The sequence below is a fragment of the Papaver somniferum genome, chromosome 7 (assembly GCF_003573695.1).
Source record: "Papaver somniferum cultivar HN1 chromosome 7, ASM357369v1, whole genome shotgun sequence".
NCBI classification, from domain to species: Eukaryota; Viridiplantae; Streptophyta; class Magnoliopsida; order Ranunculales; family Papaveraceae; genus Papaver; species Papaver somniferum.
In genome coordinates, this window is record NC_039364.1 from 263,680,960 (window position 1) to 263,825,138 (window position 144,179).

The 144,179-nt window shown below is 38.0% G+C and overlaps 4 protein-coding genes and 2 pseudogenes across 4 annotated transcripts; 4 read left to right on the plus strand and 2 right to left on the minus strand.

The window, feature by feature from the left end:
• The first annotated feature begins 17,244 nt into the window (after positions 1–17,244).
• Positions 17,245–18,831, plus strand: LOC113296498 (heat shock protein 83-like). Its single transcript, XM_026544802.1, has 3 exons — positions 17,245–17,320; positions 17,381–17,661; positions 17,753–18,831. The coding sequence occupies exons 1-3, from the start codon at positions 17,245–17,247 to the stop codon at positions 18,470–18,472; spliced, it is 1,077 nt and encodes a 358-aa protein (XP_026400587.1). The 3' UTR covers positions 18,473–18,831.
• A 2,475-nt stretch (positions 18,832–21,306) lies between these two features.
• LOC113293738 (transmembrane emp24 domain-containing protein p24delta9-like) lies at positions 21,307–23,052 on the plus strand. Its single transcript, XM_026542275.1, has 4 exons — positions 21,307–21,576; positions 21,672–21,881; positions 22,563–22,639; positions 22,753–23,052. Exons 1-4 carry the CDS (start codon positions 21,370–21,372, stop codon positions 22,895–22,897), a joined length of 639 nt encoding a protein of 212 aa, XP_026398060.1. The 5' UTR covers positions 21,307–21,369; the 3' UTR covers positions 22,898–23,052.
• A 16-nt stretch (positions 23,053–23,068) lies between these two features.
• Positions 23,069–23,863, minus strand: LOC113296499 (putative pentatricopeptide repeat-containing protein At1g74400). The gene has a single exon (XM_026544804.1). The coding sequence runs from the start codon at positions 23,861–23,863 to the stop codon at positions 23,069–23,071; it is 795 nt and encodes a 264-aa protein (XP_026400589.1).
• Positions 23,864–32,780: 8,917 nt separating this feature from the next.
• Positions 32,781–42,288, plus strand: LOC113296500 (annotated as a pseudogene).
• A 24,282-nt stretch (positions 42,289–66,570) lies between these two features.
• Positions 66,571–70,628, plus strand: LOC113296501 (annotated as a pseudogene).
• A 2,029-nt stretch (positions 70,629–72,657) lies between these two features.
• Positions 72,658–75,929, minus strand: LOC113293739 (pectinesterase 31-like). The gene is made up of 6 exons (XM_026542277.1): positions 75,455–75,929; positions 75,254–75,358; positions 75,066–75,143; positions 74,232–74,418; positions 73,434–73,608; positions 72,658–73,036 (listed from the first exon to the last, which is right to left on the minus strand). Exons 1-6 carry the CDS (start codon positions 75,692–75,694, stop codon positions 72,874–72,876), a joined length of 948 nt encoding a protein of 315 aa, XP_026398062.1. The 5' UTR covers positions 75,695–75,929; the 3' UTR covers positions 72,658–72,873.
• Between the last annotated feature and the right edge of the window lie 68,250 nt (positions 75,930–144,179).

Genomic DNA, 144,179 nt, shown 5'->3' on the forward strand with positions numbered 1-144,179 from the left:
AACAAAAAATCAGGCCTATCATTAGGATGACATCCATCTGATTGTAGATTAGGTAAATTCACCTGGTCATCATCTTCATTCCCCTGTACTTGGTTTTCTGCAACAGATGCTTGTGTAGCATTAACTTGGGCTTCATGCACTGGGTTTTCTGCAACAGATGCTTGTGTAGCATTAACTTGGGCTTCATGCACTGGGTTTTCTGCAACAGATGCTTCTGTAGAAACAACTGGGTCTTCATGCACAAAATCAAGTCTTGTTGGTCTCATATCACTTAGCCCACTAACACTAGCAGTCTTATTAAGTCTTGGACTCCTCCTAACCTCAACCCTTTTACTAACAATTTTCTTCTTCACTGGACTCATAAAATTAGTCATACCACTTACCCCACTAACACTAGCAGTATCCCTAACAAAACCCCAATGTCTAATTGTAGGAATAATTATAGTGAACCACAGTCTTACCAAATTGTCTTTATCTAGTTTCCCTTTATTCCAAAATGAAATAAACATCTCATCTGATTCACACTTATCATATGGATTCCCATCATCATCATTAAATAAAAAAATTTCTAGTGTAGAATTCATACCCTGTTCATTCACCAACCTGCTCTTTAGCATAGCCATGAAAGCTTCTCCACTGGTACCAGCTTTACAAACAAAACAATAAAGGTCCTTAAACCTCTGTCCTATATCAGAAATCTAGAAATTCCTATCCTCACTACCCATTCTGAAATATTTAACAAAAATGAAACAATAATCAGTTATCTAAACCAAGTAATACACACATACACTACAACACTTTCAAATAATGAAAAGAGGAAGAGGAAGCAATTTTGTATCCAACACTTTCAAGTTAATATGCAAATTGAAATCAAGTAAAGACTACAACACAATCAAGGAGTAATTATTAGTTAAAGATATGCAAGTCGAAAAATGAATGATGCAGCAGCAAGTAACAAACATTACTGATCCACAACAGCAACAACAACCACATCAATGGATACATCCAATGCAATATCCTGGTGGTGCTGCAACAATGGAGATCCCTCATCAGATGATACCTCAACATTATCCGACTCATTTTATGGGGTTCCCTCATCAACAACAGCAACAACATATTGAAGAATTTTTTTCTTCTTCAGAAGAGAATCAATTTGGAATGATGACATTCATTATTTGATGGATAAGAATCATGTTCACACTTAACCAAAATTCACAACTGAAATTCTCACGCACAGAACATGACTAAAAATGGAAAACCCCCTAAATAATCTGCTAAAAATTCAATAACCCAAAATTATAATTCTAATTTCTGGTTATTCAAACCCTAATTATATTTATTGAAACCCTAAATTTGATTCACTAAAACCCAATTTCTGGTTATTCAAACCCTAATTAGATTTATTGAAACCCTAAATTTGATTCACTAAAACCCAATTTTGTTTCTCTGAAACCTAATCGCAGTTAACAGTTTCAAAAGGTTTCGAAAACCCTAAATCGTAAAACAAAATTAGGTTAAAAGTTACCTGTTCTTCACTGGGTTAAGAAACGCGATTCTTATCTTCTCCGTCTCATCTATCTTCTCGATCTGCAATTTCACTATTCTTCCCCGTCTTCAATGTCTCTCGATCTCTCTCTGTCTCTCGGTCGCTCTTTGTCTCTCTGTATCGATCTGGTATTTTGGTTTCACGTGTAAACAAACACGTCTTTTAGTTGAAGATAAGAATTGAATAATTCGTACGAACCACACGTGTGGTACAGGTGTCCCAGCCCACGTGTCAGCCAGAGTCCACGTGTCCATCACATTCCACGTGTCGCCAGATTAGATTGCACGCGTGTCACACGTTTGGAGTGCACACGTGTTATGAATTTATTAGCACACATGTGACATCATGTCGGGCGGTATATCTGTACAAGGGAAAAAAGACATTTCACAGCACAGTTGACCGGTCAGAAGTTATCAAAATGCCCCATTTTGACTATTATAGGTAAAAGTAACGGAATTGGGCATTTTGATCTTTTGCCTAACGTCTGGGGCATTTTCACAACCTTGTAGTCCAAATTGGGGCATTTTGCCGCTTAACCCGTTAAATTAATATCGCAATACTGATGAGTGCCAAATAATGTATATATTTATCCCTTTTTGTTGGCATTTTAACTCATCTTTTGTGCATTAATTCTACATTTTATCCCATATTCTGTATTTTCATTGTTTTCAAGAATAAATATTTTTCTTACTTAATTTTGCATTTTTAGGTAATAAATAAAGTCTGGATGAATTGCGGAGCGGAATAGAGCAGAAAAGTAGTGAAAAGCCGGGAGGAATTACGCAAGGAAGCCGCAAAGAATGGAGCGCACGTCCAAAAAGCTGGAAGTGGGCTCAAGAAGAAGAAAGTTGTTCTTAAAGAAGAAGTGGGCTCAAGGTTTTCCAAGCCCAAACTCATTTCCCAAACCCATATTCTATACCCAAAAGCCTAAAACCCAAATCCATACCCGCTTGCGTCTTCAGCCGTCAGATCAGTTCTCAGAAGCATCCGACGGTCGCTCCCTTGCTGTGCATCGAAGTTTGATATCTCCGTCTTACACTACAGTACCTAACTCCATCAAGTACCGTTCGTTTCGTTGTATCTCTTCATCCGACGGTCGCTCATCGCCTGCCTCCGCATCGCCGTCAGATCCACCTACCATCTTCCCATCCATCGGTCCAGCTTCGCGAAACATCAAAATCCTCTACACCTGCTCAACACCCTAGTACCCGAACCCTACACCCATTAGCCAAACACACCCTTCTCCAAAATCCATCGAATCCATCTTCTTCCCCTCTCCTGCAACAGTGACCCTTCCCCCAAATCACTCCACCATCTTCTCCCCCAAATCACTCCACCATCCTTTCCCCAAATCATTCAACCATCACCATAACCTCCACCATCACCCGACAGAACAAACCCCCAAACAATCCCCCTAAACCTAGCTGTTTTATCCTCTCTCACCAACTGTCCTAGGTGAGGTTGATAAAACATCTCGATTTAGGGAAATTAATGGTAGCAGAAGATTCAGGAGGGAGCATAAGGACGATTCAAAGCATGGGTGCTCGATTTCAAGGCTCAATTTTCAACAAATTAGGTAACCCTAATTTCTGATTTTTGGGAAAAGGGGGAAGAACCCTAATTTTAATCTGTGGGTATAAATATGTACTGTTGGGTTGTGTTATAGACGATCTCTGGGCTAGCCAGTGAACAATTTATTGAATCAATTCTCAATTTCCCAATTTCTGTTTAGCAACAGTTGAATGTGTGTTTCTTGTATGTATGTTGCATTTGAATTTAGTCTGTTGGATGAATGCTTTGGTTATACTCATGTCTAGCATGAGCTAATTCACTGCAACTAGGGCTCTGATGAAGCCTAGTGCACTGTTGGATGATGCATGGTTAGGATAGTATTCTTATTGCCTGTTTGCTTGAGCAATGAGAAGTACTCAGTGCTCTGGCATGCCTGTGATTGATTGTGCTGTCAAAAGACAATCAATTCTAGGGGCATATCAGTGAGCAAGCTGATTTTCATCTCATTCTAGATGTATGCATAGGAACTCCAACTAAACCTAGATTGCATTGCTTGATTAGGGCACAAGGTGGATTCAATTGCCTTAGTTACTTCACACAATTCTGCATTTTGCTCTTTGTCAGTCACTATTACTCAATACCCTTGCCTTAGGCTGCTGCCTTTGTTTCACTTCTACTCTAGAAACTTGTCACTGTCACTATAGTCACTGCCATTAGCTCACTGTGAACTTAGCTAGGAAGACTTCTTGTATGCTCCTCTCCCTGTGGACAAACCCCCACTCATCACTATATTATAAATCTTGACCTTGTATACTTGCAAGCTTCTGTGTGTCTTTGCTTGTCACACCAAGTTTTTGGCGCCGCTGCCGGGGAGTGGTATTGCCACTGCTGAGTTCCATTAGCATCTCTGCCTTGCAATCATTGCAGGCCTGCTTCACTATCATTGCAACCCTCTGCTTGCAATCATTGCAGCAGATCATTGCACACTTGCCTGACTATCTTTGCAGGGTTGGCCTGACTATCTTGGCTGACTATCTTTGCACTCTGTGATCATTGCAGGTACCACCTTGGCTGTGCTGCTGCTGCTGGTGCCTTCTTTGCCAAAGCCTGCTGCTGCTGTTGCTGCTGCTACTGCTGCTGTTGCTGCTGCTGCTGTTGCTGCTGCCAAGCTGTGCTGTGCTGTTGCTGCCAAGCCAAAGCCTGCTGCTGCCAACTGAAGCTGTCAACTGGGCTCGCCCATTTCTGTTGCTGCCGGGCTTGTGCACCCTCTGCTGCTGGGCTCTGTTCCAACCTTTGTTGCTGGGCTTGAACCAACTGAGCTGGGCTTAGTAATCTCAATTTCACTGGGCTTGCAACTTCTGCTCCTGGGCTTGCCTTTTCTGCTGGGCTTCGCTGCAGATTCTGCTGGGCTTCGCTGCAGATTCTGCTGGGCTTCGCTGCAGATTCTGCTGGGCCTGTGTTGCTGAGTCACTTCAACTGTTGCTGGGCTTGAGCGTGAGCTGCTTAGGACGATCATAAAGCCCAACTGGGCTGTGCAACTAAAAGGGGACTAAAAGCCTATTTTTGGGCTTCCCTCCAAAAAACAAGTAAGCCTAACCCATGAGTTAACCCACTTGGGCCTCATTTAAATAAAAATTCGGGCTTGTAATAATTAATTTAATTATTTATTTGGGATTGTAATAATTTTTATTTTCTTTTTCTTTTTTATTTGGGACTGTAATTATTTTTTTTGTTTTCTTTTATTTTTCTTTTATTTTTCTTTTATTTTTCTTTTATTTTTCTTTTATGGGCTTGTCTTAATTATTATTATTGTTTTTATTTTCTTTTATGAGTTGTGCTAATTTATGCTAGGTTTAGTTCAAAATTTTTTCCAAAGCCCAATTTTAAACCAAAAACAAAACCCTTCTTTAAACCAAACCCATTCAAAACCAAATCTTCATAACCCTTGTGGGCCAAATTGTTTCCGATTGCTCTGTCTGACCAACATGTTAGTTAAGGTACCTACTAGGACATGATTGTGACCTACAGAGACCAGACAAACAGACTTGTTAGAATTAACCCAGACGAACCTATCGAAATTCTAAGTTCTGAGGGAGACAGTCCAGATCAACCAGAAACAATGGGAGAACCCCGTACCCTCAAGGATTATATGTACCCAACTAGAGCCAGTCAACCTTCTTGTATTTGCTGCCCGAGGCTAATGGCCATTATGAGCTGAAATCAAGCACAATACAGATGCTTCCTATTTTTAGAGGTGTTGAGAATGAAAACCCGTACCACCACGTGAGAGAATTCGAGGAAATTTGTGGAACTCTGCGTTTCACTCAAATGACCGACGAAACCCTGAAGTTAAGGCTTTTTCCTTTCTCCCTGAAAGATAAGGCAAAGGCCTGGCTCTATGCTTTACAGCCTCAATCCATCATGACATGGGATGACCTCATAAAGGAGTTTTTCAAAAAGTTTTTCCCGAACCACAAGACTGCGACAATTCGTCAAAGTCTGAATAGCTTTGTGCAATTAGAAGGTGAGACCTTAGCTAGATACCTGGAGAGATTCAATGAATTATTGCTCCAATGTCCCCATCATGGTTTTGAAAAATGGAGACTTGTGCAAATTTTGTATGAAGGTCTAGATGTGTCCACCCGAACAACGGTTGAGTCGATGTGTAATGGTCTATTCGTAGATAAAACTGCTGACGCGTCTTGGGACTTCTTGATTGAAGTAGCTGAAAAGACGCAACAGTGGGAATCCATCCGTGAAACCAGAAAGACTACATCCGAAGCAAAGGCTTTTAGGATTGAAGCGGATTTTGAGGGAAGAGCAAACATGGCATCAATAGTTAGGAGATTAGAAGAGTTAGAACTACATAAAAATTCAAAACCTTCCACCACTACTCTCCGAGAACATGTCGCTTCGTCTGTTTGTGCTGCTTGTAACGACCCCAACCATCAATTCCAAAATTGTCCAGATTTGCTTGCAGTCCAGGAGTCTAGGCTTGAACAGGCACATGCCATGTTTCAAAAACCAGAGCATAACCCTTATTCACAGACCTACAATCCAGGATGGAGAAACCACCCTAACTTTTCATGGTCAAAAGGACCCACTCAAGGAGGACCATCTCAACCCAATCAGAGCTATCAAAACAATCAGGGATATCAGAACAATCAAGGTTATCAACACCCGAGAAACCCTCAACAATCAAACTCTCAACAACAATCATATCCTCAACACAATACCGACAAGAGATTATCCACCCTAGAGGAAATGTTCCAGAGTTTGATGCAAAGTCAGAAAAATCTAGATCAAAAGATGGATCAAATGTGTGAGAGAGAAAAGGGTAAACTTCCGAGCCAACCCCAACAAAATCCAAAGAGGATATTTCAAACAGGCACAACATCCTGCACTGAAACCTCACCCGATCAAATCCATGCCATTACCACCCTCCGAAGTGGTAAAGTCATCGAGAACAACGTGGGCGAACCTAATGAATCTGATACAAATTCCACGCTGTCTCCACAACCCCAGAAAACCAAAGAATCTGAGCAAGTTGGAAAATCTGACAATTCTACTGCTGTGAATGTCCCTTTGCCAACTCATCTCCTGTTGCCCCATTTCCTCAAAGATTGATCTATCAACAGAAAAGTACCCATTACAATGAGATGTTAGATCTGTTCAAGAGAGTCAACATCAACATTCCTTTTCTTGAAGCAATCAAGCAAATCCCTGCTTATGCCAAATTCCTCAAAGACTTGTGTACTCAAAAGCGCAAGCTCAATGTGCAAAAACGTGCTTTCTTAGCTGAGCAGGTGAGTTCCATCATTCTGAACAAAACTCCACCCAAGTTTAGGGATCCAGGATGTCCAACAATTTCTTGCACTATAGGAGAACACACGGTCAATAAAGCGTTATTAGACCTAGGTGCAAGTGTTAACCTACTGCCATATTCTGTTTATGAGCAGTTAGGTCTTGGGGAGTTGAAACCAACATCTATCACTCTACAACTGGCAGACCGATCTGTCAAGATTCCTCGTGGAGTGGTCGAAGATGTTTTGATCAAGGTTGACAAATTCTATTTTCCCGTAGACTTCATTGTCTTAGACACTCAACCTGTACAAAACCCAGACTGTCACATTCCTGTCATCTTAGGACGTCCTTTCTTGGCTACGTCCAACGCGATCATCATAATGTCGGAATGGAGTGTTAAACTGTCTTTTGGTAACATGACGGTAGAATTGAATGTGTTCGATATTAGTCAACAACCTGTGAATCTTGATGATGATGATGTGCATGAAGTTAATATGATTGAAGGATTAATGCAAGATTCGTTGACTAACATTCTATCCGTCGACCCTTTCAAGCATGTATGGAGAACTTTAACCCTGATTCCTATGATGATGCATACTGTAGTGACGTCCTATCTCTGCTCGAATCTGTACCTCAAATGGACGTCACTGAAAGGAAATATGAAGTGGAACCACCCTACTCTCTGATTCCAAGCTTATTCCATCCATTGTTGAGCCACCCAAGCTTGAATTGAAAACATTGCCTAGTACGTTGAAGTACGCATTCCTAGGTTCTTCTGATACTTTACCTGTCATTATTTCATCATGTTTAGACACGGAACAGGAAAGTAAGCTTTTAGAAGTACTTAAGGAACACAAAGAGGCCTTAGGATGGACCATCTCAGATCTCAAAGGAATTAGTCCCACCATTTGCATGCACCACATTAACCTTGAAGAGAATGCCAAACCATCGAGGGAAATGCAAAGGAGACTTAATCCTAACATGAGAGATGTAGTCAAAGGAGAGATCCTGAAACTACTTGATGCGGGTATCATATACCCAATTCCCGATAGCAAATGGGTTAGTCCCATTCAAGTTGTGCCTAAGAAGTCAGGCATTACTGTGTTCAGAACGACAAGAATGAATTAGTCCCTACTCGTACAACCACAGGATGGCGAGTATGCATCGACTACAGGAAGTTGAACACAGTAACAAGGAAGGATCACTTCCCGCTCCCTTTCATTGACCAAATGCTAGAACGTGTGTCTGGACACAGTCACTACTGTTTTCTAGATGGCTTTTCCGGTTATAACCAAATTCACATTGCTCCGGAAGATCAGGAAAAAACTACATTCACGTGTCCATTTGGGACGTTTGCTTATAGACGTATGCCCTTCGGGTTGTGTAATGCACCTGCTACTTTTCAGCGTTGCATGATGAGCATTTTTTCTGACATGATAGATAGTTTTCTCGAGATCTTTATGGATGATTTCTCTGTTTTTGGTTCCTCGTTTGACGAATGTTTGAAGCATCTTGCCCTCGTGATATCCAGATGTAAAGAAAAGAACCTTGTTCTAAATTGGGAAAAATGCCATTTTATGGTGAATTCAGGAATAGTTCTAGGACACATCATCTCAGAAAAGGAATTGAAGTGGATAAAGCTAAAGTTGACCTCATTCAACATCTACCACAACCTTGCTCTGTGAAGGAGATCAGATCATTTCTAGGTCATGCTGGTTTTTACCGGCGATTCATCAAAGATTTCAGCAAAATCTCCAGACCTCTGTGCAGTCTTCTCTCCAAAGATGTTGCCTTCAATTTCGATGCTGCTTGTGTGAAGGCATGGGAGGAATTAAAAACCCTTCTCACCACCGCTCCTATAGTCCGACCACCCGATTGGAAGCTTCCGTTCGAACTTATGTGTGATGCCTCTGATTATGCTGTTGGTGCTGTTTTAGGACAGCGAGTTGATAGACTACCATATGTGATATACTATGCTAGCAAAACCCTTAATGATGCCCAACTCAATTATTCAACTACCGAGAAGGAATTGCTTGCCGTCGTTTTCGCATTAGACAAGTTTAGATCTTATCTGATAGGGTCTAAGATCATCATATACACAGACCATGCGGCTTTGAAGTATCTTCTTTCCAAGAAGGATGCTAAAGCTCGCCTTATTCGATGGATACTCTTATTACAGGAATTCGATCTCGAAATCCGTGATAAGAAAGGTTGTGAGAATGTGGTTGCTGATCATTTGTCTAGATTAACTTTAGAGTCTATTGATGAATGTGAGCTGATTAGAGAATCATTCCCAGATGAACAGCTGATGTCTATCTCAGACCTTCCTTGGTTTGCTGATATTGTTAACTACCTCGCTACAGGTAGGATGCCCTCACGTTGGTCGAGACAAGACCGCTCTAAATTCCTGGCTGAAGTCAAACATTTCCTTTGGGATGACCCATATTTGTTTAAGTACTGCCCAGACCAAATCATTAGGAGATGTGTCCCCAACACTGAACAGAAAGATGTGATATCTTTCTGTCATGACCAAGCATGTGGAGGCCATTTCAGTGCCAAGAAAACCGCTGCAAAGATCTTGCAGTGTGGATTCTATTGGCCATCATTGTTCAAGGATTGCCATGATTATTGTGTTGCTTGTGAACGCTGTCAAAAGCTAGGAAGCATTTCGAGGAGAAACATGATGCCATTGAACCCCATTTTGATTGTGGAGATTTTTGATGTTTGGGGGATAGACTTCATGGGTCCATTTCCCATGTCTGACAGCAAGTTGTACATCCTAGTCGCAGTTGATTACGTTTCTAAGTGGGTAGAAGCCATAGCAACCAGAACAAATGACCACAAGGTGGTACTTTCATTTCTAAAGGAAAACATATTTGCACGTTTTGGTACCCCTAGAGCTATCATCAGTGACGGCGGTTCACATTTTCGTAACAAGTACTTTGAGTCTTTAGTACGCAAGTATGGCATAACTCACAAGGTTGCTACTCCGTACCACCCTCAGACAGTGGACAAGTGGAAGTTCTAATAGGGAAATTAAGCACATTCTGGAGAAGACGGTCAACCCGTCCAGGAAAGATTGGTCATTGAGATTGAATGATGCTTTGTGGGCCTATAGAACAGCTTATAAGACACCAATTGGCATGTCCCCCTATCGTCTAGTGTATGGAAAGCCGTGCCATCTACCTGTGGAATTAGAACATCGTGCCTACTGGGCAATCAAAGAGCTGAACTTTTCTCTGGACGAAGCTGGAATTCAAGGAAACTTCAACTCAACGAGTTGGAAGAATTGAGAAATGAGGCTTATACAGTGCCAAGCTGTACAAGCAAAGATGAAGATATTTCATGACAAGCGTATTCTACGCAAATCCTTCACTCCTGGTCAGAAAGTCTTGCTGTATGACTCCCGATTACATCTTTTTCCAGGAAAACTGCGTTCCAGATGGAAGGGTCCGTACCTAGTACGCACAGTTTTTCCTCATGGAGCTGTAGAGCTGGAGGATGTCTCCAACAAGAACGTTTTCAAAGTCAACGGGCAGAGATTAAAGCCATTCCTTGAGCCATTTCCACCCGACATTGAAACAACCAACCTGGAGGACCCAGTCTATGTGGACTAAACTGGTCCACTCTTTCCCTAAATAACCAAAAAGTTTTCCAAATTTTCCCTAAAAACCAAAATTTTCGTTTTCCCATCAAAACCAAATGTTTCCCAACAAAACCAAATTTTTTCCAAAAAGTCCAATCCCATTAAAAACCAAATTTTCTTGTAGATAATGTGTTAGTTAAATTTCCTTTTGTATATTTTGTGCTCATCCATTGTGACTCCTAATATGATGGATTTTTGCCTTGAATAACGGAGTTTTAATCGAGCTGCCACCGTACAATCGGGTATTCTCTCTCCTTTTACTCTACTCAGCATGTTCCTCTTCATATATTGTTTTATAATTCTTTCCATATTTTGAAACATTGAGGACAATGTTTAGTTTAGGTTTGGGGGTATAGAGTAGATACCATGATAATTTGCCATAATTGAAAACGAACTCCTTCTTTTTTTGAAAAAATTGAAAAATTCCAAAAAAATTGAAAAATCAAAATTAAAAAAATTAAAAAATGAAAAAAATCATAAAAATGGAGCTCATTTACCTTGAAATGTTGACTCTTGTGCAAATATGTATTTTATTAGGAGTCTTAGTCTAGATATTTAGGCACCCTGATTCTAGCACAATTCACATAGTGATAAGAAATTTGCACGCGCACGATCTACCAATACATGTATGGCCTCGATCTTCAAGGTGTTTGATAGGAAGTTACGATTGCCAATCACTTTAGAATACTGAACGAAACTTGACTAGCTTGTTCTTTGGTTGGTTGGGATAGAAGGTGGAGGTTACATTAAGAAAGACAACCATCGAATTTAACTGGGTGCATCAAAAAGGGCTACCTCTTGCAAAGTGTCATGTAATCTTTTGTTTCCTTTTGTATGTATCAAAAGTGTTTATCAAAAAAAAAAAAAAAAAAAAAAAAAAATATCAGAAAAATACAAAAAAATCAAGTATTTTCAATTCCATCATCTCTTGTTCCAAAAATAAAAAGAGAATAGTCAATGTAAATAAGAGTCATGTAAAGAGTTTTTTGTTGTTTTTTGTAATAAGCAAGGAGGGTGTATGCCATTGATGTACAACGCGAGTAATTGTGAAATACCTCCAACTCATTCACAATTCTCGTAAAGTCCGGACAGCTAGCTAGATTTCGACCTCAGTTCTTAGCCTGAGAAACTATCTCTTGGTGATTAGTAGTCATACTTCAGATCTTTCTTTACACATGTGTAGATACACTTTACACTCTTATCACATGTCTTTTTTTGTTATCAGTGCTAGGATTGTGCCTTCGATAGCTAGATTGACATCTCCATTTTGCTGTGAGCTTAAACTGTTTTGCACATGTCACATTTGATGGAATCTGAGCTTATATTTTGACCTAGAACTTTGTAGGTACGTTCTAAGCAAACCTTCACGAGACTTCAACTCGTCCACTAGGGACACTTAGTGGTTTAAAAGGCTTAGTGCATACGCTAAATGCATTCGAGAGACCAGCGACAGTGGTATAGTTAGGATTTCCTTAGTTTTGTTTTACTTGAGGACAAGTAAAATTCAGGTTTGGGGGTATTTGATGAGTGCCAAATAATGTATATTTTATCCCTTTTTGTTGGCATTTAACTCATCTTTTGTGCATTAATTCTACATTTTATCCCATATTCTGTATTTTCATTGTTTTCAAGAATAAATATTTTTCTTACTTAATTTTGCATTTTTAGGTAATAAATAAAGTTGGATGAATTGCGGAGCAAAGAGCAGAAAAGTAGTGAAAAGCCGGGAGAATTACGCAAGGAAGCCGCAAAGAATGGAGCGCACGTCCAAAAAGCTGGAAATGGGCTCAAGAAGAAGAAAGTTGTTCTTAAAGAAGAAGTGGGCTCAAGGTTTTCCAAGCCCAAACTCATTTCCCAAACCCATATTCTATACCCAAAAGCCTAAAACCCAAATCCATACCCGCTTGCGTCTTCAGCCGTCAGATCAGTTCTCAGAAGCATCCGACGGTCGCTCCCTTGCTGTGCATCGAAGTTTGATATCTCCGCCTTACACTACAGTACCTAACTCCATCAAGTACCGTTCGTTTCGTTGTATCTCTTCATCCGACGGTCGCTCATCGCCTGCCTCCGCATCGCCGTCAGATCCACCTACCATCTCCCATCCATCGGTCCAGCTTCGCGAAACATCAAAATCCTCTACACCTGCTCAACACCCTAGTACCAACCCTACACCCATTAGCCAAACACACCCTTCTCCCAAATCCATCGAATCCATCTTCTTCCCCTCTCCTGCAACAGTGACCCTTCCCCCAAATCACTCCACCATCTTCTCCCCCAAATCACTCCACCATCCTTTCCCCAAATCATTCAACCATCACCATAACCTCCACCATCACCCGACAGAACAAACCCCCAAACAATCCCCCTAAACCTAGCTGTTTTATCCTCTCTCACCAACTGTCCTAGGTGAGGTTGATAAAACATCTCGATTTAGGGAAATTAATGGTAGCAGAAGATTCAGGAGGGAGCATAAGGACGATTCAAAGCATGGGTGCTCGATTTCAAGGCTCAATTTTCAACAAATTAGGTAACCCTAATTTCTGATTTTTGGGAAAAGGGGGAAGAACCCTAATTTTAATCTGTGGGTATAAATATGTACTGTTGGGTTGTGTTATAAGACTATCTCTGGGCTAGCCAGTGAACAATTTATTGAATCAATTCTCAATTTCCCAATTTCTGTTTAGCAACAGTTGAATGTGTGTTTCTTGTATGTATGTTGCATTTGAATTTAGTCTGTTGGATGAATGCTTTGGTTATACTCATGTCTAGCATGAGCTAATTCACTGCAACTAGGGCTCTGATGAAGCCTAGTGCACTGTTGGATGATGCATGGTTAGGATAGTATTCTTATTGCCTGTTTGCTTGAGCAATGAGAAGTACTCAGTGCTCTGGCATGCCTGTGATTGATTGTGCTGTCAAAAGACAATCAATTCTAGGGGCATATCAGTGAGCAAGCTGATTTTCATCTCATTCTAGATGTATGCATAGGAACTCCAACTAAACCTAGATTGCATTGCTTGATTAGGGCACAAGGTGGATTCAATTTCCTTAGTTACTTCACACAATTCTGCATTTTGCTCTTTGTCAGTCACTATTACTCAATACCCTTGCCTTAGGCTGCTGCCTTTGTTTCACTTCTACTCTAGAAACTTGTCACTGTCACTATAGTCACTGCCATTAGCTCACTGTGAACTTAGCTAGGAAGACTTCTTGTATGCTCCTCTCCCTGTGGACAAACCCCCACTCATCACTATATTATAAATCTTGACCTTGTATACTTGCAAGTGTTTTGTGTGCTCCCCATTTTCACACCAAATACCGTCTAGCATGGAATACCATATGAATCAAGTCTCTCTCTGCATTGCAGACATTTCCCGATCACTATATTTGGAACATTCTTACTGTTTGGTTCATAGAAGCATGTGCTATCATAGAATCAGTTTGTTGTGACTTTATTCCCCGTGACTAATCTATTTCAGTGATGAGGATCCCGATATTCAATACTCAAAAATTAGCGACGGCTTGAAGAAGTTGACTGCGGATCCAAAATTGAAACAATATTTGATCGATGGTTTTTTTGGGTTGATTATTAAATATACTCCTTATAGCAAGAAAATCAAGATTGAAGAACAAAAGTCCAAGAAGCAGGCTGGAAAGAATAAAGGAAAGAAGAAGAAGAAGTAGTAGTAGTATTTTGCCCAGCAAGAGTTACATCATCCTTGTCATCGTATCCTTTCATCCATCCGGTATCTTTTTTGTTTTTCACTCTTTTATCAGCTAATTGATGCATGGTTTTGTGTGACCTTTTTCTGGTAGATTGAAATATATTTTTCAGATGATTTTCAGAATCTGTAGAATGTACCGTGATAAACAACGGCTTTCAGTTCCTTTGGAAACTGGCTTGCCTATTGATGCATTTTCATGAAATGTTCAAAGCCTTGGTCTGACCTCCTTAAGAGTTGTTAGTACCTGTAGACTGTAGTCAAGTATTTAAAGGCTAGTATCGTCATTTAGGAGATTCTAAGGGGCCAAGGAGGAAACAACTACCCCCAACAGGACGACCATCTTGGCCCGGCCCAGGTAACTGAATCGTAATAGAAGTCTCCAGAAAGCGACAACGCACAAAGAACATTCTGGAGGCTCAAACCGCTTCAAAAAGACCGCCCAAAATAATCCGGAAAAACCAGTCCCAAAACCACCTTCAAAAAAAAAAAACCGGAAATTCCAATGTTACATATAAAATCCCATCCTCAATCTCTCTCCACAGTAAAACCGAATTATTCTCATCGCAATCGCAAAAAGCATCCTCTGTTCAATTTTTGATTCAGAAAGAAAAACTCTTTGTGTGTGATTTTGAATTTGGTTGAAGATTCTAATGGCGGAAGTACAGATCGGAGGAGAAGTTGAAACATTTGCGTTTCAAGCTGAGATTAACCAGTTGTTGAGTTTGATTATTAATACTTTTTACAGTAACAAAGAGATCTTCTTAAGAGAATTGATCAGTAATTCATCTGATGCGTTGGATAAAATCAGGTTGGAAGGATTAACTGATAAGAGTAAATTGGAAGCGCAACCGGAGTTGTTTAAGTCAGAATATTTATTTTTGGTGAATATCTTCCACACTTCAATGTGGAGATTTTAGAGTTTATTTATAATGGAAAGATACTGCAATGCAGTGGAGTGCTCACAGGTTTGATGCCATCTAGTTTTGTGCGTCGTAGTAGATCAGATACATACTTCCTCTGAGACAAAACCAAGGACTCCCCCTGATGTAAAACTTCAACACCAAGAAAATATGACAAAATGCCCATATCCTTCACTGCAAACTCAGAACCCAAAGAAGAAATCAAAGCATCCACCATATTAGAGTCTGAGACTGTTACAATGATATCATCTACATAGATCAGCACATAGGCAATAGAAGCTCCAGATTTTTTTTATAAAAACAGAGGAGTCTGCAATAGATGCAGTAAACCCCATTTTGAGAAGATGATTGCTGAGACATGAGAACCACGCACGTGGAGCCTTCTTAAGCCCATACAAAGACTTATGTAACTTACACACGTGATTGGGATATATTGGATCAACATATCCAGATGGCTGCTTCATATATACCTCTTCTTCCAGAATCCCATGAAGAAACGCATTCTCCACATCTAATTGACGTAGTTTCCATTGGTTAATAACGGCAATGGAGAGGACTATTCTTATAGTGCATGGTTTAATTACAGGTGAGAAGGTTTCACCATAATCCAAACCCTCTTGCTGGTTGAAACCCTTAGCTACCAAACGAGCCTTATAACGCTGGACTGTGCCATCAGGGTTACTTTTGATACGGTACACCCACTTTGAGCCAACTATATTCATACCATCTTCATATGGTACTAGAGAGTATTTGTGCAAGTTGTTGTTCAACTCTCATCTCAAAAGAGAGCAGGTGTGAAGTGAAGGTCTGTATATCCATCCCTTCAAGAGTGCTTAGAGCAGTAACAATTGGATCATAAGTTTGATTCAATCCATTACTGATGCACTGTTTCTTTTCTTCAGGTGAGACAATATAACCAGATGCAGCTAGCTGGTCAAACAAGCGTTTAGCATCATTGAGATAAGATTTCAAGGATTTTTTTACCTTTGTTCATGCAGTGGAGTTGCTTCTTGAGACAACTCTGGTGAGCAAATGTTTTTGGTGCAAACTCAGCCTCCAGTTTATCCCAGATTGCCTTGGCAGTGGTTAGTTCTGAGACAGTGCTAAGAACTTCTGGTGTGAGGGTTGAATTCAGCCAACCAACGATCAATGAATCTTGAGACTCATAGGCTGTGAATGCTGGATTTACATCTTCAGATGCAGGAAGAGTACATGGTGGTTTTGGTTTTGTGCCATCAACAAAACCTGACAGATCATATCCTTTAAGGATGGGTCTAAACTGTGCTTTCCACAGATGATGATTCGTCTCTGTGTGCTTCAAGGTAACAAGATGGTGTATCTGAACGTTTCTCAGAGTTGTTGTTGTATCTTCCATTAGGGTTTGATTTGCTCAGTTTTTTTTTTGTTGTGATTTGGTTTGTGTTGTTGATTGGGTTGATATGTGCGGAAGCGACTGGATCAAAGGCTGATACCAAGTGAGAATATTGATTTTTGGTGAATATCTTCCACACTTCAATGTGGAGATTTTAGAGTTTATTTATAATGGAAAGATACTGCAATGCAGTTACAATATTGTTACAGACTTTATCAAACAAAGACTCTAACAAACTCAAGGCTCTGCCTTAGAATTCTTCCTTGTTGTTCGGTCTTCTAACGCTCTCCTCATGACTTTGTCGAGAGCTTAATCTGTTATGACTAACAGTTTATTAGGATTGTTCCTGATAAAGTTAATAAGACTCTTACGATCACTGATAGTAGTGTTGGAATGACGAAATCAGATATGAATGTGGTGTTGGAACGACGAAATCAGGTTTGAATTACTGAAACCCCTAATTGTGAACTTGAATCTTCTCTGTAAATACTGGGATCCGTATTTTGTTCTTCATTTTGAGTCGGAATCGGTGATAAATCGGTGTGACTCGGTTTCTTTCAGTTAGTGATTTTCTGCAATTTGTGTTTTTCATGTTCAGTATTTGATTATTCTGAAATGAATTATGAAAATCTGATACATGATTGGACAATTTTGTGAATTTTAGGATTCTAGCTGATACATGTTTGGTGATTGGACAATGAGTTATGAAAATCTGATACATGTTTTTCAAAGCCGATTTACGGTTTACTGAGAATTTAAGGATTCTAGCTGAATTGTGGCTGTATGCTGTGTGCTGTTAAAGATTTTGGTGATTCTGTTGGTTCTGATTGTGTTTTGGCTATGGGGGTTTTGCAGATTTGGTGAACAATTTGGGAACAATAGCAAGGTCAGGGACCAAGGAGTTTATGGAAGCTTTACAAGCTGGAGCAGATGTCAGTATGATTGGACAATTTGGTGTTGGATTTTACTCTGCCTATCTTGTAGCTGAGAAAGTTATTGTGACTACTAAACATAATGATGATGAACAATACATTTGGGAATCACAAGCTGGTGGGTCATTCACTGTTACTAGAGATGTAGATGGTGAACAATTGTGTAGAGGGACTAGAATCACTCTGTTCCTCAAGGAGGATCAGGTAAGCAAAAAGCTTCAATTTTCTTGTTTCTGTATTTGGTTCAACTGATGTTTGTTTGGTTACTGAGTGTGGAGTTGTGTTGTTTTTGCAGTTGGAATACTTGGAAGAGAGAAAGATTAAGGATCTTGTGAAGAAGCATTCTGAATTTATCAGTTACCCTATTTATCTGTGGACTGAGAAGACAATTGAGAAGGAAGTGAGTGATGATGAAGATGAAGAGCCAAAGAAGGAAGAAGAAGGAGCTGTTGAGGAAATTGATGAGGGGAAAGACAAGGATGCTAAGAAAAAGAAGAAGGTCAAGGAAGTTACTCATGAATGGGAATTGATCAACAAGCAGAAGCCAATTTGGTTGAGGAAGCCAGAGGAGATCACTAAGGAGGAGTATGCTTCATTCTACAAGAGTTTGACAAATGACTGGGAAGAACATCTTGCTGTCAAGCATTTCTCTGTGGAAGGGCAGCTTGAATTCAAGGAAGTTCTGTTTGTGCCTAAGAGGGCTCCTTTTGATCTTTTTGATACAAAGAAGAAGATGAACAACATCAAGTTGTATGTCAGGAGGGTGTTCATTATGGATAATTGTGAGGAGTTGATTCCTGAGTATCTTTCGTTTGTGAAAGGTGTTGTTGATTCGGATGATTTGCCACTTAACATCTCTCGTGAAATGCTTCAACAGAACAAGATTTTGAAGGTCATCAGAAAGAATCTAGTGAAGAAGTGTATTGAAATGTTTACTGCAATTTCCGAGAACAATCATAAGAGCGTGTTTGCAACCAGAACAACTCTCCTTGTGCTCTCCAGTTCAGCATGTTGACACTTGGTTAACAAACGTCGACTCTCGGGCTTTCTTTGTTGACTCTGGCTCAATGCTCTCTGACTCTAAAGTACAGCCTTCTGACTCAAGGTCAGTGCACGCTGGCTCTCGAGTTCAACCTTCTGGTTAAGGGTTAATTCACGTTGACTCTCGAGTTCAGCCTTCTGACTAGACGACAATGCACGTTCACTTCTAAGCTGTGTTTCTAGTGTCCCAACCAATTCATCAGGATGCTCCTTCCTCGTATCTCTCTGTGATGTTATACATGAAAGAGACGCACTATGCTGTGGCGCAGTTCTTATTCTCTGGTTTACCAGAATGAATTTTGTATCAGATGTTGTAAATAACTGTTGAGTATATCAAAGTTCCCCAGAAACATACCTCGTGTTCACCATCAAAGATATTTTCTGTACTTTGTGCTAGTGCTGCAGAATTCTTCTTAGATTCATTCTACGAAACAGCCACCCGGGTGAATTTAAGAAAAAGTTCGAATGTAAATAATAGCTGCACTTACTTAAAGGTAAATAAGAAAATGTGTACCTTGCTATTATGTACGGGTGTGGTGTTCAGTAAAACTCTAGCTTGCACTCCTTGAACCAGTCTCCAACTTGGTCTCCACTTTCGATCATCCACATAAAACACTTGCATTGCTTCATTCGCAAGAACAAAAGGATCATCCTCATACCACTTAGAGCTCACACATATGTTTACTAAATTATTTTCCTTTTCAATAAGATTTTCATCAGGATTTGTGTTGAACCATTCACAGCTGAATGACACAACTCGCTGTCCAAGTTTATAGACCAATTCAATTACATTGGTCGCCAAACCAAACAACTCGAGTATATGCAATCCAGGATTGGGGGCGTTAAGTCGTTTATCACGTCTGACCCAAAAACAAACTCCATTGACAACACAGCACGGGTATGACTTCATAGACTGAGGTCCACAAGCCAACGAGGACAATTCATTTGTGGCTTCCTCTGAATCTTGAAGTTGAAACCACATAGCCAACATCTATAAATTGAAGACATGATGTTAGTAAAAGAACATTGAATGTGATCCCAAGCATAATCCTCGAACCAAAACCCTAGATTCTCAACATCGTACATGTTGGCTTTGTCTTCAAGGTATTGGAAATGGTATTCCTCTTGGTGCAGTGGTGACCACTCCTGAGATAGCACAGGTCTTGACCCAGCGTAGCTACTTCAACACTTTTGGTGGAAACCCTCTGTGTACTTCAGCTGGACATGCCGTCTTGAAAGTACTTGAGAAAGAAAAGCTCCAAGAGAACGCACGTGATGTGGGTTCTTATATGAAAAATCGCCTCCATGCTCTACAGAACAAATATGAAAGTAAGTATCTCAACAACTCTGGTTTATTTTCACTATGAATGTCTTGGTATTTAAGGCTGTATCAGACCAGTGTTATTTCACTTAGGCGGAAAAAAATTACTGTAGATTATTGATGAAGACACAAATTCTTTGATATTCTACCATAATCCCAAAGGCCCCTAATTTGGACATAATTAGGTTCAGGAAAACGTGCACGAAGATAGTCTTTTAATATGGTAGAGGCACATACGTCAAGTCCCAAATTAGGGGCCTTTACAAGAGTCAAGGGTAAATAACGGGGAAACTGATATTTACCCCCAAACCTAGAGTTGTCAATATCCTTGGATCAACTTGTCACAATTTCCTTAATTTCTAAATTATTAGATTTTTAAATTCTGAATCTAAAACTTTAAACTTTCATTTTCTTTATTATTCGGATTTGAAGATTTCTATCTAGATTTTTTTCAATCTAAAAAATTCTTTTTCGGTAATGGAATCTACAAGAATCTCGTCAACTTTTACAGATCCTAACACCATTTTACTATTCGTCGGCATGAAACTTTCCGCTTTTTCCTAGTTACGTCAAGCTCTGTGAAGACATTAGCACTATACTATAGTAACATCGGCTCTTAGCTGTCGTTCTAATAAATATAAAAAATAAAAATAAAAATACCACGGCTCTAAGAAACAATCAAAAACGAATGAGCTAGGTGAATAAAATAAAAATAACCTCAAATTAGACATTAGACATTGAAAAAACAAACAATCTGACATTCGTCTCCGACTGAGCAAGTCTTACGGTGGAAGAATTCCATCTTCCATCTTTCATGCCACCTCAGCATTTGGAATCGTTCATGTAAGCTCAAGTCTTATGGTGGAATCATAAAAACGCTAAAAAGAATAGCGCTTGACTTAGTCAATGGTATTTGACTAGAATATATTTACATGGTTAAATTGAAAGTGGCTTTTCTGCATTTGACTTATGCTAAAAGACAAAAAAACGCTCTTATGATTAGCGCTTTTTTAACGCTATTCAGAATGATGTTTTTTTTTTCTTTTAGCACGTTATTAAGAATAACGTTTATTTGGATTGCATACACCATTCCACAATATCATGGAACATGGAAAAGTGTGGGACACAAACTTGAAATCCATTAAATTTAACATTCCACACTTTTTCCAAACCCGAAATAGATCGGATTCCACCATAAGACTTGCTCTCAAACTATTTGTTAAACTCTAAATCTAACAACAGTATTCTTATTCCTCCTGCAAAATGACATGCATTCATGCAGCAATAAAATCCATATCACCTCACCTTTATTTCGTTGACTCTAAAATCCCAATCAAAAGTAGCCGTTGGATTTCAGAAATCTATCATCACAAGACAGATCGAGTCCGCATCTTGGACGCCTGTAGGAGGTGGATCCAAACCTGAGCGTTCCACTGAATCAAGACACCTGGTGATTATTTCTGCACCGAAATCGCCCCCAGTTTTTCTCTTTGCAATAAAAAACGTTTCTGAAACTTCCTGTAAGAACAATTTCTGAACCCCAAAAGAAGATGAGAATATATGGAATTACGATCGTCGTAATTGGTTTTCTTCTCTTATCCGTGGCTGAATCTCTGCGTTTTGATCTGCTGTCCGGTAACACGAAATGTATTGCAGAAGATATCAAGGCTAATGCGATGACGGTTGGTAAATACAGCATCATTAATCCATCGTCCGATGGACATCCTTTGCCGGAGACTCATAAAGTTACCGTTCGAGTAAGCAAGGGTTTCATTCAAATTCCGGCCATTTTTTTGTTTATGTTTGTGATAATTTTGTGGTGATTCCGTTTTTGTTTATGTTTCTTCATCAGGTAACATCGAGTTTAGGTAACAATTATCATTATGGTGATCATGTGGAGACGGGACAATTTGCTTTTACGGCACCGGAGGCCGGTGATTATATGGCTTGTTTTTGGGCACAAGATCATAAGCCCTCGGTTACGTTAACTGTTGATTTTGATTGGAGAAGTGGTGTTGCTGCTAAAGATTGGCCTAATGTTGCCAAGAAAGGCCAGATTGATGTAAGTCGATTTTCGCGCTTGTTCGTATTTTGTCTTTGGCAATCATGAATTATGGTATATGGAATTGATTGGATTTGGATAGGACCATTAGATTACCCCCTGCCTTGTGTAAATCTAGTTTTGCCTTTTAAGGTTGAATTACCCAATTGGATGAATTGCCCTTTGGGTTTGAATTGGATGAATGTTTTATGGAGAATCTGTTTCGCATGAAGGAGATTATCCTTGGGAGAGTGGAGTTCTTGTTTCGGGTTCTCTTTGGTGGAAGCCCAAGCTCTAGTGGTGTCTATGATATCCTTGTGTATGTTGATGATTGATTTGCTTGATAGTTTCTTGGAAATCCAAGGTTTTTCGCATAATGAGGTCTTTCCAACGTCCTTTGTTACCAGTTCTGTCTTGTAAAACATTTGGATTCAGATTGTAAATAAGCTTTTATACAGGAAAAAGGCTGTTGAATGGCTTTCTAGTTGGGATCCCTTTCTAGTTTTTGGGATTCAAAAATGCTAAGAATGCCTGCGCTGGTTTCGCTACATTTAGAGTCTCATTTTTGGTCCAGCAAACTATTATTAATGAACTTTGTCATGCTTGTTTTTGTAACCGATTATGCTGTTTTTTGTTTTCAAGAAAATTAATATGATGGAGTTCGGAAACCACTTATCTGTCTCCTTTTCTTTTTCTGTACAGTTCATGGAAATGGAGCTGAGGAAGCTGGAAGACGTGGTCAGATCCGTTCATGATGAAATGATTTATCTCCGTGAACGGTATACAATCAAGAGAATTTATTTTCCTTGTTTTGCTTGACTTGTTTCATTACATTTTGAAACCCATTTATGAGACCATAAAGTTTTTGCATTATTCCTATTGCGTATTTCAGGGAGGAAGAAATGCAGGGCATCAATCGAGCAACCAATTCCAAAATGGCGTGGTTAGGTTTCTTGTCACTGTTTGTCTGCTTATCAGTAGCAGGCTTGCAGCTATGGCATTTGAAGAACTTCTTTGAGAGGAAGAAGCTCCTGTAGTTTTGTCCCCATTTTGATATTTTCTACTAATGTAATTTTTCTGAGAATAATTTAGTGCCCGGAGAAGGGTTTTTGACAAAAGATAATATCTGACTGTAGAATGCAATATTTTTTGATAGTTCAAATGGAATTTCTGTTTATGCCGTTGTTTAACATTGCATCGCGCAAGTATCAGGCATGTCCATAGCCATGATTCTTCATGTTCTTCATAATACATTCAAGAATTTCGTAAATGGCATTACATTTAGGATGTTTCTTATCTTGCACAATAAACTCATGCACTTCACAGTCAACCTCTATGGAACTGCAACCAGGATTCCTTCGTTGCTTGATATGGCCTCTCGCTGTCATCTTCTCATCCCACATCCCTGCAGCAGCGTAAGTGTTGGATATTGTCACATCATCTCCAACATAGTCAGGTTCCAGCACAAGCAACCGATGTCGAACATTTTCTGCTAACTTAGTATTGTGTTGGAGACTGCACGCACCCAACAAGGTACGCCATATTACTGCATTTGGCTTTATTGGCATTTCAAGAACAAAATCATAAGCTTTTTGCACAAACCCAGCGCGGCATAAAAGATCAACAATGCAGCTGCAGTGAGAAATTCTGGGTTTCAGTTTATACTTATTTCTCATGCTCTGAAAATGATATAAACCTTCTTCAACCAGTCCACCCCTACTGCAAGCAATTAGAACTCCAACAAACGTGATCTCATTCGAACAGATCACACTTTTCTTCGAGTTAGTATCATCGGGTGCTGTCATCCCCTTGAAAAGTTGGAGAGCTTCTACAGCTTGCCCATGTACTGCATGACCAACAATCATCGATGTCCAGGTAGTGACATCCTTCACTTTAATCATATCGAAAATTCTCCGAGCCATTTGAACATTCCCACATTTTGCATACATATTTATGAGAGCATTATTCAAACTCAAATCTACATCAAACCCTTGTCGACGCATATTTATGAGAGCATTATTTATGAGAGCATTATGACCCTAGCCCGTGCAAATGCACCGGCTAGGGTCATAAAACTGCTTCACGTTCTTCAGACTATAGCCGGTTATGCTGCTTATGCATGGTTAATAAAGAATTGAAATTTGAAATCAGAACCTTATATATTCAGGACTCCTGTCCATGTTAAAACTTCCAAAATTCAAAACAGTAAGGACATTTTAAGTGAATAAATAAATTGTGAATGACATTTTGATCCCGCCTAATTATTAGTTTAATAGACAACTGGGGAGACAATATTAGAAAAACATAAAATCAAAGTTATGCATCTAAGAACGAAAAGACGTACATATGAGCTCATTAAGAAATCACCTTTTGGAAATGATGCAAGCAGTATTTTCCCTTCCTATATAACCCTACTTGGAGTGATAACAGGATCACGGAATATGTCAACCAAAGTAATCTGACAGCAGCCTGTAGTAATCTGGAACCTTTGCACTTACATTAGTTACCAAAAACAAATCTTTTGGCATCCGCACCATATTTGGCATTAATTTCTCAAGGAAGATAGAGAATCGAACTTACCTAATAACGAAGGGAAGGAAAAGGGTTTTGAAATTAGGAAAAAAATAAAATAAAGATATGTTGGGTAGCTATCCAAATCCAAGCATGACTTTATTCATGAGGATTTCAAATTTCCTATCAGTACCAACATTTTCGTTGGGGGTAATACTTGTTGGTTTAATCCATGGCGACAACATCCTGTAAAATAATAGTAAGATTCATTTCCGATTACTTGAACAAAAATCTGAAATTGATTTATGTTTAGCATTGATTGATACATTTGTTTACCTTTTTCCGTTTAAAGTAAATTCTCTTGACTGACAGACTATTTTTGTCTCCCATGAAATCATGCCTTTTAATTTGATGCAGTTGCAAATCTTCTTCTCCTTCTTTCTGCAAACAAATTTTAAAGTGAACCCCTTATCTTCATTGTTTTACGAATTTAGAGTCAATAAATTGTTCAGTTGCATAAAATAATCTGAATACCATGATTTTTTTTACCTGTTGTAGTTGTATATTGCAAAGTACGGAAGCAGGGTATTTGATTAGTGATTGCGCCACTTTATCAAATGCTACAAAATGCACCAAATCCGTATGGTCTTGTAGGTTCAGTTTTGTTCTGTACCTATGTTGATTAGCATTGAAATATGTTACATTCCAATTTATTGAAAGCCTTTAGTTTCGAAACATGTTGTTACTTTATTACCGGCTTTGGGAATAATTAGAAAATAACGAACCTACCGAATTTCGTTAAACACTTTATGTTCAACCGACAGAAGAAAACTTTATTTCCAACCCTCATGAACTTTTTACGAACACTAAATCAAAACATAATGAATAATTTTGTTTTAACATTCATAAACATAATAGGAAGTATAGAAAATCAAAGATCAGTCTGGTTTTAAGAAATCACCTACCCGAAAACCTAAATAAGCCCGTTACTGGCTACTTACAAAGATGTTATATTCACACAATCAAATAGAATGAAGATTAATTGTGCGGCAAGGATTGATTTTGATGATGTCATCCCCTTTCGCTTTGTTTTACGTCCATCACTTCATCTTGATTATTATTGACAGAACAAAACAATCTTTCGATTTCCGTTCAAGCCTCTCTCAGCAGGTAGAACTGTAGAAGAAAAATATATCCGGCACCATGAAGAGAGGTTTGTTGCATGATATCAAATTCCAAATTGGATCGGCCTGGAATTGCTGGCTATCTTATAATAAAAGTCGCTGACCGATGAGTTGCAACCTTTCAATAGAAACTCTTTGGAACTAAAGAGAAGGGATTCTAGGATGTGTCTTCTTCACTGAAAGGTCGTTCCTTTTCGATTCTTCCGGCTCTCTTCAAATCTAATAGTCTATTATGGTGACGACACATCGGACAAAATTTTTGAAACTTGTTATGAGGCCGACACGTCAGCATAAACATTCTCCTTTATATTAAGAAGAATTGATTGATTGATCGGTTCTGTGCCAAGCTAAAAGGAGTTAATATGCGGACATGCTATCATCTGGAAATTAATGCAGAAGGAAAACCGATGATAGAGGCAGGAAAATGGTCGACAAAACTAGGGACCTTGCTAACGGGGATAGCAGGGACTTGTCCAGATTTGGGACATGAGTGTCATATCTTAATGGTGAAGAGGGAAATGACTTTAGCATTATGGTTGGTAGTGGGTGGAAGATGAGAATGATCAAAGGTCTGAATTAATTGTCCCGTATCTGACCCATGTTCGTTGTCCGAGTTCTAGAATTCTCCGAGTTCTGACCCATGTTTTGGTAATTTTCCCAAAACTACCATGGAGACAGTTGAAATAGACACTGAAAAAGAGAAAAGGACAGCCTTTGAAGTCTTTGCTGGTGTAGAGGTCTAGTCGCTACGTACGTATACGCATTTGATTGAAGTCTCACCTGTTTGGACTCTTGGTTTTTTTCTTTAGTTTGCTGACACCATGTATTCTTTATGTTTGATAGTACATCGTGCATATCACGCATCCTTTGTAGATAAGTTTCGCGTAGGTAAGAAATTGTAGGTAAGTTTCGCGTAGAGGAGTGTTAGTGTGTTACAGACGCCAGATTCAGGAAGTCCCGCCGGGTTAATCGACATTGGGTAGAAAAACATTGAGCAGTACCTGTAGGTAAGTTTCCCATACTGTGTACGTACCGTTTTTTTTCAAGATCAATTTATCTTATTGGGTGGGATTGGTTGTCTATTTTTAATTAATTACACAAAAACGTTTTGTTTAAACTACGCAAAATGTGCGGTACCAGGGACTTATATCATGGTCTCAAAAACAGCTACCCAGAAACCGGTCACGGAGACAAACTGTTACAGTTCTTACCAAAATCCGTAAGTTTGGACTAGTGCAGCCAAAATAAAAAGGTCCCGAAATGACCGGCTATGAGTTTGGATCCAAGTCAAAATGTTTGACCCATGCTTATGACTGTTTTGGATCCAAGTCATTCCAGTGGCTTATGACTACAAGTCTACAATGTCTACAATGTTTGGATCCAACCACACTCATGACAGCATGAATAAACTTAGGTAGTTCAGATCACCATTGTGTTATTTATCTTGATACCAAACGAAAGAAAAGAATTAAAAATTGAACATTAAAAGATTTTAAAATAATCGATAAAGATCGATCTAGGTACAGATGAAGTATATCTTAAAAAAACATATTTTATTCTTTCTACCATCAAGGTTTAAATTTTCAACCACATGCCGTATGTTTATGCATGGATCCAAATACAATATGAAGTTTCTTGTTTAATAATGTACTGAATTAGATTCTGTGTTTCTTTCCCTAATAGTGGTTCCTGAATGGGTTCGAGAGTTGGACGAACAGGCTAAAGTTGGTGTTCCAGCTGCTTTGCAGTGAATTCTCAAACAGTTCCTTGTTTTACAAACTTGACTAGTGGTCATATAGTAACAGTTGACAGTTGAATCAACTTAGAAACCAACTAATATAGTAACAGTTGCTTTGGACATTCCCTTCATTTGAAAATTGGTCACTATTGGCCGTTTGACATCCTATCATCAACCGGCAGATGTTTTTACAAAGGCTCCTGCTTCTCTTCGATTCTGGATTATGGCATCCAAACTCAGAGCTTCTTCTCCAACTTTAGGTTGATCATGTTGCATCCTATCATCTATTTGGCCTTGGTGATTTACATTATCAAACCTCGTCTGTTTTCCATGAACATCGAACATTCGTTTTAGGTTTCCTAATGCACTTGGAGCAATGATTTATCCAATCTACGGCCAGGGCGAACTACCACAAGCTTTTTTCCGTTGTGCAGCAGTTAAAGGTGCTCTTTATGTAAGGTTTTCTGACCCCTTATCTTCTAAATACGCAGTATGCTGTGCATAAAAGAGATTCTTCATTTAACTAATACAGTTGAACAGTTTGGAGAGATGTTATAATACTAATATTAGTCACACTTCTTTCATTTACCATGTCTTTTTTGGTATCATTGTTCATGAATTTCAACTAAAATCAGATCTTCTTTGCATAGGTACTGCGCCTGCCTGTAATAGCTTTGCTTTTGTCAAGGTGAGACGAATATTAAAGATTTGATTTCTTTTCTGCCAGATAGTTTGAATTTACCTATACTCTTTCGATATCGAGTGAAGGAATATATGCTTTTGTAACTTAAATCCGTGTTCCTCGTACAGAATTTCCATTGAATAAATCTTTAATTTGTGTATGTTCCTTATCCTTGAAAATCAAATTTGCAATCAAGGAGATAATATCTGAAGAATGCCAAGGTTGATATCCTCTGTTGTGCTAATACATTTAACTGCATGTTGCTTCTTGATGTCTTTAACATGTAATCTTGCTGCCTACAAGTTCTACTGTTCACCATTTTCCTTATCTGTTACCATATAACATGCACATTTGAGTGCAACGTGTCCCAAGGGGGCATATAGTTCTCGGGTATTAAGGCTCTCAGGTGAAGATTCAAAAACCTTTCTGAGGTTAAATGAAATGCAGTTATAGGCGTGTCTAAGGCTCGCAAGTGAAGTTTCAAAAACCTTCCCGGGGTGAAGCGCATTTGTAGGTATGTTCATCGGATATTTCTCTATATATGCTGTGGTGAAAGGCAAGGTTTTAGTTTAATTTTTAGCTTTATCTTCTTTGTATTCGCAGGCTTAGGCACTTGCCCAATGCAATCAATGTACAAAGTTACTAACAAGATGATGCAGCCAAGAAGAAAAAATGATATGAGTGGAGAAGCATAGCAAATAAATCAATATTTAGTCAAGAGAAGATTAGTTACAGGTTTAGTCCTTCCTATGGGAAAGACGGATCAATGGAATTTCTTAGGTTTAGTATCTTCCTTCCCATGGGAAAGACGTATCAATGGACCTGGTCTGTCTCGGATCATGATTGTTTTTAAATTTAAAATTCAATATCATTTACCTAAATGATAATTAGTGGCTTCGATGTCAATGTAATTGGTGAGACAGCTGCAAATATCGAGTTATTGCAAACATCATCCAACAGAGAAAAAAGTAACACTGAAAATTTCTCAGACAGTAATATAACATTCAACCATTTTGTTGATGGTGGTTTTTAGACAAGGGGTAAAATCGTAAAACCTTACGCATAGCATGACGTCACCTGTGACGCTAAACACATTTATTAGAACATTTAATGCACTTATGTAAAAAATTACCAGAGTATCTTTTTTCAAATGTTAAACTAGGGTTTCGACACACAAAACCCTAAGCCGCACAATCGCTGCGCATCATGGCAACTATGCCAAAACCAAAGCCGCACAATTACTGCGCATCATGGCAACTATGCCAAAACCAAAGCCGCACAATTGCTGCGCATCATGGTAACTATGCCAAAACCAAAGCCGCACAATCGCTTCGCATCATGGCAACCATGCCAAAACCAAGCCGCATAATCATTGCGCTTCACGGCAACCGTGCCAAATTCGAGCTGCACAATCATTGCGCCACACGCACCATTGACACATGCCAAGCGACACTTGCGACCTAGCATGCCTAGCCGTGCAAACCTAGGGCCAAGCTGCCACACGCGCCATTGGCACATGCCAAGCGACGCTTGCGACCTAGCATGCCTAGCCGTGCAAACCTAGGGCCAATCCCCCACACGCGCCATTGGCACATGTCAAGCGACGCTTGCGACCTAACATGCCAATACGTGCAAACCTATGGCCAAGCCGCCACACGCGCCATTGGCACATGCCAAGCGACGCTTGCGACCTAGCATGTCAAGCCGTGCAAACCTAGGGCCAAGCCGCCACACGCGCCATTGGCACATGCCATGCAATACTTGCATTTTGGCATCGCCACCTGCACCCGATGCGCAACCTACAGCCAAGGCATTCCACACAAGCCATTGGCACATGCCATGCGACCCTTGCACTTTGGCATGTCGCGCCTACATCAAAGGCCACGATTCCTCTCAAGATGCAAAATCCCGACCGTCGAAGGTCGCCACTGAGCCGGCACATCTCTCAAGATCAACTTATCAAACACCAGCGACATGCTACACGTTTTCCACGAAAACACTCGAGACATCAATACATGTCACAAACTGGGGGATGCTCTTTAGGGTTTTGGTTTGGCGGTTTACAGCGTGCGGCATACACAAATGCCCGTTTCAAGACAGTGTATTAAGAATAAAACGGTCAGTAAATGCAGGAAGTAATGGTGAAACGCTCTTTCATTATGGAACATCAATTCCATCACATTCCATCAATACCAGGCGTTACCACCTCTTCCCATTTAACTCATCTGTTTCTTTTTCTTACGAGGCCAGAGTACGTTTCACGTAGACTTGTATAAATAGGTCTTACCTATTTCCACCAAGACAACAAGTTTTGGGTCAGGAGAAATACAATACTCAGAAAGGCAACTTTGCTAGCTTTCCCAAAAGCTTTCACCTTCCGATCCAAGTCAAGTACTACTCTTCCAGAACTTTTCTGGTCTCAACACTCTCTTTTCTTCCCTCCCTAAACCAGCCCTTCTCCTCCTCTTTGTGACCTAAGTAAATCTGGAACGTCCATTTCTTGGTTTAGGCCGGAGTTGTACAGATTGATCTCTCGAATCTAAAGTACTCCCGTGCAGTACATTTGTTTAGGGTTTAGATTTGTTTCTCACTCACCTACCAAAATCTGCAGAAACGATTTTCACCCATAAACAATTGGCGACCACAGTGGGAGATTAATCTTTCGGTTGCAATATCAGATCCTAGATTTCATTCTCTATTCTAGATTTCAGAAGATGGTCGGTTTTCGGACTGTCTCTACAAACTCAAATCCCACTCAGGCGAATGACGATCTTTCCACTCCAGCTAATGGTGCAACCAACGTAAAAATCCCAAGACTAGTCGATCTGGCACGAGCTCAGGAGATCCATACCAAGAACATGGACCTGATGAAGGAAGCAATCAACAATATACTTGACTTCCTCATCAGTTTGACATCGGAATTAAGTGACTCACGCTTCCCAGAAGATCAAGGACCGGGGACTAGTATCCCAAACGAACATTCTCAAATCAATCGTTTTGTCACTAACTGGAAGCCAGTCGACCAGGAAGCAACCTCAATGGTGGAGAACTTATGCGAACTGCTGCACCTCTCCAAGGATCAGCGGGTAGAGACATTCTCCGCTATCAATCAGATAGCATTGAATGCGTCTCTGGTTCCTTCACACGTGGGGAATTCGAGGACACCAGAGATATCCATAAACAATATTGTGTCCACTGATGACGACATGATCGTAGAAGAAGGTCCGAACCGAGCCCTACACTTCACGGCTCTCGTCAGGAACACGGAGTTCCGAAGGGCACTCATCGACACTGGAGCATCCTCCAATGTCATCACTCTTGGAACGCTCAAGGCTGACGGAGTGCGGCCTGGCGAAGTCGTACGACAATCTACTACGGTGACAGATTTCGAAGGTAACCAAACCAGTACGTACGGGTACATCAACTTGGAGCTGACAGTAGGACCAATCCGATCCAATGTGAAATTCGAAGTGATCGAGAAAGAACCAGATTACCACATGATATTAGGAAGATCGTGGCTACACGACCACAAAATCATTCCTTCAACATACCACCAGTGCCTAAAAATTGTGTTGAACGGGGAAGTTGTTCGTATCTCTGCATCATTATCTTTCTACGCGTCGATCTATTGCGTAGAGACGTTTGAACCAAAGAAGGGTTCACGAGACACGACGGACAGAGTTCACAACTTCCTGCTGCCGAAATAGACGTCGCTCAAGGAAAGCGATAAGTCGACATCGCTCCACGGAGAAGTACGCCCCCCACCATCTCTGAAAGGAAAGTCGCCAGTCTTCCTCTGCCAAGCCAAGGAATAACCTGCGCCCGCACCAAACGAGGACGCGCTCCCTCCGCAGGTCATGACATAAAAGGAAATATCACGTATCGCCGCCACTGTTAGCAATTAGCAGGGGAGACTACGACCCAGTATCTCCGCCCAGCAGAATGTTTTCACAACAACCAGGAGGAAGTTCCGGACGCACCTCAGCAGCTGCAGGACGGGACCAATTCGACCACGGACGAACTCGATACTGCCAATATTGGGAGCGAGGAATCTCCACGACCCATCCTGATCAGCTCAACTTTATGCTCAGCGAAACGCTCGAAGCTGGTCGACCTACTCAAAGAGTATCAAGATGTATTTGCATGGACATATGAAGAGAAGCCTGGCTTAGATCAGAGGAAGAAAGGAATATCACCAGAACGAAAGAAAATCCAATTGAGACAATTGATTTTCATAATCATTCTCAACTCTTGGATGAATTTGAGAAGTCTCTTAGTCGAGAATGTGAACTCTATAAGATTATTGAGTCATTTTCTTACAATATTAAAAAACTCACTCAGGAGAATATGCTACAACAAGAAAAGATTAGTATCCTTGAGAATTTGTTAGAGAGGGAACAATTACAGAAAAATATTTGATTGAGACACACTTCCCTGATCTGAACAAACTTCGTGTTGAAACAGAGAATATTGCTGCATCTCTTCACTTAGCCCAAAAACAGTTTGTCTCCTTAACTAAGGAAAACACTGTAATGATAAATTCTTCTGTGTCACCTGCTGAGTTACCCGACATGAAGAAAAACTCTCCAAAGGAAATCCCTGCAAAAAATAAATGGCAAACTTTCAAATGGGACATGGGTTTGAATCAGATATCCTTCAACAATTCTCTTCCACGAAATTGTTCCTTATGTGGGAAAAGGAATCATAGTGCTAAACATTGTCTTGCTAGGAAGAAACATATATCCGATCTTCAAAATCTTCTTCTATTTACCGTCAACCGAGTTAATCATCTGGAGGCATCAACAATGGAACTCACTCCCACAGATAACCAGAATTCTCATAAAAAGATTTTTAAAGATCACTCTTTTCAAAATCTTTACCGGAATCGTGTTTTTACTCATGGTGCAAACAACATCACAAAAACACAGCTTCCTAGTGTCTATGAGAATAAAACTGGTAGATCTAATTCTAGAAGGTGGAGAGCTATCTCAGTTAATTCTCTAGAACCAATCTCTAGAGGTCCTAGACTTAGTCATCAAAAGGTTCCATTTAATGGATTCTCTCAAAGGACTGTAAGAAACTCCTACGGAGTTAAAAATAGTCAAAAAGAGAAAAAGAATACAAAAAACAGACTGACTGATGATATCCCTATATCTCTAAACACTCATGGTGAGATTATGTCTCATCCTGTTACCTAACTATAGGTATTCACATCCTTGTATCTAACTTGAGAGTCACAAGGATGTCTGTTTATGAGATGCTCAAGTCTTAAGGACGATTATCATCCATTTTGTTGATGTTTGTTTTACAAGTTGAGTTTTTCTGCTACTTTCTCTGTATCTAATGTATATCTTTTGCTCTATCTAACTTTTCCGATATTGAGCCTTGTTTAAAAGAGACATTTTGAGAAACAACTTGTATTTCCTTTTGGGTCCTTCTTGTTTCTAATATATTCTCCAGGTCCACGAACGTCCAAGTCTTCTCTAAGGAAATCTAGGGTTTATATCAAGAGTGTCTTCCTTGATTGACAACATATATATACCTTATATGTGTTTACCCTGTTCCCAGAAAAAGTTGTTTATGGGAACCTCTGTTGAACCTCAAAAAGAAGTAAACATTGAGATGGAAGAAGACTTCAAAGGATGTGATTCAACTCAACATCTGATTTTGAAAAAGATGCTTGAAAGAAAAGAGTATAACTCTTGGATAAGAGAATCTGTCAAGGATTTAATCTTCTCCCAGATTGAGGTTAAGAACGAGCTTGCTAACTTTCAATTGCAGATAAACCAACTCATTGATGGACAAGCGAAAATCCTTGAGAATCAAAACATCTTGATCAAAAACCAGAAGAAGGTCATCCTTGATTGCGTCAAAGCCAGGCATCTTGCTCGCATCGTTGACCGAAAAACTAATGTTCTAACTCATGAACATGGCGTCTCTAGAGTCAAGGAAATCAAGGATATCAGTGATTCCTATTTTGATGGACCTTTTCAAAGGTATGAAATAATCAAAGAAAACTGAATTATATGTCTAGTAAATCTTTTTTTTTATTGTTTAGTTTAGAAGAATAACTAGAGTTTGGAATAGCCATTATTGTGAGTACACATAGCTATGTCCAACGTTTTCATCTTCTTGTTTTTAGATTTATTTATTTAAATTCTAAAAATTGTTTGGAAGATGATTTTTGCAGTATTAATCTTTATGGTTTTATATATTACAATATGTTATGGGATATGTGTGTTTTCATCCGTGAACTATTATTGTCCCATATGATGTCAAAAGTTATCTCTTTTATATGTCGATATGCGAGTATTGATACAAGATTGATGAACTTTTGACAAACAAAAGTTAAGCCTATTATGTCATTTATTGATGGAAAATATGTTAAAATCTTTTGTTTACAAGGATTATGTTTATTGTATGTCATTGTGCAAATAGTGATGGAAAATAGAATGAATCCTTGTATATGCCACAATATTGATCATTCTGATCCATATTTTATGTGTATACTGCAATGCTCCATAAGTTTTTCCTGTGTTGAGCATAAGACGATTGAGTTAACCATTCTTTTATGGTGAACTTAGTCGTAGCTCCGTAAGCTCTCTTATGTCGAGCATTTCCAACTAGATTAATCATAGATTCGTTTATGGTTATTTTGGTTGTGTATTCCGATTAAATTAATCATGAGTTCTCTTGTGGTTAGTTTAATTGAGAATTTTGGATATAGAAAATCATTTTTATGGTTTTTGATGTCCAATAAAATCCTTCTTTTCTTGAAAAAGAAAGGTCGCTCTTGTTGTTCTCTTGGGAATGACATAAAATGGGGGAGATTTCTTTTGAAATTGCACTTAATTTCCATATCTTTATGGGGAGTGCGGCTGTGGAATTATTTAGGGGTTATCTCGTATGTTTATATACTCCTTGATGAATGCATTTAGCTTCGGCTTTATGATTGCATCTAAATAAGTTGATATGTACTTTTCTTTGGTCTTGAAGCGTCTTCGTGGAAATTTCATTAGGATCCCGTTTTCGTACCTTCGCCAATTTTATTGACAAAAAGGGGGAGAATTAATGTGTAGTTCACACTACAAATACATATGATTTACGTGCTTTACGGGTCATTATGTAAGGGGGAGTGGTTTTCACGTTCAGACGAAAGTATTGACTAAGGGGAGTGATACATATCACCATAGTATTGTTGTCGAAGTTGTGATATGAGAACTTTGATGTTGTATAATAATAATATGACTCTGTATAACAATGGTCGAGAGCTTTTGTTTTCTCATTGTTATGGCTACGGAACTTCAACAACTATGATGCTGAATTGAACATCTATGGAATCATGGGAGTACTTGGAAAAGACGAAGTTTTCAAGTAATGTTGAAGCACCAAGGAATCAAGCATGTGGAAGAGAAGCTACAAAGTTTTATTTATTTTGTAATCCATATGTATTGATATTTTCGTCACTAAAATTGACAAAGGGGGAGATTGTTAGAGCATTGCTCGGTCGAACTCGCATGCGTTGCTATCTCAAGCATGTTTGTCAATATTAGTGATCAAAACTATATGTCTTGATTTCTAGTATACTTTTGACTAAGTCTCGGTCTAGGAAAGTGAAGGATAGTTTAGCTCCAGAATCCATGGAAATTATCTTGCAAAGACGAAGAACTACTCAAGGAACCAATGGAACTTCATCCGACCAAAAGGTATGTGGAGACTTGAACTCATCTTGTCACTCAAAATTCTATCTACTCTATCTCCTACTCTTGAGACAAAAGTTGTATAAGTATGATAGTTTTCATACATACATATTTGCTATTTCGAGCCGAGTTTACTCGCCTATCTTTTTCTCGAAATACATGTTGGTAAGCTTTTGCTTTAACCATCTTCATCTTTACCCGTGACGAAAGTCATGATGACGTTTCAATCTTGAAAATAGCTTTGATGATGATAGTCGATTATTTATGTCTAACGACTGTTATAACATTATAGAATAATGTTTCAACGACTGAAATTTAGAGTTGAGAATATGTAACCACCTATGGTGTTCGCACATTAGTGTATAAATCCATGTGCCTAAAACCAAGTGCGTGCATATGTGTGCATGAGATATTGGTGAAGGAGACAGGTTGGGTACGCGTACCTGTACTCGTACTGGTGGAAATTTACGTCCGTGAAATTCTGCTAAGTTTGAAGTTTACGAACTCAAAAACCAGTGACCTTAGGTACGCGTACTGGCGTAACTTTTTCACCCGAAAAAGTCTGCTGAGTTTGGAAACTAAAACCAACTCAAAATCCGGTAGCTAAGGTACACATACCCATACGCGTATGCAAGCTAGTTATTTCTCAAATCGGTAGTTCATGGACTTAAAACAATAAATTATAAGGAATGCAATCTTTGCAAACCGTGGGTATATTGTTCATGAATTGATTCAAATGAATCAAACCGATTTTGTTTCAATTGTGTCTATGTATAAAAACCTAAGTAATTGAACAACTCTTGAACTAGTTCTTATGAGTCATTTGAACTAGTTATGAGAAATATGAATACGGTTAATACGAAAGCACTCATACGATTGGTCAACCATTTGTGAATCAACCAATGTACACGTTTAGGTACGGTTACTCAAACCTAAATGAATACATTTCATTTGTGTGTGACAAGCTAAGTTTCGATCTAACGGTTGAAAGATATTAGCTTGATAAATCAGGTTTTTCATCTAACACTGATTATTGAATGCTTTGTTACCAAGGTAACCTAGATTGCAAACCCTGATTTGAAAACTATATAAGGAGACATCTAGCAACTGTGCAAAATTAATCCCAACACCTCCTGTGTGATACTAGTTGGTTTGCTAGAGTCGATTCTCCTTAAATCGTAGGTTTCTTCTCGAGACCCTGTCGATTCACGACTGAAAGACTTCATTGGGATTGTGAAGCCAGACGAAACTACTTCTCTTGTAGTTGAGCGAACTGATCTTGCCATTTTCTATCGTACGAGTTCAATTGAATAATTGACTTGAGATTATATCTCCGATAGGGCAAGATAAAAAGAAATCACAAACATCTTCGTCTCATCGTTTGTGATTCCACAATATCTAGTTTCGCTACCATACGATTTAGGTTATTGTAAGGTGATTGATAATACTAGGTTGTTCTTCGGGAATATAAGTATGGTTTATCAATTGGTTCTTGTTCACCTTGATTTTTATCAAAAGACAGAACAAAACTTTTAGGTTTATCTGTGGGAGACAGATTTATCTATCCTTGTAGACTTTTCTGTGTGATACAAATTTGTTTACTAAAGTCTTCGACTTTGGGTCGTAGCAACTCTTGGTTGTGGGTGAGATCAGCTAAGGGAATCAAGTGTGTAGTATCCTGCTGGGATCAGAGACGTAAGGAGCGCAACTGTACCTTGAATCAGTGTGAGATTGATTAGGGTTCAACTACAGTCCAGACCAAAGTTAGTTTGTAGTAGGCTAGTGTCTGTAGCGGCTTAATACAGTGTGGTGTTCAATCTGGACTAGGTCCCGGGGTTTTTCTGCATTTGCGGTTTCCTCGTTAATAAAATTTCTGGTGTCTGTGTTATTTCTATTCCGCATTATATTTTGTTATATAATTGAAATATCACAGGTTGTGCGTTGTATCGATCAATCGTGAAATTCAACCTTTGGTTGTTGATTGGATATTGATTGAACCTTGGATATTGGTCTTCGGTACCATCCAAGTTTATCTCTCTTGTATTTAATCGAGACTCGCAGATTGCTTGAGTAAGATTTAAATCAAGAGATAGAGATATTAACTCCTTGATATACTTTTTATTAAGATTGGGTCTGACTGTCTAGTTGATTCTCTTAAAAGTATATTAGAGTTAGTCCATACAGATTGCTAATCGAAATATTGGGTGAGGTTGTTAGACCCTCGCATTTTCACCTAACTTTTTACCCTAAAAAGTTATACAAGAAAGAACTCTTTTTTCTCTCTAGAATTGTATTCGCTCACAATTTCTCCACACACATTCTACAAGGCCTAATTACCTATTTATATAGATTACAAACTTGACCACCAAGAATCCTAGTCGATTTAGGAAACCCCTATAATTCCTAAAAATAATCACGGCTAACTTAGGAAATAATTAATTAGTCTTCAATTAACTAACAAAATACCCTCTTTTCCAAGTACTGAGCCTTTTCTCAAGTCTCTGCAAAATCAGATCCTATACCCAAACAAGGTTGCACAACTAGCAGCATTTTCAACTCATCCCTCAGCAACCACGCCGCCATTTTTTGTAAAATTTGTAAACCAGACACTAAGTGCAAACCTAATGAAATGTGCTTCAAGTTCTGCACATGGTTTTCAAAAATGTTAATTTAATTGTATCAAGATATAAGATTCGTATTCTTAAATCATATCTGAACAAGCAAGGTTCATGTACTTTGACAATTTCAATGACTAACATTTTTTTGTTTTACAAGATCAACCACGGTTCTAGCATAACTACAGAGAATGTTGCTTGGAAAATCAAAGGAGGAGTTATCTTCTTTAGGGATGTCTTTTTTTCTTTGAGCACTCATGTTTCTCTAAAGTCTGATGAGCATGTGAATTTTCTCATTATACCCGACAATCTAACTGACAGTTTACTTATTGTTGTAAATCAGTGAGCTATTTAAACAATTTAGACATGTAAAATACGGACTTAATATGCAGGGAACGGTAAGACTGAGTTGACATTGGATTATGGCTTTGTCGAGTAAAGGCCAGATCGCTATGCATATACTCTTACGCTATGGATTTCTGACTCGGATCCAATTCTTAGTGACAAAATGGATATTGCTGAGTCTAATGGTATTGCGGGTGAAACTGCATACTTTGATATCGTCTTATGCCAGCTCCTTCCCACCAGCAATGCTTCATTACCTACGTTTGGTAGCTCTTGGTGGTCAGGATGCATTCTTCTTGGAATCTGTATTTAGGAACTCTGTATGGAGTCGCCCTGGATTTCCCATTAGCCCTACCAATGAAGAGCTAATATGTCATGTTTTGAGAGAAACCTGTAAAACAACGCTTTCCAAATATGCATCCACGATCAAAGAGGTAACGCGACCTTCACTTTTGTTTGATAGTTCCATGTCCATAGATATCATTCACATACTTTGACTAACATTGCTTTAAGTTTTCTTTTTTCGAGAAATGAAGACATGCTTAGATTCTTATAGAGTTTTGGGACTTTGAACTAAACTAACTTGACAAGTATGGTTTTGCAGGATGAGAAGCTACTGGAAGGAGGGAATTTGAGTCCAAGTGTTAAGGATCGAGCAATAAGAGAGGAGAGCATAAACGCGCGGAAGAAATAGACTACATTGATAATAATTCGGTGTATTAATTTTCATGACTTAATAGCCTATTTATATTGTTCATAAACTTGACGACCACTCAAGGTACTTACCTAACTAAGATCAAACTCTAAACATAGACATTTTCCTAATATAACTCTCACAACTTAATATGCATATCCCCTAAATATAGACTCTCATATATTATTTCCTAACACCCTCCCTCAAGATGGAGCATGTAGATCACGAATGCCCATCTTGGACCAAAGAAATTTAACTTCGTTTTTTTTTTTTTCTTCCAACGCTTTTGCGAAAAAAAAATCTTCAGATCATAGTTTAAGGACGTTTCGGTCCTCTTCGTAGTTTAAGAACATTTCGGTCCCCTTCGTAGTTTAAGGACATTACGGTCCCATCTTCGTAGTTTAAGGACATTTCGGTCCCAATAGTAGTTTTAGAACATACAGGTTCCATTGTTGTAGTTTAGGGACATTTCGGTCCTCTTCGTAGTTTAAGGACATCTTTCGGTCCTCTTCGGAAGTTTAAGGACATTACGGTCCTCTTCGTAGTTTAGGGACATCTTTCGGTCCTCTTTGTAGTTTAAGGACATTACGGTCCCCTTCATTTCTTCGGTAGAATACTTCTTGTACTCTTGTTTTTTTTTTTGGTTTCTTCGATAGAATACTTTGTGTACTCTCTCGACAACTCATAGGATTTTAACCTACTATTGTTGTTCTTTTTCTCATCACCTCTTGGTGATTGTTTTTTTTCTTTTTTTTTTTTCTTCACAACATGAATGTTGTTTCTTCTTCTCTTGTTCCAGTCACGCTATTTTTGCGAAACCTTCACACTTCTTTGTTCTTCAAGATTCTCTCACAATCTTGTCGTCTTTACAAAGTCTGCCACACTTTGTAGGATCTCTAAGTTTCTGCCACAAACTCTTCAACCACACTTCACTTCTTCCAACTTTTATTACGCACACTACTGTCACCAGCTTTCTTCTCTCACGCTTCTGCAACTGATGCAACTCTTCTGTAACAACCATTCTGCAACTATTGTGTATTGTGACTTCCATTAGTCACACTACTCTTCATCCGTAACAATACTTCTTTGTAACATCTAAACTGTTACAAACTTTCAATAACACTTTCCTTTTTTTCTTTTTTTTTTCTCACCTGAACTTAGGGTTGTGAAACCCTAACGTCGATCTCCGACTGCACCACTATCTCTCTCAGTCAACTGCAATGGCAGCAACGTAATCCTCTTCTCACGTTCATCACCAACACTGAATTCTGATCCCAAATTCAGTTGAATCAATGTAGCTAACTTATCTCAATTGAAGTCAGCAGCACCTCTTCAAACTCTTTTCTTCATCTTAGTACTGTACCTCTTCTAACTTGATTCGCAACAGTCTCATATCTTTTCTGCCACGACAGACTCGAGCTCTATTTCTTCATAACTGGTGTTAATGGCAGCAACCATCGTGATCACCACGACTTCTCGAGCTCCAACTTCAGTCACGAATCATCATCATATCTGTCAACAGCTCTCTAAACTTCGAACACAGCAGTATCAATATATTCCTTCAGCTAAAAACTTTTATAAACAAACCAATTCTTCTGTCATCTCTTCATGATTGTGGAATCGTCAGCAACAACCCATTACGGCAGCAGACTCCACGGCTTGTCACCTCAGTTCCCTGCTCGAGTACCTTCTTAACCATCGCACAACAGAGACTTGTCTCATCTTCTTGAGCTGTCACCTCAGCAACAACATATAGCTCCATCTCCGGTGTCCATCAGCAGCATCTACTCTCATCGCATCGACCTTGATTATCAGCACCAGACCATCCGAAGTTTTCTTCTCAACATTGGCAGCAAGCAATTCTTTTCTGCCAAGCTCTTCTATCAATCAACGACGACACAGCACCATGAGATTCATCAACAATATCAGAGATCCTGCAGCAGTACGTCTCTGTCTTTCCAGAAACACCATTCAACCATTCACATAGCATAATCACCGAGCATCATCAGATCAGCACTTTTCTTGTTTTGCTCGAACAAAACTCTCTCTTAACCACACAGCATCATCTTGACAATCACGCATCCGTCGAACCATGTTCGAAACTTGTTGTATCTGTAGCCACCATCTTCTTCGTCTGCTTCGAACCCACAGAGAAACAACACTGTGAATCGATAACCTTCTGTCTTCAACTGCTCACAAGAATAGTTTCAAAAGAAGCCTAGTTTCACAAACAATGACAGCTGCCTCGAACCTGAATTTCACGACCATCCATATTAGCAGGTATCTCCATCTTATCTTTGAACTTAAGTCACAACCTTAGAGAATGAACCCTAAAACAGCTGGACAAACTCCTCGGCAGCAGCAGCACAAGACTACTACTACACCTTCTTCTTATCATCAAACTTCATACATTTTTTTTTTTTTTTTTTTAACTGCGACCTTCTCATACACTCTAAAACGAAAACAGTGAAAAATCTTCTCTAACTCTATCTTCCTCTCCTCTCTCTACCTCTCACCTCGCTCTGATACCATGTTAAGGATCGAGCAAGAGAGAGGAGAGCATAAACGCGCGGAAGAAATAGACTACATTGATAATAATTCGGTGTATTAATTTTCATGGCTTAATAGCCTATTTATATTGTTCACAAACTTGACGACCACTCAAGGTACTTACCTAACTAAGATCAAACTCTAAACATAGACACTTTCCTAATATAACTCTCACAACTTAATGTGCATATCTCCTAAATATAGACTCATATATTATTTCCTAATACCAAGACTTAAAGCAGCAGTGGGAATAAGACTTGCGGAGAAGAAGATTTTACAACAGATCGAGGAAGTCATCAGAAACAGAGAATTGGAATTAGACGAGCTTGAATACCACCAGGAAAGAAGACTCAAATATCTTGGTTTGGTTGGTGACCAAGAAGATATCATATTTTGGGAACCCAAGTAGAATTACTAGAAAACCATGTTTGTTTTCCCTGTGATAAAATCAAGTCTTGTGAAACTACTGATTATGCGAATATCATAGTTGTCTTATAGACCAGGTCAACTAGGCTATTTCCTAGAGCCTCACATTGTTAGGGCCCAATTTTTTTTCTTACAATTTGATTGTTTTACACAAAATTGGTTAAAAATACCAAAATCAATAATTGCTGGGTGAAACAGATTTGTACATTTTGATACTGTTCATATGGACATGAATCAAAAAGATATTGTTCAAATATCCATTTTGGATATTTCACCCAGAATTCTTTTTATTAATTAACTGGAACATACCAATATAGTCTTATCTTTTTTAAATATTTGCGGAGCCCTTAATACCATCAGATATATCACCGAAGGTTTTATCTTTTAAATCTGATTTATTTTAATTCTTTTGACGCGGGCCCCACTGCTGATTCATTAATGCACACCGACAGAGTTACCCCTTTCAATAGATACGTGGACTGTTTATAGAGAATGTACGTCGAGTATAGATATGTGGACTGTTTATAGAGTGAATATATATCGACACTCGAGACGACAGGTAACTTTCAATTAAAAATTGATTGCTTGACTAAAATAAGACTTCCTAGTTCCCCACTTCCCCTAGATTTCCTTTTCATTACTTATCCATCGTCCCCTCCGTATTTCTTTCTCGGAATAGTTTGGAAATTTTTAAATTTGGGGCACCATTCGCACAATCAGCTCAATCAATCAATACAAATTAATCAATTAATCTTCAAATTTGATTAATCTGTTTTTATTTATTTTTTTCGCAATTGGTGCTTCTCATTCTTAACCTAGATCTTTTTTTTGTTTTTGTTTTGATAGTTATTCATTTTTGTACTTGGTCGATCTGTTTTTATTTTTTTTCTGTTAAGCTTGATCGATCTGTGATGTTGAGTTAGTTTATTACATGAGATTACTTGATTAATGTTGGTGGTGGTGGTGGTTGTGAAGGGTTGTAGGTGATAAAACAAGATAAATTCAGATGATTCATCACGTTTAAGCCGTGATGAAATCGGTTTCATCATGTTTAGGCCAGGATGAAATTGGTTTCATCCTGTTTAGATTGGGCTGGTGGATTCATCCATATTTAAGCCAGGATGAAACTGGTTTCAGCTTGTTTTAAATTGGGTTGATATTGGTTTCATCTATGTTTAATATAGGATGAAATTGGTTTCATCGTGTTTATATTGGGCTGATGTTGGATTCATCCATATTTAAGCCAGGATGAAACTGATTTCATCTTGTTTTAGATTGGGTTGATATTGGTTTCATCTATGTTTAAAATATGATGAAATTGATTTCATTTTTTTTTAGATAGGGATGATATTGGTTTCATCCTGTTTTGGGTTGGGTTAAATGTTTCTAATTGAATTGTCTTGCTGTACTTATTTAGAAGAAATGATGTGACTAGTGCTGGTGGTATTAATGTTCAAAGATGTAGTGAATTATGCAAGTGCATAAATGCATCCAATTTAGACTTTGATAAATCTGTGATCATACAAAGTACGGAAAATGTTTTTGGATCTTAAAATAAAATTAAGTCTAAATATTGGTGGTGTTGGCTAATAAAACTAATGTCATCCGTGGTGATGTTATAAACTCCGATGAAGTTAGTCACGGTGGTAACCATGACAGAAGATGGTGAAGGCGGTGGTGGTTGTAATCGGGTGGAGAGTTGGTGAAGGCGGTGGTGATTGTAATGGGGTGGAGAGTTGGTGAAGGTGGTGTGATATGAGAAAAGAGTTAATAAAGGTGGTAGCGATGGTGATTGAACAAGAGTTAAAGTAGGTGGTGGTAGTGGTGGTGGTGACTGGTTAAATGGTGGTGTTGAGTGCAGTGGTGAATGAGTCTCTCGATACCCTAAGAAAAGAATGAGCAATGTTAGAGAGAACTTTAAAATTGTTTCAGGGATATGATGGTCAGCATAAGAATGAGCTGGATCTCGTCCATTTGACCCAGATTGTGGTGGGAGAACGGTTACAAAAGGGTAGTAAGGTCTCTCCACATTAAAAGATTCTTTTGGTCATTTGACCCAGGCCGAATTCCTACCGGTCCATTCCATCTAGCTATATAAATTTTATGTAAGAACATGAATTCAGTCATTCACTATATTAAGTAATTATCTTTAAACTAATTTAGATATCCTTTCTCTCAGCAAATTCATATAAAATTTGATGAATATTTATATGACTATGCTACTAGAAGAATATCAAATCTTAATCAATTTCGACTATTTATTTTTAGGATGATTTAAACTAAAAAGAAACTATAAGTGCATACATTACAACCCATGGAGTCTTCGGTTAAATATAATCTTAAAAAGCAGGGCCCAAGTATTCCCAAATTTTAGTTTCAAAACATCTATGTTGATTTCTGCTTGCCGCCCGATTTGCTAGTGCAACCGCCGCCTGGTTGGCCTCTCCATATATGTGGTGGATTGTAAGATGCATACTTGACAATATTAGGCATCTGATTTTTTTGATCATATCTCGCAAGTACGATGGTGTCTCGATCCGTATTGTGGTGAAATAATGGAGGTTTTGTCTGTTTGTTCATGTTTTGGATGCTACAAGCATGACTCATATTTCTACCACTAACTCCTTGGTTATTCCAAGAGGTTGTTCCATGCATTGCTACGATCGTGGTAGTTGAGGAATTTTTGCAGAAAATCCCACTATAAGTTTCATGTTAAGACTTAGATTAATAGAGAAGACCAAACTGGAAAAGACCAAAACATCAAGTATATCAACTCTTTGTAATCAAGATCCTTATTAGAACATCTCTCGTTTGAACCCACAGGTATTGGTATGTCAAGCTTATTCTCAATGTTATATGACCAAAACTGTATATTGATTTATAATATATTAAAGTCAATTTCAGACTAGAATTAGAGCATAATAATCGAGTATTAGAAATCACCGGACACCCTCGAATATCGAAGACTAAAGAATAATGAAACATCTACGAGAACTTCATCAACAAAAGGTATGTGAAGACTGACTATCCTATTTACTCGTTATTCTTACCATTTTATCTCTTGAGATAATGTCGTACGACTTTAGTATATGATGAATCATAAAGAAGAAATTTTGAGCACAAGCTTGTATACTTGACAGATCTTGAAACATCAACTCAATCATCGGATGTTCATAGGTCTTGTAGATTTGAGGTTGAGAATAATTTTTATTGTTCAAAAAACTATGTCTGTGAAATATAAGCATAAAAACGTCAAATTGTACTTATATATTCATGACTACAAACATTGGGGCATTAATGAGCATGTTCCATAAATGTTTATTTTAATGTTATTATTAGATCATAGCTCGGTTGAACCCACCAAAAGTTGGTATGTCAAGTTTGGTTGTCATAGTTTAGTATCCAAACTCGTCTAGAGTCGCTTGATTAATTACTAGAGTCAACTCTGTTTAGGTTAGACTAGAAAGTCTAGGAATGTTGAGACTTGCAAGTACTACTCTGAAGACCTAAAGAATTTGAAGAAGTAACGACTACAACGAAGACATCAACCTTCCACTCGAGGTTAGTAATACTGACTTGACTTGTTTCCATTCCTAACGTATCTTTCAAGTCTATTATATTGAAAACACAACATGTGAAGCTATATATAATACTCTAGTAATTCAACTTGGTGATATCATTATGATCAAAGTGTCAAAGAATTATATTGAATTACCAAGTATAACTCTTATCTTTTGAACTTCGTAAATATGACATCAACACAATCTATGTATATAAGTATTTGATAATGTGTGAGATATAGGTGTGATTTCATCCTAGGAAAATATATATCATTGATGGTCAAAATGACAGGAGAATTTTTATTGTACTAGGTTTGCGAACTCACCCATTTTAGGTTCCCAAAATCAAAATGCGTAACATCTGGGGAGAAGTTATCTTCACTAATAAAGTTCACGAACTCACCCTTTTAGGTTCACAAAATCAAATGTCAAAAGAATCTCAAATGAAATTTTCTACGATGGGTTCGCGACTAACCTTTTTATATTTGCGAACGCATAGTTGACTTACAAACTTTATTTTTTTGAGTTCTATAATCAATAGATTCACAAACTCGAACTTTTGAGATCGAAAACTCAAGTGAGTGAAAATCTATATTAATAAACTAAAAAAACAAAACCTTATAAAATCAAACATGAATTTGCAAGTCTTGAGATTTTCATTAAAACACTTGTGCTTTTGCTCAAGCTTAGTTTCGAGTTCCCTGACAAGAAAGGGCTTAGGAAGCTGAAACATCACTAGACTTAACAAAACCTAATATGTGATATGATCTTATTGGAATATAATCATTTACTAAAGTCCCCAAACTTTGCTATGATAGATAAATAAATGGATAGAATGAAAAAGGTGCGAAAGGAAAGATCAATCTTCGTTACTTACCTCGATGAAGTTTCTTCAAATAAATTTCTTCTTGTGATCTTCAAATTTTCATTCTTCTTGAGTAACTTGGAAAATATTGAGACTTTACTGCCTAATATATTCTAGACTAAAGCTAAACTTAGTATGCTAAATCAAGAAATAGTTTTGGCGTCTAAACTTTACAACATATTTGGCATGCCAAGATATGTGGGTTCAACCGAGCATTCACTCCAACACACCTTCTTGAATGATATTGTAGATATATGTTAATATTTAAGCATGGGTCGATGAATTTGGATATTTTTCTATCACCTATTATCATGCATGTTTTTTTTATTGATATACAAAAAAAAAATCGAGGTAATAGGTTCTTTTTTACACATTAAAATTCTTTTAATTAATATTTACCCATATTTTTATAAACCTAAAGCCATTTTCAATTTAGGAATTACAAAACTCCAAATTTATATATGTATATACATGCGTGGCACCACTTTAAATTTTTTGTTGAAGAAAAAATTTGTTTTTCTAAAAAGATAGTTTACACATACAAAATTTATAACATGATTTATTTTCTTGTATTTGAGTATTTGCATATGAATAGTTTTTTTCGCCTAGAAAATTTCCTTTTAGCATATGAATACATTCACAGTTCGCATTAGTACTAATTCATATTTCGAAATTTATCTCATATGTGAAAAACAAAATGTGTCAGAATATGAAGTTTCGTTTTTGTTAATGGATATATTTTTACATATATTTTTTCTAGTACAATATGATTCATTTTCTTCTCGTATATATATTATTTTCGCATATAAGATTATTATGAATTTTTATATTTTGGTAAGCACTTTTAAGAAGTAAATTTTCTAATCTCAAACAATTCATATTCAAAACAAAAATCGGTTTGAAATGATAATTATTTTCTCAACAAATGGATATCTTAAAATATATATATTTTTTATATTTGATATAGATAAATATTTATAGGAAGTGAAATGGAAAATCATACTTGACAAGCTCAAGAAGGATCATGTATTTTGAGAGTTTAAGTTTAAGAAGCTAGTGGTGCAAGATAAGTATGAGTTGTCAAAAGAACTGGCCATTTGGTGTGTCTAAGTTTTGACCAAACCTCAACTTTTGTAGTGTTAAAGAACCTAAGTAAAGTGTTGATTTTCTAAGACATGCTTGAATGATTTTAATATATAAGACACATAATGATAAAGGGCACACATTAAGGTTCAAGATTTTGTAGGTATGAAAACAATTACTATGTCAAGAACGGCTTATTAGCTCACTGAACTAAAACTTGGCTGCTTGGTCTCTCTGATTTTGCAATTCTGTAAAAACTTTTTATTTTGATTTTTAATCTCTGTTTACGAAATGGAAATGGATGAATGGGATGGTCCATACACACAATCAAGGATCCCTCAACAACAACAACACTATGATTTTTCCTCTCAAAAATAGTCCATCGGCAAGGTTTCTAGAAGCACAATAGGAATTGATTATGCAATATTGAGTTAAAAAGCCGGGTATTTGTATTAAGAGTTAAGGTTGGAAAAGGTTAATAATCTTATAAATGCTTTAAAATTATTTCGTTGAGGCCAGAGTTATCGCCGTGGTTTACCAAGTTCCAATTAAATCAATGATTCTGTGTTTTATATATCTATTTGAGAATAAAAAATTTATTTCTGTACTATTGATTATGTCCCAACCAAATATGTAACTCTTTTGTTTGTAAATAAAAGTATCCAATTTGAACCCTCAATTTTTGTTATCTGTTAATGTGTTTTTTTTTAATAATAATGCAATACTACTTACTATTGGATTTTGGAAGCGTTTCATTTTTGATAAGAAAATTGTGATTTTATACACAAATTGGACCTTGGATTTGTTAAATTCTTCTGAATGAGTTTATTAGCAGTGAGGTTGGGAATTAATGGTGCAGTTGGTCTTATAATAAAAAATTTCTCTTTATGCTAGGAAATCCTTCAGGTAATATGTTGCACCCTAAAGCGGTGTTCACGAACAGTGTTAACAGTTTCTCTACCGTGTGTACTCCTGGATCAAATTTTTTTTTTTGAAATAAGATAGATAGATCACTGAAAACATGAAATGATAATCACTCGAATCCAGTCTCATTCAAGATAAACTCAGATTGAGTTATCAATCCGATGGCTGCTTAATCCATTGGATTACCTTTTTCTGGTAGAGATACAACGTTGTTATTTAGAGTGTTTACGTTAAAATCCTTGAAAATATCATAAGCCATTCTAGGAATTAAAAGCGTAGACGCTGAGTCGTCCCAAGATATCCAAGAATCATCACAATTTATTTTGTAATTGTTCATAATTGGCGCTGTCTAATCCTTGTTTATTCCTTTTTTATTGATAAGATTATCTAAGTGACAGTAACTATAGTATCTTGAGATATCTACAGCTAATTGTTCTGATGATCTGGTTTTATTCTCGAAGATTCTTAGACATCGCTTTTATCAAATGAACTAGCATTTTGTTGCTGCCAGAGTCATCGATATTGAATTTGGTGTTCCTTCCATCCATTCATTACTGATTTAGAAAAGAGTTATCATGAGAAGATGTAGAGTTAGTGAATACTTATGGTGTAGGAATTGGAGGTAATCTCCAGACTGTTGTTGCATAATAGCACTCAAAGAAAAGATGTTGTATAGATTCAATAACATTCTGACAGAAAATATATTGGGTTTCCACGTTTCAAATTGATCATAGTTTTTGTCTTGTTGGTAAGACATCTTGAATGCACTTCCATACAAAAATTTTTATTCTCTGAGATGCATACATGCCCCACAAGGTTTTCCATATTTTCTTTGATTTTACAGAAACTGTGTTGGATGGATTTTTGAAGTTTAGAATAGAAAGATTTCACAGTGAATTCACCATTTCTATTTAAAGTCCACCATAACTTGTATTATTTCAATTTCCCTTCATTGTTTGTGTAAAGTTAATGTTCAAGATTTTTGTCACCATAGAGTTAGTAAGTAAAGAATTTAACGTAGCCTGATTCTACTTCACTGTGTTAGGATTTAACAATTCGGACACAAGTGTTATGTCATTGTTTCTCCGAAGAATGGTAACTGCTAATACCTTATCCCTACCTGGTATCCCCCGTATATTTCTCAATGTGTTCTATTCCTTGAATGATGCAGTTCCAGATCCACAAAGCTTTTTCTTTCTTTTTGGACTATAAAGCTCCTTATTTTTTAGAGTATTTTCCTTTTAGAATTTTGGCCAATAAGTCATCAGGATGACTTACTAGTCTCCAATCTATTCTTCTTATCATTGCTTGATTCATTTTATTTGCATCTTTAAAACCTAAGCCACCTAGTTCGTTTTGTTTACCAAGAAAATCAAAGGATTTTATGTAAACACCGAGTTTCCCCCACTAAAAATCCCTTTATAAAGCATTTAACCTAGATGTTTTTTTTTTGGGTTGGACAAAGCAGCACATACTAAATATGGGCATGCCTGACAAGACTAACTTGTTTACCACCACTTTTCTTGGCTGGGACAGAGTTTTTGTTATCCAACCGTTAACTCTTTTCCCCATTTTTCTATAATAGAATCAAAAGGTTTCTATTTTGATCTATCAATAAACATGGGAACTCCAAGATGAGTGTCTTTTTTATGTCTATTTTCTTGGTAATTTTTAATAGACGAGAAATGATGCCTTTGTGATTATTGTGGACTTTTTTACTAAAAAAGAGACCCAATTTTGTAAACTTTATGACTTGGACAGAAGCCAAACTAAAAAATATTGATTGCATCCAGTAAATATAAATACGAGCAAATCATCTGCGGAAAAGAGGTGTAATATTGGTGTTGCTTCCTTGGTTAATCTAATTCCATGGACTTTTTTCCCAGATTCCAGATGTATTGAGAGTCCGGAGAAGACATCCAAACACAATATAAAAAGAACTCCAGACTCCATTTTGATGTCTAAATTATGATCTCATTGTCAAAATAAAGTTGCACATTAAACTTGACTTATAGAAAATAAGTTATCTAGTGAAATAAGTAAGGATGCAACATTGCTTAACCCCTGTCTCTATAATGCTAATGCATTTTACCACTCCTTGAGCACCAGTAGGATCTCGTTGTCATGCCTAATCCCTATTTGAAATATATGTTATGTTGTCTTATTTAACAGTAGTTGTAAACAAAAGAGAGATAAATGAAAAGAAACAAGTAATTGAAATCCCTTTTATACTTTTCAAGGAAAAGAGTAAAATTACATGAGATCATTGAATTTGTAGGTCGCCAAGCCAATAGGTTTAGCTGGGTCAAGGAGAGAAACAACACTATATTCTGGACTTGAATTGGTTTATTTTCAGCTATCCCATAGAGCTTAACAATTATTGTAATATGGGCCACATTCGACAGAAAAATTCTTGTCAAAGTTGGTCAATCATTCTTTGTGTTGATGACAATTATGGGATGGTTTCTTATGGAATCCATTGTCAATGGAGATTATAAAGTTACCTTGTTTTCTCTATTGGGGTACGTTATTGTTTCAGTGACTGCGTGTTGTCTTCACCTCCTCAGACTAGGTAGTACTGATGGAATTCTACCATTTTATATGTTTTTTAGTAGAAAAGGGTAAGAAAAAGGGTAAGGAAATTCTCGTGATTTGTCATCCAGGTGACATATAGAATGGAGGACACATGAGTTCCCCGAATGGAACTTGAGTATTTACACTAAGTAATTAATTGCCTCAGGTGGGAGGCCACGGTAACCCTGCCTAATTGTGGCTTTATTTATAAAGAGTTATGTTGTAGCAAAAATGTTCCTACAACACTCTTCGAGATTTGTATTGAAAGATATAATCTTAACCATTGGATGAGCCAAGATTTATACCTGATGGATGAATTGTAGACCGTTTAGATGACTCATAATTTTCCTCGTGATGCGTTCTTGATGATGAAGAGTTTCCAGCTCAGCTCTCCAATGACTTTGGCTCTCTTAGAATTGTTGATGAATGAGGGGGGGGGGGGGGGGGGGGGGGGGGGGGAATACCTGCAAAGACACTCCGATGCCTCAATGAGTAAGAGCTCTAAGCAGGTTTTTATGGAGAGAGAAGGATTAAAAATGTGTACCTTTCTAGTTAAATTCATCCTCCATTTATTGGTTGTAGAGGGTATGCATCAAGTCAATTACATGTCTGCATTAATTTTGATAATGTACCTAGACCAAATGTTCTCCAGGTTCATCTTTATTCGAAATCAGAATTATGTATCTAGACATTAAAAATGTATGTAGTCCAATTAATGATCCATATTCATCCCCTCCTTTCAGGATGACCAGATTAATTAATGTATTTGGACTAAATACACATCAAGATTAATTCTAACTTCCTGGTTTGATTCTATGTCTGGTCTTACCATCAACAAATCCATCCACTTTTTAGGATACAATAAATTTAGTCTCCTTTAATAATGGCCAACAGATTAGGTTTTTAAACCTTAATGGATTTAGGCTTCAACCATGAGCAAATTAAATATTTTTTTTTAAGGCTGATGGGATGAAGATCCTATTAAGCCCATTCCATATTTATATGGTCCAAACAAGTTACCTATTCCGCCATTTTGGAAAAGGGTTGTCACTGATGGCTCTCCCCTCTCTCCTCTCTCTCCCCTTCACCTAAGATTTCTCCCCTCTCGGTAACGTCTTCTTTCTACCGTTTCTTTTCTGTCCCATTCTCCCAACGTCTCTCTAACGGCTCTTTCTAGATTGCCGTCGATCTCTTGTTCTGTGCCGGAATTCTCCTTTCTATCTCTGCTTTTGATGCTTCTCAACTAATCTCAAGCTCAATCCATGAACACTCATCACAAGCCTCGCATTTGCAACTGCAATTGCATCAATTACACAACACAAATCACAAATACCACCCAAATCACAAAAAGCTCAAAAATCACTTACAACACACAAATCACTGAATTCATAACTTACAATCCGAAGAATCACACAGGAATGAATGCCCAAACCATCAAAGGCTATTCTGGCTTATTCACGATTATTATGACACAAAAGCTCTCTGGGTTATTTTACAAAAACACATACCCAATTTCGCCTATCTCAGCATCTTTCAGTATTACTGGAACTTTCTTACCAAAAACAACTTTCCACTAAACTCCCATTGCCTAGATTTAAATTACCTGTTCAAGCTCTCAAAGCCAGATTTTTATTCTAGCAATGGAAGGGTTTTTTTGAGACAGAAATCTCAACCAGTTAGTCTGAGGTTCTCTAGTTGCAAAGCCCCTTGGGAAATCAGCTGGATTTCTACACCTCCTTCCCCTGGTATGTATCAGTGTACTATCTTGGCTAGTTTAGCTAAACCTTCTGGAGGTGAGTACTTGACTCTCTTAGTGTTTGTTTCTCTACCCTCTACTCCTAATTTGATCTATCTTCTATTTTCCATTAGCATATGCTCTCTATTGCCTGCTAGTACTACCAAGTCCCTTAAACCTGACTATTGCTTGAACCTTGTTAGCACTCGGGATCCTTTCTATTGGGATCATTGCTTCTTTATTAGCATGTTTTTAACTAGGAATCAGCTACATTGCGCTACTTTTTCTTTAAATAGAAATAGAAAAAAACTTAAACATAGTACTACAATTTTCCAAAGTATGCATAAAACATTTCCATAAACAGGGTAGCATCTTTTTTTCGGCATCAAACTAAAAGAACAGATTTCAGATTGTCTGGTACTACTAAATTCAGCATGTGCAGCTTGCCAAATCCTACCTATTTAGTCTGCTTTTGGCCCCCCAGACTCAAGTGCAACATCTCTCACAGCCCTGGCCATCACTGCCTTATACACCCTCTCTACAGCCCTTGCATCTGCTTCAGGAGGCAAAGTGTCATCAGCCGGCAACTCAGGAAGCTGGGGCTCCTCACCTCGCATAGCACTAGCCTTTGCAGATCTGTAGATTTGACCCACAATCCTAGAATCAACTCCAGGAGTTACATGCTCATCTCGAGGAACTTCAAGTGGATGTGTGACTTCTCCTGCACCAGTCTGAGACACCTCGGCCACATCCTGAGCCATCTGCCTGAGAGTGGGAGCAAGAATGAACAAATTGGGAAATGTGATCTGACCTGGTTCAGGTGGCATTGTAGCTTTAATCCGAATCTGATCCTTGGCAGGATCGGGTATTTGAGCAGAAAAGAAGCCCTGCTGAGTCCCCCCACAGACAATCGCTCATCATCTACCAATACAATGCCTTCCCTTATCACCCGGCGGCCCTTTGTGGGGTGCAGTGCAAAAATAACCCACCCATCTTTTACACCCACAAGTTCCCCATTCTGAATTCGGCCTTGCTCGACATGTTGCGGTGGTCTCCCTCGCCTGGCAGTTGCATACACAGTCCTTTCCCCATTGCCTGCTCTCCCACCTCTAAAACCAGACACCCTACTACCAGAACCTGCTCTCCCATACATTGCATCAGAAGTATAATGCAATTCATGCATATTATACCCAGAAAAACCTTCACTTATCCTTGCAGTTTCAACCTACAAAATTCAATTATCAGGCTGCAAATAGCACTCAAATTGATTAAATGCATGGAAGTTAAAACCTCACCCAGGAACTGCTTGATTTACAAAGAATTTTACCTGCTTTATCTGAGGGATTTCAACAGTCTGCCTATCTGAGGCTCGACTTCGGCAACTCTTGCTTCTCATGCTCATCTCTCATGGGTGCATATTTGCATCCATCTTCTCTTTGCCTGGAGATTTAAACGAGGAGATTACTCTAGAAATGTTGTTCAACAGAAGGATTACACAGGAACACTCTTTTTCTTCAGCGAAACTGATCAAGAAACTGATTGAAATTATCATCTCAGCGGTTTTAATCAATTTAAGAAGAGCAACAGCCTCTCAATCACAACCGTCAAAAATCCTCGGGAGTTACCAGACTTGCAGCATTAACTTCCGGACTTGCAACTTGAGGCGCATGATCAAGCCTACTGGCATCATTATTTGGCCTACTACAAGCAAAGACCCACCATTGGCTCATGCAAAGCGGCAACAGACACCTGGCAAGAATTCCTTCCACGTCAAAGGGCCAGATTTTGAGTAATTGGATCTGCAACATCCCACCCGACAAGCCCAGATACAAAAACTACCTCAAACTTTCGAATGACTCAGACATTTTAACCACTCAGATAAGAGTTTCGAAATGACTCAGACACCATTAACCACTCAAATCCTTCCAGCGCAAGTACAAGGACCATTTCAACTGCAATACCAGGACCAATTCAAAGACAACCTCTTCAGCAAAGACAAAGAACAAATCCAACTTGCGTCACCATTTCAAAATTCAGCTAGACATGTCGTTCTCAGTCATTATGAAGACTACACAATTACCATCTACTACCCCCAATGGGAAGGACAAGGTAAGACTCTAAACACTTTAAAAACAATTTTATTGTCCTTGTATGCAGGTACATGAGCCAGAAACCATTAGTCACGAGAGCCAGCAACACTATCACCAACTGAACTACAAAGTGATGTCCACACCAACAGATCAGCTTATCAAAACCAGTTTGGACTAACTTGAGTACAACCCACACTATGTTCCAAGACCAACATTACTGACATTGCAAGAATCATTTTCAAATTAAAGCTTGGGTGGATGCCCCACACTACCAGCTGGTCCTGCCTTGTTAGAACACACTTTGGTAAATATACCTACTGGTTCTTATTCGTTTACTACCCACAAATGGCTTCCTCATCAAATCCCTCCAACCCAACCATTGAAATTCTTGTTGATCAGATGAACAAAACCCTCAATATGCCTGAAGTAGATCTTTATCCTAAGGTTTTCTTAAACCCTGACAACATTAGAGCCAAGCAACCTTTAGATTGGAAATGGTGTTTATTGGAAAACTCTGCAGCAATATCTGTTATGAAACATCCAGAATCAGTACATTCATCAACAACAACTGGGAATTTAATGGTAGAGTTGAACTGATATTTGGAATAGAAGAAGGAATTTTTCATCCTCAGACTCACTCATGAAGATGATTACTCAACACTGAGGAATGGAGGCACCAGAGGAGTTTTGACAAGCTTATGGTTCTTGTTGGTATCCCCCTTGGAGGCCCAGACTTAATTCATGAAGAACAATTTACTAAGGTAATGGTTTGGCTGCTCATCAAAAGAATCCCATCACATCATACCAGATATCAAAATATTCTACAACCTGTTGGAGTTTTTCAAACTGCCAAGAAACCTTATGGAAGAGACAGATTTGAAAAAAATTTAGAAGTTAAACTTACCATTGATGTTACCAACCTTGAAGTTTGGTATTGAAGCTTTTGAAACCCCAACTATCTCTCATTGGCTGGAGTTTGCTTATGCTCTCAATGGAATCAAATTCTGCAAAGTTTGTAGAATATTAGATCATCCATCCCCACCCCCCCATCCCACCCACACATTCAAAATCCCACTACTCAAATCACAAAAGCCTGCAAACACCTCAATCCCTCCCCACCACCCCAAATGCCTACCAAAAATCCGTTCAAGAAGGAAGAAATGTCATTCATAGAGGATACTCTGATGCTGATGCTGCTCAAGTCTTTGAAATCAAGATGAGGAATGCAAAACAGAAAGAATTGGAAAAAACAATTGCTAATTTCCCCTCATCTCAAAACACCTCACTTTTGGAGCCTCTGCTAGAGCTGATCCCAACTCCCCACACCGGATGTCATTGCCAGCCAAATAAGGCACAAAAACTTGAGCTCTCAAAGAAAATCTCCACCAACTACAGGAATCACCAAGCTAAAACAAAGATCAAGAAGAAGCAGCTAGAGCTAAAAATCCTTCAAACACTAATGCCAACCAATCTATGGACAACTGGTATCTTTCCCATCATCCCATACCACCATAACTCTAGCTCAAATCAAGGAAAGAATGGATGCTGAAACTGTCCAGTTCAAAAAGAAGGCTGGAAAGCTAGAAAGACAATTCACGTCTTCATTGAAGAAGATTATCCCTCTGATAATGACAGTATTAAGGATTTGGACAAGCAGAAAGTCATGCCAAAAAGGAAACAATCAACTCAGGGTGCAGAGACTATGGAAACCAATGAAACTGACAACAACAAAAGACTCAAAGAATTCCCAAAAAACTATGCTGAACCTCTGGCTTCAAGCTTTCCTCTTATGACTGATGGTGCTTCTGGCTCATCAACACAAACCCCTGAGGTAATTTCCTTCTCAATCTTCTATCTTAGATTAAACTGCAACCAACATTTTATTTCCTCATATTTTTACATCATAAGTTACTACGATCCTATAGCTAGGAGACCAACCTCTAAATACCCCCCTGTATCCTATTTTTGGAAATTCTTTACTTATATAGCCTGGCACTGCCAAGGTCTAGGGCAAAAATATACTAAGAATTATCTTAATGATATGCTTACTAAATTTAATCCTGATATCTGTTTCATATCTGAAACCAAACAGAAACATGGTAAACTTTTAAATTCTATGAAACAACTTAATATCCAAAAATTTTGGCATGTTAATCCTGGTGGGGCCAATGGTACAGCTGGTGGATTAGTAATGATATGGAAGAAAAATCTTGATGTTGAGATTCTAGACTGCTCTCTTAACCATATCAATGCTAAAATACAGCCTGCTAGTGGCCCTCCCTGGCTCTTCACTGGTTATTATGGTAATTCTAATAATATTCAGTGTAAACTAAATTCCTGGAAAGTTTTGGAGTATACTGCTTCCAAGAACTCCCTCCCTTGGTTGGTTATTGGTGATTCCAACTTTATTTTACATGATTTTGAAAAATACAGTACCCAACCACTGGATATTGCTGAAGCTAACATTTTTAGCAACAAGATTTTTGATCTGGATCTAAATGATTTAGGCAGCGCTGGCTGCCCTTTCACTTGGACAAATAAGAGAAGTGGGCCTGCTCTCACTGAGCAGAGATTGGATAGAGGATTAGCCTCTGAGTCCTGGCTCCTCCTATATCCAAACTCTACTATCACTAATCTGTTAGCCATTGGCTCTGATCACCATCCCATTTTACTTAACACTAATCTGCAATGGAATACTGGTAAAATCCCTTTCAAGTTCTTTGGTCCTTGGCTAGACCATAAGGATTGTAAGGATATCATTTTTGAATGTTGGCAGAAGAACTTATCTGGTTCTAGCGCTTTTCTAATCGCTAGAAAACTCAAAGAGGTCAAGCTGAAACTCAAAATCTGGAACAAAGAAGTTTATGGCAACATAAAGACAAACATTGAAGAATATAAGAAACATCTGCATTGGATACAAGAAAACTACTTCAATCAGGACAGAAGTAAGACCTTACAAACTGCAATGAAAGTTCTCAGAGAATGGCAGGACATTGAAGAAAAATTTTGGAAAATCAAAACCAGAGACCAATATATCAAATTGGGAGATAAGAATACAAGTTATTTCCACAGAACTACAAAAAGCAGATTAAGGAGGAACAAGATAGATACATGATAGACGCATTTATGTGTCTATTTTGTTCTCAATTCTCTGTAATGTTAGTACTCGATTTTGTGTTTATTGTGCTATTTTGTGTATTTGTAGGTATTTTTAGGAAATAAAGCTCGATGGACCAAAATGTGGAATTCTACTCGCAAAAAGAAATAAATGAAGTGGGCTAGGCCCAAGAAGAAACATGAAGAATTATTGGGTCCATCATTTGGTTATGGGAGTGTATTAAGCATGAAAGTGTGCCATATCATGTGTAGAAGTGTGGAGACCATGTGCAAGATACTAATAATTAAAGGATATTTGAAAATATGTGGTTTAATGAAGAAAATAAGAAAAATAAAGAAGGAAATCAAGATATTATTCTTTATGGTTGGAATTAATTAAACATAATATATTTTCCAAATAAAGAATATTCTGACTGCAATATTTGACACGTGGCTCATTTTTATTGGAGGATTTTGCATTGTCCTGACACATGGCGTCACTCCATTAGACGGAAAATAAAAAATGACATCACTTTATGTAGAAAATTATGGAAGGATTTCAGAATCCCCACTATAAAAGGAGTCGTATGGAATCATCTCGGGGGGTTCTTGGTGGGGGGAGAGATTGAGAAAAATAGTGAGAGTATTATTTCATATTTATTGATTCAACGTGAAAAGGATACAAAATTTATTGATTCCCACTCATTAATATTGCTCGATTACAGGAAATATGAAATAATACTCTCATTATTTTTCTCAATCTCTCCCCCCACCAAGAATCCCCCGAGATGATTCCATACGACTCCTTTTATAGTGGGGATTCTGAAATTCTTCCATAATTTTCTACATAAAGTGATGTCATTTTTTATTTTCAGTCTAATGGAGTGACGCCATGTGTGAGGACAATGCAAAATCCTCCAATAAAAATGAGCCACGTGTCAAATATTGCAGTCAGAATATTCTTTATTTGGAAAATATATTATGTTTAATTAATTCCAACCATAAAGAATAATATCTTGATTTGCTTCTTTATTTTTCTTATTTTCTTCATTAAATCACATATCTTCAAATATCCTTTAATTATTAGTATCTTGCACATGGTCTCCACACTTCTACACATGATATGGAACACTTCCATGCTTAATACACTCCCATAACCAAATGATTGACCCAATAATTCTTCATGTTTCTTCTTGGGAATATCCCACTTCATTTATTTCTTTTTGCGAGTAGAATTCCACATTTTGGTCCATCGAGCTTTATTTCCCCAAAATACCTACAAATACACAAAATAACACAATAAGCACAAAATCAATTACTAACATTACAGTAAATTGAGAACAAAATAAACACATAAATGCGTCTATCAAATACCCCCAAACTTATTATTTGCTAGTCCTCGAGCAAAACTAAAAAAAATAAATAAAACCAAGTTAATCTCGGAAGGGTTTACCAGAGGTGTACCCACAAAACCATTACTCCAGACCCTAACTATCTACGCTGAACCTTGGAAGGCACTAAAGAATCTCCTTGGTTGGCATACTTATTGACTACAGGAGGAAGTATTCTGATTCGAAATTCCAATTGATGTACACGAGTTTGCACTCAAGCATACTAAAATTCATATAAAGTGACAGAGCTCTACTCAGATAGTTTATGGACATCATAAACCGGAGTCAACCAATCACATGGATAGATTAAGAAGATGGATGTAGAGAAAAACGTAGATGAAGTTAATTAAGGTAAACCTATCCTAATGGACTGAGATACTGGTCTGGACTAATATCAACACACCGGCATATACAAGGGAACCAGTGGTCGATAATCCTAACTCTAGGTCAACTCAGCTGGCATATACAAGGGTACCAGTGGTCGACTTTATTGTATTTATTCCGGTTGGTCTGGTCTTTTTTTTTTCTTTTTAATCTCAGTCACTCTATTTCACCCTAGCAATGGTAAAAATAAAAAAATAGAAGTGATCGGGATTCTTTCGATAGTTCCATCACGAGGATATGGCGAAACTACCATTTTTTTTCTAACACCTGAGCTCTGAGCTTTTATGAATAGACTCTTTAGATGTTTCCATCTAATCAGATTGGTTCCTCAACTCCTATAACCAAGATGCTTCCATCCACTTAGATTGGTTAGTGCCATCCTTAATAAACATAAATTTCTAGGCTCTGGAGTTTATTTAATGCAACTAAAAAGTTTCTCCCAAACCCCCAAACTTAAATCTAACATTTTCCTCAATGTTCTAAAGATAAAATTAAAAGCATGAACAAGGAGAAACTGTTACCACTTGAAGCAAAAGATATAAGGAAAGATATTACCGTGTCGCATGAATATTGGGTTACCTCCCAAGAAGTGCTAAGTTTAAAGTCTTCAGCCAGACTAAGAAAGGATTAGTCACCACGAAGAATCATATAGCAGCAGCCGGAATAATTGTAGGTCATCTGGATCAAAAAGTGTTACCCACAAGAAGAGGAAACTGCAACAGACCAAGAAGATACCGAATATACCCTTGCTTAAGACAACTACATCTAGTTGTGGTTCAGGTTCAGGCTCTATAAAAAGGTCTAAGTAAAAGGTTTTCATCGGTTGGATTTCCTCAAAGCTAAGATCCGGTTCAGGTATTAGAGTCTGGAAAAACTCAACTAAGAACTTAGAAGCACATAACAACAACCTGAATAATTGGGGATCCTCTAAGTCAATTAGATTTGACTCACATAGTTGACCACAATAATGGTCATTATTAAGAAAATGTGTCGACCCTAATATCCTAAAGTAATTAGGTTTAGTCTCAAAACTTCATAACCGACACATCTGAAATTCAAACGTTCCCACAATTGGAATAAAAGTTTTTGGTGGGAAAACAAAATCAATCTGGGTATCATAGCCTGGGTAAACCACATCAATCAGAGGATGGGTTTCTAACAACTGAACTTCTTCCTGGACATTATTAGGTTCGGGAGATCTAGTTTGAAGGTAATCTGGCACAATGGTTGAGGCACATATATCAAGTCCCAAGTGAGGGATATCTATAAGAGCTAAAGGTAAGGCACAAGGAGAATGATAATCACCCCCAAACTTAGAGTTTTGGGTGTCTCTAGATAGACTAGCTACAATTTCTCTAATTTCTAGATCATCAGAATCCTGAAAATGGTCAATTGCTTCGTGTAGATTATACTCAGGTGATACATCCTCACTCATATTTAAAAGCTTTACGAGTTCATCTTCTTCGTCTAAGACTAATGTTTCTAAATCGCTAGACTCTAAAACAATATTCTCATAATAAACTCGTTCCTCTAAACTATCGTTGGCTTCGTAATCATAAGCAAATACTACATCGTCTAAAACGGGAGTATCTTTAGTCAAATCCTCGTCCTTTTGAATAGGTGAATAATTATTAAAATTATTTGGATTTGAACAAAAAACATTATCATTATTAAGTTCAATTGGAGTAACAAATTCCTGATCACTATGCCTACTTATTTCAAATTCTTCATCAACACTATCCTCATCATAATCATCATTATAATAACATGAAAATGGTTGGACCTCATCTAAACAAGTAGTGTTACCAATTTTATCCTCGTCATATTGATTATGTGAATAACTATCTTCATTCTCAAAGGTATTATTGGATACACTATATTGGAAATTCAAGTTATTTCGAGCAATGCTTTCGTTCGTCTCTAACTCAAGTATATGTGTCGACTCAGCTATCCTCTCAAGGGTCTCCTCCAAAGAAAGTTCCCTTAGTGTTGGATCTAAGTTTTGAGTTAATCTATTGAGGATATCTTCTAAAGATTCATTCGTTGTTGCAGTCCTTTCGTCCATAACTACGTTATTCACCCCAGCTAACTTACATGTCGATTCAGCTAACTTTCGTGTCGATTCAGCTAAACTCCTGAGAGACTCTTCTAGAGAAGGAATAGGAACTGAAGGATCATAAAAAGGACTACTTTTCAAAAGTTTGATTTTATCTTCTAAATACGAAGAACTAGTATTATAATCTTCTTGCTCGTAAGACTGATGCGCATGCGGATAGTAATTGGGCTCGCCATGGTATGACCCAAAATCTTGAAAAGGTTGGTGTGCCCAACCACTATTCACACTATGATCATAAAAAGAGTAATGTCCATGTTGTTCGGTTGGATAATCATTGTATTGGCTATACCAGTTCGACATCCTAACTGCAAGGGGATTCTAAACAAGCACAAAGAAGGCTGACTCGACCACAACAAGCCTATTTTATCTAGCAAACAAAAAGCATGATGGCTCCACTTAGATTATTTCTAGACCAACTTCTAATCCTTCGAAAGGGAATTCGTTACAATTTAAGCAAACCCCTCTGGAATCAATCCGAGTCAAAGTAAGTTGAATAGAGGCAAGGGAAGCTGCGTGGAGCTTTGATACCCAAGGCCTCACCGCATTACAAGGTGGCGCAGTCACGCATTCAACTCACAGAAACCATCATGAACTTGTAAGTATGCTTAAAAGAGTAACCAATATTTTTCGAATGACTTTCCTATTAAGCTCGTTACCCTATCGGTCTCGTTCTAGTCAAAATTTTAGGCTTAGGTTCGCGTTTGGTTTCGTTTTCCTAAGGCGGGCAAGAAGAGAACAGTGATGAAATCCGAACCCTTATCTTGTATGGCCAGGCCTTGCCCTTTACTAGGAAATTAACACAGCCGTATTTGATTCCTCAACATATATGCATACAAAATCATCCAGTAAACTCGCTGACAGGGGATTCGCGGGTGTTGAGAATTCTTACTTCCCGTTCCAGACGGGGGATGAACCGTTGAAGTTGACTCGGGCCACAACTCATATGTCATGTACGAACCCGAGGGGCCGAGGCGATATTGCAATCGCCGTCCTTCTCTGCAAACATTTTAATATTTAATACTACCCTTCCGTAGGGTTTAAAAAAAATGTCCAAAGTCCAAGTCCAAAGTCCAAAAAAATAAAGTGCAAAAGAAAAAGAAAAGTCTAAAAAAATAAAAATGTCTCTCTTTTTTTTATTAAATAAAAAAAATCTTCTTCTTTCGCTCCTTTCGCTTTGCCTTTTACTCCAAGTCTTTAAGTATTCTCCAAAAGCTTTGGCAAAATATTCTTTCGCTCCAATTCCAAATTCTGTAAGGAAAAGAAAAAAACCCAAAAACGTAAAGAAGAACAAATAAAATAAAACAAATAAAAACCTAAAAAAGAAAAAAAAATCTAAAAACTCTAGCCTAAAGACAAGTCCGCGTCGGCGGCGCCAAAAAATTTGATGGATTTCAAAAGTTGTTGTAGTAGTAAAGTTCGTCGAAGACTTGTGAAAGTTCGATTTTTAAATTTAATAAAAATAAATATACAAATAATGTTAACAATGGTGAGAGGTGATGGGACTAGGATTCCACCAAATATTCAAATTCATGTGATTCACCTATTTATTCTAAACCATTATAGCTCATTCAGCAAGTATTTTGACTCTATTTCTTTGCCTAAGATAGATTCTTAAAATATTAATTGTAAATCTTAAGCATGACATATCAAAAGAATTAATCCTAAGCATAAACCATCAAACGCAATGACAATTAATTAAGAAAAATCTTTTTTTTTTAATTTTAATTTAATGCAAATAGTCAAATAAAGAATTAAATGAATTTACTGCATGATGAATTTTGGTTTCCTCCGTCGTCCCAGCGTGGGGTTTAACTTCTCATATTAATCACTTGATCAAAATACATGTTTGTTGCTTAAAAGTTGATTAAAATGATGAAAAGGTGTAAAAAAGCAAAAATACGACCCACAAAAAGCGTCCAAAAAAAACGAAAAATAATAATGGTCACAGATGCAGTATATCTACGACCCACGCCTGTGTGTCGTTCTCACTGTTGGAAAACGACTGTCCTGGCTAGTCTGTTCTTGTAATCGAGCAATATTAGTGAGTGGGAATCAATAAATTTTGTATCCTTTTCACGTTGAATCAATAAATATGAAATAATACTCTCACTATTTTTCTCAATCTCTCCCCCCACCAAGAACCCCCCAAGATGATTCCATACGACTCCTTTTATAGTGGGGATTCTGAAATCCTTCCATAATTTTCTACATAAAGTGATTTCATTTTTTATTTTCCGGTTAATGGAGTGACGCCATGTGTCAGGAGGAACAAGATAGATACCATCCAAGATAGTTCTGGAAACTGGATTGAAAACTACCAAGACATAAAGCAATGCTTCACCAACCACTTCTCAAAATGGCTACTTCAGAATCCCTTTCTATGAATACTGAAATTCTTAACCTCATTTCTACAGTCATATCCACTGAAGATAACAAAAATCTCAATAGGAACCCTGAAGATAGTGAGGTCAAAGCTATTCTATTCCGCATGGCCAAAGATAAAGCTCCAGGACCAGATGGCTTCCCACCTAACTTCTTCCAAGCAAATTGGGACATTATAAGAGAGGACCTAGTTAAAATGTTCCAACATTTCTTCAAGTCAGGATACCTTCTCAAAGAAATGAATTCAACCTTCATATCCCTGATACCCAAAATTGATAACCCTACTAGTCCCAGCCATTTCAGACCCATTAGCCTCTGTAACACCACTTACAAAATCATATCCAAACTGCTAGCCCAAAGAATGAAACCATACCTCAACAAAATCATATCTTCCTACCAATCTGCTTTCATACCAGGAAGACAAATAGCTGATAATATAGCCATTTCCCATGAAATTATTCACCACATGAGAACCAGAAGAGGTATTAAAGGCAACAAAGGAAGTATGGGGATCAAGATTGATATGGCTAAAGCTTTTGACAGAGTGGACTGGAAGTTTCTGCATACAATTATGGTCAAAATTGGCTTCAACTCTGAATGGAGCAACAAGATTATGCAATGCATATCCACTACCTCCACTGCTGTCCTTCTAAATGGATCCCTGACAAATTCTTCAACCCTACTAGAGGATTCAGGCAAGGAGACCCCCTGTCTCCTTACCTGTTTCTTTTCTGCATGGAGGCTCTATCCAGAACCTTATCTCATGCTGAAGAGTTGGGTCTCATCTGTGGAGTAAAAATTTGTAGAAATGCCCCATCTAAAATCATCTCCTCTTTGTTGATGATTGTATGGTTTTATGTAAGGCAAACACTATTGAAGCACATGATCTCAAGGATATCCTCATCATTTTTGGAGATACTTCTGGCCAACTCATCAACTTCAGCAAATCAGGAGTCTTTTTCAGCAAGGACACTGATCCAGCTCATATGCCTATTATCTGCAAGCTGCTTGGAGTTCAAATTCTACCTACAAATGACAAGTATGTAGGCTCTCCTTTATTTACCCATAGAAGCAAGATCCAATATTTCAAACCAGGAGTGGATAAGATAAAGAGAAACTTGTCTAGCTGGAAGAATTCCCCACTGAACCCAGCTGGAAGAGCAGTTATAATAAAATCTGTCACCTCCACAGCGAGCATCTATCAAATGAATTGTTTCAGAATCCAAAGCAAACCTGTCAAGATATGAACAAACTGCAAAGAGATTTCTTCTGTAGAAAGAACTTGGAAAACCCCACAGGCTACTACCCAAAGGCCTTGACAACCATTTGCAAACCTAAGGAGCTTGGTGGATTAGGTTTTATGAATATGGAGCTTTTCAGCAGTGCCATGATAACAAAAATAGGATGGAGATTGGAGCAGGACAAGGATTCTCTCTTGTACCAGCTGATGGATGCCAAATATTTATTGGGAAGAAATGTTCTCAACATGAACACCAAAGCTAAAGATGGAGACTCCTGGATATGGAAAGGGGTTTTAGAGGGTATTCAGAACATTCAGCAACACTGCGAATGGAGAATAGGAAATGGCAACACAATAAAAATTTGGGAGGACTTTTGGATACCTTCTTCAACTGACAAACTCATCAAACCTGCTAAGGGGTGTGCTGTATCTATCTAAAGCATTGGATAGACTTCTATACAAAAAGAATCAATTTTCGTTTTGGTTTTCCAGGGTTAAGAGGCTAGGAATACTACATTGTTGGTGCTAATTTGATCTATACTAGTGGATGTTACTTAAGAAATAAAAACATCGCCTTTTTTTCTTCGTTGTTTAAATTTTTTCAATAAGTTAGTATGAGAATTTGGAGATGCAATGAGGCTAAAACAAGATCATATGGTATACTTTTGTTAATGGATTTTGATTTATTGTTATAAGTTTTATGTTCGTGGTAATTTTTTTTTGAATTTTTGCTGTTGGCAACTTGGCATACTGATTCTGTTGATGATTCCTCAGAACATCAGTATCTCATTTTTGGAAGATTGGTTTAGAGTTTAGATCTTAACCATGTCGGAAGAGGAGAATGCTATATATCCGTCTATAGATCCATCAGTATTTGATCTCATGGTTGTCGGGACTGGACTTCCTGAATCCATAATTGCAGCGGCCGCATCTGTTGCAGGAAAAACTGTCCTGCATGTCGACTCCAACTCATTCTCTGGAAGCTATTTCTCGTCTCTCTCGCTGGATGACTTCACCTCTTTTCTCTATGCTCAGAAAACCCAACCGGAAACCACTCTTCCGCACAGTTCGGTCGTCAATGGAAACAGTGATGTCGATGGGGACAAAAATTATGTGATCATTGATCTGAAACCGCAGTCTCTTTACTCAGACATCGAGATATCCTACTTAGCAGAAGAAGAAAGTGTTAAATCTTGTTCCAGAAAGTTCAACTTGGATCTTTCAGGACCTAGAGTTATGTTCTGTGCTGATTCGGTAGTGAACCTGTTGTTGGATTCAGGGGGGAAGCATCATATTGAGTTTAAAGCGCATTGATGGTAGCTTTATTTATGGTGCAAATGCAGAGTTGTCTGCTGTTCCTGATTCCAGATCTGCGATTTTCAAAGACCGCAGTCTTGGACTCACAGAGAAGAATCAGTTGATGAGGTTTTTCAAGCTTGTCCAGGCGCATATAGAAGGATCGACAGAGCATGCTGAAGACAGTGATGAAAGTAGGAGGATAAGGAATGAGGATTTGGAGAGTCCATTTATCGAATTCTTGAATAAGCAGCGGTGCCTTCAAAGATAAAATCGTACGTATGGCGCTGCATTTCTCTCTCTGTTAGATTTTATTTCCTTCAAAATTTGGTCTTCATTGAATTTCATTCAAATTTATACGTAAATAGTTCCTTGCACGTGATTGCCTATTTTGATTTTCTTTGATTTGGAAACTAAAATTCATCATGAATTCCGTTTCAGTATGATTCTACATGCGATAGCAATGGCCGATTATGATCAGGAGAAACCGGAGCTTTGTAAGAACCTCCTCAAGACTAAAGATGGTATAGAAAGTTTAGCTCTTTTCCACTCCTCGGTTGGCAGGTCAGTTATACAGTTTCTGATTAGATGCTCAAAAATTTTCTGCACGGAATACTTTTACCTTTCCATAAATGTGTTATTTACTTATTTTAACATGTTAACTGGGATTTTTTTTTTGAAAAGCATCTGTTTGGCCTTGGTGATTTATATTGTCTAACCTCTTCTGTTTTCTATGAACATCGAACATTCGTTTTAGGTATACCAATGCACTTGGAGCAATGATTTATCCAATCTACGGCCAGGGAGAACTACCACAAGCTTTTTGCCGTTTACAGCAGTTAAAGGTGCTCTTTATGTAAGTTTTTCTGACCCCTTATCTTCCAAATAGTATGCTGTGCATTCGTTTAACTAATACAATGGAGAGATGTTATAATACTAATATAGTCACGCTTCTGTCATTTGCCATGTCTTTTTCGGTATCATTGTTCATGAATTTCAACTAAAATCAAATCTTCTTTGCATAGGTATTGCGTCTGCCTGTAATAGCTTTACTTTTGTCCAAGGTGAGACGAATATTAAAGATTTGATTTCTTTTCTGCCAGATAGTTTGAATTTACCTATACTCTTTCGACATCGGGTGAAGGAATACATGCTTCTATAACTTCAGTTCGTGTTCCTTTACTTTGTAATTGTCTAATATTGATGGACATTGTCTAGGTGCATGTAAATGAACTCCCTTGAACTATGTAGGAAAATGGAGACCGCAAAGGTGTTAGATTGGCATCAGGTCAGGAGATACTCAGTCAGCATCTGGTTATAAATCCTTCTGTTACTGGTCCATCACCACCATTCTTACCCCGAGCTCCAAATTTGCTAGAAGAGTGCTCTGAAAGGTATGACAAAGGCAAAGTCAGAGAAAAGGTTGCCAGGGGAATATGTGTTATAAGGGGTTCGATAAAATCAGATTTATCAAACTTGCTGGTGATATTCCCTCCTAGATGTAAGCTTTTCTCCCTCTGTGTTTTTTGTTATCATGCTGAGATGAAGTTAATCATTTACGTATGTCTCTTTTCAGCTCTGTGTTCTGAACAGGTGTCTTCAATTAGAGTTCTCCAGTTAGGTAGCGGATTATCTGTTTGCCCATTAGGCATGTAAGTTTACCTATCCCTCTCTATTGTTTTTATTGTCATTGCTATAAGTTAGTAGGGAATTTTGCTACATTTAAACTTGAATTCCGTTGTGTTGCTACATAGGTCCGTTTTGTATCTTTCAACTTTATGCGACGATGTCATCCAAGGAAAGAAGTCACTACATGCAGCCATGAATTTTCTCGTTGCACCTCCTCTTTCTGAAAACCCTGAAGATACCTCCTCCATACAAAGTGAGAATGTGGGAGATGCCAAGCCCACTTTATTGTGGAAGGCGACGTTCGTTCAAGATCTGGAAAAGGTAAAGATCTTGCCGCTAAGGTTTTCTTTTCTGTACTGGGTTCTGCAGTTTACTATTTGATCACTCAACGTGATGCAAATAAGATTTCTTGTCTGATACTAATTGTGGCGTATAAGAGGGAATTGTTCTTTTCTATCACCAGGATAGATCAGGATTTTACTATTTTCTCCCCAAGTTACTACACACTAAGTTATAACTTTGTTTCTTATGTAATGCCTATACTATCCTCGTGAAAACTGTATCTCCATACTAGTAGTCCGCCTACAATGTCAATGAAACCCATGTTCATCGGACCCAGCAAGATGGTTTGTGTGTAATATTTCAAAAACTGTTGCACATAGCAGTTTAAGCTGATGTTCTCCATGGTATTTTTTCAGGTGATGGTCTATGAGTTAGCTGATGTTTCTTTTATAGTCTACTCAGCCATTGAACATGTACAGCCTTTTGTTCTTTAGCTGTAAGTATTTACGTAACACTATCTGGTATAGCATTCTTATTCATGGTGTGTATCAAGATGCCCAGTTGGAAGATGCGAGAAAGTTTGTTTCTGTCATGTGCTTTTGTGCAGGATACCTTGTATTTACAGCATGGAAAACACTATCTGAAAGATTGCTACATTGAAGGAAGTGTAGACTTCATCTTTGGTAATAGCACTGCTCTTTTAGAACATTGCCATATTCACTGCAAGTCATTACAGCACAGGGTAGGAAATCTGCTGACGAACCCACTGGCTACATGTTCCTCAGGTATGATTCTTTTGTTTCTTTCGTTGATGTTAGGCTTCCGTTTATGATCAACGAATAACACTTAGGTAATAGCACTGCTCTTTTGGCATCAACTTGTTGACAAATTTCAACTTCTAATATACATGTGTAGGTGTTTCGGACCTGGTTGTTGCCCCTCTAAGCGGGTGAATTGGGCTCGACAATTGATGAAGGATGAGGCACAACAGTTCCTGATGCATCAATTTGTTGATCCTAGTTGGGAAAAGCCATGGATGGGACTGAAGATACCCTATTCTGCATAATCACACTCTTACCAGGAGCTTCCAAGAAGATGTACAAACCCTTGTCAACTTCCAGAGTCCGAATAATATATTTCTTTAAAGTCGACAAATGACAAATTTCAAACTGTATGGGTTCTATATGGCGAGTTGGATAGCTTGCCCAAGTACTATTCTCGGTTTAACAAGGTTGAATCATACCCGAAGTCCAAAGTGCACATATGATGGGTTGAAGCATGCACCCCACCAGAGGGTGTATGCTGTGGAATTTTTTCTAGTGGTGAGACAACTCGTTTTTCTCATTGTGCAAAAGGAGCTTTAGCTAGACGAAATGTGGGCAATGTACAGGGAATTCAGTTCAGATTTGTCTCCTTCTCTGACCTCAGAAATGTGGGCAATATAAAGGGTTTCTGGTTATATTTGGTTAGATTCTCTCACCAAATGCCTGTGTTCCGCTGACTGATGAAAAAGAAGCTGCGTGGATATTGGAAGTTGGATCAGGATCCGATGCCTGTTTCTTTTTTCTATTCAGATAGCTCCACTTTTTGCTGCATTTTCAGAACAGGATACTATAAAGATGGGTCCAAATGGTGTGGGCACCGATCCTGACACTGTTGCGAGAAAAGTACCCTAGGACCTTCCCATAAAGGTCTCAATATTGCAAGTCAAAGAAGAGAGAACTCCGAGAATAAAAACACCATGGATGAAGGAAGAAATTCGGCCCTGCAAGACTGCAAGGAGCTTCTCATGATAAGTGTAAGGCTACCATTGTATCAGATGATGTGAGGTTATGCTTGGGTTTAACCTTCTCCAAATCTTCTCATGATAGGTGTAAGCCTTATATCCTTCTCCAAATCTTTCCTTATATCCGAGAATAGAGCCAAGACAACTTTGCTGCTTCGAAAACATGCACTCAGACCTTTTGTTGTCTTTTGGTGCCAATATAGTTCGTATGCAAGCACCTTTGGTGGCTTCTGATATGGAATGCAAGGACAAACTCCTTATTGAGAGCATAATTGTTCCATCCGGAACCTGCGATGAGGCTATCAAATCTAGCATGGTAAGTCTCTGTAGTATTATTACTAATTGAAGAAAGCAAAAGCAGAAGATTAATTTGTCATACTTATTTTATTGGCAGTTTTACAAAGAAGGAAAAGCAAAAACTGAATGTGACCTTCATAAACCCGACTAAAGCAAATGGAATTTTGGAACCACATAAGGAGAAGGCATCTCCACTGTTATCTGAAATCAGGTTGGAGTAAGCACAAAAAGAAGAGATTGGACAAGCCCACCTTTGGTTCCGCCACTAGGCTCAGCTGTGTTGAGTTGAACCCACAAGCAGATATTTATTGCTGATATGGCTAAGCAGGTTGGTTGTGATAGATGAAGACAGAGAGAGAATGTGCTGATTTAAGCGTGGGTAAGCGATGCTAACTTTCACTAAAACTGATACTAAAATACTAAATGTAGAGATCTCGTATGCTGAAAAAATACCATTGAATACTGGACAAAGGTGGACGTGCTCCACAAACTTGAGTTTTAGAATGTTGTCATCACTTTGGTCTTCTGAAGAAGTGAACTATTAGCCGAGTAAATTCAGGTATGAAAAGTAAAAACGAAAGTCAATCTAGGATGTTTTACAGACATTAAGCGTTTGTAGTCCAACGGTTAGGATAATTGCCTTCCAAGCAATAGAATAATTGGTCTTCTGATAATATGCATTTTTTTTTGCTGTTTTTGTCAGTTCATTCAGTTAGAAGTAAATGCAATTCCACCGTCATGGAGGTTGTTCTCTTCGTTTCCAAGGATACCCAGCTAGCTAATTTTATTGCGATTTTTTTTTTCTTTTTATTGGTTGCAAAGCAACAATTCAATATTACATTTACAAAAGAGAAAAATTCTTTGATGCTTGATAAACAACTTAACGAAATTCTGTATGATTAATTCTTCTTTTCATACAGACAAAAATCATAGAATTCAGTAAAAATCTCCGACTATCTTCGGCCTTCTGTTACGTTTTAGTTGACGAAGCGTCCACTCAATGCGTTCTTGAGCCGCTTTCCCACGATTTTTACAGCTTGTCTTGCTCTTGGCTTTCAACACTACAATGCTCCTTTGTTTTTTTGCTGTAGACAAGAAGAACAATAAGAAATTAAGACTACTACATAAATCAGTCGATACCGATATAAACAAGCAAACAAGCTTAGTAGTTAAAAGGCTTACCATTCCTTATGCTTTGGTACCCAGCACACATCTTCTCGACAGCATCTTCAAGCCTTGCTTCTGAAAAATCTATACTGCTTTCTTGTTTCTGATGGAATACTTGTGCCATGACCTCTTTTCAGTACGTAGAATCTCTTCTCTGCTTCTTCTTTAATCCTAAGCTAAGCTAGCTCTCAATCTCCTTATACTGTAGAAAAAAATATGTATTGGCCTAGCTTTGGCTCTAGTAGTCTTTATATAGAGAGGCTAAAGATCACTTTTAGCAAGTCTGTATTTTGGAAACCGGATTCAGAATAGGAAACTGGCGTATTTTGGACATACCAGACTTTAGTTCTACCCTGCAAATCTAGCTGATGCCCAAATTTAGCAAAACTTGTTTACTAAATTGGTTACTTCCAGGTCTTAACAAAGTCAAGAGAAGGGAGACAGAGGCAGAGTAGACTGAATACAAATGATTTATCTAGCGGTACAATAATGGGAACGCGTAGTACATGAAAGTAGGAGTTGCAAGCAGTTGGGACATTAGCTTTATACAACCAGCTAAGTCTTTCTTATTTCACTAGTTTATGACTTTATTGATATTTGACATTATTGAAAAACTCCATCGACATTGTCGAGATAGACATCTTCTTGGCAGCTCCTGGTAAGAAGTGTGATCATGCAGAATAGGGTATCTTCAGTCCCATCCTTTGGGCCATCCATGGCTTTTCCCAACTAGGATCAACAAATTGATGCATCAGGAACTGTTGCGCCTCTTCTTTCATCAATTCACGAGCCCAATTAACCCGCTTAGAGGGGCAACAACCAGGTCCGAAACACCTGCACATGTATTAGAAATTGAAACTTGTCAAGAAGTTGATGCCAACATACTGAGCCACGAAGTTTCATGCACCAAATTATTTTTACGTCTTCCGTTGATATTAGGTGGTTGTGCTCTAGGTCCACAACTTTAGTGGTAAGGCTTGCCTAAAATTAATGGCCTATGGCACTTTAATTGGGATTTCACCTGATAACAGATGACCAAAGGGTGTCAGACGGCTCTTATAAAACAGAGAAGCCTGAACCAGAACTTTCTAATATTCAAGAAGTCACGCGTGAGGTCACAACTAGGTAATCTTCTTAAAGTTGAACTATTAGCGACTGCCAAAACCAATTCACCTATAACAAGAGAGTAATTATTGGTCAATGAGGGTCATAATGTGGTGAGCACAATTACCTGTACTCGTAGAAACAAGCGCTTCTTTCGTTTTCACATTTGCCCCAGTTATGCCAGCCTTCATGTTTGATACAATCATCAATATATGTGTACGCAAAGACCACCCTTCCAAAAGGTCCCCATGGTCGCCCAAGATATGCATACGAATTTCCTCCATTGCCCGTAATTGTACATCCGTATCATTAAGTTGGCCCTCAGATTAGCTGACACAACATCCCGAGAGGTCATAAAACATGGAAACCATATCCTCAAACATGACAAACGTAATGCTGCAAATGGCTGTAAATTTTAAGACTTATCTAAAAAGTAAAAAGTAATCCTGAAGATTGTGATAAAGCAATATACAACAGTGGTATTACTTTCGTTAGAAGTTGAAAGAGTCTATAAATTGCAAGAAATAATGAGTTTAAGCACATACCCGCACACACAAAAGCAACAGAGGAGAAGATGAACAAAACTTTACAATGTCTAAAGGATAATGATCCAAACAAGAGCTAATCATCTCTAGACATACAGTTGACCCCTTTGAGGGCGACAAACAAATTTCAATGTATGGGAGAAGTTACAAATTTAGAGAGGGAGCTTCTGTTGGATATATGGTAAAACAAAACAACATTAATTTTTTTGATAACACTCATCTTTAACCTTTAATAGAAAATATCTGACAGGATTTTCTAACTTTAATTGGTGACAGTGGGCATCTAGAACAATTTCATGCAACCATAGTTGAACGAAAGAATAAATGCGTCCATCATAAATGGAAGACTAACATCCATGAAGGAATCAAAGAATAATACCTGAGGAACACGTAACCTGTGGGTTCGTCAGCAGATTTCCTACCCTGCGCTGTAATGTATCCTTGTGCCTTGCAGTGAATATGGCAATGTTCTAAAAGAGCAGTGCTATTGCCAAATATGAAGTCTACACTTCCTTCAATGTAGCAATCTTTCAAATAGTGTTTTCCATAATGTAAATACAAGGTATCCTGCACAAAAGCATACGACAGAGAGTAAACTTACAAAGAGAGAAAAAAAAAATCATGTTCCGTAAACCTACCCAATAACCCAAACTATTAGCACCGAAAATATAGAGTTCCTTTATCATCTGTTATTCCCTTGACTTCAAAAACACACCCGATGTATTGTCCTAAACTGCATAAAGTCGGACTTACTAATCTCAACAACAAAGCTCTCAATTGCTTAATCAACGCCTAAATTGATCATAATATCTCGATCCAATATACTTGGCAGGAGAATCAAGACAATAACTATGGCCAAGCGAAAACATCAAATACATCCTTACAACATCTTAGTTCATTATGACACCCAAAAATGGCATCACTTGGAAAACGTTTGAAGCACAAGAAACAAAGTTCAAAACCTTTTCAAGTATACCACAAGACGAACCAACCCATCATAAATTAATAAGGTGGACTGAAGAAGTCGATACTAAGTAGATACAATGGCAAGCAAGATAATGTCACCATTGAAGAAATCAAATAAATTACAGCTAATAATTGAAACAAGATACTAAGCAGATACTATTGCAAGCAAGATAATGTCTCCATTGGAGAAAAAAAATTATAGCTAATAACAGAAACAAAAACCAACAAAAACCAAATAAAAGGTATACCTGCCATCCGAGAAATCTACAATTGTAGAAAGCACACCGTTCAGCAGTTACTCTAAGAGCTACAGCTTGTCCTGAACCCTGTAAAAACAACAAACATTTCAAAATTCACAATCAACCCATCAAACATTTCCAGTAAAACAACAAAAAGAAAAGAGATCCATTTTGGCTAAATTACAAAATTTCACTACCTGAGGAGCATTATTCTCAAAGGTAACATTCTCAGCAATGAAATCTTCACCTTCAACAATTACACTACCACACCCAAACGTTCCAGTCCCAATCAACCTTGAACCCTAATTTCAATTTCCCACATCAACAAAAATCAACAAAACCAAACATCTAATTCAAAAACCAAGAAAAGGGTTTGTTAATAAGGTAAAATTACACACCTGATGATGGTTAATTTTGGTAGCAGTGTTATCGCAAGTAAGAATTGTATCTTCAGGGTGGGATGAAGAAAAAGTAATGAAATTTTTGGTTTTTGGAATGTAAATAGGTTGTTTGTAAATACCAGGTGATATCTGGATGATGATTCTAGCTGCATTCCTAAGAGGAATACAATCTACTGCTTCTTGTACTGTTTTGTAATCTCCACTCCCATCTTGTGATACTTTGATCACTCTTGCCATTTTCTTCTTCTTCTCCTTCTCTGTAGATGAGTATTCAATTCAGCTGGTTCAAGTTTCAGAGTTCTGTGTTCCGTCAGAGGAGCAATAACTAGGATCTATTTATAGTGATGTTTTGGGTTTCCTTTTATATTTTTTTAATTTACAATTATAATTTGGGATCATTATCTTAACAAAAATGATTATTGATTCACCCAGAAAAAGCTCAACTACTAGCCGCAGCGGTCTCCTAGAAGAATTTTACGGGGAAAAAGTTTGACGATCAGAAGTAGTTCTGGAGATGAAATAAGAAAAATCAATGCCTTTCTGAACCCGGCTTGATTGGGGTAATACCCAAATTAATTGGGGTATACCTAATGAGACAAAAGTTAGGCCATTATGAAGTAAAAAAGCCACCTCTTATCCTTGTATTTTCTAAATGATAAAATTACCCCTGCAATGATTAACACTAATTTTTTTCCCTTTTAATAAAAAGAGAATTACAGATCTAAAGGATTAGCAACCGGTAAGAAATTAGTTGGAAGCCTAGCAACAAGCTGAGTTCCAACTCCTTTTTGAATAACTATACCCAACCTATGGAAAAGAAATTCCCAACTCGAACATTAGGGTCATGGCTAGCAATATAATTCCGTAGACGTTTCAAAAAGTCTATAACATCATCCACCAACTCTCCTAAGGTGGTGAAAGCAAGCGCTCTAAAACCATAGCCTTGAGACGTACACTTCTCCAAATATTTAGCATTCTTTCGAGTAACGGCGTTCTTAATGGCCAAGCCTGAGACGAAGGAACGAACCCCACCACCGGTGAAAGGTGAAACACCAGTCACATCGAAACACACGTCACGTCCATCATCCTAATTATATACGAATATATCAGCCGGTCTCAGGGCCGTGCCATTATTCGCAAGAAACCCCAAATCAACTTCCTTCCTAGCCGGAACCCCTGCACGAAAACACATGTCTGCAATAATGTCACGCACCAAATCATGACGAAATTTAAGTCCAACTTCATTCGCACGGTGCAGCGCATGATCACCAAAGACATCCATTTCCCTCTTGCAAAAGGGACAAACACCATCTGCTTCAAAAAGGGGGATCCCTAGTCTGTAACGGAGAACTGCACTAAACTTCCTAGATCCAATAATTTGATTGAGCCCCAAGATAGGAATCACCATTAGGAAATCTCAAGCATGTTTAGTTTGGTTGCATTGCCAAAGCACAAAATCACGTTCAGTCATAACATTTTTGGTGGCAACTTCTCATTTATAGCATCAAAATAAATAGTTGCCAAAGAGTTCATAGAATGGGTGGCAACATTACTTGAGAAAATGGGAGAAACAAGCCCACACAATGAATTAAAGGATTCTATAGCTTGCTGTAGGGAAAGGCTATTACCTTCAATACAGGTGCGTCTAAGAATCGTGGACTGCAAATCAAGGGTCTGCAAACAAGAGGCAAGGAAACAATAATGCTTAATGTCCTGCATCGTATATACCCCCGAACCTCCATGTCTGAACGGCAAGGTAGAAAGCCTTTGCTGGAGAAGACCGTAACCAGGGCCATCACCAGTAATAATATGTCTAAGAAATTGAACCAGTCGAGTGTCAAATAAATCTTGAGCTTCAGATATGAATTCAGGTCTAGTGGTTCTCAGTGCAAAGTAAAGCCGTGACACACCCGCGCAATTCCTGAACAAGAGCAGTTCACATTGAGGGTCTTCTAGATTTTCTACGGAATCAATAAGAGCTATAGTTTTGCGCACTCTACCAACAACCAAATCTCTATTGAATTGAGCATCAAGATTGACCGGGCCACCCAATAACTTCACTCCCTTAGACAGCCTGCTAATATTAAGAGGGAAAACACCTGCAACCGAAGCTCTCGGATCCGGAGTGGGCCAAAAAAATTATGTTTTCTCTATGTTCAAACGTAAACCCCTTACAACCCCTTCATCTTGGATAATCTTCAAAGATTTGGCTACCATAGGGATGTCACCTATCAAGGTGCCATCATCCAGATACCAAGCTTGCAGTTCAAGCTCACACTCCATATCAATCTTGTTAGCCAAGGGATGAAGGGTAAGAGCAAACAACAAAAGCCCTAAAGGATCACCTTGTTGTACTCCTTTATAAGAAGAGAGTATATGATCCATATAATATAAGCGAGCAGGTGAAGCATAGAAGAACTCAACCCAACGAGATTAAACGCACCTCAGAGAGCATAACCGTACGGTCAATGAGGTTAAACGCATTCGAGAAGTCCACTAACAACATGAAAAATTTTCCGAGCCTCCTTTCTCTTTAAGCATACGATTGAAAGCGTGTAGAATAGTTTCCCCTCCATATTTAGCACCAACCCCAAATTGAAAGTCGCCTATATATGCATTAATTTCCTTGCCTACATGAGTTGCAGCACATTTGGAAACCATTCTTATCCAAATAGTACCAACCGCTATGGGTATTAAACCGCCGCCCGGTTTAACCAACGGAGTGAGGGGAGCACTATCCACAAATTCACCCAAAGCATGAGGACAAGAACCAGAAAGCCACAGGTTAACTACGTCCGTGATAGAAGCGATTCGGTCTTCCGAAATAGCAGCAGCAGAGCCACTAAGAGCATCTAAAAAGTGTTGTGCCCTGAATCCGTCCCTCCCACAAGAAGTACCCTTGAGAAAACTTCTAAGTCTCCCTAAGACAAGATCAGTTGAAGCCTTCATAGCTTCATGCCCAACCGGAGTTGAAGTAATCTGAAATAATTATATTAATTAAATTAGTTAGTTGATTTATATGAGTGGGTTTGGAAATAATTGAGAGTATGAAGTAGTAGAGGAGGTTTTGGGGTGAAAAAGTTAGGATTTTTGAGAAATTTGTGATATGAGTGATTCTAATCCTGATTTTGAGGTGGGGGAGTCTTCTAACTTTCCTCCTACAGATGAGTACTTGTATGATGACCTACCAAATCATGATCAAATGGATTACATGCATGATCCTCACTTTTATTTTCCTCAAACTCAAGATGGCTATGGAAGTGATGAATATATTGAGCCAAACGTAGAATCCAATGAACCAAAAGAAGAGAATGGAGCTGCAAGTAATCAGGTAGACAACCTACGTGGTGAAGATTGTGATTTTCCATGCAAATGGTCGATTTTTTTTTCACTTTTGCTTCCCGGGGTCGGAAAGGTCGACGCTCGTCGATCATGCCGACCTTAAGCGCCGACGTGGTTTATATTTGAACAACATGCCGACTTTTCATGAGCAGTACCCGTGTCGGCAAGGTAGAAAATTTGAACCCTGCCGACTTCCAATTTTTTTGCAACACAGGAGTCGTGATTTGAAAATGGTTACGCCGGCATTGTGTGGATACGTAGACCCTGCCGACTATATATCGGTCGGCATTGTTGAATTTTTCTACCGTGCCGGGTATTTTGTAGTTGGTAAGGTTTTATATGTTGACCCTGCCGACTTCCAGTTTTTTGCAACACAAGAGTCGTGATTTGAAAATTCTTACGCCGGCATTGTAGTGGATACGTAGACCCTGCCAACTATATTTCGGTCGACACTTTTGAATTTTTCTACCATGCCGGGTATTTTGTAGTCGGTATGGTTTTATATGTCGACCCTGCCGACTTACATCAACTAACTTTTGATGTTTTGTAGATTGTTGCATTGGTACCAATGACTAATCAGCCTCAAGCTCACAATATTAGGGGTCCCGATACTTCCGCACATTACACTGATTTGGAATGGGAGGAAAAAAACGACGCGATCAATTGGATTGTTGAGAAACCAAAAGAGAAGATGTGCGTTCTAGTGAAAAATACCCAACAAAAAGATACGCGGTTCGAAATGGTATGCGAGTGTTATGGTTTTCCGAACGCAAGTCACAAGAGAAAGGGTTATGTGTATGATAAGAATACGACTAGGGTGTACAAGACGAAGTCAAAGAAGTGTGGATTCCCATTCAAGATTATATTTTGGAGGAACAAAGAAATCGATAACGTGTGGAGAATGAATAGATTTGATGTTGGTTGGCATAACCATAAAGATCCGGAAACTCTTGTTGGGCATTGTCAAGTTTCCAAGTTGAAACCGCACGAGTTCGAACAAGTAAGAACAAGCTAGGGAATTAAACCAAGCAAGCTTCTTAGTAAGTTCAAGAGGGGTGACAAGAATAACGTCTCTTCATTGTCTACAATTTATGCGGCCAAGGCAACTATCAAAAGAATTGAATGGGATGGAAGAAAGGTGATTGAAGAATCAATGGTTAGTACACAAATACAATTAAACGGTGAGACACCATGAGTCATCAGAGGGCTTGGTGGATCGTATTTTTCTTGCGCATCCTGATATGATTCAATTGGCGCGTTGCTTTTACCAAGTTTTGTTCATGGATTGTACATATAAGATGAATAGGTACAACATGCCTTTGTTGAACATTGTAGGACAAACCTCGGATAAGCAATCGTTCACGGTGGCATGGTGTTTTATGGATCGTGAGAAGGATAATATCTACATTTGGGCATTGGAAACTTTGAAGCTTCTGTACCACGAAGACGAGACTCCCGGGGTTATAGTGACCGACAATGAGCAAGCAATAATGAACGCCGTGAGGATAGTTTTTCCAAATGCACAAAATTTTATTTGCACTTGGCATATATAATGCAATCTTAGAAAGAATTATAGGAATCATATCCAAAATCCAAAGGCAAAGAAAGGCACTAAACGTGAAAAGGAGGAAGATGAACGTCTTAGTATACTAACTAAAGAGGAGAGATAGAAAGAGAACGTTAGCATACAATGCTTATATCCATCATTGGTTATATTGACCTAAACCCTCATTCCACCCATTGAAACATTCTTAGAGGACGTTATATAGTTGTTACACTATTTCTCGTCAAAGCGATTTTCAAAGTGATTGAAACAATATGACTTTCGTCATTAGGTGAAGATAAACCCGATCAAAGTGAAACGCTTTACCAACACATGACTTCGAGATATAGATAGGCGAGATATACTCGGCTCGAAATATCAAATGTGTATTATCCGGTCTATATAGCATACAACTTTTGTCTCATAAGAAGTAGGAGATAGAAGAGATAGACTTTTGAGTGATAGATAAGTTCAAGTCTCCACATACCTTTTTGTTGATGAATTTCCACGGTTCCTTGAGTAGATCTTCGATGTTGTATGATGAATCTCCATGAAGTCCTTGAGCTCAACTACACTTTTTTATCCTAGTCCGAGACTTAGTTATGTAGACTAGAAATCAAGACTCATAGTTTTGATCACTAACATTGACAAACATGCTTGAGATAGCAACGCATGCGAGGTCGACGAGATATGCTCTAACACAACTAATATACATCTCCTACTGCAGCTTTCATGAGAAATAAGAATCCCTTACAACCTTCAATTGTGCATTTGCTTCCTTCAAAGGGACAATCGTTTGTAAAATGACCACTTACTGTACAAAGACTACAAATATTTGGTTGTATTGCACTTGAAACTTCCATTCTTTATGCAAGGTTGAAGATGAAGTTGAGAATGCTTTTATAATAACAACACCTAATATCTTGATTTTGAAATTTATAGACGTTGAGCATTCAATGGCTTGTACTTTGTGCTTAAAAAGTAATATTTTTATACTACTAACATCTAGGTCGGCTAGGTTGAGATTTCAAACGATGCCGATTACCTATCCCTGAAAACACTATAGCATATAACATGGTATGGTCGGCAAGGTCGAGCTTACAAACCATGCCGACGTACTGCAACTCTAATATTGTCTAAAATTGCACAAAAAAGAATAACTTCTAAAGCAACTGAAACTGAAAATTAATATAAGTTTAACAAGTCTAAAACCATAATCTAAGAGTTCAAAACATAATGCGAGAGTTCAAACCACAAACTAAGTTTCTAAAGCAAGTAAAACATAATAAAGTTTAAAAATTCCATGGATCCTTCTCATTGTTGTTATCTTCCTCCATATCACTAGCTTTTTCACCATCATCAGCTTTTGCTTTTCCCTTATCTGGACCTATGTAGTCACCGACCTCATTGTAATAGGGGTTCACTCTAGAAAAGTGACATGCCCTGGAAAACGTTCTTGGATCAACCTCCTCTTCTTCCTCCTATGATGATGTGCATTCAACATAGTTGAGGGGATTGCAAGGGATCTTTCTTACCCATCATAAGTAACTTTCTTACAGGAAATTCTCTTCAGTTTCATCTTTAGGATCTTCTAAATTGAGATAAATTCCGTCAATAAATTCTAATAGCTCTTCTGCATTTACCGTACAAGGTAGATCTTCTTTTTTTTCCTATGGGAACCTAAAAAATGCAAAAATAAAAGATATAAATTTTTACACATTGAAAAATGGTTCTTGTCATAGGGTCGGCAAGGTAGAGAGTCTATACATCGCCGACTAATACTTACTCGTCAGGGTTGTAATCATATACCAAGCCGACCAACACACAGTCGGTAAGGTCCTATAAAAGAAAAATGCCGACGGTTAACTCAGAAAATTTAGGGTTTCTGTGACCTAAAGTCGGCATGGTACAAGTCTAATAATATGTCGACTAGAAAAATGTCGGCAGGGTTCGTTAGTGGATACCATGCCGGCTCTGGTTAATGTCTAACAGTCGTCATGGCTGTTATGAAAAGTGGGCAGGTTATTCATCCTGAGACCATGCCGGCTCTTACAAAATACCAACAACCGGCGTGGTTCTAAATTATGAAAAGTGGTTCTAACCCCTTTAGGTGTTGATGAAGAAAAGGATTCTCTCGAATTACAGTTGATTCCTTCATTTTTCTTTGTTGAAAGCGAAGATGATACTTTTACTGATGTGGTGAGTTCTCAATTGAAAGAAATCGGTAAAGCTGTAGTGAATAATTTTGATAGCAATAGTCGCATCAACATGGGTGAAGTCTGTTTTTCTATTCTTCCTGATTTTTCTCGGTTATTGTTTGATCGTGGAAAAGATTTCAAACTCCTTAAACGTTTTTCTTACTTGGATGGAATTTATGAATTTGGTTTTGATGCAATTACTTCATGTTCCTTCGCATTATATGTTTGTTCACTTTTAACGGATGAATGCAATGGAAATTATGTGTGTAAGCTGCTCTTAAGAATGGGTACTGGTCAGCTTCTTGGTTTGGTGATTCAATCGATTGTATACCAACTAATAAGCATGTTATTAGGACTACTGGAATGGTGTTTGCTAAAATATCCGAGAGTAAGGATATGAAATTGAGTGATACTAGAGTTGATTCTTTCTGGCAGCTCAAAATGGGTAGAGTTTTTGATCGCGGAAAAGAGAAATGGAAAGTTGATTCTAAGTTGGGATACTTCCTAGAATTGTTTTTTACTGCTTAAATTGCTGGAACACCATCTAAAAATGGGGTTATTCTTACTGCTAGGAGTTTGCAGGTCACTGTTTATTTCTATCTTTATTTTGATGATACTTGCTCATTATTTGATCGAGGTAAGTGCGCCATTTTCTCCTCGTTATCTTACTGGAAATTGTGTATTTGATTGCTTGTTAACTTTTGGTACGAATCAATTTGGGCTGTACATTCGATGACTCATGTATGTGTTGTTCATCATGTGGATATTAAAGTTGAGAGTAAGTTGTTTGTTCATATGCCTGCGAGAGATAGATTTTACGTACTCTTGTTTGCTAGAGTAAGTGATATTAGGAAGGCTGGTTAGTTGTTGGTTCAAATGCTTGATATGCAGGAAAAAGCTTTTGTTCTTTCACCGCTGAAAATAATTTGGGTCCCTTGCCATCAAAATTTTAGCTCCAATTATATACCAGCTGAGGTGATATCTTCACAACTGATGCATTCTCTAGGTGCAACTGATGCTTTTGTTGGATTTCGTGGTTATCATCTTAAGATATTTCTCATTCTTATTCGCAACTGTATTGGACAGTTGAGCAGTTCTCGTTCTTACAGGAACTATTAGGTATACGGTCTGCTAGTGTTCTAAGGGGTTTGAATGATTGTGTTTGTTTAGATAGAAAGCTTTTGGAAGCTTCTAGCTTGGATACTATGATGTCTGCTCACTTGCTCCAAATCTTGAATTCAAATGGTGACTACATGGTATTCCGTGTTTTTTCTCTTGTGGAGAGTTGTTAGAGCATTTCTTGGTTGAACCCACCAAGCGTTGGTATGTCAATTTTGGTTGTCATATTTTAGTGAATCAAAACTCATGTTAAGACTCGCTTGATTATGTACTAGAGTCTACTTCGTATAGGTTAGCTTGAAAGTATTAGGATATGAGACATTACAAGTATTGCGAAGTCTTGAAGATGTGAAGAAGCAAGGAGCTACAACGACAATAATCATCCTTCCACTTGAGGTTGGTGATATTTGACTTGAACTGTTTCATTCCCTAACATATCTTTCAAGTCGTGCATATTGAAAACATAACTGCGAAGCATATTTGAACTCTAGATAGACATACTATTAAGGAATACAATACGAGGTTTATTGCTTAACCATTAAACTTTGTAGATAAGACATAGCCATAATCATTTGAATGCTATTGTGATGATGTATTGGTATGAGGTGAGGATTTCATCCTAGGGAACAATGTTTACATGTGTTCTAAGGAAGTAAGTTCATAAACTTGTTTGTGGACCGAAAAACAAATTTCCAGGTGTTATTGGTTTTGTTATTCATTACATATCTTATGAACAACCAATATGTGTGATAGAGTATAACCGCTCACAACTTGTTGTGTTCTTGGTAGAACTATTCACAAAGGCCTGACTTATGTATTGGTATAACTTTTATTAGTAAAACCAATCTTAAGTAATCACTTGTGGTATGATCGGGTTTGTGTTTCTGACCGAATATGGGGAAGGGGAACCGATCCTAATAATAGGTGCAATATATCACAATGGGAACCGATCCTTGTATGGGGTGCAGCAAGGTTTATAGCAGAAAGGGGAACCGATCCTATGGACATGTGCAACACGTTTTTAGGCAAAGAGGAACTGATCCTATGGACATGTGCAACACATATAAGTTAGATACCATATATATGCGGGGAACCGATCCTAGTACCTAGTCAACCGAATTTTGGAAAGCTAGTGTGACTATGCACAATACTCACATAGAGGTAGAGCCGAAACTTGTTTTGGTAGAACCGTTAAACCCATGATTGTGATTGAATGTTGTTATGATCAATCACATAGTTCTTGAAAGTCAGATGAACCAATTCTAAACTTGTTTGGAAGTGTGGAAAATCGGTTTCAAGGTTGTAAGTGTGAAAGAGAACTTACAAAGTAAAGATGTCGATAAACTTTGAACACGTATTGTGAATATTTATTTCTTTAATTGTTCAAAGATATTCCTTAACGGCTAAGGGAAGAGAATCCCAGGATCGAAGCATAAGTAAGTTAAGAATCTTTTAATCAAGGTTATTAATTTCATTTTGTAGGGAAATTCCAAAAATAGTAATGTGCATTTACTAATTAGATTTTCCGAGAGATTTCGATCGTTATTTTTGGACATGCATTTCCAGTAATTATGAAAACAGAATTTGTGCTTTAATGAATATCTTGAGAATATTTTCGGTTTCGGAAATTCCTTGGTGTCCAAACTTCCTTGTCTATAAATACTTGAAGTTTGCCTTTCTAGCAAACTAATCCTTCGTAACAACATACTTCCTCTTTTGTTGTTGTTACTGGTGTAGCCGCCTATTCAGAGAGGAGAGTAACCTAATTAGGCGAGATCTCTTACGGCCGCTCAGTTTAAAGTCTTCTTTGGGATTGAGAAGCTCTAGGGTGTACCTTTGGTGGAAAACTAGTTAATTGCGGTTTATCCTTTGTTTTCGATTGATTTTATTGACTAACGGTGGTTGAAATATGATTGCACCTATTTTTTTTATTCTTGAGAATCTTCTCTTCTGATATAAGATTCACTCAAACTAGTTCAGAGTTTCGACAGGGATCTTTAGACTGTTGTTAGTTCTAAAGACGATCTTGTGATAATCCATTGTTAACAGACTCCGTTCTGTGCGTGATTGATTACAAGAGATTCAAGTGATTGTGTGCAGGTTTTTATTGAAGATTTAAGAAGGTTTGAAGATATTGAAGATCTGACTTGGGTTTTATAATCTTTGGTATGCACTATACTTGTTTCGGTAAAATAGGATCCAATTAATAATCGGTTTATCCTTGTGGTAGATTGGATTGATTAATTGATTAGATCGGCATCAACACGATTATTCGGATTTAAGGTGTTGTTGGCTTAATCTTAAACGATTACTTCGGTTATTGAACATAAGATATATCTAAGGACCTGATGAAGGAGTTTATGTTAAGATAAACGGAAGAGCCTTTATCCGACTCATATCACTTGGTTGAATAGAGTTGATACCAAACAGATTTGATGTTCCTTTACTGTTTGGAATACGAACCAAAGGAATTGTTCCAAGTACGTGACTTATTCATAAGTCGGAGCCGTGGGAATACAGACGGAACTAGGTGAACTATAGGGTTAGTTACTTGGTCTCAACTATATGAAGTTAGGTGTAATTTTGTGTAGCGGCTTAATCCTGAGAGTATTCAATTCTCGACAAGGTCCCGGGGTTTTTCTGCATTTGCAGTTTCCTCGTTAACAAAATCTTGTTGTGTCATTTACTTTTATTTTCCGAATTATAATTGTATTATTATAATTAAAGTAGATTACACAAACGTTAATTCATATTTACTTGAGAAGCAATCCTATTGTGTTTGGTTAAGTCAAAACCTTTGTATCAAGTAAACATACTTCGTTGTTGTATTGTCTCGATCTCGTATCCATACACGATCACACGAAGTGTGAACCGATTAGTTGTGTTGTCTCGACTCAGTCTACAGACAATCACTTTCGGAGAAAGGACTTATAGGTAGGAAAAGTTTTAGCTTGAGTTATATTTGGGTACCCTCGCCTTTTCAAGAGTCTCTCAACAGTGAGAGATTCTACCATGTTGGAGTCCTTGGAAATGTTAAGTGGCACTCAGGTCTTGCTTGTAGTGTTTCGGATTATAAAGGTGTTGCTCTGGGTAGAGTACCTTAAGTGGAAGTTCATATTGGTTCCACTTGGTCAGTTTCTCTGTACTGATATAACACTTCAAGTGACATGAAAAAGTAAGTCTAGGAATGTACATGAACTACTTTGTCGAATGCTGCATAATGATAGATGGAGTTTCAATTGTAAAGGTTATCTTATTTGGCAGTTGGGATATGGTTTACTTGCTCCTATGGAAATGGTACTTATTGAATCTCTTAAGATAAGTGTTAATGCACAGAAATAAAATGATGTGTCACAGATTCTTGTGGAGAGAATTGTATGCGTACTGTTTCATCTTGTTAGTGTATTGCCTAATTATGTTGAAGACAATGTTGTACGTATAACTTTGGATGTTCAAAGTCTGAATTTTGGACATAAAGTATTTGACCGTGTCAAGGGGTTTCAACACATGAGGAGTTACTCTTTCCTTGCTATGCACTGCGGTAAAGGTGATGTTGATTTTTACCAAATGCTTCATAGAACGTTCATGTTAGCAGAGAAGTTATCCACCCAAGTGACTGACATCCTCACAACAACAGGAGATGTTTATATCCCTATAATTGTGTTCTTATATTCTTCAGTGCTTACATCTGAAGTGCTCGCCAGATTTGCGACTCCAGGGAGACACATATTGAAAGTTCGGCAGTTCCCTTGTAGTTATCTGCACATGTTTTATCCTGCCTGGTATTTTACTCGTTACTGCAAGAACCTAACAGCTTTATCCGAATTATATTCGAGTGATTGTTATCTTCCTTGTTACCCTGCTATATGGAAGTTTGTTTCAGCTGGTGATTCTCAGCTCAATGAGGTACTGATATTCACAAATGAGGTGATGAGATATGTTGAATTTCTCGAGCTATTTAGAGCTACAGTATGGCTGGAAGTTAATGATTTTATTCGTATTTTACCTCTGGGAGCTAAAGTAATGTTGAGGATGCTAGTTTATCTCCTTATATCTGAGGCCAGGACTGCGTTTGCCACTGGAAGCTTACACCAAGGGTAGTCACCACTGTACAAGTGCAGAGTGGAGCTAATGCAAATGGCACAAACCAAAAACTACTTGATGTATTTTCAAATGTTGTTGTTGATAGTGGTAAAATGGGTTCTTTTCGAACTTGTGAAGGTAACTCTTTTTTTTTTAAGATTTAAACAAATAAATAAATGAAGGAAATTAATAGTAATGTCAAGATTTTAGAAGGATTAAGGCTCAGGATTCACTACCAATTCAAGTTGATTGGTTATAAATAATATTTCAGAAATAATTATTAAGTTCTTTTTCTTATTAAATCACTTTTTAATTTAAAAGGTGTCCAAATATTAAGTTGTAATCCTTAAGCATGATTTATCAAAGAATTATCTAAGCATAAAACATCAAACTGATTCACAACTAATTAAGAAAACCATTTTATCCCTTTTTTTTATATTTATCCAAGTGAATTAAATAAAGTAAATAATTAAAGAAATTATAAATAAAAATATTACCAATCAAACATGAGTGAATAGATCCTCCATTGCCTCAATCACCAAGAATTTAACCTCTCATCGTGTTGGAAATACACTCAAAAGATTTTATTAATGCTCAAAAGTTGATTACAAATGATGAAATAAGAAGAAAATCGTTTTAAGACCGTTCTTTGCGACCCACTGAAAGCGTCAGGGAACAACGGCACTTTAGAAGTGCTGTAAGCACAACACCGAAGTCGTGGGAAAGGAACTGAGAATTGTCGCAAATATGCGACACTAGTCAACGACTCTCCTGGACTGTACAATGTTCTTCGTGTTCTTGGCTGAGCAGCAGCAGAATTTCTTCGCCTGTCGACCTCTTCTTTTGATTCTCTCGGCTCTAACTCTCTCCCAATGACTTCCAAACTTGATAGCTTCAATTGTACGTGTATTTATAGTGAATTGAGGCCAAAAATCCGACAATTGATTGCGTATATACTCTCTTTAATTCGATTATTCCTTGCTGCCAAAAATAACGATAATTTCCATTTTTAAGACCATGCACGCGTTAGATTTGATCCTGCACGCTCTAGTTAGCCTTCTACACGTCTCAGAACTCTTCCAACGCTATTAGAACTCCTCCATGCACACAAGAACTTCAATTTTGCTCGTGTTACAGTACACGTGCTCTGTTTTGGGTGTGTGAATCATCACGCGTTTTCCAGCCAATTCCGATCGAACCCACTGCCCAAAATGTGTTCTTTAACCTATATCACATCTCTCTATCAAATTTCAGCCATTGAATCGACCCGTAACCCCTTCATTTTTGTGATCAAACTTCTGCCAGTTGAGAATTTAATTTCCCGCCAAAAAAAGAATTTGAATGTTGAAGATGATATGCCCCCTATCCTGAACTGGGGTGCGAATATCAGATGCCTTGGGGGTGACCTGGGGGTGCCCCTTAGTAATTAGGTTACCCCTTATCCAAAAGCGAGAGTCCGAATAACACTTGTCCTCAGGGTACCAAAATCAACTTTTCGAGCCGAATTTTCCAAAAATGTTTATTTCCTAAAAATACATAAAAACACAATATTAGTACAAAAATAGAGTTCCAACAATACGGATATTGAGGACAAATTAGACACAAAAATGCGTCTATCAAATACCCCCAAACCTATTATTTGCTAGTCCTCGAGCAAATCTAATCTAAAAAATAAAATGACTACACTTAGCACGTGTTGCCAGCCGTTAAACCACTAGGTGTACCCACAAAAACTTTATACTCCAGACCCTAGCTATCTACAACGAACCTTGGAAGGCACTAAAAAATCTCCTTGTTTGGCATACTTATTGACTACAAGAGGAAGTACCCTGATGCGAAATTCCAATTGATGTACACGAGTTTGCACTCAAGCATACTAAAATTCATATATAAGTGACAGAGCTCTACTAAGATAGTTTCACGATGGACATCATACTCGGAGTCAGACTAATCACATGAAAAGATTAAGAAGATGGAAAAAGAAAAATGTAGATGGTTGAAAAGTGAACGGTGTTTCCCATATCTGTCTGAAGGCCTCTGCCAAGGTGAACCTAACCTAAATGACTGAGATACCGGTCTGACTAACTTAAATCTAGATCAACAAACTGGCAAATACAAGGGAACCAGCAGTTGACTACACAGAACAATAACCATTTTTTTTTTAACTTAACGGCATGAATAGATCTTTTTGATCCAAGCGCATGCTTCTTGTCAGCAGATTACACGATAGTTCCCACGGGTCCTGCATTCCACGCTTGCTTAGGCGACGGAAACAGGGAGAACACACACATATTGCTATCCAAGTGTTAGTATTTATTCCGATTGGTCTACTGGTCTGGTCTAATTTTTTTTTTTTTTAAAAAGGTTACTCAGTCACTCTATTTCACCCTAGCAAAGGTAACAACTTGAATCGTGTGCCCCACCAAATCACTTGAAATAAAAGAAAACTAAAAATAGAAAGTGAAAAGGACTCGACGAGATATGGCGAAACTATCATGTTAATTCTAACACCTGAGCTCTGTGCTTTTATGAATAGACTCTATAGATGTTTCCATCTAGTCAGATTGGTTCCTCAACTCCTAAAACAAAAATGTTTCCATCCACTTAGATTGGTTAGTGCCATCCTAAATACGCATAAATTTCTAGGCTCTGGAGTTTATTTATTGCAACTAAAAAGTTTCTCCCATACCCCCAAACTTAAGTCTAACATTGTCCTCAATGTTCTAAAGATGAAATTAAAAGCATGAACAAGGAGAAACGGTTACTATTCAAGCAAAAGAGTTAAGGAAGGATATTACCGTGTTGCATGAGATTGGGTTACCTTCCAAGAAGTGCTAAGTTTAAAGTCTTCAGCCAGACATCAAATATCTCAAAAAGGATCTTCACCTTCCAAAGTCATATACCAATAGCCGAAAAAGTTGTGGGTCCATAATACCAAATAGAGCTAACACCAATATGAGACAACTGCACTGGCTCAGAAAAATGAACAGAAGGAGCACATCCTCATCTAAGGTTTCTTGCAAGACAACCGGATCTATCCAGAGCCTCCAGTTGGGCTTCATAAGAGTGTCTTGAAAAATAGATTCATCCGAAAAACGGGTTTCTAATATATGGATTCCCTCCTGAACAGTATCAGGCGGATCAGGTTGTGGAGTCTGAATAGACTCAAGCGATACCTCATATGCACTAGGCTTGAGTCCCAAGTTAGGGACTTCTACTGGGGATAATTGACACTCTCTACCCCCAAACTTAGAGTTTTGGGTGTCTCTAGATAAACTAGTCACAATATTCCCAATTTCTAGACTATCCGGTTCCTGAAAAAGGTCAATTGCTTTCTCTGAGTGATAATCAGGTGGTTCATCCTCTAAATTCTTTTGAGGTATACTAGCTATAGGACTTATATGTTTCATATCCTCTATGGTCATCCCTAGAGTTTCCTTATTGTGTTGAAGCACGGCTACTGGCCAAATCTCATGATCACTATCCAAATCGAAAGTTATAGGCAAAATCTAAGATGGGCCTACAAATGCATAATTGGGGTCCAACTTAGGAGGATCTTTAGGCTCTTCGAAATAAGGGCTTAAGGTAGATTCGGTAGCTAGTAATGGTTCAAACCTAGATTTCCATCTATCGGTATCTAACATAGGAATAGAATCCAACAGAGCATTTACTTGTTCAATGTTGCTATCATCGTCGAAATCCATGCTAAAACGGGCTAGACAACTCTCTAATGGATCTTCCGATTCGGTGTTTGGTACAGACTTCGGAACTAAGGTTCCTATCATGTTGACCTCTTCAATGCACGTGTCATCTAGCTCAGAGGGTAGCTTACTAATATTGAAAATGTTCAGCTCAATTGTCATATTACCAAAAGACAAATTCATAATACCATTTCGACAGTTAATGATCGCATTGGATGTAGCTAAAAACGGGCGACCTAAAATCACTGGTATTTGGTTCTCTGGGTCAGGGATAGGTTGGGTATCTAGGATAACAAAATCCACCGGATATATAAACTTTTCGACCTCTATGAGAACATCCTCGACCACACCACGAGGAATTTTAACGGACCTATCAGCTAACTGAAGTGTCATCTGTGTAGGTTTCATCTCACCAAGTCCTAGCTTAAGGTACACATGGTATAGAAGTAAGTTCACACTGGCTCCTAAGTCAAGCAACGTTCTCTCAACACGGTACTTACCTATTGTACAAGAAATGGTAGGGGACCCTGGGTCTTTATACTTAGGAGTAGTGTTATTCTGAATAATAGAACTCACATGACTAGCTATGAAGGCTTTCTTCTGGACAATGAGCTTACGCTTTCGCGTACACAAGTCCTTAAGGAACTTGACATAAGAGGGAATCTGCCTAATTGCATCTAATAATGGAAGGTTGATATTAACCTGCTTAAAAACCTCCAATATATCATTAAAGTTGGACTCCCTCTTAGTCAGAACTAGCAGTTGTGGGAATGGGGCTCTGGGAACAAAATTAGACTCAACATGACCCTCATTGGTCTCTTTAGAGACTCTATCAGTCTTTTCATTCTCTGGTTTAGATGGGTGAACTACAGCATGTTCACTTTCAGGTATGTCGACCTTATTATCAACTTTCCTTCCACTCCTAAGGGTCGTAACAGAGTTAACATGACAGTACGATTTCTCTCCTCTAGGGTTAGGATCAGTATGACTAGGGAACCTTCCTTCCTCTTTCTCATTAATATACTTAGCTATTTGGCCGACTTGAAGTTCTAATTTAGCAAAAGACTGGGCACTATTCTTAAAATTCTGTTTGCTTTCCTCTTGAAAATTACCCTGGCTTTTTACTAACATTTCCTGGCTTTGTGATAGCATTTCGTGGCTCTTCCTTAATATGCTAAGGGTTTCCTCTTAGCTAGTTATTCTATTCTCAGATGGGTTCTGGGTCTGTCCTGAAGGGTTCTTAGTATAACCAAAACCTGGGGGAGGCTGAGAATTACTAGACTGGCCTTGATTCTGGCCCTTAGACCAAGAGAAATTAGGATGGTTTCTCCAACAAGGGTTGTAGGTCTCTGAGTAGGGGTCAAACTTCTGACGGTTCTCAAACCTAGCATTGTTATAGACAGCATGAGCTTGCTCTTCACTAACCTGACCTTCCTTATCGGGCTCTATTCCACAACTAGAGATTTGAGAGGCTCTATTAGGTTCAACAAGGGACTTATTTTTAGGTTGACCCATTTCCAACGCTTCTAACCTTCTAGATAAAGCATCAAACTTGGCATCTGACGCAAAACTTGTATCTACCATATTGGTGCTACTTCTATTGACTAAGAGTCTTTTAGGGGGTTCCACACAAGACTCCCACTGTTGGGATTTCTCAGCGATAGCTCCTAAGAAGGTAAAAGCATCATCAGCATTTTTACTAGTGAACTCACTAGCGCACATAGACTCGACCATGGCTTTGGTCGAATAGTCTAAACCATTATAAATAATCTTTACAAGTTTCATCTTATCAAATCCATGGTGAGGAAACTGGGATAGGATATCATTGAATCTCTCCAAAAACCTATAAAGAGACTCTCCCTCTTGTTGCACACTAGTACTAATGTTCTGCCTAACAGCTGCAGTTTTATGCTTAGGGTAGAACTTCATATAGAAGGCAACGATAAGTTCCTGCCATGTTTCTATGGATTCAGATGGTAGGTTGTTCATCCAGGTCTTGGATTTATCTCTCAAGGAAAAGGGAAACATCTTAAGTTTCAAGACTTCATCAGTAAGGTCTTTTATTCTAATTGTCCCGCAAATTTCCTCAAAGTCCCTAATATGGAAATAAGGGTTCTCATCATCTTTTCCTAAGAATATAGGTATCATCTGGAGAATACTAGGTTTTATCTCGAAATTAGCCGTAGTGGCTGGCATTTTAATGCACGAAGCTCGGTTGGTCCTAGTTGGGAACATGTAATCTTTCAAAGTTGCCATCGTTGGCACAACTGGAGTACTAGGGGTACTTTTGTCACTTAGAGATAAATTCTCAAAACTGAAGTTTCCAAAAACAGGGCTCTCAAAAGAACAATCTTCGAGCTCCCTGCTTATATCAGAAGAACTACTAGGTTTTTCGCTAATCAATCGACCTAGAGTATCTCTTTTCCAAGCCCTATTAACAAAATCGGGCATACACTAAAAAAAATCAAAAAGAAATAAAAATCCTAACAGGAAGGTTCTAGCAATCACACAGCAGGCTGACTCGACTTTACCACAGCAAACCTAGAGATTTCTAGCAAACAACAAGCATGATGGCTCACTTAGATTGTTTCTAGACCAGATTCTATATTTCGAAAGGGAATTCGTTACAATTTAAGCAAACACCTCTGGAATCAATCCGAGTCAAAGTAAGTTGAATTGAGGTGAGGGAAGCTCAGTGGATCTTTGATACCCAAGGCCTCACCGCAGTACAAGGCGGCGCAGTCACGCATTCAACTCACAGAAACCGTCATGAACTTCGAAGTATACTAAAAGAATAACCAATATCCTTCGAAATTTTTCCTAACAAGCTCGATACCCTATAGGTCTCTTTCTAATCAGATTTTAAAGCTTGGGTTCGCGTTAGGTTTTGTTCTCCTAAAGCGGGCAAGAAGGGAGCGGCGATGAAATCCGAACCCTTATCTTGTTTAGGCCAGGCCTTGCCCTTTACTAGGAAAATAAAGACAGTCCAAATTCGTCCTCAATCAATGATCACCTTAAGGAATACAGTAACTCGCTTACAGGAGATTCGCGAGTGTTTTGATTGGACTTACCTCCCGTACCAGACGGGGGATGAACCGTTGTCGTCGACTCGGGCCACGACTCATATGCCGTGTGCGAACCCGAGGGGCCGAGGTGATATTGTAATCACCGTCCTTCCCTGCACACAGTTTGTATTTAACTACCCTTCCGTAGGGTTTAAAAAAAAATAATAATAAAGTCCAAGAGTCCAGTCCAAAGTACAAATAAAGTAAAGTGCAAAAGAAAAAGAAAAATAACCTAAAAAAAATACAAAAATCTCTCTTTTTTTTTCTCTCTTTTCTATATATAAAACAAAAAATTCCTCTTTCGCTCCTTTCGCTTTAAGATTTTCCTTCCAAGGTCCTTAGTACTCCACTTCGAACCTGCAAATCAAAGACAAAAAGAAACGTAAAAAGGAAAAAAAAAAATAATAAACCTAAAAAAAAAAATTCTACCTAAGCACAAATCCGCGTCGGCGGCGCCAAAATTTTGATGTATTTTCAAATGTTGTTGTTGATAGTGGTAAAAGGGGTTCTTTTCGAACTTGTGAAGGTAACTCTTTTTTTTTTTAAGATTTAAACAAATAAATAAATGAAGGAAATTAATAGTAATGTCAAGATTTTAGAAGGATTAAGGCTCAGGATTCACTACCACTTCAAGTTGATTGGTTATAAATAATATTTCAAAAATTATTATTAAGCTCTTTTTCTTATTAAATCACTTTTTAATTTAAAAGGTGTCCAAATATTAAGTTGTAATCCTTAAGCATGATTTATCAAAGAATTATTCTAAGAATAAAACATCAAACTGATTCACAACTAATTAAGAAAACCATTTTATACCTTTTTTTTATATTTATCCAAGTGAATTAAATAAAGTAAATAATTAAAGAAATTATAAATAAAAATATTACCAATCAAACATGAGTGAATAGATCCTCCATTGCCTCAATCACCAAGAATTTAACCTCTCATCGTGTTGGAAATATACTCAAAAGATTTTATTAATGCTCAAAAGTTGATTACAAATGATGAAATAAGAAGAAAATCGTTTTAAGACCGTTCTTTGCGACCCACTGAAAGCGTCAGTGAACAACGACACTTTAGAAGTGTTGTAAGCACAACACCGAAGTCGCGGGAAAGGAACTGAGAATTGTCGCAAATATGCGACACTAGTCAACGACTCTCCTGGACTGTACAATGTTCTTCGTGTTCTTGGCTGAGCAGCAGCAGAACTTCTTCGCCTGTCGACCTCTTCTTTTGATTCTCTCGGCTCTAACTCTCTCCCAATGACTTCCAAACTTGCTAGCTTCAATTGTACATGTATTTATAGTGAATTGAGGCCAAAAATTCGACCATTGATTGCGTATATACTCTCTTTAATTCGATTATTCCTTGCTGCCAAAAATAACGATAATTTCCATTTTTAAGCCCATGCACGCGTTATATTTGATCCTGCACGCTCTAGTTAGCCTTCTACACGTCTCAGAACTCTTCCAACGCTATTAGAACTCCTCCATGCACACCAGAACTTCAATTTTGCTCGTGTTACAGTACACATGCTCTGTTTTGGGTGTGTGAATCATCACGCATTTTCCAGCCAATTCCGATCGAACCCACTTCCCAAAATGTGTTCCTTAACCTATATCACATCTCTCTATCAAATTTCAGCCATTGAATCGACCCGTAACCCCTTCATTTTTGTGATCAAACTTCTGCCAGTTGAGAATTTAATTTCCCGCCAAAAAACGAATTTGAATGTTGAAGATGATATGCCCCCTATCCTGAACTGGGTGCGAATAGCAAATGCCTTGGGGGTGACATGGGGGTTCCCTTTAGTAATTAGGTTACCCCTTATCCAAAAGCGAGAGTCCGAATAACACTTGTCCTCCGGTTTTCGAGCCGAATTTTCCAAAAATGTTTATTTCCTAAAAATACATAAAAACATAATATTAGTACAAAAATAGAGTTCCAACAATACGGATATTGAGGACAAATTAGACACAAAAATGCGTCTATCACTACTGGAAACTCCAATATCCTTGGTGTCAGGTGATATGTTAACCAACTTCTGGAGGCAGTGGCAACATTGGTTGTTACGACAACACCTCTGGCTATGGTCTGTCATTTTCCTACCAGAACTGAAGATTTCTGTTCATACCTCCGCAGCCGTGGGTACTGTTGCAAGTGTTATTACTGATTACCCTGCAGCAAATTTTGATGCTTTTCAACATATTGAGCAATGAGCACAGATGAGTTCAGTTCCAGGGTTGAATTTTTGGGAAAAGGTACTACCTTGTGTGCTCATTTTTATACATGGTTAAGTGGACATTGGATTGCTGGGATTGGAACTCAAGTGCGCAAGAGCCTCACCAGGGTGGTAAGCACTGTACAGGTCAAGCCTCACCAGGGTGGTAAGCACTGTACAGGTCAAGGGAGCAGCACTTCTTAAATAAGGACAACTTTGCGTTACTGAAATTTCCGACTCGCCACTCATCCTTGAGGACAAGGATGTTTCGAAGGGGAAGGGAATGTCATGTGCCTACTATATGTGAGAGGTTGCCCCTTATCGTATATGTATATGTCTTTAGTAATATTGGTATTTAGTAGTGAAGAGTGTTAGTTAGTAGTGGGCGGTTGAGATGTAACCACCTGGGGGCTGTTTAGCCGTTGGATGCTAGGTAATGAGCGAGGGATTTATAAGCTATTGAACCTGTAATGAAACCTCAATCCAATTTTAATCAAAAACTAATTGTTCACTCAATTTTTAGGATGTTCGCAAGAGCAGAGAAACTTGATTCTCTGAATCAAGTGTTTATCCTGTCATTGTACATCCAGGTACATGACAAAATTCTCATGGTAATCAACACATAAACAATTACTCCAATGTTTAAATATTTCCCATGGAGTATATATACTCTAATCTATAAGTATTTGGTACATCCCAAGTAAACTACAATGGGATTTGTAACTTTCCCTAGATCTAGAAACTAAAAATTAGGTCATTTAATTTTTCTAAAAGGAATTAATATAGGTAGAATTGGAAAAATTTAACTCTCTCTGATGTTCCTTAATCTGCGTGAAAATCTCTACAACATAAAGTAAAATGGAACAGGGGGAGTATTGATCAAGGGGTACAAAAAGATTCTACCACCCGAAAAACAAGGAGAAATCAGGCAACACAGGCTAGCTGAACCCCAAGACAAACAAAACAAAGTAACTTTCAACTTCTGAAATGATTATTGCTTCTATTATGGCGCGTTTGGGTACAAATTTGCTTCACAAAAGGTCATTTTAAAGTCGTTTTAAAATTTTATACTCAAGTTGACTTCTTGCTTTCCGACTTCTAAAAATCAAAAAGTAACTTTTGAGTTCGCATCCAAACACACTATAAAGAAACAAAAATGCTTCCGTTTTTTATAGTAAAACAAGTTAGTATAAGAATTTCTTAGAAAGGGTGAAGAATTGCTTTTATTTAAATATCCTATTATTGGGGCTGTAAAAAGGCTTGGATTTTGGGGGCTTATGAGGTCATGAAATAACAATGCATAGAGCTCTTTATCATGGTATTTTATGTAATACCTAATCTACCCTTAATATGATTAGTACTAATTAAATTGATTAAGCTAATAATAAGTATTAGTGAAAGGATTAGACTAATCAAATGATTAAACTTTTGGAAAAGCTTTATTTTGAAGAATGAAAAATGGTGATTTTGGTGAATTGTTTTTGAAAAAATTTGAAGAAAAATGATGAAACCCCTTCGTAAAAAAAATCGGGATAACCTTATAATCAACTCCCGACATCAATTTTATTGATTCAAACCCGTTAAAAATCAGAGAAAAATCTGAAAATTTTACTTGTTACAGCTGGGAAATTGTGTCGAACCAGCCATAAATAAGCTATTACGGTTGGGATATGAGGAATTCCCATCTGTAAACAATAAAAACGAATGGTAAGTTAAGAACTTCTACCCGTTATTCTACCCAGAATCTCCTGAGTCTGTTTTACGACTAGGATAACATATATTTCCCGTCCATAAATGAATATGTAAACTGAGAAATTTTGATTTTCAACATAAATACATACTACGATTGAAAATTAGTAATACTTTCATTAACGGAAAATGGGTCATTTGTACAAATATTTTTAAAACATGGTTCAAACGGACGAGTAAAACTTAGTATGGGTGAAATGGACACCAAAAAAATAGTAAGGATGAAACTGGATTCATCCTGACTTAAACTTAAAAAATAGCAAGGATGAAAATGGATGCATCCTGATGTAAATTAAAAATAAAAAAAAAATATTTGAAAATGGGTAGGATGAAACTGTTTATATCCTGGATATTTTTATATTTTTGTCCATTTAAACAGTATCAAAATCTAAATGTCCTTTTCACCCAGGAATTGTTGATTTTGGTCTTTTAAACCAATTTTGTGTTTCATTAATTAGACCCCAATAAAACCCATTACATACTTAATAGATCCCCATTACAAAGTTGGTTTTAATAACATCCCTTTCAATGTATCTAGAAGTCTTTGATGATGGCGACTTGAGCTTTCAAATTGAAATTATAACCTTTCCGTTTTCTCCATTCCTTCTTAGCTTGAGCTACGAATTATCCATCAGTCTCACCTCTAAGTCGAAGTTGCTTGCACATACGACGTAAAGCCATATATTTTTCCACTTTTTGGCTTATGTCTGAAATCGAAGATACAATTCAACCCCATCGCGGTTGTTAGTGTTACCTGTTTCACTACAAAAATTCTCAAAGATATTACTCCAATACGATTGACTTGGTAAACCACCTTTCCTTCGTTCTTCTCCCCTCTTTGGATAGCATAGTACAAAATTTTTACAAAGAGATAAGTCTTCTTCCAAAGTAAAGTTGGGTTTATCCTTTATTGAGTTTCTAAGAGTTTTGGTGGAGTTTATTGATGTAGAATGTGTGATTTTGTTTTGGAATGGGTGGTTATATGGAGGTGAAGTTATTTCAAGTTTAAATAAGTGGTTGAACAACTAGAACCTTCTACAGATCAATATTCAAACAGATCTATTTTTCAAAATTCAAAAACTAGCCGATATGATGTGGTATTCAAAATTATAGGTATTTACGGCTATGATAACGCAAGGTAGACCCAGCCGTAATTCTGTATAAACCTGCAGGGTTTGTGGTGTGTCAGATTTACGCCTAGGTATTTACGGCCGTAAATAATAGTTGTTAATTTTTGTCAGAGTTACGGCCTGGATATATAGCCGTAACAAGGATCCATTTTATTTTTTGGTTATCAGAGTGATATACGAACAAGAAATTCCAACCGTAAAACCTTTTACGGATGGTGTTACTAACTGTTATCATCTACGGTTTGGAACTTGAAAGGTAGACCAAGCCGTAAACCAGAGTTGCAAATTTATGTCATAATTATGGTTTGGAGTTCTAACCGCAAATACGATACACAACCCGGAAATGTGGTCGTAACCAAGACTCATTTTATTTTTAAGTCTCTAGAGCAATACACAGCTAGATATTTCCTAACCGTAACATCGTGACGGTTGGTTTTCCTAACCGTCTTCCTGATACCTGCCGGGAATTTCCAACCGAAATACTGTGCAAGTTCATTTGACAAGAATTATATGCATTTTCGGCTAGGTTATGTGAAGCATCGACCTAGCCAAAAGTGCACAAAAAATTAGTAAATCTTGATTTTTTCCTCAGTTTTCTTAGATTAGACAAATGGAAAGACTGACATTCATTCATACATGCAAAGTTATAAAGATTCATCCATCCAAATCCATAAACAAACAACAAAAATAGTAAATAGACAAGTCTTAGATAACAAATGATTCATGAAGTAAAATAATAAAAAGCGAGTAAATAGTCATTCACTTTTACTTGATGCCTCCTCCGAAGACGAGCGCATAAACGAATCCAAATCGTCCTCTTTCTCATGTTCCACAACTTGTTCTAAAACTCTATATTTTTTACCTCGACTGCTGCCACCTTGAATTGGAGTCTTCTTTCCTCCACCACGTCCACCTCGAGCACTTGTTCCATCACGGCCACCTTTTGCACTTGTTCCAGCACGTCCATCTTTTGCACTTGTTCCAGCACGACCACCTTTTTCACCTCGACCACGACCACCTTTTTCACCTCTACCACCTCGACCGCCTTTTTCTTGCTTAGATTGAACTTGCTCACGGGGGGGAGTGTCTGAGCCGTCGCAGTAGAAGGAGACCTATCCCTTTTAGTTCTCCTTGGTCGGTCCTATTCACAAGCATATAAACCTGATTTCTCAGGGATTATTATGCCTTTAACTCGATTGTGGAGTAATCTTTGTTCAGGTACCGTTAAGTTATCAACCGAATTAATCATATGAGTGATGTCATTGACCACCCAATTAACTCGTTCGACCTATTTTTTCATATCAAATACACATACTCTAATTATTCATAGATAATTAAAAAAAAACAACATATACAAACATAATTAGTAGTGTACGTACCACCATCTTCTCCCAATCTTCTTGTTCATTCATTGATGTCTTTGATTTTGAACTCCCTTTCTCGGCATTTTTGAAATTTCTCTGAGCATGCGGATCCAAATTTTCCACATAAGGATGAGCCCACTCTTGATATCATTCCATGTAATTCGGATCCGCTTCAGAAGTCCCATGAGAAGCTTTAAGCAGTCTTCTACTCATTTGGTTTACTTCTTGGAAACGAGCATTCCAATGCTCGATAAACGGTGTTGTTTCATAGTTCAATCTGACATCTTTGTCCTTAAATTGGGAGTTGTCTATGCTCAGTTTAAAAGGAGTTTCTTCAGGTACAATTTTCTGGACAATACCGATTTGTCGGAGCGTTCTACGAGGATCTAAAATGAAGAACCCAATTGCATGAAACAAAGGTCGCCACATCAGAAAATACACTATCACCGGCTTCATCTTCTCCATCCTCATCAAGTTTCAAATATGGATCAAAATCCACATCATCGATTGTCAAAGCATCCAACTTTTTCATCATTTTGACGATTTTCGTCTCTTTAGCCTTGTGTTGGGTCCCTCTAAAGGGGTATCTTCCTCCTGTAGGTTTTTCTAAAGCCCATTTTGTATCCCGAGTAGGCCTCAAGACGAGGAAAAAAAAGGGAATTATAAATAAGATATTACACACAAACCAATATATAAAAGTAAAATAAATAAACATTTGCTATATTAAAACAAAAAGATACGTGGATAAGAGCAACACATCCCGTAATTTTTGTTTCGTTCCATCGAGTAGGCCTCAAGGCGAGGGTACTCAAATATACCTCAAGCTAAAACTTTTCTTACCTATAATTCCTTTCTCCGAAAGTGATTGGCTATGGACTGAGTCGAGACAATGCAACTAATCGGTTCACACTTCGTGTATTCGTCTATGGATAAGAGATCGAGACAATACAACAACGAAGTATGTTTACTTGATAAAAAGGTTCGGACTTAACCAAACACAATAGGATTGCTTCTCAAGTAAATAGGAATTAACGTATGTGTAATTTACTTTAATTATAATTAAACAATTATAATGCGGAAAATAAAAGTAAATGACACAGCATAATTTTTTTAACGAGGAAATCGCAAATGCAGAAAAACCTCGGGACCTTGTCCATAATTGAATACTCTGAGGAATAATCCGCTACACAAAATTACACCAACTTCGTATAGTTGAGACCAAGCAACTAAACCTATAGTTCACCTAGTTCTGTCTGTATTCCCACGCCTCCAACTTATGAATAAGTCACGTACTTGGAACAATTCCTTTGGTTCGTATTCCAAATAGTAAAGAACAACAAATTTGTTTGGTATCAACTCTATTCAACCAAGTGATGTGAGTCGGACAAAGGCTCTTCTGTTTATCTTAACATAAACTCCTTCGTCAGATTCTTAGATCTATCTTATGTTCAATCACCAAAGGTAATTGTTAATATTTTGAAATCAATATTTTTGATCACAAAGAATCGTATTGATGCCGATCTACACAACTAATCAATCCAATCTACCACAAGGATAAACCGATTATAGTTGGATCCTCTTATACCGAAACAAGTATTGTGCACACCAAAGATTATGAACCCCAAATCAGAAATCTTCAATATCTTCTTTATCTTAAAATCTTCTTAGATCTTAAATAAACACCTGCACACAACAACTTGAATCTCTTGTGATCAATCACGCGCAGAACGGAGTCTGTTAACAATGGATTGTCACAAGATCGTCTTTAGCACTAACAACAGTCTAAAGATCCATGTCGAAACTTCGATCTAGTTTGAGTGAATCTTGTATCAGAAGAGAAGGTTATCAAGCATAAACAAACTTGGTGCAATCAAAGTTCAACCACCGTTGGTCAATCAAATCAATCGAAAACAAAAGATAAACCGCAATTATCTAGTTTCCCACCAATGGTACTCGTAGAGCTTCTCAATCCTAAAAAAGACTTTAAATTGAGCGTCCGTAAGAGATTTCTCCTAATTAGGTTACTCTCCTCTCCGAATAGGTGGCTTCACCAGTAATAACACAACCGAGGAAGTTTATTGTCACGAAGGATTAGTTTGCTAGAAATGCAAACTTCAAGTATTTATAGACAAGGAAGTTTTGACACCAAGGAATTTACAAAACCGAAAATATTCTCAAAGATATTCGATATATTCCAAATTCGGTTTCCATAATTCCTGGAAATGCTCTGTCCAAAATAATGACCGAAAATCTCTTTGGAAAATCTCAACTAGTAAATGCACATTACTAATTCTCATTTTCCTAAAATAAAATTAACAACCTTAATTAACAGATTCTTAATTTATTTATATTTCGATCCTGGGATTTTCTTCCTGTAGCTATTAAGGAATAACTTTGAACAATAAAATATAAACATTATTGTACGTGTTCAAAGTATGTCAACATCCTTACTTTGTAAGTCCTCTTTCATTTACAACCTTGAAAACGATTTTCCACACTTCCAAACAAGTTTAGAATTGGTTCATCTGACTTTCAAGAACTATGTGATTGATCAAGAACACTCAATCACAAATCATGGGTTTAACGGTTCTACCAAAACAAGTTTCGGTTCTACCTCCATGTGAGTACTGTGCATAGTCACACTAGCTTTCCAAAATTCGGTTGACTAGGTACTAGGATCGGTTCCTCACATATATATGGGATCTAACTTATATGTGTTGCACATGTCCATAGGATCGGTTCCCCTTTGCCTAAAAACGTGTTGCACATGTCCATAGGATCGGTTCCCCTTTCTGCTACAAACTTGCTGCACCTCATTCAAGGATCGATTCCCCTTTGTCATGTGTTACACCTCTTCATAGGATTGGTTCCCCTTTACCCAGATTCGGTTCAACAAATCACAAACTCGATCATACCATCTCAGGTGATTACTTAAATCGGTTTCACTAATAAAAGTCATACCAATACATAAGTCAGGCCTTTGTGAATAGTTTTACCAAGAACACAAACAAGTCATGAGCGGTTTTACTAAATCACACATATTGGATGTTCACAAGATATGCAATGAATAACAATCCCAATAACGCCTGGTGATTTCCATTTCGATTCATAAACAAGTTCATGAACTTACTTCCTTAAAACACATGTAAAAACATTGTTTCCTAGGATGAAATCCTCACCTCATACCCATACATAATCACGATAGCATTTAAACGATTATGTTGATGTCTTATCTACAAAGTTTGATTGTTATGCAATAAACTTCATATTGTATTCCTTAATACTATGTCTATCTAGAGTTCAAACACTCTTCTTTCAAAATTTTGTTTTCAATATGCACGACTTGAAAGATACGTCAGGGAATGAAACAGTTCAAGTCAAATATCACTAACCTCAAGTGGAACGATGATGTTGTCATTGTAGCTTCTTACTTCTTGACTTCTTCAAGTCTTCACAATACTTGTAATGTCTCATATCCTAATACTTTCAATCTAACCTATGCGAAGTTGACTCTAGTACATAATCAAGCGACTCTTAAAATGAGTTTTGATTCACTAAAATATGACAACCAAACTTAACATAACAACGCTTGGTGGGTTCAACCGAGCTATGCTCTAACAATCTCCACCTTTGTCAATTTTAGTGACAAAACTCTTTCAATCATATGGATAAACAAATTACAATAATTCATTACACATACGCTTGATTCCCGAATTCAACAACACAATAATCTGCATTCATTCAATCCTTAAATGCCGCTGTTGACATTATAATAATAAAGCTAATACTCCGCCTAAAGATGAGATAGGTCACCAATACGCACGTCTTTGATATACCAATTAATATGATATGCTACTCCCCCTTAGTCTATGCTTTCACTCTTTCGTTAGGTAAACGTTTAAGCACAAATGTTCTTTTCCTTAGTGATACCAATCAATATAAAATCAATACTAGTATCACTTGTTTACTCCATATATTTATCCCCCTTTTTGTCACAAAATGACAAAGAAACGGAAAAATAAAAAACAACACGAAAAGAATCTTACAAATCTCAAAATAGACTTGCAAACCTATAGAGTTAAGCACGAGGGTTCCACACACCATTTTTGATAACCAATATCAAAATCGAAACTACAAAGTAATTTTTTTTGATATCTTCCCAAGGAAACAATTTCCCGAAGCAATTTTTCCAATTTAGTTTAGCAAATCAAAAATCAACTAAGCGCCTTAGTCCCTTTGCTAAACCGATTGTACAAATACAGCCGCTTCATTCGATAAGACCAAAATAAAGATAACTCTATTTCTGTCATCAGGTTATAATTATCCATATAACTTAGACCTTTAAGTTTTAAAAAATACAAGTACTAGGTTAATTAACTAGCATTTATTGTTAAGGCATTCGATTAGACTTGAATAACTGAAACCTCCACTTTGATAAGTTTGACTAAGACAAACTTAGCTTCTCTTATCCGAAATCGAATTGGAGTAAACAATCCATCCCGTAAACCTTTTCTTTCGTTAAGCCATAAATAATTCATACAAACCAAATATATCAACTTGCAAAATTATTCACCTTAACTGGAAGTACTTGAATCAACATAAGCATTAAAGCACCGCAATTGCACCGAAATTTTGTAAGCCTAAACAAATGATACCACACAATAAATCAAGATAACAATAGTTTTTCTTAACCGGAACCAATTGAATCACACACACATCCATACACACATAATGGAATAAAACATCAATTGTAACGAAATTTTTTTAAGCAAAAGCAAGATATATATGAAATAAAATCAGGCTTTTATTAAACAGGAAAACAATTAACTAACAACATTGTTACCTCAAATTTCACATCCACTTCTCCAATATGTTTGCATCTTCTTCCAGGGAGAATTGATATCGAAATATCATTATGTTTTCATCCTTATGCAAACCAAAAGAATAACAACAACCAACCTTTATTAGAGAAAGGTTGAAAACCGGTTTTAACAATTGCAAGAAAAAGTTGAAAACCGTCGATACATATATGCTTTTATGCTAAACCAAAACCGATTCAACATATTGTGACTTTTTCACATATTGTTTCTACCAGAACCCCTCGTGATCCTTTGATAAAACCTATCAACATGGGTTAGAACTTAATCCTACTAAATCAAAAAGTCACCCAAACAATAAGGGTTCACAATATTATGAGATCGAATATCAAGGTAGTAAAACCGAAATCAAACATCCCATAAACATCCATAGCAATAATAAAGCATTCAAGCACATGCTATGTAAATCAAAAACCATCACAAGAAAAATTATAAACCAAATAATTTTATTTATAATAGTTTTTATTCATAATAAACCTAATACAATCATTGAAAGAAATCATAAATGGAAGTTTATCATTCCCTTCTTATTTCTTGTGAAGATTTCTTTCAAAAACTGGATTCAAATTTTTCTGAGCACTTCCCTTTTCAGTAGATAGTTTGTTCATCTCAAACAGTTGAGAATGAAGATTAGCTAATACTTCTTTTGAATCCTTTATCATCAGCTCATGATATCTAATGCAATCTTTAACAGTAAGAATTTGTTTTCTTAAAGAATCTTGAGAGTTATCATGAAGAGAGTCATCATGAGTTTCAGTCATAACTGATGCGCAAAGGGCTAAATCATCAAGAGATGACCCTTCTTTTACCGATTTCTCCATTGAAATAAACTAGTCTTCTTTCCGACAAGAAGAAGATATATAAGATGAGAGAAAATCACGAAATAATTTGGTTTATGGAAACCGAAACTATTTTTCCCAAAAATAAAAGATATCCTTTATTTTTCACTAAAGAAACAAATATGAACAACTTGCCCAGATTTATGCTTCCTCACAATCAGAATTTTGGGTAGCAAGTGAGGATGCATATTTCCACACAATCAGTGTGTGTTGAAGTGAGACTTATTCTCACCACAGTTAACAAAGACATCCTTAGGATGACTTATAAACACAATAGACTGTGTTTCCTTCTGTTATTTCCTTCTCTTGTAATTACAAGAGTTTGCAATCTCCTTTTGGGACCACATAAAATTACCAGTATTCTTTATCCCCTTACGAAGAGCTTTAATAAGTTTATTTTCAAGGAGGATTGTAGTGAGATTATTTTCTTCACAAGAAGAACTTATCATATTATCAGAAAAACTAGTTTCCGATTCTCTAGGTTTTTGACCCATTTTTTCTTGTTCAGATTTTACCATACGGGTTTTATCTGAAAGGGATTTCAAAAGGTTTTCAAGTACCAGGCTTAACCTTTTATTTTCCTTAATTCCAACTCAAGTTTTTCTAGGAGTTGATTAGACTCACAGGATTCATCATTGTTAGAGTTGGCAAGAAGTTCATTACACTTAGATATTTCTTCATTGGATTCTCCCTCTGGAATATCATCAAGGGTTGAGACATAAGCCTTGTTGAACTTCTGATTTCTTCTGCTGGGACAATGTTTTGCCATATGTCTGATCTACGGAACTTGAAGCATTGTACTTCATCATCACCCTTTTAATGGCAAAACGATAATGTATTAGGAACACTTTTATCAATAGATAAGATGTCCTTAATTCGTTGCGCTATAAGCACAATAATTGAGTCAAGTTCTTTTTCAACATATACCTTTCCTCTTGGAAACGTTTCTCAGTTTGATTCTTCAGCATAATTTCTATATCAAAAATCTTTAACTTTCCTACAAGAGAGCTTCGATAAAGTATAGAAAGATCATTACCTTCTATTATGGCATGTTTCTTAGACTCGAATCTAGATGGTAACGATCTAAGAATTTTGTATACTATTTCCTTTTCAGGTATAACCTTTCCAAGAAAGAAAAATGCATTGACGATCTCAGAAAATTTTGAATTAAACTCCTCGAAAGTATCGTTATCATCTATTTTGAGATGTTCCCATTCATATGAAAGGGAAAGAAGTCTAGCTTCTTTTTCAGATTCATCTCCCTCGAATACGTTCTCAAGAATATCCCATGCCTCTTTAGAAGTTCTATAGGTCAGCACATGATGTAGAAGATCATGACAAACTTCATATATGATGGCATTTTTAAACCATCCGAATTCTGCTTTGCAAGAGATCTTTCTTCAAGAGTATAAGACGCTAAGCTTTCAAACTCTGACTCCGAATAATCCATCGGTTGTTGGTATCTGTCTTCGATTAATAGCCAAGTATTAAAATCTCGGGATTGAAGAAAATCTTTCATAGACGATTTCCATAATGGGTAGTTTGTCCCATTAAATCTTGGTGGTACGTTAACTGGATCACTTATTAGATTCATTCTTGTAGGTTGGATCGCACCAAACACAGATTGTTAGATCTTTTCGTGTTTGCATGCTCTGATACCAATTGAAAAGGACATGGTACCCAAATATACCTCAAGCTAAAACTTTTCCTACCTGTAAGTCCTTTCTCCGAAAGTGGTTGTCTATGGACTGAGTCAAGACAATACAACTAATCGGTTCACACTTCATGTGATCGTCTAGGGATATGAGATCGAGACAATACAACAACGAAGTATGTTTACTTGATAAAAAGGTTCGGACTTAACCAAACACGATAGGATTGCTTATCAAGTAAATATGAATTAACGTTTGTGTATGAAAATGCGGGGGTCTAACAACCTCACCCAATATTTCGATTATCAATCTGTATGGACTAACTCCAATATACTTTCTAGAGAATCAACTAGACAGTCAGACTCAATCTAAAGAAAAAGATATCAAGGAGTTAATATCTCTCTCACTTGATTTGATCTTTACTCAAGAAAATAGGAATTTGCGAGTCTTTATCAAATATAAGGATGATAAAATTGGACGGTACCAAAGACCAATGTTCAAGGATCGATAAATTTCAAATCGAAAACCAAAGGTTGGATTTCACTATTGATCGATACAACGCACAACCTGTGATATTTCAATTATGTAACAAACTATAATGCAGAATAGAAATAACACAGACACCAGAAGTTTTGTTAACGAGGAAACCGCAAATGCAGAAAAAACCCGGGACCTAGTCCAGATTGAACACCACACTGTATTCAGCCGCTACAGACACTAGCCTACTACAAACTAACTTCGGTCTGGACTATAGTTGAACCCTAATCAATCTCACACTGATTCAAGGTACAATTGCGCTCCTTACGTCTCTGATCCCAGTAGGATACTTGAAAAAGTGGGGGTCTAACAACACCACCCAATATTTCTCTTAGTAATCTGTATGGACTAACTCCGAAACACTTTCTAGAGAATCAACTAGATAGTCAGACTCAATCTAGGTAAAATAATCTCAAGGAGTTAATATCTCTCTCTTGTTTTGATTTACTCAAGCTAATAGAAATCAGCGAGTCCTAATCAAACACAAGGAATAACTTGGACGGTACCAAAGACCAATGTCCAAGTATCAAACAATGATAATCAACACCAAAAGTTGGATTAATCTAATTGAGAATCTAAAAGCACAACATGTGTTATTTCAATTATAAAGATAAACAATATAATATGGAAACTGAAATAACACAGACACCAGAAATTTTGTTAACGAGGAAACCGCAGATGCAGAAAAACCCCGGGACCTAGTCCAGATTGAATACACACTGTATTAAGCCGCTACAGACACTAGCCTGCTCCAAGCTAACTTCGGACTGGACTATAGTTGAACCCCAATCAGTCTCGCACTGATCCAAGGTACAGTTGTACTCCTACGCCTCTGATCCCAGCAGGATATTGCACACTTGATTCCCTTAGATGATCTCACCCACAACTAAGAGTTTCTATGACCCAAAATCACAGGCTTTAACAATAAACAAATCTGTATCACACAGACAAGTCTATCAAAGGATCAATCTGTCTCCCGCAGAAAAACCCTAAAGTTTTTGTCCCGTATTTTGATAGTAATCAAGGCGAATAAGAACCAATTCATAATACGGTCTTATATTCCCGAAGAACAACCTAGATTAATCAATCACCTCACAATAATATTAATTGTATGGTAGCGAAACAAGATGTTGCGGAATCACAAACAATGAGACGAAGGTGGTTGTGATTACTTTTTATATCTTGCCTATCGGAGAAATCAAACAATCTCAATCCAATCAATATGATTGTACTATTACGATAGAAGATGCAAGATCAGATCACACAACTACGATAAAAGTAGTATCGGTCTGGCTTCACAATCCCAATGAAGTCTTTTAGTCATTAACCTGGTTTTAGAAGAAGAAAACCAAAGGTTAAAGGAGAATTGACTCTAGCACACAAACTAGTATCACAAGTAAGGTGTGGGGATTAGTTTTGCATAGTTGCTAGATGTCCCCTTATGTAGTCTTTCAAATCAGGGTTTTTCCTTGGTAACAAAGAAATCAATATCCACCGTTAGATGAAAACCTGATTTAGATTCAAGATAATATCTCACAACCGTTAGATCGAAAACTTAGCTTGTTATACACAAATGAAATGCACGCTTCTAGGTTTGTTAACCGTATCCAAACGTGTGCATTGTTGGTTCAACAATAGTTTAACCGAAGGGTTAACCATATGAGCATTTCATACCAACCATGTTCTTATTCACCATAACTATTTCAAATGACTCAAATAAACTAGTTAGAGAGTTGTTTAATTGCAAGGAAATCTTATGTAACTACACAAGACACAATCGAAGCAAAGATGATTTGATTCACTCAAATCGGTTCATGAACTTTAATAGCCACGGTTTGCAAATGCATTCCTTAGTCTTTTAAGATTAACTTCAGAAATCATCTTTAGATATATAACCTTCTGAAGTTCGCAGACTAGGTTCGCGGACTTAAGACTCCAGATAGAGTTTACAAACTCCAACAGAAATTCTCGGGATGAGAACTTCGTCGGTTTGCGTACTGGGTTCGCGCAAGTAGTTTGTCAACTCCAGCACAAATTCTCGGGTTTGAGAACTTCGGAAGTTCGCGGACTGAGTTCGCGGACTTGGAACTTGCCATTCTTCCAGTTCTCTTGATCAACAAAGTTCGAAAACTTTGGTTCAAGGAATAAGACTTATACATAACTGTGTTTCCACAACAATGCTTATGTCCACCATTGGTTATGTAATCTAAAATCTCATTCCAATCATTGAAACATTCTTAGAGGACGTTATATAGTTGTTACACCATTTCTCGTCAAAGAAATTTTCAAAGTGATTGAAACATATCATGACTTTCGTCATTAGGTAAATATAAACTTGGTCAAAGCGAAAATCTTATCAACACATATTTCGAGATATAGATAGGCGAGGTATACTCAGCTCGAAATACCAAATATGTATAATCATAGTCTATATATATAGCATACGACTTTTGTCTCAAAGAGTAGGAGATAGAATAGAGAGACTTTTGAGTGACAGATAAGTTCAAGTCTCCACATACCTTTTTCTCGAGAAGTTCCACCGGTTCCTTGAGTAGATCTTCGTCTTGTACGATGAATCTCCATGGAATCCTTGAGCTCAACTACACTTACTATCTTAGTCCGAGACTTATCTATAGTAGACTAGAAATCAAGACTTATAGTTTTGATCACTAACATTGACAAACATGCTTGAGATAGCAACGCATGCGAGTTTGACCGAGCAGTGATCTAACAATACTACGCACTTGATTACCTTAGTTGATCTCACCCACAACCAGGAGTTGATACGACCCAAAGTCGAAGACTTTAATAAACAAATCTGTATCACACAGAAAATTCTACAAAGATAGATAAATCTGTCTCCCACAGATAAACCTAAAATTTTTGTTATGTCTTTTGATAAAAATCAAGGTGAACAAGAACTAATTGATTAACCGGAATTATATTCCCGAAGAACATCCTAGTATTATCGATCACCTCACAATAATCTAAATCGTATGGTAGCGAAACTAGATATTGCAGAATCACAAACGATGAGACGAAGATGTTTGTGATTTCTTTTTATCTTGTCCTGTCGGAGATATAATCTCAATTCAATTACTCCTATTGAACTCGTACGATAGAAAATGGAAAGATCATATCGCTCAACTATAAGAGAAGTAGTTTCGTTTGCCTTCACAATCCCAATGAAGTCTTCCAGTCGTTAATCGACAGGGTCTCAAGAAGAAACCTACAATTAAAGGAGAATCGACTCTAGCAAACCAACTAGTATCACACAGAAGGTGTGGGGATTAGTTTTGCACAATTGCTAGACGTCTCCTTATATATTTTTCAAATCAGGGTTTGCAATCCAAGTTACATTGGTAACAAAGCATTCAATATTCACCGTTAGATGAAAAGCCTGATTTATCAAAGTGTTGATGGTGGTTTTTAGCTTAGGGTTAAAATCGTAAAACCTTGCATCGGATGTGACGTCATTCTGCAAGGAAGCGGTGTTGTGAGTGCTAATCTCTCCACTGACATATTTATTGAGTCGCTCAATATACTTTTATCCATAACATTATGTAAATTTAGGCACCTCGCCAATAAGAGACTCACCGAGTACTTTGTTGTGCTATGTTCCCCAGCAGAACCCTTAAATCGGTATGGCGTACCAAAGTTAAGGCCATTGCACAAAATGCTCAGACGGAAAGCACACTGCATTCTGTAGATAAGGATTATTATGGAAGCATACAAAATCCATCCAATTATTGTGATAACTCACAAAGAACTCATAAACCCGGATAAATTGCAAAATTAGGGTATCACGCCCCGCGCAGTATACTAGACCCCATTGGTCGAAACCATGCTTAGCCAAACTAGGCAACCAAATCCGCCACATCGCACTAAAAGTGCGGCCGCGCCCTAGCATGCCGGCCCTCTTTCCATCGACCAATCAGGTCGCTTCAAAACCGCCACATCGCATTGGAAGTGTGGTCACGCCCTAGCTTGCTGGCCCCACTTCCCGTCGACCAATCAGGTCACATCAAACCCGTCACGGTGCACTAAAAGTGTGGACGCCCCCTAGATTGTCACCTTTCTACTCTCATTGACAAATTAGGTTGCTCCAAACCTGCTACAGCCTCAAAAGAGGTCGCCATACTAAGTTAGCTTCCAAAAGCGCCAACTTCCCCAAACGCGCATGCTGCACGCGCATGCCACACGCGCATGCTGCACGCGCAGGCCAGACGCGCAGGCCAGACGCGCATGCCATACACGCAAGCTAGACGCGCATGCCAAACGCGCCACTGCCAATTAAAGATAGCCATGATCGACGGCTACCTTTCCTCCTGAGATGCAATCTCAGCCATCCAAGTTTTCCACCAAACTAACATGGCTTGTGGCAACTTTTGAGCGACCATGACGCCAAACCCTAAACTAGCACGTCGCTATGCCACGACTACTGGCATGCCACCATGCCACAACTACTAGCACGTCGCTATGCCACGGCTACTGGTATGCCACCATGCCACAGCCACTAGCGCGTCTCTATGCCACGGTACTGGCACACTACCATGCCACAACTACTAGCACATCGCTATGCCACGACTACTGGCATGCCACCATGCCACAACTATTAGCACGTCGCTATGCCACGGCTACTGGCATGCTACCCTGCCATTGCTACTAGCACGTCGCTATGCCACGGCTACTGGCATTGCCACCATGCAACGTATACTAGCACGTCACGATGCCACGGCTACCGACATGCCACCATGCTAGTGCTAATAGCACGTCGCTATGCCACGGCTACTGGCATGCCACCATGCCACAGCTACTAGCACGTCGCTATGCCATGGCCACTGGCATGCCACCATGCCACACATAGCAACCTGCTACATGTTTTCCACAAAAACACTCGAGACATCAAAACATGTCACAAACATGGGGATACTCATCAAGGTATTGGTCTGGAGGTTTACAGCATGCGGCGTGCAATGCGCCCGTTACAAGAAAGTGTCATGAAGTAGGGCAATTAGTGGTGGTAAAAGTAACGGTGTAACCAATTCATTTCCTTCATCATGGAAGCATAATGACTGACGGTTACACGAATTCACTTCCCTCATCATGGAAGCATAACGCCTTACGGTTACACGTTACTCTTTTCTTCCACCACTCAAACCTTTCCACTTCCTACGAGACTAGGGTACATTTTGTTACGACTTGTATAAATAGGTCTCACCTATTTCCATCAAACAACAAGTTTTGGTCAGGAGAACAATACCACATCCAGAAATCACCTGGTAGCTTTCCATTCAGTTCACCAGTTCAATTTTCTGATACAAGTCACCAAAAACGCCCACACTACCAGAATCAACTATTTTGGTCTCAACACTTTCTTTGCTTCCCTTCCTAAGACCAACCCTTCTCCTTTACTTTATGACCGAAGCAAGCCTGGAATGGTCATTTCTTGGTTTAGGCCAGGATTGTACAGATTGATCTTTCGAATCAAAAGTACTCTCGTGCAGTACATTGTTTTGGGTTTAGAGCATTACTCACCCACACACCCGAAATTACTGAAATCAGCAGAAATGGTTTTCACCCATAAATAATTGGCGACCACAGTGGGAGATTAATCTCTCGGTTACAATATCAATTTACAATTCCCGGTTTCATCTTCAACCCGATCTCAAGATGGTAGAACTCAGGTCCGGATCAGCAACAAACCCTGAGAACACTAGCGCTTAGATCATCCCTGGTACTAACGCTCCTTCCAGTGGCACTAATACACCACCTTCCAACACCAGCGGCGCGAAAAATTTTCCTTCAGGTGTTACACCGCCGATCACCAGAGCCAGAGCCGTTGCCGCCACTCCCAACATTTCTTCAAGTGTGACAGCTCCAACCGTCACCAGAGCCGCTGCTACTCCCCCATCAGGACGAGAGACTGGAGGCGCCAGAAGAAGCCTATCTCCTATTACCATTGTTTATTTGATGGAAAGACAAAAGGTTCTAGGGAGGCTCAGACAGACATGGCTACAACTCAGAAAGAGATACCTATTTTCCTCAAGACACTAACGGAGCGGCCACCACAAGATTCACGTCAACCCCAGGTGGAGCTGACAAGGAATACTTTTAACATCCGACGCAGGCACTTCAGCAGGACGTGCGTTTATAGATGAAGAGGCTCGTGTTTCTCTTGAACGCCCAGTAGAAGGGAATCAGCAATCCAATTTCATCACACGTGAAGATCAGGAACGACTTCTCCAAAATCGAGGCAAACAAAATCAGCAACCCTCCTGAGTTCACAGATACCTTCTTCCCGTCAGGAGCTGCATGATTTCTGGGGACTTCTCCCACAAAATCGTGCAGCCTATGATGAAACATTTATGTGAGATTCTATATTTCTCCAAGGCGCAGCGCCAAGACATATTTGCAATCCTCAACCGCACTTCATCAGGAAAGCATCTGTTTCCAGCCAAGGAAGCCGTTCCCAAACCCCAACCTCTCCTGGAAAGCTGATTAAGGATTTTTTGTGGGTTGTAGTAATGAGGTTCAAACTCTCGGACTTGTGAAGATTAAATTTAAAGATTTGATAAAATTATATATACAAAAATATTAACAATGGTGAGAGGTACTGGGACTAATGATTCGGCCAATCTTCATAACATAGGGCTCAATGATTTATTCTCAACAATAATCGCTCAAAACATATATGGACTCTTATTTTGCCAAAGTAGATTCTCAAAACATTGATTGTAAATGTTAAGCATGGAACATCAAATCACCTAAGCTAAGCATGACCCATCTAATCAAATAACACCCAATTTAATCAAATCATATTTCAATTAATTTTTAATGCAAAAGTCTTAAAAAGAATTAATAAAATTACCCATGTATGAAGCTCGGCCTCCTCCGTCGTCCCAGTGTTGGGGTTTAACTCATCATAGTAAAAATGCTCTCAAAATAATTTATTATGGCTCAAAAATGGTTTACAAATGATGAGAATATAAGAAATACAATAAAACCAGAGAACTACGACCCTCAGTGACAAAATAAGACTGTTGAAGTCCTGTCGCAAACGCTGTGGAAAATAAGACTGTCTGATTACGACCTACATGTGTTAGTCGTTATACTGTAGAAAAACGACTGCTGTTGCAGGTCCGTTCTTCGCGTTCTTCATCAGCAGCAGCAGCAGCAGAAACCGAGTTTGGGAAAACTCGAATTTCTTCTTCTCTGGCTCTCCTCAGCCCCCCAGACTCTCGACACCCTCTCTGCTCAACCCCAGCAACCTATTTATAGCCAACAGGCCCAACGAATCTCGCTCATTCACTCCATATAATTCTCCATTACTCAGAAAATACTTTTTTCCATTTTCTTCACTGTCAGCCGAGATATGATCTTCTCCATCCCCTCTGCCTGCGCATATGAGCTGTAATACTTCCATAGTTGCATAAACACTTAAGAAGATCAGATATCTTCCCCATTTAGTCCACAAAACTTCCCAAAAATTCCTCTCACAGAGAACTCGAGCGTATCTTCCCTGTTTAACTCTCGATTGAAAGTTAGCGGATTCTAGCCAAATTTAACTCATTCCAACGCTCAGAATAATCTTGTTATACTCAATAGATATGACCCAATTAATTCCAGCCATTTAGTTTCTCCACAAATCCATCGAAAATCAATTTGAAAATCTGCCAGGGAGAGAATATATTTTCCCGCCAAAAATGAATTTTGAATTATGAGAAGAAAAGTGTCCTCCCCCTAATCCTGTACGGGTGTCCCTTTAGCAATTGGGGTGGAAATAGTAATTTTTCTGGGTTCCTCCGGTACATTTCTGGGACGCTTCCGGTGCATTTCTGAGGTGCCACCGGTACATTATCTTGGGGTGTAAAACACTACTTTTCGAGCTCATTTCGCCGCAAAGGCTTATTTCTCTAAAAACATCTACAAAAACACAAAATAACACAATAAGTACTTAATCGAGTCTAACAATACAGAATATTGAGAACAAAATAGACACATAAATGCGTCTATCAAAAGCACAATTGATAGATGAAACTGGGGACTCCTAATCACTGTTCACTTGAAGGATGTCGAGTTTGAAAGCATGCTGACTGACGCGGCCTCCGACTTCAACATTGTAACCGTCAAGGCTCTAAGATTTGCAAGGGAAAATCAAACATAAGAAGCGTATTATTTAACATGAGAGAAAACACATGACTTGCCGACCAACACTATTTGTGCCGTCTTCCCATATTACCATATCGTATCAAGTCGTTTTTCGAAGTCAAGGGTTAATAGCACCCTCACTGGAGATTTCTCCAGGAGCCGCTTCGACGTTTCTATCCAGGTTCCGCTTCAACGTTCTCTTCAGAAGTCGCTCCGCTTCAACGTTCTCCAGCAGCGGCTGCGCTTCAACGTTCGTTCCAGCAGCCGCTCCGCTTCAGCATTCTCTTGATAAGCTGCTCCAGGATCCGAAGTCGAAGCTTCAGCGTTTTCCTCCATAAGCTTCAACGTCCTCTCCAAGAGCCGAAGCCGCTTCAACGCCTCCTTCCTTCGAAGGATCGTGCCGTAGCCTCCACTCCTCCCTTCCAAGGTTCGTGCCCGAAGCCACCACACTCGTCCCTGTCAAGGATCGTGATCGCATCCATCCAAGGTTCATAGTTATGGCCACTTTTTCTTAATCCCATCAAAGACCTGGGGACTTTTGTCCGTCTGTCAACCCTTCACCGTCCTGATTTCATCACTAACGCCTGATGCTGCTTACTCATGGGGGAGCCTAAAATGCCCAAAGACCAATCATGTGCGAAGGACGTGCCTAGCGGAGACAGAGCTAAGTAACTATCCTTAAACTAAATGTTTTATATCTATTAGGAATATTCAATAAATTTTAAAATATCTTAGTGTTGAGACGTCTAAATTCCTTAACACTCACTAGTGCGTTGATAGGCATGCTTCCTCAACACATTCTTCCTATTGGTGTTGAGACGTGCAAATTCCTCAACTCCACTACTGTGTTGCTAGGAAAGCTTCCTCAACACATTTTCCTCTTGGTGTTGAGACGTGCAAATTACTCGACACCACTACTGTGTTGCTAGGCATGCTTCCTCAACACATTCTTCCTCTTGTGTTGAGACGTGCAAATTACTCAACACCACTACTGTGTTGCTAGGAAATCTTCCTCAACACATTCTTCCTCTTGGTGTTGAGACGTGCGAATTCCTCAACACCACTACTCTGATGCTAGGCATGCCTCCTCAACACATTCTTCCTCTTGGTGTTGAGACGTGAAAATTCCTCAACACCACTTATGTGTTGCTAGGAAAGCTTCCTAAACACATTTTCCTCTTGGTGTTGAGACGTGCAAATTACTCAACACCACTACTGTGTTGTTAGGCATGCTACCTCAACACATCCTCCCTCTTAGTGTTGAGACGTCTAAATTCCTCAACACGCATTACTATGTTGCTAGGCATGCTTCCTCAACACATTCTTCCTCTTGGTGTTGAGACGTGCAAATTCCCCAACACCACTACTGTGTTGCTAGGAAAGCTTCCTCAACATATTTTCCTCTTGGTGTTGAGACGTGCAAATTCCTCAACACCACAACTGTGTTGCCAGGCATGCTGCCCCAACACACACTCCTCTTGGTGTTGAGACGTGAAAATTCCTCAACACCACTATTGTGTTTCCAGGTGTGACACCTCAACACATCCTTTCTCTTAGTGTTGAGACGTGTAAACTCCTCAACACTCACTACTGTGTTCAAGGCATACTTCCTTAACACATCCATCCTCTTAGTATTGAGACGTGTAAAATCCTCAACATTCACTACTTTGTTGTCAGGCATACTTCCTCAATACATTATAGTGCTGACGGCTCCACCACCTAGACACTCATCTTATCCGTTCAAAGCAGCGCCATCTTCTCCGCTCCATAGCCAGCTCCAACTGTACGCTCCACAGCCGGCGCCAACCGTCCGCGTCCCAGCCAGCGTCATTCACCTTTCCATAGCCAACATCACCATTGACCTAGTCAGCCAAAGCAACGACATCTACCTTTTTGTAGCCGGCCATCACCCGTTCCACGGACCAAGTTGCAGTGCTACCTCTGCCGATCAGTATCCAAAGTTGCAGCGCTGACGCCAACCCACTATGGCCAAGCCGAATTTATGCAAATCCGCCAACACAAGGATCACAGATTCCTCATGCCTTCCACCAAAGGTTAGTTGAATTCCCTTGGCAATCTCTTCACGTCTTGCTCTCTCGATTTTACTCTTGTTTGTCACCATCTCATGCTTACCCCGAAACAATGCCACTGTTACATGCTAAGAAGGGGACTTAATGTTAATGGTGGTTTTTAGCTTAGGGTTAAAATCATAAAACCTTGCATCAGATGTGACGTCACTCTTCCAGGAAGCGGTGTTGTGAGTGCTAATCTCTCCACCGACATATTTATTGAGATGCTCAATATACTTTTATCCATAACACTTAAAAGTATATTAGAGTTAGTCCATACAGATTGTTAATTGAAATATTGGGTGAGGTTGTGTACCCACGCATTTTCAATTGGTATTAGAGCAGGCAAACACGTTTAAAAGACCTTACAAGTCTATGTTTGTAGAAACTGATTCTGTGGACGAAGTAGTATCTCATATTTACGCATAGTATATGTCTTCCCATACTTTTGACTATGTCAAGTGTCTTGGTTTTTCCTCAATGGATGATTTCTTAGTTGATTCTTCCGAATCTAAAGAAAGAAACGAGACAATTGACAGGATGTCAAAAGTAGAAAGGAATAACACCAGAACCAAAGAAAATCCAACTGAGACGATTGATTTTCACAATCATTCTCAACTCTTGGATGAATTTGAGAAGTCTCTTAGCCGAGAACGTGAACTCTATAAAATCATTGAATCCTTCTCTAACAATATTAAAAGACTCACTCAAGAAAATCTTCTACAACAAGAAAAGATTAGTATTCTTGAGAATATAGTTAAAGAGGGACCAATTAGAGAAAAACGTTTAATTGAGATACACTTCTCTGATTTGAACAACCTTCGTGTTGAAACAGAGAATATTGCTGCATCTCTTCACCTATCCAAAAAACAGTCTATCCCCTTGACAAAGGAAAACACTGTAATGAGAAATTCTTCAGTATGAAATCATCAAAATCCTAAAAAATCCACAGAATAGTCAAACAACAAATTGAGATTCATTAACTAAAAATTTCGTTTCAAAATAATTATGATCAATTAGCTATCATTATTCATTAACAGATGATTGGATATCATGCAAATAAATAAAAATCATACATAAAACCTAGGGTTTCGTTTTACTGAGAACCCTTAAAAATTGGAATAAAATTGAACATAATTGAACCAAAATCGAAGTAAAGTCAAACAAATCGAAGTAAAGAGAAATAGAAGAAGAAGAATAAATAAGAATTAACCTTTACCTTATTCCAGATGGTGATGAAGAAAAAGTAATTCTTCCGCTCCTTTCCTTTGAAGAAGAAAAGGTAGAAGCAAAAGTAAAGAACAAGATATTAAGACGACTAAGATGGTGGTAATTCTGGTGGCGGAGGTTGTAATGGTGAGTGGTGGGGGAGGCAGCTCTCTGTGGAGGCAGAAGAAGTGAAGAAGAAAAAAGAAATGGAGGAGAGAAACGAGTGAAGGGGCTAGGTAATTTAGGATTATATATGTTAAGTGAACGGGTGTTAATCTTATAATCTATGGTCAGAATATTCTGGGTACAATCGGTCCGGGATGGACGGGTATAAGGTAAGAACCGGTACCTGTCCCGGTCTACACCGGTTCTCTTGTTCTATTCCCGTTCTCTGTACCGGCTACACCAGTTCCGACCTAAAATTTCCGGTTCTGGTTCGGTTCTTGTGCATCCTTAGTCATATCAGGATTCTCGACGGCTAGTGCATCTCCTTCATTCACTTGTTCTTGATCTTCAGATTCATCTTCATTTGATAAAGTGGGTTTCTATGCTTCAGAAGGAGGTGGATTCGACGAAGATTGACCTAGATTTTCCTTAGATTTCATGGTTTTATACAATGAATTTAATCGACGACGATTTTTTTTTTTTTGAATCGACGATTAACTGCTTGAAGAATAAGAAGAAGAAGAAGAAAAGAAAGTGAGGAGAAGAAGAAGAAAGAAATAAGAGAGTGAGGGGACGTTTTTTTTTTTCTTTTAATGTTTTTTCAGTTTTTTTATTTATTTAATGATTTTTCAGTTTTTTTTATTAGATTAATTAGTTAATGGAAGGGTAGAAGGGTAATAAGCTAAAATGATTGAGGATATTTTTGAACTTTTACATAAATCTGATCTCCCCCTATAACATTTAGATTCCACTTAGTAATTTAAGTCCCCAAAGTCCCATCCCCTACAACCCCAATAATAGGATTCTTATTTAAACCCCTAGTCTCCCAAATAAAAATACAAAATAAAGAAATAAAAAAGAACTACTTTGTAGTAGCATTTAACCTGGCTTTATTGGGGTATACCCAAATTTAAATGGACATGTGCCCTTACTAAGGGAAGGCCAAAACGTGGTAAAGTTACTTTAATGCCCCTACACTAATTAACCTAAAACTAAACCCTAAACTTAAAAACTAAAAACTGATTAATCTTCCTCTAATCCATCTTCTCTAATCCCTCTCCTCTTCTCTTTCATTCCAAAAACCTAAAATCAGCCAAAAATTTCAATTTTGATTTCTACAAGAAATGGTTGATTCTAAATAATCCAGTAGCAAGAGAGATTCAATAGGTAACATGAAAAGATCCAAATCAGTGGGAAAAGGTAAGGAAAAAGTTGGAACAAGTAAACCCAAGAATCCAATCCTTGAAGATGTTGAAAAGAAACCTCTACAAGCGAAAAGAAGATTGTAAGTGATTTCCAAACCCAAACCTGTTATTATGATGTGTTGTATGCTTGTTATATTAGGTTAGAAATCGAAAGAAATCAAAAATTATGATTTTCTGGGTTTTTGGCCGGCAAGGTCGATAATTGAACAACATGCCGAGCATTGGTTATTTTATGCAGCCGGCATGGTATCAGAATGAATAACCTGTCGGCTGTTCATAACAGCCATGGCAACTGTTAGATAAATAACCAGGGCCGGCAAGGTATAATAAAAAACCATGCCGACCTACATCTGGTCGGCATTGTTTTAGACCTGAAACCTGCCGGCGTTAGGCCACAAAAACCTTAATTTTCTAAGTTAATAGTCAGCATCTTTCTTAAATAGGACCATGCCGGCGTGATGGTTGTCGGCACTGTATATGGGTAAAACTCTGCCGGCGTTATGGTCGTCGGCACTGTTTAGTTTATCGACCTCGCCGGCCAGTGGATGACCAAAACCATATGAAAATGTAATAATTTTCATTTCTCTCCCGCTTTACGTGTATGGGTAAGTGGTGAGGAATTGATTATTTTTCTCTGAGAAACAAGGAGAACAGTAATTAGTTGATCACCATTTCCCCATACAGGTAAAGTGGAAGGGAGAAGAAAACTGTTATCACTCAAATCATGAATCGACCAATATCGTATGTTCAACAGTGTTGTCTGTTTTCATATCTCTTTTTTGTGTATTGTTTAGGTTCCCAGAGGAAAAAAAAGAAGATCTACATTGTCTTGTTAACAATGCAGAAGACCTATTTAAATTTTTGGACACAATTTATCCCAATTTAGAAGATCCTAAAGATGAAGCTGAAGAGAATTACCCGTTTAGAAAGTTATGTTTGACGGGTAAGGAAAATCCTGAAGAATTTCTAAGGTTTATGAACAGTCCTAGCAATCCCCTCAACTATGAAGAATGCACATCATCATCAGAGGAAGAAGAGGAGGTTGATCCAAGAACTTTTTTCAGGGCATGTGACTTTTCTGGAGTGAACCCCTATTACAATGAGGATGGTGACTACATAGGTCCAGTCAAGGGGAAGGGAAAAGAAAAAGCTGATGCTGCTGGAAAAGCTAGTGATGGGGAGGAAGATAACAACAACAAGAAGGATCCATGAAATTTTTAAATTTTATTATGTTTCACTTGGTTTAGAATCTTAGATTGTGGTTTGAACTATTATGTTTTGAACTCTTAGATTGTGGTTTTAGACTTGTTAAATTTATGTTAATTTTCAGTTTCAGTTGCTTTAGAAGTTATTGGATTTTTTTTGCAGTTTTAGAGAAATTTTCAAGTTTTTTGCAGCCGACTTGGTGTGTAAATTATACAGTGCCGACCGTACCAGGCTTTTCTGCGGCCGGCATGGTTTGAAATCTATACCCTGCCGACTAAATGTTAGTTGCACTTTTTAGGTACAAAGTACAACCCATTGAATGCTCAACGGCTAGAAATTTCAAAATCAAGATATTAGGTGTGTTGTTATTATAAAAGCATTCCAAACTTCATCTTCAACCTTGCATAAAGAATGGAAGTTTCACCACCAAATATTTGTAGTCTTTGTAGACTAAGTGGTCATTTTGCAAACGATTGTCCCTTTGAAGGAAGCAAATGCACTATTGAAGGTTGTAAGGGATTCTTATTTATCATGAAAGCTGCATTAGGAGATGTATATCAGCCGTATGCTTCAAAATGCACTTGTTGTGGGTTTTTCTATTGGATAGATGAGCGCCTAGCTCCGTATGAAGATGAAGTTGCTAAAATCAACCTTCTACCATGCACAGATCCATGTTGCGACGGTAAGATGAAGCTAATTACCTCTCCTAAGAAATTGTGTACCGGAAAAAGATACTATCTATGTCCCAAGTGTGTTAGGGTTAATTTTTTAACGTTTGTATGCTTTAATTAAGGTTTGTATCCGATGTATGGTCGGCATTTTCCTAAACTAAAAGCTTGTCGACGGCTAAAAAGTCGGCATTATCCTAAATTAAAAGCTTGCCGATAGTTATACTGTCGGCATGGTTATCCTAATAAACATTGTCGGCCTTACAGAGAATAACATCCAGGAACAACTTTTTTGAGGGAGTTATTAGCCGGCATGGTTGTCCTAATTCACCATGCCGGCGTACTAACATCCGGCAACCTGGCAAAACCAGGACCTTTCCGACGGTCCCAGTCAGGTTTTTTCATGTGCTGTCATGCGGAACCGCCGACTGTCTGACGAAAGGAAACACTGCCGACCCTGGTATGGTCGGAAGGATACTGTAACAAATACAATGCCGGCCAAATGAGTATACACCAAAAAAACCACATCCATTTCATTCATTTGTAGCACTCCAAAGTACATTACACAAAACACGCATGCGATTACAAAAGTACTCCAAAAAGTACGAATGTTTTGTGTAGTACTCCAAATTACACTACACAAAAAGCTTCCTTATTCCCTAATCATAATCAATCATCACTCAAATCTATTTGGCGGAGTTCATTCAAATCTATTGAACCTCCTTTAACCAAATATATGGGGCATTCCCTAGACTCATCTATAACATTCCAAAGGGCCATGTTTTCCTCATAAATTTTCATCCATTCCTTGCTATTGTTGTTTGTGAACTTCTCCAAAAAACTAAACCTACAAAGAGGAGGTAATGGACATTCCTTGTTGAGTTGTAGACCAATAAAACGATTTTTTCCACCAAAGCCATGACAATTCTTCTATGCTTGAGTTGCTCCACGCAAACCGCATGTTTCGGTGCAAATGCTATAAATAGTCCCTCACTAAAAAAATGTACCACGCAATTCCACGTATCCGCCAATAGATGGCCACACTCCGGCATTCTCAACCAATGCTCCCATTTGACCGGTGCATTTTCCTCCGGGCCTTTAACACTTGTTAGCAAACCTTTTAAAGTTGCTTCTTTGTCCTCCATGGAACCTTCTAGTATCATTGAGATATGAAACTCCTTGTCGTTTTCTAGTCGGGCGGCCATCTTCTTTCTTTTGTATTGCCATTGGGTGAGATTCTCCTCGACCGCTCCACTTAGGTGTCCCAATTGTTGCGAGATAACGTGAAACCCAAAATTTCCTTCTTTTGGGACGTTGTCGGTACTAATAACGAACTCTTGAATAATTGGAGGGATTTGTACGCGATACTTTTGCAACACCGGTTGTACTACCTTTGTTGGACGACCTCTTTTCTTCGCAACATCTCCTTGGCTTGCTTGACTCTCAAGAGGTAGAGTGTCATTTGAATTCAAGTTAGAGACCGCTGGTGTAGTTGAATCCTTCTTTGTCCGACCCTTTTTCTTCCCAAAAAATTTCACACTTGCTTGACTCTCAAGAAGTGAAGTGCTAATTGGATTCAAGTTTGAAACCGTTGGTGTAGTTGAATCCTTCTTTGGACGACCTCTTTTCTTTTTAGTGGGCTCCTCCTTGTATTGCGCCTCGGTATAAACATGTCCGGATGGATCACACTTTGTACTCAAATTCTCTTTGATTTGTTCCCTCTCGGATTGATCATACTTTGTACTCAAAAACTCTTTAATTTGATCCCTTTCGGATTGATCGCAATTTCTACTCAAATACTCTTTGATTTGTTCTCTTTCTTCCGCCCTCGTCTTTTTGGTAGATGGTCTACCATTAGGATCTTGTTTCTCCGGTTCTTGAAGTTCTTCCAAAAAAGGGTAAACAATCGGCATCAACTTGTGCTTCATAGTTTGTTTGTCCAACCTATTCAACCTGGGGTACTTTTCAAGGATTATTCTTCCAAGTTTCATGTCGCAAAACTCTTCACAGGGATCTTCTCTTGGAGCCGGTTTGAAAGATAATTGCTTCCAATAAGGATCGATATCATCAAGAGGCATGGGAGTTTTATACCTACCAATCATATGACGACATGGAAGTCCGATATCCTTCATTATCCTAAACTTACAAGGAGTGCTCGGGTCGTCATGCTTATTATACTTTTTAAACAAAGCGAGATGTTTCATCATAAAACGTATTGCCTAGTGCGAGACGCTTCTATGTATACCGACAATCAACCAATCATCCTCCTTAAACTCTTTCAACTTACGGAAGCTACTTTCTTGGAATTGTTTTTTTATCTTGTCGATATCATTATTAGTGTACTCCTGGATAGCATGTTGCACCGTCACAAGCCCATTTTGACTCGTGAAAAGTAGACCTTTTAGTCTCCCATGAGCTTGCTCTACCATACTTGTGGATTCAAGTTTAAAATGTTTATAGTCGTAAGTAAAAGCATACATAAACCTCCCTTTGTGTGGCCTCAACCATTGTTTCTTGAAATATTTCACTACTTTGGGGTAATTAGTCCCCCAATCATCCTCGAACTCCTTCAAGTTTATCTCATATCTTGCAACACTCATCGACCAAACCACCTTGTCCCACGCTTTCATGAATAACCCAAACTTAATCTCACCTTCTTTCCATTCTTCGTCTTCTTTCTCTTTTTCCTTTTCTTGCTCCTCTTTAGTTAGTTTGCTAAGACGTTCATCTTCCTCTTTTTCACGCTTAGTTCATTTCTTTGCTTTCGGTTTTTGGATATGACTTCTACAATTATTTATAAGATTGCATTGTATATGCCAAGTGCAAAGGAAATTTTGTGCATTGGGAAAGACTATCCTCACGGTGTTCATTATTGCTTGCTCATTGTCGGTGACTATAACCCCGGGAGTCTCGTCTTCGTGGTAGAGAAGCTTCAAAGTTTCCAATGCCCAAATATAGCTATCATCCTTCTCACGATCCATAAAACACCATGCCACCGTGAACGATTGCTTATCCGAGGTTTATCCAACAATGTTCAACAACGGCATGTTGTACCTATTCGTCTTATAAGTACAATCCATGAGCAAAACTTGGTGAAAGCAACGCGCCAATTGAATCATATTGGGATGCGCAAGAAAATACGATCCACCTTCCCCTCCGATGACTCATGGTGTCTCACCGTGTAGTTGTATTTGTGTATTAACCATTGTGATTCTTCCATCACCTTTCTCCCATCCCATTCAATTCTTTTAATGGTTGTCTTGTCCGCATAAATTGTAGACAATGAAGAGAGGTTATCCATGTCGTCCCTCTTAAACTTACGAAGGAGATTGCTTGGTTTAATTCCCCAACTTGTTCTTACTTGTTCGAACTCATGCGCTTTCAACTTGGAAACTTGGCAATGCCCAACAAGAGTTTCCGGATCTTTATGGTTATGCCAACCAACATCAACTCTACTCATTCTCCACATGTTGTCGGTGTCTTTGTTCCTCCCAAAAATAATCTTGAATGGGCATCCACACTTCTTTGACTTCGTCTTGTACACCCTAGTCGTCTTCTTATCATACACATAACCCTTTCTCTTGTGACTTTGGTCCGGCGACCCATAACACTCGCATACCATTTCAAACCGAGTCGATTTTTGTTGGGTGTTTTTCACTAGAACGCACATCTTCCCTTTTGCTTTCTCAATAATCCAATTTACCGCGTCGTCTTTTTCTTTCCATTCCAAATCATTAGCATAATATTCGGAAGTATCGGGACCCCTAATTTTCTGAGCTTGAGGCTGATCCTCCATCGGTACCAATGCAACAATCTACAAAACATCAAAAGTTAGTTGATATGTATTACCAGCGTCGGCAAGGTCGATATATAACGCACTGCCGACTATAATGAGCCGGCAAGTAAGAAAAAACTAACATTGTCGACATGAGAAAAGTTGGCATGGTTGGAAAACTTGTAGATGTCGGCTTAAGCATTTTCAAGTTATTTTGTATTACCAAGGTCGGCAAGGTCGATATATAAATCATTGCCGACTAGAAACAGCCGGCACGTAAGAAAAATTTAACATTGCCGACCATACAGCAATCGGAAAGGTTTTAAAACTTGAAGATGCCGGCGTAAGCATTTTCAGTAACGGCTCCTGTGTCCCAAAAAAATGGAGGTCGGCATGGTTAAAATTTTCAACTTTGTTGGCAGGATGCTGCTCGTGAAAAGTCGGCAAGTTGTTCAATCAAAAACCATGCCGGCGTATTTGGCCGGCATGATCGACAAGTGTCGACCTTGCCGACCTGGGGAAGCAAAAGTTAAAAAAAAAACAAACCAAAATCGATCATTTGCATGGAAAAATCACAATCTTTACCACGTAGGTTGTCTACCTGATTACTTGCAGCTTCATTCTCTTCTTCTTGCTCATTGGATTCTTCGTTTGGCTCAATACATTCATCACTTCCATACCCATCGTGAGTTTGAGGAAAATAAAAGTGAGGGTCATGCATGTAATCCATTTGATCATGATCCGGTAGATCATCATACAAATACTCATCTGTAGGAGGAAAGTTATAAGGCTCCCCCACTTCAAAATCAGGATTTGAATCACTCATATCGCTCATATCACTCATATCATAAATTTCTCAAAAACCCTAACTTACCCCCCCCCCAAAAAAAAAACTTCCTCTACTCCTTCATTCTACTTCCCTCTCTAAATGATTTCTAAAACCCAACTTATAACTAAATCAACTAACTAATGTAACTAATTTAACTAATCTAATCATTTTAGTTAAATTAGAGTTAATCATTGTGGGGGCATTTTAGCCATTTAGAAAATTCTAGGTTAAGGGGTGGCTTGGCTTTACTTCATAATGACCTGATTTTATCTTATTTGTATATCCCAATTAGTTTGAGTATACCCCAATCAAGCGAGGGCATTTTTGTGCTAGTAATTTTTTATGTTAGTTTTCGTGACCATCCGTATCAAAACCACCAATAAGTACTTGTTTCTCAGCATCTCCAGTGAGGTTAACTTGACTTTGGGAGGAGACGGAGGAGCTAATAAACAATGTCTGACACACTGACTCATTTAGTTGATTGATTCATTAATGGACCGCATTCACTTTGAATATTCACGCATGGAGCTAAATGAGTTGCACCATCATCACATACACCATTGTAGGCTTTTAACATGTTTACGGTTGCAATTGTATGCGCCACTGATTCAGTCTCAAGAGTCCTTTCTTTTCAAGACTGCTAATGGGGTACCATTTTGTTTGGGGGTGTAACAATATGAAGGAAATTATTTTTTCTCCTACATTATATTGGTAAACTCCCAAGCAAAATGGTACCCAACCTTGTTTGATTTAATCCTGGAGTTTTAACAGGTTATTGGGATTATTAAGATCCAATGGCATTAACAATCTCAAGAGCCAGAAAGTGGTAGGATTTTACTCCTAAGCTTTCATAATATTTTATTCGAAATTCTTAAGCTTGGATCTTATTTCAATTTTAGTTTTGAAATCTATTATAGAGGCTCCAAATTTTGGTTTTTAGGGCTCACAAGATAACAAAATAGAGAGTCATGAAATAGTAATCTACAAAACCCTTTAGCCTATTAATTTTGTTAATGGTAATATTTTCCATTAGTTAGTGCTAATAATTAGATTAACTAAATCAAGTATGATTAGTAATTAAATTAGACTAATTTATTGTTATGGTTTGAAAATCATTTTTTTTTATTTAGCATACGGTTGGGAGCTTTCAATTTTCCCAACAGTAACTACCATATACGGTCGGGACTCCCAACCGTAATAAAAAGCCCAGGTTAAAATACGGTTGGGAGTTTATATTTACCCAATCGTAACTACCATATACGGTTGGAACTCCCAACCGTAAAAAAGCCCAGGTTAAAATACGATTTGGGGTTCATATTTTCCCAACCGTATAATTGTTTAACGGTTTGGAAAACCATTACTTCCCAACTGTAAGTTATTCTAAAATTATTTCAAAATCCCTAATTTGATTAAATCTAACCTATTTATGCGACCAAAAGCAACAAAAAAGGGTAGGTTTTCGATTCTTCCCTAATTGAAATATTATTTGCGGAGAATCGATGAAGTAATTACCTAACTGAAATAATTACTTGTGGAGAATCGTGGTTGAAGAACAACCAAAAAAAAAAAGAAGAGGAAGAAAAAGAAGAGGATTAGGTTTAGATTTAGGTTTTGGTTTTAGGTTAATTATTTAAGAATATCTTCTTCTTTCTTATTATGGTAAAAATATACCCTTATCCACATTTAGGGCACTGGAATTTATAAGATCCCTTGAAACCAAAATCTTGGAGTCCTACAATAGGTTTCTTATTTTTTTAGTTTTTATCCCTGCCGACAAGTAATGGTTTCACGTTTTGGATTTTTTCATTCACAACAACTAAGACAATGTCTTCGGGACTATGATATGACATTGCTTGTGAAACGCATGGCCAATCAGATATATTTTTTTTCTTCTTCCTAGTTTACATTTTTTTTTCTTTTTTCTGGAAGAGACGACTGAATTAACAAAACTAAGTGGGTTTTACAAAACGGGAAAAAGGCGTTCCCCTAGCATTCTCATGTAAAACAAAGTACAAAAAATCTGGAGGATGAACCACCCATTCACCACATAAACCATTATTGGCTGCTCGTGTAGCAAGAACATCAACAACCTCGTTACGTTCTCTTTACCTATGTATAAATCAAACATCATCAAACTGTGAAACCAAAAACCTAACATTATCCAAAAGCATGACAAAGAACCAAGGAGCCAAAGTACGTCCTTGACATAAATAGATGATATAGGAGGAGTCTCTGTCGACAATCACCTTTCTTCGCTGTAACCTTAAAGCAAGACCGAGACCGTCCCGAATGGCTCGGAGCTCAGCCATATTGTTCCCATTGCCATAGATGTGTTTGGCAAAGGCAGCAACAAATTGTCCATTATCATCTCGGATAACACCACTGATGCCTGCAATACCAAAAATGTTAGAAGCACCATCTGTATTGAGTTTAATGTAATCCTTGGGAGGGTAGTCCCACCCCACCATACGGAGCTGCTTAGTGTTATGGTTAGTTGTAACATTTTCACGAACCGCCAAATATTCCTTGGCCTCGCAAATAGATGCATTGATAACTTGTAAACCGTCAAAATTGTGTCCTCGAAATACCACATTATTTCTAGGATACCATATACCCCATAAGATAAAAGGAATGATACAACTCTTAAGAGAGTTCATAGATGGAGGATCTAGAACCCTGTCGATGCTGACACCTTGAATGGCAGAACTCTGATGCCAATTATATTTAATCCACTGCCATATGCGATCAGTAGAACTGCAGTTCTTAAACAAATGATCAACTGTTTCAGAATGTTGTTGGCAGAGGGGACAGAATTCAGACATAAGGAATCCTCTAGAAGTAAGATTGGCTCTTACAAGAACATCTGATGGCTCAAAAACCAAAGGAAATGTATGATGTGAGCTGGACACCGTAGCTTCCACAGTTGTTTCCATTGAGTTTGTTGAGGGTGATACCCAAATTTTTGTTCACGTAGATAGTTGTAAACACTTTTCAAAGTGGCTGCTCCTGAATGATCTTTATTGCAGACTAAAACATCAGGTTTATGAGTGAAACAACTAACTGGAATAGCTAGAATCCGGTGTTGAATAAAGAGTGGTAGAATAGTGGCTATACTTGATAGATCCCACTGACCTGTAGTATGATTTATTAAGTCACTAACTCGTAAATATTTCAGTGCGTCAGGAATTGGATCAATAATAGCATTTAAGGGAACAATATCAAGCTAGTTGTCATCCCAAACATTAACACTGGAGCCAACATTAACCATGGAGCCATCACCAATATCCCATTTCAAACTAGTCCTCAAGATATCTCTGCCTCGAAGAATACTTCGCCAACACCAAAAACATTTCTTAGGAGGGGAAACCGTCCACATGGACTGCGAGCCCACATATTTTGCTATGAATAACTGAGAAACCAAATTGTGAGGATGCATAAAAATTCTCCAAGCTGTTTTAGTTTAAAAAAAGGCCAAGTTATGCATCTCAAGGTCTCTAATTCCTAACCCTGCCATCCATATAGGCTTACATATTGCTTCCCAATTGATGGCATGAATGCGAGACTTACCCTCTCTATCTTGGGGGTCAACCATCGTGATCATTCCATTACCTTTCTTCCATCCCATTCAATTCTTTTGACAGTTGCTTTGGCCGCATAAATTGTAGACAATGAAGAAAGGTTATGCGAGTCATCCCTCTTGAACCTACTAAGGAGATTACTTGGTTTAATTCCCCATGACTTGTTCTTACTTGTTTGAAATCGTGCGGTTTCAACTTGGCAACTTGGTAGTGCCCAACAAGACTTTGCGGATCTTTATGGTTATGCCAACTAACTGGAATAGCTAGAATCCGGTGTTGAATAAAGAGTGGTAGAATAGTGGCTATACTTGATAGATCCCACTGACCTGTTGATAGACACATTCTTTTGTCTGAATTGTCCTCAGTGTCTCTATTATTAGTGCTTGATTTTGTACTTATTATGGTGTTTTTATGTTTGTGTAGCTGTTTTTGGAGAAATACACTTGTGGGGAAAAAGTTGCTCAAAAAGTGCTCTTTGGAACCCCAGAGGAGTTTTGCTATTCGGACTCTCAGTTTGGATAAGGGGCACCTAAATTACTAAGGGGCACCTTCTTGGCTATTCGCACCCCACAGCTGGTTAGGGGGACACCATCTTCTTCATTTCAAATTCAGTTTTTGGCGGGAAAATGAGTTCTTCAGGAAAAACAGATTTTAGGGTTTGCATTTGGAGACGATTCAAGGAGAATCAATGGCTGAATTTGTTTGGGAGGATTTGATTGAGCTTAACAGGCCTGGTAACGAGTTTGGAATCGATTAAAATTGGTTGTAATGTCCGTTAGAAGGAAACAGAGGTTCACGGGAAAAATATTATATGGGATTTTCTGGATTTCTTTTGGAGAGCTTCTGGTGAGATTTAATCGTTGGATTTAGTTGAACTGGGCTTTATGGAGTTAAACAGGACTGGTAAGGTCCTTAGAATCGACCAGATATGTCTAGATGATTGGAGTTTAATCCAAAACAGGGAGAGAATATTCACGGATAAAAATAATCGAGAGTTAACTCTATCTGGCGTGTTTACAGCGTGTCCCACCTCTTCTGAGACATGTTTTCAATAACATGGAGTGTGTTGAGCTGCAAAAGATGCGTGAGAATCAAAAACAGAGAAGAAAAAGGGAAATTTTCTTCGTGTGATGACAGTGGAGAATAACGAATTAAAGAGAGAATATTTTGCATTAAACAAGGAGATTTGGAGGCTGTCGAGTATAAATAAGATGATGGGATGTCAGAGAAAGGGGATGGAGAGTTAGGGGACGAAAAAGGGTGAGAAATAGAGTTGCAGAGCTTGTCTCTGCTGCTTCCATTGAAGGAGAGAACGAAGAACATAAGACCCTAAAGAACTGTCGTTCATCTATAGTGACAACGACACAACATTGGAGGGTCGTAGTGCTACAGTGACAGTCACAGTTATCTGTAACAGTTTCGTTTGTAACAATTATATTTGTTACAAACCCGGTTTTAATCATTTTCTCCCATTTTCATCATTTGTAAACACCTTTTTGAGCAATAAATTATCCTTTGAGCGTGTCTACAATATGAGGAGCTAAAACCCAACATTGGGACAACGGAGGAAGCTGGATTTCACCATTGGGGTAACTTAATTGATTGTTTATTTACTATTTTCTTTGATTTTTAATGAATTATGATGTCTATTAATTACTCGTGACTTTGTTTGATGGAGCATGCTTAGTTCTAGGTAATTTTGATGCGCCATGCTTATGACCTACGCGTAACATTTTATGAAATCTACTTTGGCAAAGAATAGAGTTGGTATTTCCTTTGTGTTGAGCTATAAATGTCTACAATTAATTTCTGAACCCCATGAACATGAAAAACAGTGAAATCCTGAGTCCCAATAAATTCTTCATCCCGCGACATTTTTTTGTATATATTTTTCTTTTATTTTAATTTATTAATTCTTAAAATCAATCTCATCAAGTCCGAGTGAACGACAACTCTATTTACCACTATAAAAATTCGATCAGTTTTTGACGCCGCCGACGGGGACTTGTGTATAAATTTGTTTTTAGGTTTTATTTTTATTTTTTTTGTTCTTTTTACGTCTTTTAGTATTTCTTATTTGTTTTCAGATTTGGAGTTGAGCTAAAGAAAAAGGGAGAAAGTGATGAAAACAAAAGCGAAGGCAAAGAAGGAAAGAAAAGAGGAATCTAAAAGGAGTGAAGAAGAAGATTTTGTATATTATTTTATTTAATTTTTTTAGAAACTGTAATTAAGGTTTTTATTTTTGTAATATTTTATTTTTGGACATTTATTTTTCTTTTATTTCTAACATTAAACTTTGGGACTTTATTTTTTTTAAAACCCTACGGAAGGGTAGTTTTAAATATAAACTGTGTGCAGAGAAGGACGACGATTACGATATCGCTTCGGCCCCTCGGGTTCGTACATGACATAGGAGTCGTAGCCCGAGTCGACTTCAACGGTTCATCCCCCGTCTGGAACGGGAGGTAAGAATTCTAAACACCCGCGAATCCCCTGTCAGCGGGTTTACTGGATGATTTTGTATGCATATATGTTGAGGACCTGAAATCGGATTTAATTTTCTAGTAAAGGGCAAGGCCTGGCCAAATCAAGATAAGGACTCGGATTTCATCACCGTTTCCTTTTTGCCCGCCTTAGGAACACGTAACCTACGCGAACCTAAGATTAAAATACTGACTAGAAAGAGACCGATAGGGTAACGAGCTTAATAGGAAAGTCATTCTAAAAATATTGGTTACTCTTTTAAGCATACTTCGAAGTTCATGATGGTTTCTGTGAGTTGAATGCATGACTGCAACACCTTGTAATTCCGGTGAGGCCTTGGGTATCAAAGCTCCACTGAGCTTCCCTCGCCTCAATTCAACTTACTTTAACTCAGATTGATTCCAGAGGGGTTTGCTCAAATTATAACGAATTCCCTTTCGAAGGATTAGAATCTGGTATAGAAACAATCTAAGGGAGCCATCATGCTTTTTTTTGTTAGATAAAATAGGTTTGTTGTGGTCGAGTCATCCTTGTTTGTGCTTATGTAGAATTCCCTTACAGTTAGGATGTCAAACTGGTATTATAATAACCATCACAATGAATATGATTATCCAACTGAACATTATGGACATTACTCTTACCATAGTGTGAATAGTGGTTGGGAACGCCAACCTTTGGAAGGATATGGGTCATACCCTGGTGAGCCCAATTACTATCCACACGTGCATCAGTCTTACGAGCAAGAAGATTATAGTACTAGTTCTTCGTCTCTAGAGGATACAATCAAACTATTGAAAAGTAGTCCTTTTTATGATCCTTTTGTCCCTATTCCTTCTCTAGAAGAGTCCCTCAGGGGTTTAGCTGAGTCGACACGAAAGTTAGCTGAATCGACATGTAACTTAGCTGAGGTGAATAACGTAGTTATGGACGAAAGGACTGCAACAACGACTGAATCTTTAAAAGATATCCTCAATAGATTAACTCAAAACTTAGATCCAACACTAAGGGAACTTTCTTTGGAGGATACCCTTGAGAGGATAGCTGAGTCGACACGTAGACTTGAGTTAGAGACGAACGAAAGTATTACTCGAAATAACTTGAATTTCCAATATAGTGTATCCAATAATACCTTTGAGAATGATGATAGTTATTCACATAACCAAGATGACGAGGATAAAATTGGTAACACTACTTGTTTAGATGAGGTCCAACCATTTTCATGTAATTATAATGATGATTATGATGAGGATAGTGTTGATGAAGAATTTGAAATAAGTAGGCATAGTGATCAGGAATTTGTTACTCCAATTGAACTTAATAATGATAATGTTTCTTGTTCAAATCCAAATAATTTTAATAATTATTCACCTATTCAAAAGGACGAGGATTTGGATAGAGATACTCCCGTTTTAGACGATGTAGTATTTCCTTATGATTACGAAGCCAACGATAGTTTAGAGGAACGAGTTTCTTCTGAGAATATTGTTTTAGAGTCTAGCGATTTAGAAACATTAGTCTTAGACGAAGAAGATGAACTCGTAGAGCTTTTAAATATGAGTGAGGATGCATCACCTGAGTATAATCTACACGAAGCAATTGACCATTTTCAGCATTCCGGTGATCTAGAAATTAGGGAAATTGTAGCTAGTCTATCTAGAGACACCCAAAACTCTAAGTTTGGGGTTGATTATCATTCTCCTTGTGCCTTACTTTTAGCTCTTACAGAGATCCCTCACTTGGGACTTGATATATGTGCCTCAACCATTGTGCCATATTACCTTCATGCTAGCTTTCCTGAACCTAATAATGTCCAGGAAGAAGTTCAGTTGTTAGAAACCCATCCCCTGGTTGATGTGGTTTACCCAGGCTATGATACCCAGATTGATTTTGTTTTCCCACCAAAAACTTTTATTCCAATTGTGGGAACGTTTGAATTTCAGATGTGTCGGTTATTGAGTTTTGAGACTAAACCTAATTACTTTAAGAGATTAGGGTCGAAACATTTGTTTAAGGAAGACCACCACATTCATTATAGTCAGATGTGTAAGTAAAATTTGATTGACTTAGAGGATCCCCAGTTGTTCAGGTTACTTTTATGTGCTTCTAAATTCTTAGCTGAGTATTTCCAGACTCTACAACCTGACCTTCAGGATCCTTCCTTCGAGGAAGTCCAGCCAATGAAAACCTTTTATCTAGACCCTTTTATAGAGCCTGAACCACAACTAGATATTGTTGTCTTAAAGTTAATAAGGGTATGTTCGGTATCTTCATGGTCTGTTACGATTTTCTCTTCTTTTGGGTAACACTTTTGATTCAGATGACCCGCAATTATTCCGGTTGCTGCTATATGATTCTTCGTGGTGACTAATTAATCCTTTCTTAGTCTGGCTGAAGACTTTAAACTTAGCACTTCTTGGGAGGTAACTCAATATTCATGCGACACGGTAATATCTTTCCTTATATCTTTTGCTTCAAGTGGTAACAGTTTCTCCTTGTTCATGCTTTTAATTTTATCTTTAGAACATTGAGGACAATGTTAGATTTAAGTTTGGGGGTATGGGAGAAACTTTTTAGTTGCGTTAAATAAACTCCAGAGCCTAGAAATTTATGCTTATTAAGGATGGCACTAACCAATCTAAGTGGATGGAAGCATCTTGGTTATAGGAGTTGAGGAACCAATCTGATTAGATGGAAACATCTAAAGAGTCTATTCATAAAAGCATAGAGCTCAGGTGTTAGAAAAAAAAGAAAACATGGTAGTTTCGCCATATCCTCGTGATGGAAACATCGAAAGAATCCCGATCACTTCTATTTTTTTCTTTTTACCATTGCTAGGGTGAAATAGAGTGACTGAGATTTAAATAAAAAAAAAAGACCAGACCACCAGACCAAACGGAATAAATACAATAAAGTCGACCACTGGTACCCTTGTATATGCCAGCTGAGTTGACCTAGAGTTAGGATTATCGACCACTGGTCCCCTTGTATATGTAAGTGTGTTGATATTAGTCCAGACCAGTATCTCAGTCCATTAGGATAGGTTCACCTTAGTCAACATCATCTACGTTTTTCTCTACATCCATCTTCTTAATTTATCCATGTGATTGGTTGACTCCGGTTTATGATGTCCAGAAACTATCTCAGTAGAGCTCTGTCACTTTCTATGAATTTTAGTATGCTTGAGTGCAAAATCGTGTACAACAATTGGAATTTCGCATCAGGGTACTTCTTCCTGTAGTCAATAAGTATGCCAACCAAGGAGATTCTTTAGTGCCTTCCAAGGTTCTGCGTAGATAGCTAGGGTCTAGAGTAAAGGTTTAGTGGGTACACCTCTGGTAAACCCTTCGGAGACGACACTCCGCCACTAGGGCCACCTAGCGGTTTAACGGCTTGCTGCACGTGCTAAGTGTATTCATTAGATTTGCTCGAGGACTAGCAAATAATAAGTTTGGGAGTATTTGATAGACACATTTTTGTGTCTGAATTGTCCTCAGTGTCTCTATTGTTAGTGCTTGATTTTGTACTTATTATGGTGTTTTTATGTTTGTGTAGCTGTTTTTGGAGAAATACACTTGTATGGAAAAAGTTGCTCAAAAAGTGCTCTTTGGAACCCCGGAGGAGTTTTGCTATTCGGACTCTCAGTTTGGATAAGGGGCACCTCAATTACTAAGGGGCACCTTCTTGGCTATTCACACCCCACATCTGGTTAGGGGGACACCATCTTCTTCATTTTAAATGCAGTTTTTGGCGGGAAAATGAGTTCTTCAGGAAAAACAGATTTTAGGGTTTGCATTTGGAGACGATTCAAGGAGAATCAATGGCTGAATTTGTTTGGGAGGATTTGATTGAGCTTAACAGGCCCGGTAACGAGTTTGGAATCGATTAAAATTGGTTGTAATGTCCGTTAGAATGAAACAGAGGTTCACGGGAAAAATATTACACGGGATTTTCTGGATTTCGTTTGGAGAGCTTCTGGTGAGATTTAATCGTTGGATTTAGTTGAATTGGGCTTTATGGAGTTAAACAGGACTGGTAAGGTCCTTAGAATCGACCAGATATGGCTAGTGATTGGAGTTTAATCCAAAACAGGGAGAGAATATTCACGGATAAAAATACTCGAGAGTTAATTATATTTGGCGTGTTTACAGCGTGTCCCACCTCTTCTAAGACATGTTTTCAATAACATGGAGTGTGCTGAGCTGCAAAAGATGCGTGAGAATCAAAAACAGAGAAGAAAAAGGGAAGTTTTCTTCGTGTGATGACAGTGGAGAATAACGAATTAAAGAGAGAATATTCTGCATTAAACAAGGAGATTTGGAGGTTGTCGAGTGTAAATAAGATGATGGGATGTCAGAGAAAGGGGATGGAGAGTTAGGGGACGAAAAAGGGTGAGAAATAGAGTTGCAGAGCTTGTCTCTGTTGCTTCCATTGAAGGAGAGAACGAAGAACATAAGATCCTAAAGAACTGTCGTTCATCTACAGTGACAACGACACAACACTGGAGGGTCGTAGTGCTACAGTGACAGTCACAATTATCATTTATCGTTCTCTGTAACAGTTTGGTTTGTAACAATTATATTTGTTACAAACCCGGTTTTAATCATTTTCTCCTATTTTCATCATTTGTAAACACCTTTTTGAGCAATAAATTTTCCTTTGAGCGTGTCTACAATATGAGGAGCTAAAACCCAACATTGGGACAACGGAGGAAGATGGATTTCACCATTGGGATAACTTAATTGATTGTTTATTTATTATTTGCTTTGATTTTTAATGAATTATGATTTCTATTAATTACTCGTGACTTTGTTTGATGGAGCATGCTTAGTTCTAGGTAATTTTGATGCGCCATGCTTATGACCTACGCGTAACATTTTATGAAATCTACTTTGACAAAGAATAGAGTTGGTATTTCCTTTGTGTTGAGCTATAAATGTCTACAATTAATTTTTGAACCCCATGAACATGAAAAACAGTGAAATCCTGAGTCCCAATAAATTCTTCATCCCGTGACATTTGTTTGTATATATTTTTCATTTATTTTAATTTATTAATTCTTAAAATCAATCTCATCAAGTCCGAGTGAACGACAACTCTATTTAGCACTATAAAAATTCGATCACCTGTAATATGATTTAGTAAGTCACTAACTCGTAAATATTTCAGTGCGTCCGGAATTGGATCAATAATAGCATTTAAGGGAACAATATCAAGCTAGTTGTTATCCCAAACATTAAAACTGGAGCCAACATTAACCATGGAGCCATCACCAATATCCCATTTCAAACTAGTCCTCAAGATATCTCTGCTTCGAAGAATACTTCGCCAACACCAAAAACATTTCTTAGGAGGGGAAATCGTCCACATGGACTGCAAGCCCACATATTTTGCTATGAATAACTGAGAAACCAAATTGTGAGGATGCATAAAAATTCTCCAAGCTGTTTTAGTTTATAAAAAGGCCAAGTCATGCATCTCAAGGTCTCTAATTCCTAACCCTGCCATCCATATAGGCTTACATATTGCTTCCCAATTGATGGCATGAATGCGAGACTTACCCTCTCTATCTTGGGGGCAACCATTATGATCATTCCATTACCTTTCTTCCATCCCATTCAATTTTTTTGACAGTTGCTTTGGCCGCATAAATTGTAGACAATGAAGAAAGGTTATGCGAGTCATCCCTCTTGAACCTACTAAGGATATTACTTGGTTTAATTCCCCATGACTTGTTCTTACTTGTTTGAAATCGTGCGGTTTCAACTTGGCAACTTGGTAGTGCCCAACAAGACTTTGTGGATCTTTATGGTTATGCCAACCAACATCAGCTCTATTCATTCTCCACATGTTATCGATATCTTTGTTCCTCCAAAAAATAATCTTGAATGGGCATCCACACTTATTTGACTTCGTCTTGTACACCCTAGTTGTATACTTATCATATACATAACCCTTTCTCTTGTGACTTACGTCCGACCCACTACACTCGCATACCATACCGCGAATCTTTTTGTTAGGTGTTTTTCACTAGAACGCACATCTTCTCTTTTGCTTCTCAAAAACCCAATTGACTGCGTCGTCTTTTTCCTTCCATTCCAAATCATTAGCATAATGTGCAGAAGTATCAGGACCCATAACATTGTGAGCTTGAGGCTGATCCGTCATTGGTACCAATGCAATCTACAAAACATCACAAGTTAGTTGATATATACTACAATAGTCGGCAAGGTCGGTATGTAAAACAACGACGACCAAAGCACAGCCGATAGGGTCGAAGATTACAACAATGCCGACCAAACTATAGTCGACATGGTCGACATACTAAAAACAATGCCGGCTTAAGAATGTTTCATAACCCAGTATCCAGAGCTGCAAAAGTCTTATAGTCGGCAAGGTTCTTATTTATGACCTTGCCGACTACAATACTGCTCATGAAAAGTCGTGGAACTTGGTAATAAAAACCACGCCGACGCTTACAGTCGGCACGGTCGAGAATCGTCGACCTTGCCGAAACTGGGCAGCAAAAGTGCAAAAATAAAAAACAAAAACAAAAACGATCGTTTGCATGGAAAAATCACAATCTTCACCACGTAAGTTGTGTACCTGATTACTTGCAGCTCCATTTTCTTCTTTTGGGTCATTAGATTCTACGTTTGGATCAAGACATTCATCACTTCCATATCCATCTTGAGTTTGAGGAAAATAAAAGTGAGGATCATGCATATAATCCATTTGATCATGATTTGGTAGATCGTCATACAAGTACTCGTTTGTCGAAGGAAAATTAGAAGACTCCCCCCACTTCAAAATCAGGATTAGAATCACTCATCTTACTCCATATCACAAATTTCTCAAAAACCTTAACTTTCGCCCCCCCCCCCCCCACCCCACAAACTTCTTCTACTACTTCACTCTCTTTCTTACTCTCGATTATTTCCAAATCCACTCATATAAATCAAACAACTAATCTAACTAATTTAACTAATCTAATCATTCAATTTAATTAGTGTTAATCATTGCAGGGGCAATTTAGCCATTTAGAAAATACTTGGTTAAGGGGTATCCCCAATTAATCTGGGTATACCCAATTTCGGAAGGTAAATAAACTAATCAATATCGGTTACAAGAGAATATGATTAAATAAATACATTGTTCTGTTTCACAGATACGATAAGATAGTAAATTCTTTTGCTACTCAGATAGCATAAGAGAAGTCAGGGGTTCAATCCCGCCGCCGTAAAGGTTTGTAATAAATTAGTTGTATAGTGAGTTTAGCGGTGTTGGGTTTGGCAGTGGGGCTAGTCCAACTGATTGGGTTCAGGTAGGAGTGAATGGAGTTTTCTTTTATTTGGACCGGAGAATCTAAAAGAGACATGATTGTCGAGATTCAGACCGAAAAATGAGAATTCCTTGTCTTCGTAGCCTGGATCTGGCTTTCGTGTACCAAAAAAGAAAAGAAAAAGTAGCATAAGAGAAATTTTTTTTTTCTTTTTGTTTTTTTTTTGATAAACAGAGAACATTTTTTTCTCAAAAGCATAGAAGTCAAGCAAAATTTTGCTCCACAAATAAAACATCTTCTTTATTTTTAAAATTTTATTGCTTTTGACTTTTTCCCTTGATAAAGCCAAAAGCTACTTCTTATCTAAACACCCTCGAGCTGACCACCTGCATTTGATAACGCCAAAAGGAAGAGAAATCGACTTCTTCGTAACTTCTTCTCTTTTGTAGATTACTTTGATCTATCGTACAGGAAGTAATTGTTCCTACAACTTTGCTACGCACAACGTTCTGTGCACTGAGAGGGGATCCAAGGAAAGAAAGGTCACCCTCTTTACATTAAGATAGGGTGAATAGAAATGGGCCCCATCTTTCCCTCACATGATACACACAACGTCGTGTATAAATCATTTTTGTTGTTTCTGGACAGTATCTGACATGCTGACTCATTTGATTGATTGTTTCATTTCATTTATGGACTGTTTGGCCTTTACACGTATACGGTTGTAATTGTATGCGTCAGTAATTCAAAAACATTTATTCAGCAATGAAAAACGCACTGTGGTTCCGCGAGAAATGCTTACACAATTTGCTACTTTTATATTTTTGAGTTTTTCCATTCATGGCCACGAAAACTATTGTCGACATTGCTAGTGAATTTTAAACCAATAAAATATTTCTCTGTTTAATACTCCAACTTTTTGAAGGTCGATTGATTCAATCAGAACAAACTTTCTAATCGAATCGATCAGTCGTTCACGGTTCACCACTCAACAAACTTTCTGTCATGATTTCGTATAGGGGTGTGCAACGGACGGACGGTTGCAGATTAGGGGTCACCCGCAACCAAACCGTCCAAGTTACGGATTTGAAAAATCAAACCGTGACCGGCCCAATCATCCGCGGATGTCGAATTGTACGGGCCGGTTGCGGATTAACCGCGGATTTGGTAAAAAAAAAAACTGTCAAGCAAGAAAAGAAGAAAACTCAAATTCCCAACTCATCATCACATCTCTGCTCATTAAGCAGCGGAGTCTCGGCTCTTTGGTTCGATCCAGTTCCCATGTTGGGCCTGCTTGCTTAGTGACATCAAGCTAAAGAAGCAAATAAGCAATCCATTTTTGATATGGGCTTAGTGACATCACATTCAATTAGCTGGGCTTAGTGGCTTATAGCTAATGGAGCAGAGTCAGATGCGGTGCGGGTGAATCCGCGGTTTTCAATATTCAACCGCACCTAAACCGCTAAAACGTGCGGATTTGAAAATCCCATCCGTATCCGGCCCATACGTTTTACGGTTTGGGTGAAATCCACAATTTTACGGACGGATACGGGTCAAATCCACGGTTCTTTATGCTCACCCCATTTTCATATCAAACTAAAGAAAAGCTTAAGAATATGTTCATCTTATGTTATCAAATGTCCCCACAAACCACATCAATCAAATCCGCCGAAAATGCATATTTTGTGGTACCCAATATATCACAGGGCTTTTTGAAAGTAGAAATCGACGTTTAGTCCCATTTTTGTTGGGCCTTATACTCTTTAGCCCTGTCCTTAAAAGCCTTGTATTAGGAGATCTTAATTTATCAGAATTAAAACGGGTCAGTCCTTTTTTTAACGATTTAATCTAAATCAATATTTTCCACTATTGAAAATACCCATCGCTCATATTTCTTCTTCGTAATTCATCACTTTCTGCTTTTTCATTTTCCATCAACTCTCCCGTGAAGAACAAATCCTAATCATAATCTCTTCAAAAATGAAATTTCAAATTCCAAACATAGATCTGAGAATCAAACAAACAATTGATTGGACTTGATTCGTTATCATCGGTATGACGGTACCATTTCTTTTTTTTTTTGAAGATTACTCAATCCAGGGGAAAACTTGATGAGATTTAACTTCAATATTGAAGAGTTCATCGTTGAAAGCGATTGGAAAGATAAGTGTAACCTATTCTTATCATTTAATTTGATCTCAAATATTAATTTATGAATCGATTTCAGAATTTTATGTACGATTTCAAAAACCTAAATATTTAGGTTTCATTTTTAATTCGTGAGGACAACATTTTCGTTACAATTTTTTATTATTTACAGCTAATGAATTTTCACACAGTCAGTGTTTGTAAAGAAAATTCATTTGATTATGTGTATTTAGTTTCACGTGCAAACTTTGAATTCAGAGTATTGAGATTACAAGGAAGGGGCTAAGGATATTGCTTTATCCCCACTTACTGAAATTAATGGTGAGATATACTTGTGTAAATAGGTTTATTTCACTTGTTAAATTACTGAATAGTTGTACAATAATCTAATTTGAATTATCACATTCAAATGGCTTCCATTCTTACTCTATATCCCTATTTGGTTGAAAGCATACCTATTAAGTATTAAGGATAGAAAATGACCGCACACGTCCCCACCTGCTTGTTCTGTTTCCATCATTCTTCGAGATTTTTAT

What these genes read in the sequence shown, in the direction of transcription:
- LOC113293739 (XM_026542277.1), bottom strand. Translation starts at nt 75,694, where the DNA reads ATGGCAAGAGTGATCAAAGTATCACAAGATGGGAGTGGAGATTACAAA. An exon ending in CCAAAATTAACCATCATCAG is followed by an intron (nt 75,359 to 75,454) that starts GTGTGTAATTTT and finishes AATTGAAATTAG; the next exon opens with GGTTCAAGGTTGATTGGGAC. An exon ending in TTGAGAATAATGCTCCTCAG is followed by an intron (nt 75,144 to 75,253) that starts GTAGTGAAATTT and finishes TTGTTTTTACAG; the next exon opens with GGTTCAGGACAAGCTGTAGC.
- LOC113296499 (XM_026544804.1), bottom strand. Translation starts at nt 23,863, where the DNA reads ATGCGTCGACAAGGGTTTGATGTAGATTTGAGTTTGAATAATGCTCTC.
- LOC113296498 (XM_026544802.1), top strand. Translation starts at nt 17,245, where the DNA reads ATGTTTTTCAAAGCCGATTTACGGTTTACTGAGAATTTAAGGATTCTA. An exon ending in GTGGCTGTATGCTGTGTGCT is followed by an intron (nt 17,321 to 17,380) that starts GTTAAAGATTTT and finishes GGGGTTTTGCAG; the next exon opens with ATTTGGTGAACAATTTGGGA. An exon ending in TGTTCCTCAAGGAGGATCAG is followed by an intron (nt 17,662 to 17,752) that starts GTAAGCAAAAAG and finishes TTGTTTTTGCAG; the next exon opens with TTGGAATACTTGGAAGAGAG.
- LOC113293738 (XM_026542275.1), top strand. Translation starts at nt 21,370, where the DNA reads ATGAGAATATATGGAATTACGATCGTCGTAATTGGTTTTCTTCTCTTA. An exon ending in CTCATAAAGTTACCGTTCGA is followed by an intron (nt 21,577 to 21,671) that starts GTAAGCAAGGGT and finishes TTTCTTCATCAG; the next exon opens with GTAACATCGAGTTTAGGTAA. An exon ending in CCAAGAAAGGCCAGATTGAT is followed by an intron (nt 21,882 to 22,562) that starts GTAAGTCGATTT and finishes TTTTCTGTACAG; the next exon opens with TTCATGGAAATGGAGCTGAG.